Here is a 144,179-nt window from a genome sequence, read left to right as displayed (position 1 = left end):
GTTGTACTTTTTACAATGTAATTTTTACGTACGTCAATATTTATTTTTATAATACATACTCCATTTAAATAATTCGATCAGAAAGTAAAATGCCTACATGAATTGTAATAACGAAGCATAATTTCAGGATTATATATCTATATGTAAGTACTTTTAGAAGGAAAGTTTTGTATTGAAGCACAGTAATTGAATCATAACGTAAAGAGAATTTCTATTTGAGAAAGCAGGAAAAGTTCTATGTTATTTTAATCAGTGATTCAATGATTAAAACATCCAACGACTAATACTAATAATTATGTTACGGTAGTTTAAGGTCAATAATTGTTACCGCCATGACGTCATATTAAAAAATGAAAGCACATCTAAACCTTATAGATGTGTATTTTATAATAATAATAATAACAATGATGATGATAATAATAATATATACCGCTATTTAGTTCGGTTTTATTGCTTACATTTTTGATTTACACACAATGGATCGACTTGAACCGTGAAATTTTATGTAAGGTGTCTTTAAGTTATATGAAATATAGCCTGTAGTAAAATCTAAACAGTATTTTTATTATTATTTTTATTTATTGCATTACCAGTTTTCTTGTTTTTGTTTTTACCTTATCCAAATATTCTTTAATATGTTATGTTCTTTCGACCGTGGTTATCTGATTGTTTTGATAACATTTAGGATATGCTCGTATTACACAAAATATAAGAATAGAATTTATCCAGTTAATAGTATGGAAATAATAATAGTACATATATTTTTAACGCAATAATAACTTCCTACATAGACTGAAGTACTTAAGATTTCTTTTTTTTTAATATGATTAAATCGTAAAACTTTTTAACTTTGTTTTACATCATTTTGCGTTTAGTTAAATACTTATGAAATTTTTATTTTATTATATATTATAATATTTTTTTATCATTAATTATTATTAAATAAAAACTTTGTTATTACTGCATTAAACATTTTATTAAAAAGAATTGAAGAATATTGCTTAACTTTCTATGTTTTATTACATTTATTACTCTCTTAAAATTTAATATTTCCTCTAATGATAAAGATTATTATTATTATATTTAAAAATCTTACTTATTTTCTTACAAAAGAAAAAATCAACTTAAAAAAAATCCATATAAATTTGTTTACCGATCGTAAAATTAGAACAAAATCATTTCTGTGGTATCTTTCTCTTTCTTGAGGAATCAAAAACTTTATTGGAAGTCTAGTTGAACAGCTCGTAGTTTAGTTAGATATTTTCTCGCGTAACTTATTTCAGAAATAAGGATATCCTTTTAGTAACCCTACACGCTCTTGCGGGTTTCTCTTAATTCCTGGAGGAAAGACATTTTTATACTATATTCAAGTTGGTCAATTCCCAACTTCCCAACTTGATCTTTTATAATTAATATTCTGCTTCATTCTGTGTAAAACTGATGCGATTTTGATCAAAATTGTGTGCAGTATAAATGCACCTCCCTGGAAGGAATCTTAAGAATTCTTTTTAACGAGTAGCTTTTCTCAGCGTCTAGTATTGGGGTTTCTCTATGGGTAGATTATGTTCTTATTCAACACTCATCCATTTCTTTCCTTAATTCTTTCTTTCTCAAAATCTGTTGTACGTGTAAGTAGATCTGACATACTATATTCTACGTGCCGGAAGAGTCTAATTATCTTTAAAGAGATCATTAATGCTATCTGATATGGGGGAATTGTGTGTGTATCTAATCATATCGGACTCCGTTTCGAATAAAGTGGTTGCATAATAAGCCTATTTCTTTTTAAGTATTTAGCCGATAAAATCGGGTCGTTGAATCCTTAACTAAAATAAAAATTCTATTAAGAATAACGGCCCCTAGCTGTTCCATAGCGTTATTATTCCAAAGTAATGTTATATATTTTAAAAAGTCAGCTAAAACATATTCGATTTAAAAACCGTCTCACCACCAACCCCCTTGTTTTTCTCTTTCCTTTCCTACTACTAGTAAAATGTATGATCAAAACCTATTTACGGTCTATCCAGACCTTTGACTTGAGGATTGGGCTGATTTTTTTTTATTCCGCTTGGAATGACCAATAAAAGTGATTTTTCTATGCGTAATAGCCTCGCAAATTTTCACAGTTAATAAAAAAATGAAGATTTTTTGAGGAATACTCAGAGGATACTCAAGTTTGGTGTCCGATGACGCTTGACGTATCTGAGTCATTCCGAGCAGAAGAGAAAATTCAGCCTGATCCGCTCATTAGAACGGCCAGACGGACTGGAAATAGGGTTTCAGGCCAATTTTTTAAATATATAAGATACCATGAAACTTTATTAGAAAATACATAAAATAACAGTGTTTTTGGAATACATAATAAAGAACTTATTATTTTAAAATATAAATTATAGACGATAGAAAAGATTTTTTTTCTCTACTACCTATAACAAACGTTGAAATTTATTTTCTCCCTACTAACGCCTCATTTATAAAAATTTGAAATTTATAGTCGGAACTAGTCAAAAGTTACAAAAAAAGATAAGATTATTAGTTTTGAAGAAATTTTAGAAAAGATTGTTAGAAATTATTAGTACCTTTCCAATGATATTTATGTTATTATTTTTACCCACAATGGAACGGAGACGGTATATGCGTTTGGAGTAAGAGGTTGTGTGCGTGTGTTACTATTGTCCTCAAAAAATACTGGACCGATTCCGATATGGTTTTTTGCATTAATATAGGTATCACTTCAGAGCAGGTTCTTAGATTAGTTTTACGGTTATAAGCCGCCAGGGAGCGCTGCAGTAGATGTGTTTCTAACTCAGCAAAGTCTATGTCTTTCTAACTCCCGCAAGGCTACATTATTGTGGGGATTATTAAATAATTTGCGCCGGTCAAGTATATTAAACTTTCATCATCAGCCTATAAACGTCCCATTGTTGGGCACACACCTAATAATCTTTAAAAAGTAATAAATTAAACATTTTTAAAAACTCACGACGATCTTGAAATAATTAATTAACAGTATTTTTACCTTATAATCCTCTGTGAGACTGTGATATTGTTTTTAAGACAATAAAATTTTAGATTTTGATTAACCTTTGTGTGTGACTATGATGATAGCTAAAGCTTATTTATATAGTCTACGAGTCACACTCGACGGTTAATAAAAAAAAAAAAACAAATGGTTGCGTTGAACAATTATAACAATATAAATATTTGGATAGAAATCCCACGCTAAAACGTTTTTCCCATACTAATCAATATGCAAAGTTTCAATTTTTTTTATTTACGTAGTAAGAATACAAAGCATGACTGAAACAAAGAATGGTATCAAAAGAAAAATGATACGTATCATATAGTATATTCGTATCATTTATGTAGATACGGAATGTACTTTTTTATGGTAGCGAAATATTGACAAAAGGAAAAACAGAATAGAACTGATAGAATTTTGAAAATTACGTGCGTTGATAATGTGCAAAAGGAAAGGATCTAAAATAAATAAGAAAAAAAAAATTGTGATAGAATTTAGTAAAAAAAAAAAAAAAAAGAAGAAGAAAGCTAACAACAAAATTTTTATACATTCATGGCATTGGTTATTTGTTTTTAAATAGTGAAAAATAATTATACATCAAAATAGTTTTAAAAAATCCGGTGTGGACATCGCATGACTTCCTTGTACGCCTATTAAATTACATATACACATTTTTTGTTGCACACCATTTAAACTTATTTCATTTGAAAGTGAGATACAATCCTCCAATTCTGTAATAAGAGGGGACAGTACACAATTGCTAAAATATTAGTTATTATTAACATCAAATATTTATACAACTATTAATTCAACAATCTTACATGAAATACTAGGTTAGAATAAAAGTCCTTTTATTACACTTTAAATAAATGTAATTTTTATATCTATCTAATACTATGTTTTTTTAAATTATTATGATGTAACCGTAAACAAAATGAAAACAAAAACGAAACAGGAGGTTACTAAATTTTATAGCGATATTTATAAAGTAGATTGAAACAAATGCACAAATAAAAATAATACGATTATAAATTATAATTTTCAATTAATATTAAATAATCAGATGTTTCATCATATCTGATGTGGACACCACATGACATTATTGTACGCTTATTAAATTGTATATACACATTTTTAAAAGTACATAAACTTTTATTCCTTCTATTAGTCATAACTAATAACTTCTGATTTTGTTTTATATATATATATATTTTTTTTTTTGTTGTTACTATTATTGGATTATTATTTACTGTAAAGATTTTTTTACAATCGGAAGTTGATAATTATTAATAAATCAATATAAGTTAAAAAAAAAATCGGAAATGAAGTCGGATTCGAACCGATGTGCCTTCTCCTTGAAAGATCCAAATATTTCAAAAATTAAAATTTTATTTGTTTATAACTCTGAAACCATTGAAAATAAGTACTACTTATGATACATCGTCGAAAATCTCTCAATGAGGGCCTTATTACTGCAGTTAAGAAGAAGTCCAAAATCCAAACTTTTGTTTTTTGGGCTTTTTTGGACACTTTTGGTCCAGTCAATTGTCACAATACTTCCTTTACTTCGTACAAGGAAGTAAAAATTTATATTTTTAAACTTTAACCGGCTCCGCCATCCACAATATTGCCCCTAAAGTGTTTTTTTTTTTTTTGCGGGGGGCCACTTGTGCTACTACTTACGGAAGCAAATAAATTCGGTAAAAAGTATATAATAAATAAAGAGATGACTTTTTCGATTTTTTTGCGAAGGAGAGAATTTGGGGAAAAAGGATTTTTAAATGGTAAGAAAACCATTTATTCATGCATTGAATTTAACATAAATTGGAGTTTTGTTTGCATAATTTTGAAAGAATTAATTCCATAGAAACTACCTACCCACCTTTTGGAGATAATGATCTCCAAACTTTTATCAAAACATTGTCTCATATACATGAATCTCTGCGCCAAACTTAAAATAACTTTTGATTTAAAAAGTTACACTTCAAACAGCCCAAAATAAGTACATATGTACGTACGGAAATTACCCACACTTGTTCTTTGTCAAACTTTGGGAAATGAAACTTTGAGAAATGCAAAACTATACCCTATGTTTTGATTGGTTACGATACTTTCCTTCTTGCACATAGCTTTAGAGCTATGATGCCAGGAAAGTAAAAGGAATATAATTCTGGTAAGACAAACTGAATTGCTTAAAATATGAACTACATAGGTGCGCCATAGATTAAAGCATTCAGGTTTATTTAATTTGGTAAAAGATTTAGAGAGTAAAAGCTGTTGAGGAAGTCAAAGATTTGAATATATTTAACCAGATATATAGGATGTCGTAATTACTGTATGTTACGCTTAGAAATTAGCATATAACATACTAAATTGGAGAATTACATCAAAAGTTAAAAAATATTGTAATTTTATTATTTTTTTTTTTTTAGTGCTCTAATATTATGAAATATTAGAAAATATTTCGTTATATATATATATATAGGTTAATGAAAAAAGTAATAAGTGATAAAAAAGGTGAGGTTTCTTAGGAATATAATAATTTTCACTTTTACTACTAAGGTAAAGGTTAAATTTTAATCTCTGTTTATATGGATAGATTAGTTCAGTCACATCGTTGCCAGCTTTCCCTCAAATCTTTTTTTTTCATAAATTTATGTTATAATTATTTAACATGTGAATTACTAAGTTTTTTTATCGATTATGTTTTAAGAGTAATATATGTAAATTTAAATCAGAAATAAAACCTGAACTATAAGATTTAAATTATTTTATGTTTGCAATACTTCTTATCCACTATTACAAAGATAAAAAAGATCAGGGTTTACTTAGTATTACAATAATAATTTTGGGTCAATATTTTAAAATTGTTTTATCGATCAAGATGCCAAAACAGGATAAATTACTGCATAAAATAAACTTATATTTTATAAATATTAATTATAATCAAAACTCCAACGATAATTTATAAGTAATAATAATTATATAATTCACTTCATTTGTGGTCTGTAATTTAATTTTTTTTCTTTTTAGATGATTCATGATTTTTTTATTCACCAGCATAAAACCTAACGGAATTAAATCGATTTTAATAATAAAAACAAAAACTAAACTTATTCAGAATTTTATGTATACGTGTTTCGCATCTGAATTGCTTTCACCATTTTTTTTTTGAAATGATCTCATTTTCCTATTACGGAGATCAGAGCAAGAATTTAATTTCAGTAGCTTTCGGACTGGACTAAAGCACAGACCTGCCGCCTAAAAGATTTGCCTTGAGGTGAGACAAGATTAGAACTATCCTGTTATAAGTCGCAACGATTCTTTTCTTTTACGCAACTTGACAGGTCGACCTACGTTGTCATTTTATATATGTATATATAATGTTCAGTATTAATTTTGGAACACCGACTCGCCTTTCTTACCCTCCTATTTTTTCTATCATGTAATTCATTAAGATATTTGAAAGCACCCTCGACACCTGCATAAAATCAAATACGTTTAAAAGTATACGCATTATATAGATTTATTACTTTTGGGCGTGGGGTTAGAAGAATGCAAACTACAAATTAGCCAAATGATCTGACAACTTTTATTTCTCTTTTAAATTATACTCTTCATAAACTAGCTTTGAATGTCGACATGGCATTACGTATTAAATCAAATCATATATATATATATATATATATCATATGAATCAATTATTTAATAGTAATTTTATTTTTTTAAATAAATACAGTAACGTATTTTTAATGATTCGGCAACTTGTTTTAAATGCACCTCAATTCCTATGTTATGATCTTATTTTAATGTAATTTTAATATTTGTGTGAGTTGTGTGAGATAATAATACATAATTATGAACTACATTTTTCTTTTTTTAATTTTAATATTGGTCATTTAAATTTAATTTAATAGTTTTCTAGAAATGATAGAAGATTATCATAAAAATTTAGTTTCCTACACAACAAGAAAGCTGGAGCCAATAAATCTGAATTCGCTCTCAAGATAATTACTAGCATAGTTTACTGATGAGTAAAACGGTGTGGTAATAAAATGGATTAGGTGAAAAAGAGTTCGGTTTCTTCAATGGGTAAAATAGATCCAATTCTGATCTCTCATATTAATTTTTTGAAGATAGATTTAAAAATAATAAATTAACCCATACAACCTTTGTAGGTCGAGAAAACATTTGATAATTTAGAATTATTTTTAATTTAATGTTACAAATTTTAAGAAAAATTTAAGGAAATTATATTGGGAAAAGGAAAATTATTTTTTAATTATACAAACATTTAATATACAGAGTTAATCTAATACTGCTGATTTTGACAAGAAACAAGAAAATTCATGATTATCTAGGATTACCTTCTGTTTGAGAAGAAATCCAAAGGAGAGACAAAAAAATTATTCAAGCACCATCTGATGAAAGTAATAAGTAGAAAATATGAAGAAAAAGGAAAAGCTACAATTTGTGGAAGAAATTAGATTAGAAGATTAATTTGCCCCGATTCCTTTCCAACTTATAAATGGAAGAAGTTATAAATGAATTATAACGAAAATTTAAAATTGGAGTAATTATTCTAAGAGATGAAATAAAGAAGTTCATTTTTTCATTTAAAAGAAACTAAATATTTTTTCCTAATGTGTACGTTGCAATTTATTAAAATAGTAAATAATATGCAACCCCCCACAGCCCAGTGAGATGAGGATGATATGTATGTCATGTAAGTAAGGTAGGTGTTGTCTTGTGCAGTCAGGCCGACCATTCTTGAGACGTGTGGTGTACTTTGAAAAAAAAAATTATCTTTTCTCCTTAAATTGTCACTCTTTATTATTCACCAAAGTGCACCAATATCCACTGTCTAAAAGCAACCAACCTTTACTGGGATCTGAACCTCAGAACCTTTGACTTCGAAAATCAGCTGTTTAACAACTGATTGCGACGACAAAAGAAACTAAATATGTGCCATAAGAAATATTTTAATTCATATTAAAATTCCCTAATGGATGTTGTCTTGGAAAAACTAAAACTGTTAGAAGAAATTGAAAATTTAATGCTAAATAAAAAGTTCACTTCGTACATAAATAAATATCAAGTAAATTTATTACGTTTGTACAACAAATGTAAATAAATAAATATTAAGAAGGGAAAACCTAATACATCAGAAGATCTATAATTTTGTTTAATTCAAATTGAAAAATTACGTAGGATGGACTTCAAAAATACATTATTACAAGCAAGGATTGCTTTCATGAAAAAAAAGAAACTAGCTAGTGTTATATATTTTGATTAAAAATAATAAATATAGTCTTAAAAATTTTCATTTTGTAGGGTGTAGAACTTTATGTTAACGAAAGTAGGTAATTTAAAAAAAAAGTTATTTATAGTATAAAACAGAAAGAAAGGAAATTCAAGAATTTGAATAATGCTAATCCAAAAATAGTATTGAAAATAAATTGTACTAACAAAATCCAAAAATGGATTGACAATGTGTCTTAAGAGGAATAGTAAAGGAGAGAAGTTATTGATAGAATCTTATGAAGGGGCAAACTAGGTAGGTGAGAAATATTAAGACGCACTTTTTTTTTGTATGAATCTAATAACGATTGTCATAAAAACCACATGTGTTTCTTTTAGAAAATAATGGAGATGCTTTCCTGCTGCTTTCTTCATCTAAATTCCTGAGTACTGTTGTTATCTTGACTAGTCTTTCGCCCCTACGCCTGAGGGATCTGTCAGTTTATTTGCTGATGGCCGATATTGACCATGTTAGATTGTCCTTTTTCGGCTTGTGAGATTTTATAGCTGTATTATCCATATATTCGTTTAACAACCCACCACGGCATCAAATACTACCGCTGCCTGACCGGGAGTAATTATTTAGCATATCTCTATTTACAGCTAAATCACAATAACCGGTGGCTGTTTTACTACCGCAACACGGGGACACGTCCTTAAGCCCGGAGCTAGGTTCCCAGTAACTAGGGCAGGGATTAAGACAAACAGGTTAGATTAATTTGATAATAAAAAGGGAAAAAACTAAAGTGAAAGACCAAGACGTTCTTAATAACTGGAATTTTGTACGTAAACGAATAAAGGATTCGAAAACAAAGCAATAATTTTAGGAGAAAAAATAATTGTTTTATCACCCCTGATTACGTTATTCTTTTAGTAGGAAGAAAAAAATTGTTTAAAAGGTACATGAAAAGAGAAGGTTTATCTGAAAAACAAGTAAAACAAAAGTAATGACATTGACAAAAAACGAAGATCGTAAAGTATTATAAAAATCCAGTTGTTTTTTTTTTTTAACAATAAAATTACGTCAAGATGTGTGTTTTAGTTAAAGGATTATTTCCGTCCATATTCAGGTAGAAGAATTCACTTATTCTATTTCTGACGATTTTATTGATTTCTTATTAATATAAGAAATATTGTAAATCCTTTAAATTACAGTAGTGTATACATAATCTTAATAATACTGTGTGCTCTTCATATATGATGTAAATGAAGTTTATAATCTTAAGTTTAAACCAATTTAGCTATTTTAACTGACCATTTATACGGTTATCTTATTATAATGAACACAAGTTATTTAAAATTCTAAAAAAGGGGAATACTAAGTATACAATTGAATCATACTTACTATTAATCCTTTTAAAAATACTTCCCATTTAAATGAGTCCACTCAATTTTTATACGATGGAATGAATTATTTTAATATTTACTAGTACTTAATATAGACATTAATTATAGATTAATATGACATTTAATTAAACATATCTATATTAAAATTATATTAGTAATTTTGCCTGGCTATATATTTTTAATAAATTTTGCATGATTTTAAATAAGGTTATTATAAGAGTCATTCAAACCGTTTTTACGTGAAAATAAGCGTAATTTTATCTTTATTCTCAGTCAACGTACTAAAAACACATAAGATGATATAATAAAAAATTAAACATAAACATTCAATATGGTTATTTTAGGAATAACATTTTTTACGTAACACCCAAAAAACGACATTATGTTGAAAAGGAATTATTATATCCCGTAGGATCTTTATTTAAAATTGAAAAATAAAATCCAAAATGTTAATTAAAGAAGATCCTTGTTATTTTTTCTTTATAATCTTCTAATAAAATTTTATGGGTTTGTCTCAAGCATAATTATCAACGAACGAACAGTTCGTTACTGGGTTCAATATGCATGTATGTATGGGTATGATTACATTTGGCTCGGATTTTAATTTTGATTTCGGATTCCGATTAAGCATCTTTACAGGATTACAGAAATACACGAATGGCCCACGATCGGTCGTCGGGTTCACCTCAAACTAGCCGCCAAAATTAAATTTTTATAATAATCATTACGTAATAACGGTGTAAGCTATCAATTTGGTTCAAACGCAATAATGTAAAGTTTACTAATGCGTAAAATATTTAAATATCAATTTTGTAAATCAAGTGTGAACCCAAATGGCGGAAAAACTAACTTTTAATAATTAAAAAAAAAGCCATATAACCGCCAAATCACGAGATAAATAAATTATATTAACTTAGCGTAACTTAGCGTTACTTTGTTAAAAATGAAATAATAATTAAGAGAACAATAATAATAGTAATAAGAATGTTCGTCTGGGCAAATCTCACTAGAATTTTCATTGATAACTGGTTTTAATCTGATGATTAGACAATTTGGAGTAAAAATCCTGTTTAGAGCGTCTTTTGTAAAAAAATTAAATTTCGATCAAAACGAATTAAGCTTATTTTAAAACAAGTTTTATTTCAATTTAAATAAATAATTTTTTAAAATAATTTATAACTACTGGGGAAGATGATATCCTAGTTAGAATACTTAAAACAAGTAGGTAAAGTTACTTCTGGTAACCCGGAAAATTGCTGTAACATTAGTGAGTTTAGTGAACCTATGGAAACGTTTAAGGATTCTTGTTTTCTATCCTAACAAAACGTTTGGACAAAAAGACAAGGTAATGGCTGAGGAGCCTGTAGATAGAGCCAAATATTCTGTTCCTAAATTATTAAAGTAATTTATTGGTACTTACAAATATAATTTATATGTTAATATTAGAAAATTCATATGTAAAGTAGTCAATAGCTCATACTGTTATTTTTTTTTATGACTCCATTATTGCATTTTCAGGAGTTGTTCCGGTCAAATTCTTTTACCTTAATATTAACATGTATAGTTTGACTTTTCAACGATTGGAAATAGACCATTCAGTATAATAATACATTTTTAAACGATATTTTAATTATCATTTCTTCAAAATATGTCTATTTATTTATTTAAAATATAATCTTATCGTTTCATTTAAAGCTTATTTCAAAGGGTTCTATTTATATTTATTTTATTTTACCTTCTTCAAATATACTACAAATTATTCATTTATTAAGTTATATTTTAATAAGACAGCATCTCAGACAATTTTTTTTTTCAAAAAAAAACGGTGAATTAGAATGTATTTTTTAAGCTGAAACTTAATATGAAATCAGTTTTTCTTCATCAGTCTCAGATTTTTGGTTATGACCCTTTAAAATATTCAGTAACTTCGTAAATAACAATACAAAAATAAAGATAATAATAATTTCAATTAAAATTTCTACCTATATTTTGCAGACATTTATGTTTATCTTAATTTCTTTTTTCTTATTTTCCTTTCGTGTTCAGTGAAGTCTTCTCTTTTTATCATTCAGCAACAGTCACTCGTCACAGATTCATCCCATCTGCCTTGATAACGTTGTTCTATATGCAATATATCTTGATGGAACCTTTCTACTGGTTCGTCGCTGATGTTACCCAAGTTTAAAGGGAAAAAATCCAAATGAGAATGTAAAAAATTAATTTTCAATGACATTTTGCAGCTTAAATTTTTGTCGTTCAGTAAGAGTTCGTTTATAAACCGATCGCGGTTTTCAGATTTTTTTTGTAAGAAAACCAGTAATGACATCTTCGAATGACTTCCATGCTGCTATTTCTTTAGGATTCAGTTTGCTGTCAAATATATTTTTACGAAATAATTTTCTTATTTGTGACCCGAAGAATATTCCCTCTTTTAATTTGGATTCAATTATTTGTGAAAAAACTTCAGCTAAATATTTAAAGTCTTTATCTAATGCTTTTCAATATTCTTCATCAGTCTAAATTTTATGTTTTATTTTGACTTTTTAGATTTATATACAGGCATATATAGGTATATTTGTATAAACTACATGCTTATGTTATTGTTTGGAAAAAAAAACCCACTACCTTCCGAAGAAGACTATAAAATTAAAAGAGAATACTTATTAATATTTTTGATTAAATTATTATTTCCTGGTGGAATACAGGTATTTTTAGAAATGATCAAATCCAGTGAAAGTAGTATTTTTCAACTGTTTAGTGAATAATTTATTCAAAATAGCACTTTCTCAAGGAACATTGGCATGAATAACTAGGAACGAATGTTTCACATATTCATTGGTTCAACTTCACCCACGTAATCTTCCTATATTTGTTCATAAGTATATGGTATATAGATAGTAATCATTTAAATGATAAAAAAAAAATTTACCTAATCTTTAAGTCTACTTTTTTTCATAATATACATTAATTATATATTTTTCTTTAAGTTGTTTAAGAATACTTTTGCTTTCCGTACTAAGTTATATTGTATAGCTGTACAGTATACGGGAAAGTATGCTAGTAAAATTTTGAATGTCGAGAGTTTTGCAATTCTTGACTTTTCATAACCTCCTCTAACAAAAAAAAAAAAAATGTTAGCGTTGAAAAGTTCCGAGAGGATGTATCTACGCAACGTGTACGTACAAACGTGCGTATGTTTGTCTGTTTTTTGTCTGATACCACCATACCGGTTGGACCGATTTGGATGAAATTTGACACCAAACGTTTTATATATAGGGCATGGATGCTGTTTAAATCTTTTTATAGTCGGTGAAAGAGGAGTGACATACTTACCTTATGGGTCCCGTACCTCAAAGTTTTCTCAAAGGAAAAGTATATTTTTTCACGTACTTTAATGCTGCTTAGGTAGCTATGACACTTTCCGATAGCGCTTAGTCTTATTCAAATCTCCATGATAGGGTCGGGGCAAAAACACTTTTTCTTTGTCTTTTCTGAATTCAAGTTATATTCCGTAATAATTATATGATTTCATTACATCAAAATGTCACTTTGGTTATGAGTTCGGAAAATTTCATTCAGGAGTGGGAGACATAATAAACATAATTTTGTTTTTTGTCCGTTGTCGTTTTTCTTAATATCTTTAGATTGGATAAAATGATTTTTATGATATTTTGAACGATAACTTTTAACTAGGAAACATTGATCTCATTTTATATTCATAAGAATTGGACAATTGTATGAGGTGAAATCATAAAATCTCAATAGAATAAATACACCACATACAGGAACTCGCGTGTCAGGTCAAACTAATTATTGTTCTAAAATTTCCATTATATAGCATATATATATATATATATATATATAGTTATCTGTAATATATGTATATAACAGATTTATTACATTTACTCAGGAAGTATTTTAAAAATTAAAAACTGAAAATAATTAATTGTTTATTTAAAAGTTAAAGGATTAATTAAATTCTTTAATAGATATAAAAAAATATTTATAAAAATGAAAGCTAACGTTCAATTAATAAACTGGTCAAAACCAGTTTTTAATGGCTTGATGATCAGAACTTTAATATTTTATTGGCAATCGCAAAAAGCCCGGATCTCTCTACCGCTTTTAGTAAAGCTACACATATTAATTTTCATTATCTGTAAGAAACTCAGTGAGCAAAGTAATTCCGTAAGTAAGAATACGTAATGAATATGGTCGAATATGCGTGAACTAATCCAAAACGTTATTAAAGAAGGCTTCGCTCTCGGCAAATCATTGCCAGCTTTTATTATATTATTATACCATTATATTTCATGTAGAATTAAAGCGATTAATTATTAATTAGTCACTCTATGAATTAATGATTAATTATTATTTATTAAACCCATTTGATAGTTATCTTCCTAAATATAATACTCTAAGCAAAGAAGACAGCTGTACAACATTTATAAGATGCCATCAACACAAACCATCAACAAAAGTGGTATTGCTGGATAGAGAATTACCCCCAGGATGTGCATCAAACAAATTTAGGACAAAAAAAGAATATGAAAAAGTACTGAAATGTAAAAGATTAGTTAAAATTCAAATTAATTAGTCCAATCGCCACCATCCGGTCATTATGATACAACCAGAATCAACTGTTTTGTAGCAGAAGTATTTTTAATGTTTTCCAATGTTCTGTACAATTTTTGCTGTAACATTTCAAATATTTTACTTGCTTTTCCTCTGTTTATAAATAAATTATTACTATAGTTATCGTAATTTGTTTTTATTTTTATTTTTTAAATGTTTAACCCGTTTGTTAACTCTAGTTACATAAACTAAACAGAGGTAATTTGCGGAATTTTCGCACGGACCCGTTTGTTTGCCATTATTTCTGTATGCTTGTCTATTTTTTCTGCATTATTACTGTACGTACCCCTTACTTCCATTATCCTTCCGTCGCAAATGATACGAATACAAACTTAAAAATTTAATCCATGTTATTATGGCTAAAATTTAAGAAAATGATAAAGGTTAAATGATACGTATCCATGCTATTTATCATGATTTATAATGGCAAGATGATATGAAGGTGTGAACGTAACTTAATCGAAATCTTTTTAAAAGATGAGATGACGTTTTTAATTTTATATTTTAACTTTGTTACAAGAGAAGTCAACTTCCCTTATGTTGAAAAACGGTTTTCTTATTACATTTGCTCGGAAGTATTTTAAGAATTTAAAGGATTAATTAAATTCTTTACTTTAAAAAAAAGAAAAGTATTTGTGGTTATTTTTGTTTTAACGGCCTTCAACTGAAATCGAGAATTATCTTCTTGTTTTTGTATGGATATACATTCTTATATCTTAAAAGACATTTATGGAAAATAATTCGTTGAAATTTTCAACGGATTTTTCGGTCCCTTTTAGGAGACACAGTTCTTATTTTTAAATCTTGCTGATGTTGCATTTTGATAAAGAAACAAAAATTAAAATAAAATGAATTTAAAATATTTGTTGGTTACTTAAGTTTTGCGCTTTCTCATTCTGAAATTGAAAAAAAAAATTAATTATTTTGTCAAGAGTTGTAAGTCAATAAAATATAATTTAGCTTTCCTTAAAATATTTATTAAAGTTTTAAATATTAGCCGTTTCATTCAGAAAAACTTTTTTTAATTTTTAATTTAGTAGCTGAAAATTCATTTTAGTAAAGGTTTTCGAGCTTAAATGAATATTTTTTTGCATGTTTACCAATATAGCATAACTATACAAATAACATCTTTTTAAATATTTAACAATTTTTATACATCTTCTCTTTCCGAATAATGCATAAAAAAAGACAACTTGAATCTAGTAAAGTTCTAATTATAACAGTTCCAACAATTTGTAAATAAATTGTACTTATTTTTGTTTTTTCTGTTATGATTAATTCACCTCAGCCGTACACTACTAGAGTATTAGGTAAAGTTTATGTTAAGTTATATGATACATTAAATTTGTAGCTAAGCTTAACCGGAATGTAAACCTAGAACCTTCCAAATTAATGGCATAAATGCTATTTGTTTCATTTTTCACTTACATTAGAATGAATAAAACGTTAAACATTAGAACTATGGCTTGCTGTTAACTTCCTAGATAACAGTGAGGTCATTAGGCGCCTAAAGTGACTGCATATCTGTAAATTCACCAAGATTTGAGGTGAGTCAGCTATCCTAGGGTGTTGTGTATCGTCAAAATTCTTGATTTTGTTTCACCACTTACTTTTTTTGGTTCTTGGTTTTTTTTCACTGTTTCTTTGTTAGATTAGTTGTTTGTGCGATTGATAAGATTATTTTTTGGTGTTTTCTTTGCTTTTTATATTCTGAACTTTGGATTTTGATCAATTTTCTTTGGACTCATCTTTGTATGTTCTTATTTATGTATATTATATATTTATCTATACTGTGTACATATCTTTGAGAGATTTCAGTGGAAACCTCTCTACGTGCCAATTTTTTTTCTGTATTAAAATTTACTTACGGTTCCGGTAAATTGGCACTGATTGTAAATTAAACTGCGGCAAAAAAAAAAAAAAACAATGGGACTAGGCCTAAGATGACAAATAAATATATATATATATTTCTGAATTACTGATGTCTTATTGTAGAACATCGTGAATTTATTGTTTATCTTAATCTTGTTCCACTATAAAACAGGAATAGTTTGTATTTAATGTAGAATTATTATTTTTTTTTATATATTGTTATAGTTAACATTAACTTGGAGTTAAATATTTATTGAAGACTATCTCGTTCGCCCTATGGTTTGATTTTTTTTATTTTACATTTTGGTTATTTGAGAAATAAAATCTCAAACATATATTTCAATTATTCCATTCTGTGATAGTTGCAAAATTTTTTAATCTCCTTTTATAATAAAATAATTCCACGTGCGATTCTAAAAAATCATTCTAATACTCGTATACACTGGTATATATATATCTTTATCAGTGTATTACTACAGAATTTTTTAGTTATTTAATAAAATAGATATAAATAAAAATAAGAAGATAAAGATAAATAGAAGAATGAGACAGAGCGGAATAGGAAATGCTGTATAAGAATTCAGCATGAAGAATAAAGCAAACAGCTAAGCCAAGTTGGCTTGCGGCATTTTTTTTTTACATGTTTACCAATAAGCAGGTGGACGTAGATGCGCAGTTTGATAACAACTGTATATATGTTTATTTATTAATATGTTTTGAATAACGCCTTTTTTCTGTAATTTATAAATACAAAGTTTACTTTTAAAATTTTGTTATATTTTTAATAGACTTGTTTAATTCCAGTAGACTTATAAAACTAATGAATTTTGTTGGTTATGTAATTAAATCTTGCCATTTTTTTCATAATGAAAGATAAATTGACAGATAGTTAAAATTGTATCCATGCTTTCCACGGTGTAATGAAGTAATATAATTTGCTGAAAAGTCGCTAAAGCACTGTTTACGTAATGTTTAGAATAAATAATATGTTTCTTTGTTAAAATTTAATGTAAATACGAAAGTTTACTCCAACGGAGAATACATAAATCAATTGAATCGTTTAAAAGGACGTTTTCGTGACAGCGAAAATAAATTAACCGTCTCTTATACAAATTTTAGTAAAGGTAAAACAATTGCAGTAGAATATTACAAAAATATGTAGGCCCCCTTAAGGCGTTATGCAGATTATTTTTGTTCGTTTTATTATTTTTTATATTGCCTTTTATTTCTTATTATTTTGTAATAAAGTTTATAAGATTATTTGTTGAGATGAACGAATTGTGGGAACTGTTCGTTATAAGTAGGTGCCTTAACTCTGTTTTATTCTTTATGCTGACTAATATACAGAGTGATTCAGTAGGAAAGGGGAATAATTTTCTAACTGATTTTAGAGCTTCAAATAAGGAAAAAATTCCTTACCAAACATATGTCCGAAAAAGCTTTGTTATTGAGTTACAACTAGTGAAAAATTATGCCCCGGTTTCAGTTCCCCTGATGAAATGAGGTCATACTTAAATTTTTAAGGTGTTATACAGAGTGTCCCGTAAAGAAACGGATAAACATTCAGGATATGTTCTCTGCTGGTGAAAATAATAAAAAACGTTCATATAAACATAGATCTGGAAAAGTTTTTTTTTTTTTTAGTTGCGGCTAGCGAAAGATTTCACTCGGATTTCAGCTCTTCTAATAAAAAGAAGCCGTACTGTAATTCTTGGCACCCAAATTAAGGAGTAAAGGTTGTGATTTCTTATGTAATTTGAGCTGGGAAATAGGATAAAACAGGTCCCAGAACTGTAACTCAAGTAGTTATTACGATTTTTTTTTTTTAAATTATATTAATTTCTGTCATCATACATCTCAGGAATGGTCGGCCTGCAACTGTATAAAACTGCACCTCATTTATACGTCAAACATGTCAACCTCATATCGTTGTGCATGGGAGGGGTTGCTTATTGGTCTCTAGTTCAAAAGATTACAACGTATCCGTTAGGAAATAAATAAAAATAATATAAGCTGTAAACTTGATGGTGCTTATATTATTTGGCCTGAAAAAATGAAAGAAAACAGGTTCCAAAACTGTATCTCCCGTATTTTTCATGATATCAGGTGAAAAACACAAAAAAATTCGGTAACGAAAAACACATTTTTTTTTAAGTTTGAAATACAATAATTTCTTTAAATTACTAATAGCTGCGAAAATTTTATTATTATAACTTCAAGAAATTTTAAGTCTGAGAGAACTTACGTAATAATGCCTATGAAAAAAAAATTAACTTCAATTACTAAATACAAAACAGGACAAAACTTAACAGAAAAATGTTACGTATTTATAAAAATTAAAAACAGTTGATTTTAGTACAATAAATTAAACTTTACGTATTCAAAATTATTTATTTAGACCTTTTAAAAATTATGTTGGAAACACCAACAATATGCTTCGAAATTAATTTGAATACTACTGATTTTTGTCATAAAATTTTGGTTACGTATTAATTATCTTTGACGTGTTATTTCAAGCTCTAGAATAAGTTCCCAATTATTTCTCTTTCCTTCTGAATCAGTCTGTATATTCTACATACAAAGCGGAAAGTTTGTTTGTCTGTCTGTCTGATTGTATGTTTTACAGGTAAGAACTAACCAACCGATTGCTTTCAAATTTTCAGGATACATTTGTGTTATCCCAGGGAAGATTTTAATCCATATTTCGAGACCCTAGCTCCCTTTCGGATCAATTTGTCAAGATATTCACTAAAGAAGAAAAGAATTAGTAATTAATTCATAATTAAAAATTAGATTAATTTTTCTAACCATTCTGCAGCCCTGGAATCAAATCCGTCGCCACGGGGCTCGCCTGCGCCGACGTGAGTCATGGAGGTCCAGGTGGTGGACCTGGCTAGATGGTTGGCATGCGAAGGGACCTCCAATCGGCTTATATATCTAGCCGGAAACAAAAAAAAATTAACAACGAAAAAATTTAGAATAACAACCAAAACGACCTTTGATAGTTTCTTGATTTTTTTTAATATCAAGAAGTAAGCAAGTATTTAATAAGAAGGGAAGTCTGATATGTAAAAAGTTTTAAACATGGCCTTAAAGAATAGATTTGTCTATTGTTTTATTTGGAGGGTGATGCTCTATGGAGCTGAATATAAGATATATTCAGCTTATGCGATTGATTATAGGATAAGTTATACGTTTTAGGACGAAATGAAAGGAAGAATAGGGACTAGAAGGAGAATGAGGCAGGAATGCTGTGTCACCAACGCTATTTAACATACCATTTTTTATACTTTAATCTATTTATGAGTAAAATAATATTCTCATAGATATTATTCAATCTAAAATTTAGATTTTAATTAAATAATTACATTAAATCTTTTTTAGTATTTAATAGTTGCTACGGGGGTCTGACGTTAACTAATATCAGAAAATAACATTTCAGAACGAAAAATTGCCCTTTAATTAATTTAAATTGATGAAACATATAAAGAACTTAATATTCAATAATAACCTGGAAGTGATATTGTTAATCGATACTTTTTATTAAATTAAATTTTTTTTACCAATTACGATAAAACGTTTTTGATTGTTATTCAGCATTTAAATGAATTATATGGCATTAATGAGTATTACTTTAGCAAATATAACGTACTGTTTTATCATAAATAATAATTTACTTTATTTAATATTGTTTTAACTTAAAGTAATTGAAGATTGTATTTTCAATTAAGAAATTTTAGTAAAACATTTGTATTCATACACAGACACACACGTGCGCGCACACACACACACACACACATATATATATATATATATATATATATATATATATATATATATATATATATATATATATATATATATATATATAGGACACGAAATGACTAGAAGAATAGGAACTGGAAGGAGAGTGAGACAGTGATGCTGTATGTCACCAACGATGTTTATTATATATCTGGAAGAAATAATTAAATACTGTCTGAATAGGAAAAGAGGAGCAAAGATCGGGGGAAGAAGATTAGAATATATACATTTTGCTGTTGAATGGATGCACTGGCGGAGAAAGCCCAGGTAAACTAAATGAAATGCTTGATGACTTAAATGAAGCATGCGAAAATCAGGGAATGAGGATCAACAAAAAGAAGACAAAATGTATGGTTTTAGGTAGAAAAGAGGAAAGGATTGATGTGAGATTAGGAAGTGAAGTTCTAGAGCAAGTTAAAATATTTCAGTACTTACCTGGAAGCTTTTAATTGATGACCTGACTTGTACAGTAGAAATTAAATCAAGAATATCAAGAAGTAAACAGAAATTTAATAAGGAAAGATTGCTGTGTGGAAAATTAAACTTAGCGTTAAGAAAGAGATTAATGAAATGTTTTATTTGTTTTATTTGGATGAGAAAGGCAGACAGAAAATGAATTGAGGTCTTTTAGATGTGGGTGTGGCGCAGAATGGCAAATATCAGATAACAAGATCATGTAACGAGTGAAGAAGTATTAAGGAGAATCGGAGAGAACAGAAAAATGCTAAATGTGATTGAATATAGGAAAAGGAACTGGTTTGTATGAGAAGAAGCTGTTTATTAGTGGATGCGATAGAAGTGTTGGTGAATGGAAGGAAAGGAAGAAGAAAGAAGAGATCTCAAATGATGGATGGGGTTATTGAAAAGGGAAAATATGTTGAAACAAAGAGGTTATCAAAAAATAAAACAAGGTGGAGAGCAGCTGCCGTGATAGGAACGCCCTAATGGCAGAACACTGTGAATGAATATATATGGAAATTTAACAAAACATGGAAATCCCTTAAATAAATTTTGGATGGTTAAACGTAGAAAAATTAAATTAATAAATGCTCTTTTCTCAAAATGGTCTATTTTTTCGGAATAAGACTACCATATCCCAAGTACCCAAGAAAGAGATCCATATGAGGACAACTTATTGGAAAGGATAGGATTTGGCAGATCATTTTAAAGGACATTGAATAATACAACTATTGACATAAAACACATCGGGTTAAAACTCTGATCTGTGTTACAACAGAAATTGTGACCATTTAATGAGTTTGACAGCTAGTTTCAAAAGTGATGATGTACGGTATCTCTTAAATAACTTAAAACAGTGAAACCCTAAACAAATAAAATTTATCAAATGCTCCTACTACAAAATAGTCTATTATTCTGGTATCAGACCACTACCTTGGATGTATTGTAGGCTACTTTTAAAACTATGAAAAAAATTAAATTGCTGCTAATTTGTTCAGGCTTGTCGTACGTAGCCTGAAGTTCTTTGTGTTAATTTTTTTTTTAATTTTCAATGACCTTTAAAATTATATGTCTCAACCCTACCCTTTCCGTTAAAATTTTTGAGTTGTTTGCTCTTCCGTCTGCGGGCTTAGTTTTCTGGTGATCTTTCAAGTGAGTAATTTATTTATTACATTTTTTGCTCATTTATTTTCATATGTACAAAATTTAACCTCAAGAAAAAGTCATAAATTATCTATAAAACTTTTCCAATTTTTTTCTATTTAAACACATAAATTTCAAATTTGTTTTTCTCTAAATGAAGCGTTATCATGGTTGAAAGATTTTCTGAAAATTAACCCTCTCTGACGCTTAAAAATTAATAAACCCTCTCACGGTTTAAAAACATGGGTTTTATTTTATTTTTATTATTTCAGTGTATATTGACTTCAGATTTATTTTAATTACTTTTTTCTTTAATTAGGTCATCGAAATTGGAATAATTAAAAATCCTATTAGACTAATCAAGATAACAAACCTCCATCCTACAAAATAAGAGTTCTATAAAGTTTTGTAATTTTTGACACAGTCTATTGAGATAAAACCTTTATTTATGTTGTTTTTTTTTTTGTTTTTTTTTTATTAATGAGGTGGAATCGAAATGAAATAATTTATATTTTTTACCTGCCGGATTGATCTAGTGGTAAAATTTGTCGTTGTAAATCAGCTGAATTTTCGATTCCTAATAAATGTAGATGATAACTTTATTCCTATTAAAGCTTTTATTTAGTTGTGAATACTAGATCGTGGATACCAGTGTTCTTTGGTGGTTGGGTTTCAATTTAACCATACGTCTCAGGTATGTAGGCCTGAGTCTGTATAAGACTTCACCTCACTCATGCGTCATGAACAATGAACACTATTAGCTAAGAGCCCCGAGTCCAGAAAGCTATATGGGATTCCGGATTATTCGTAAGAAAATAATAAATAATAACAGAACTGAGTTGAAACAATTTACATAATGCATTTTTTCATAACAAAAAGTGCAATGATGCAAAACATTAAGTTTCACACTTTCTCTTCTAATTATTTAGTCAAAATTGCTTTATCTGTGATTAATTATGTTCACTATACGACTTAACCCTGTGATAAATAATGTGAAAATATCAGTTAATACCTGGATATTATCTTCGTTTCGGTGGGCTTGAAAAGCTAAGAAATATGCGAATTGTGGTTATGTAATATTCGCAAGGGACTTTTTATTCAAATGAAATCGCATTCACCAGGCTCTTAGGTTGAAGGAACATTTAAAAATATTATTTTTTGATTATTTGGTAAAATATCACAAAATACAAATTACGAGTATATTTTAAATGTTTTTCACATTGTTTTACCTTAGTGCATTATTGAGCAATTTTTATCCAATTTGGTATTAGTTCAACGTGAGGGAAAAGGTAAAGCTTAATTTCTATGAGAATGCCGGAATAGTTCAATAATATCTTTTATATTTTATAAGTACAGAGTTCAACTTAAAAGATGCCCCACTTAGTTCAGTTAAAATAATAATTTATTGAAAAACATTTAATAATTTATAGAAATTGTTTAAAATGATGTCTATCCACTTAGATGTACTTGTCAGGGTAACGTTTGACTATGTTTCTGGCTACTCTTGATCTATTTCGATGGCATTGGTAATGTTTATCTTTAATCCCTGCTGGTTGTGTGGATTCTTCCTTTAAACAATTTCTTTTAAGTAACCTCATAGAAAGAAGTCTGGACTAGTAAGATCAGGGGATATTAGTGGACACAATCCTTAAAAAATTATTCTTTCACCGAAAATATCCTTAGTAGAACGAGCTTTAAGACAAGTGGCGGTGTTCTGCTGCAACCAGCAGTCATTCTCATCCTCATACGTAAGGGTGTTGGATAGTTTATTGATAGACGGCAGCATCTACAGTTTTTTTTTTTAAACAGAAGGGTCCTGTTATTTGTCGCCTTGAAACCGCACAACATACGCTTACTTTTTGTGGGTGTAGGGAAGATTCAAAGAAAACGTGCAGATTGTCAGTGTTCCAGATCCGGTAGTTCTGACTATCAACATCGATCTACCAACTTGATTATTTGATCTATCAACTTAATCTAAAATTCCTGAACCAGTTCCTTTTCCAATTTCCTTTTAGTGTAATCAGGATCAGTTAGCTCACAGAAAACCGGCATTCGAAACGGATAACATTTCAGAATTCTCCTAACTGTAGTGTGGGTTGAACCTAGTAAAATGTTCTATCCGGGCATATCTCCGCAATGATTTATGAAGAGATCTTTAACTGCCGCTTTAATGTTCTGTACGACCTGCGTCGTTTAAACTGACTGTGTCGGGCACTTTTCTGATCTACCACCTAACCCGTTTCACGAACTTTTTTAACTAACTTCTGAATAACATTTTTCACTGGTTCTTTCTTTTCAGATTTCTCCCTAAACTTTAGCCGACTCACAAAATAATATTTTATCTTTAAATAAGTTCCCATTACGAATACACGTTCTTCAACGGTTTACCGCACGTTAACAAACCACAACACACAATTACGCAAACTCGTTCAAAAGCCAGTGCTCGACACAGACTGGTAAAACTCAAATGTGCAGGCAACAATACTTCTTCTCACTCCAGCTTCAGTTATACCAACATCTTACACATTATTTTACTCATCTCACATCAGTATAAGCATTTTAACAAAAATATGCATTCAGTATAAACTACTTTGTGATGGGACCTCTATTAAGTTGAACGCTCTGTAGTTATAAACCACTAAGTATATAACAAAGGAAAGTAGTACATATTTTTAACGGAAAGATAAAGACGAATTTTAAAATAAATTACAGGTATTTTTTAATAGTAACTTTATATGTTAGAGTTATCAATATTATACAACGTAAATTATTTGTTTTTATTGCTGTTCTTTTTTTTCATTTTATTTATTTAAAAATTTAATTATATTACTAATAAAACGTTATTATTAGTTATTTTATTTGATTAATCACATTTTCGTGACGGAATTTATTAATATATTTCTGTGTATACTGTACATATTGTGATTACGTAATAACCGGAATTCGTTTTCATCACTTAATCTATTTAAACACATTTTTGTTACATATGTAGACTATATTTTTGTTACGTTAAAAAGTCAGAATTCAAAAATTAATTTATATAATTTCAATACCTATACATAAAATATAATCCTGAAATATAGGTCATATTTATTTTTTTATATATCATTTGTTAATCAAAGCAGGTAGTCTTACATATTTGACGTTTAGAATATATGTAATTCTAAATATTATATTTATTAAACTTATTCGAGCATACCAAATTAGATTTATTCCTGAGAAGTTAGAAATTAATATGCATCTTAATCTTAAGATATGAAAAAAATTATTTTATATTTTCACGTAGACTACTTGATTATGGTATTAGTTATACTGAATGGAGTCTAACAAAATAAACATTAATGGATAATCTTACCAATAATATTATATATATAATTCATGTGAATTCATGTGTATGTGTGTGTGTGTGTGTGTGTGTGTGATTTTATCAGTATCTTAAAAAGAGATAAACCTATTTAAACTAAACCTTGTGATTTCCGTTTTCATTTATGTCATTCAAATAAGAGCTTTTATAATTTATTTGAAAGGTCAATTTACATCATGTATAAAATAACAAACTGCTTATGACAAGTAGATTTTATCTATGATCTTACAACACAGTGTAATTTGCCTACTTGTCTTTTAAATGTTCATTATTTCCACTTAATAGGTTTGAAGCACGTGCAGGAGACAAAGAATGAAAATTTTTAGCATACAAAAAATTCGAATCCGGTCTTGTGTTTTTGATGAATAACTGTCGCGCTACTACTTTAAAATGGAAATATAAATTTGGCAGAATTTAAAGAAACATATTTCAAATTTGAAACATTTCGATTACCAAAATTGCGTCATTAATTTTGTCCAAGATTTTTAACTGAATACCGTATATGCAAGAACCACAAAACGTTTTTTTTTTTTTTTAACTACAAATGAGTGGATCTGAGCTCAAAATGTCAAAACATGTAAGCTTTTATTGAATGAGTTTTACTTCTAAAAAGGGGTGCAGCCTCATCGTAAGATTTCAAAGTTTATTTTACATAATTGTTGCAAATTCTTTGTGCTTTAATTTTTATTTGTAAAATTGTTAAATGATAGAATTCTAAACTATCGAATACCGATTTTTAATTAGAGAAAGATGTTCCTGGAAATATTTTTTAGGTGGATTACAGTGCATTACATATTTTAATGGTAAAGATTTGATTGAAATTATTTCAGTGGTCACATAGATCTAGATTGACTGAAATAGGAAAAAATTTATAAAAGTAATTAAAGTTCACTTCTAAATTATAACAAACTGTTCCATGCATAAATTACCCTCTTAATCTTATTATTACAATACATTTATTTATTTTATCAGAAACCGTAGGTAAATTTCATCAAACTAATCAAGTTTGAAGAAGTTTCCCTTGAAACGCCTTAATTAATACATTCTTGATACTAATAGTAAATCAAAGGTAGCATAAGCATTGATAAAGTCCAGCCAGTAATGAACTAGGAATCATGATAATGTTCAGTACAACGAATAAAACCACAACATAAAAAGAAAATTTAGCGATATTAGAAATATTACAAACGACATTAGAAATTAAATGATCATTAACGTAAACATAAATATAAATATTTTGATGATGCGCAACTTAAGAAGAGCGGCCTCGTCCCGAGTATCAATATTAGGTTTCTAGGTCCAATACATGTACTCGCTTTAATCGCATTACATCTTCCCCATTGTGTCTAAGAAGTTAACAGCTAGATAATTTACGTAGTCTGTAACTTTTATTTTGTACTTAGTTACAAATCAATCGACTTCCTCTCAAACACACGGTAATCCTGAACTCATAAATTTCATTGTTCCGTACGAACCATGGCGCCTGTGTATTGCATCTCGTAAATTTATTCTAAAAACGCTGAATAATTTATATTACTGATACTCACCGTGTTCCAGATTTGGATTCCATATGTTCAAACCGGTTTTAAAATCGCTTTGTACAAATAAATTCTTAGATAGGGATAGTTGCGATTTCCTGCTTAATAACTAGTATAGTTCCTTAAATTTTACATCTAGATGTCCTTTTTTCGTTAATGTGAACCTTCCATGCTAGATAACGATATAAGTGAATTCCTAAATACCGTATGCTTTCAGCTCGCGGGATGTAACCTCCATCTAAATGAATTCCTGAATGATCCGATTTCAGAAGTATATATTCCAGAACAAAAATGTGTTACAATTACAAGACACAATATATTATTCATCAATGTTTAAAATTTCACTTACCAAGTTATTATTCTTCTGTATGCCTTCTATCAGCTACATGGAAAACATCAAGACAATAACTGAATTCTAGGTACTTAATAGCGTGAGGTTTGACAGCGTTTCAGGATTGATCCACCGTCGACTAACAACAATCGTTGCTGGTATAAACAATTTGAAAAATCGTGGTGTTTATATACAGAGAGGAATCCATACGACACTCAAGAGGAAAATGTACAACGAAATCAAGACCTTTTTAAACGAAGCCCGGATAAGTCTACTCGTCATGCTAGCCGAGAACTTTCGTGACCACATATGATTATTTGGCAGGTGTTACCCCTTGCACTTCAGGCCATACTGATTACAACCGGTACAAGCTCTTCGTGTAAGTAACAAAAGAAAACATAAGACGTATAGGTGTTCAAGACTTGTCACTACATATTGGTCCCCGCGATCCCTAAACATTTACCTTATGACTTCTTCTTGTAGGGATATGTAAACAATGTATTACCTGCTGATTTGGATGAACTGAAAACCAGGATCACAGCTGTAGTAATTCTGTAATAGAAAGAAGACTTTGGAAGAATTAGTTATCATCTTTATTGTTATCCGTTCAGCAAATGGAGGGCATATAGAACATTTATAAGTCGGTAAATGACATTTTAAACATTTCTAAAATGTTTAAAATGATTGTTATTTGAAAGATACGCTGGATTCGATTCCCTCCTTATAAATTTCTGTCGTTTTTTTTATACTAATATATTAGAAAGAAAACAAAATAAAATAAAAATTTAGTTACAAAAATAATTTATTTTTATTCAGTTAGCTTATGAATTATTAAATAGCATTATTGTTATTTCACATAATCATCTGCATACAAACAATATGTATATGTATTTATTATTATTATTATTACATAACATTATTATAGTACGTTGAAAATTCATTGATCTTGTTAATCATCTTGTTGCATTTGCTTGTTAATTTCAACATAAATTGTTGTTGCCTTCTTGAGGTTAAAGTTTATTCTCCAGTCATGACCGCCATAAATTCTGCAACATATTAATTGTAATTAAAATTAATTATTTCTTTTAGGTAATTTAAAAAATAATTTATATTTAATAAATTGTGTACAAATGGTTTACATAATTTATTTAATCACTGAATAATCATTAATTACAAAAAACCTATTTTAGTCAAAAATATTATAAATTACTGGATGAATCAACTTGTTCATTACTCTTATCTTATTTACAGCTTAAAGATAAATTATTTAATTTAAATAAATAAATTCTTATTATAAAGTTGTATAGGGATTAACAAACAAACGATAAGATTATTCTATGACCGACTAACGGTTGTATTCATCCTAATGAGTTCTCATCCTTAAAATGTGAACTGTGAAAGCTAGTCTCTTCCTACATTATTTATTTTATTTATTTAAATTTATAATATAGCATTTTTTAAGGGTGATGTTAATGTAGGCCCTATATGATATTTTAAGTTTGTATTCAATTCTTTATTCGTATTATTTTTTTTTATTTGTAATTTTTACATTTACTTCTGTTAATATTTTCCAATTAATTTTGTTAAATGTTTATTGCGATTTTTTTTTATGTATGACATTATTAAGAAGATATAATTTAACTATTTTTAACCCACCTGTTAATCTAATAGTAAAATTGTCAAAAATCAACTGTTACTCTGCTAATTTTTCTAAGTCGAAAATTCTGATGTTCAACTTTAGTGAAAGCAAATTACTTTTATACAGATTTGAATACTAGACAATAGATACCGTTGTACTTTGATGGCTAGGGTTCAATTAATCACGCAACAAAATGATGATCAACTCCCGACTTAGGAAGAATATTGTCAGACATTTATCAGAGGAGTAATGAACGAAAAGATAAGAATCTTTTGCAATTTATTAAAGCATGTATGCCTCATTGTATATGTTCTTGGGAGGGTCTATTTTTCAGTCACTCTGTAGTTAACTTTAATGTAGATAAAATTAAACAGAGATTCCAGAATAATTTAATAAAATTAAACAAAAATTAAACTAGATAATCGAAAAATAATAAGATTCGAAATTATAATTTTCAATTAATATTAAATAATCAGGTGAATCTATTAGATATACACATATGTAATTATGCCTATTAAATTACATATACACATTTTTAAAAGTACAAAAATTTTATTTCACTAATTTCTGATTTTTTTTTAATTGTTATTATTGAATTTTTACACACTCTATTTATTGTAATTTTTTTTTACAATCGCAGGTTAATTAATTAAATTAATTAAATAAAATTTTAATTAATTAAAATTTAATCATTTAATTAATTAATTAAATTAGGTTAATTATAAATCAATGTATTTAAATTAAAAAACGTTAAAAAAAAATTTGTATATGAAGTCGGATTCGAACCGATGTGCCTTCCCTTGTAAGAACAAAATATTTCAATAAGTAAACTTTTATTTGGATATAACTCTGGAACCAGTGAAAATAAGTACCACTTATGATATATCGTTGAAAAGGTCTCAACGAGGGCTTATTACTGTAGTTAAGAAAAAGTTCGAAATCCAAATATTTTGGATTTGGGCGTTTTTGGACAGTTTTGGTTAAATCGATTGCAATCAAAAGAGAAAGTGCACAATTAGATGTTACAACAGTCCTAAATCCAAAATTTCAACATCCTACAGCTAATCGTTTTTTAGTTATGCAAGATACGTATGTACGTACAGACGTCACGCCGAAACTAGTTAAAATGGATTAAAGAATGGTCAAAATGGATATTTCTGTTGAAATCTGAAAACCGAGATCGATTTCATTACTTCCTTTACTTCGTACAAGGAAGTAAAAACGTTTTTCTTGAATATGTTTCAAAATATTTTGGAAAAAATTCAACTATAATTTGTTACTCAATTAGTGAAATATATTTCGGTACTTCTCGATTAATAGTAAGTCATCCAATTCTTCCCATGTTTTCATGTTGATTTATCTGTATGTTTTATGTAATTAATATAAAAATCATCGAATTTTTACAGGAATTTTATTTTTAATCGGTCTCACTCACCTTATTCCCTCCGGTAATTAAATCTAATGTACATCCATATGGTATCCAACAAGAACATATTTTCCATACTTCTTATAGAAAAATAGGTGGGAGGGATACTGTATTATAAGACCGGAGATCTATGAAAAAAAATGCTGTCACAATCTAAATTTCCAAATTTTACACATGAAGGCATTGTTTTTTCACCTATCATTATCACTTTATCAGTATACTTAAGTAAATCCAATCTTATTATTATTAGAAGTTTAGAAACATTTTAGAAAAAAACTGTAATACTAAATTAATTTATTCATATTTTGTCAAATTCATGTGACGAAATCTGTCAAAGAAACAGTGATTTTACCTTTTCATTCTTAATGCTGTAAATAACTATTTGGTCGCTCCTTTAGACAACATTACAGCAAACTAATAATATGTTTATATTTTTCACATAAATTTTATTTTAAAATATGCAGAAGTAAAATCGGATGCCGTACCGTTATCCTATAAATACCAACTTATTTTTTTTTTTATAGATTTATTTTATATATTGTGGTATGTCGAACTCAGATATTTCTCTTTACGTGTGTATGTGTTTTCTAATTTAAATAACATGAATGACTACTTTTACTGAATAAGTTATTTTATCTCTTCATCCAATAGTTGCAGTTGGTATTTTTTATAATAATTATAAAACCGCATGTTGCAGCTACGTAATAATTTACCCTGAATCCTTAATATTTTATGCTAATTTAGTTTTTCTTAATATCTGACCAAACCAGTTGTATTAACTTAGCACCCACAAGGTAAAGCATGCCTTAAAATTAATCTAGAATTTTGAATATTTCTTTTGATATTTAAATAAATTTTATGAATTAATTTTTTTCTAAAGTATAAGAAATTATCAATTAAAAAATTTAGTTATTTATACACTAATATAATTTTTACTTGTTACATTGATACACTGAATAAATTATTTATAATTTAATTATTGTTGTAAATCTGTCTATAACAGGTTTTTATAAACCATTTAAATACTTCTGTCAGCACGTGCTCTTTCACGGAATTACAGAATATTTTGTACTTTTTCTATCTTAAATATAATTGATATTCATCTTCCTACAGCTTGTTCTTTTTTTGTTATCTTAGACATTCTTTGAAGCATGTCATTAAACACGTACTTTTTTACTTCACCATTATTCTTCTAAGCTGTTCTCCTTTTCATACCGGTTAAGATGATATTTGATGGCAAAAAACAAATTAATAATAAATGTATAGAGTAACTAATCCAACTTATCGTCAAACGTATATGATTATTAGTAAAAAAATTTGGAAACCTAAGAATTATATTGGCAGTTTATATCAAAAAAGAAACTGGATTTCAGTTTTCTAATGAAGAAAATACTAAATTCAGTAAAATTGTATAAAAAAATACTTGTTTACCGACTTAAATTAATGTAGGAACCCAATTATTTAAATTTTTTAGTATGAAGAAATAATAAACATTAAAAATACCGGTTGTATAAAACTGAATATCAAAATTTTAATTTGTTATAATATATCTTGGATGAGATATAGAGTACTGATGTAAGGCTAGAATCAAAGAGCAAAAAGGATAGTTTTAGTTGCGCGCATGACAATAGATCGATTTTCTATCTTTCCGCTTGATAGCGCCACTAAAAATACGGCAAATCTCGAACAAAAAATCTTCTTCTTATTTTACAGTTTGCTAAATGTGAATGTGTAGTCACAGTTTGATGTGCGTTGCATAGAAAGTTTAATTGAAATCCTTCAAATGACAATAACAATCTTCGACTGCGTAATCAGTTTTAAATGACCGGATGTCTATCTAAAGGAAAGAGAACGGGATGACTGAGGGTTTATGAAGAAAATGTTGAACATATATCAGTGTGTCTTTCTTATGTAGTCCTAGAATGTTTGTAAGGAATTAGTGATGCCTGTGATGATGACAGTGTAAAATGTTTTAAGGAAACGCTTACAAATCTGTGGTCTATACCGATTAAAGCTATTACAGGCACTTTGAAGCCTACAAATTATGATGTGCGTGCCGAATTCGCATTGGAATGTTAACATAAAGATTTTTTTGATGTTATGTTTAGTGATGAGTCCACATTTTATCTTAGCGGAAAAGTTAACATACATAATGTTTCTGGAAATCAAAAAATCCCCACGAACTCTTATAATGCGAAAGGGACTACCCAAAATTAAATATTTTGTGTGCAATATGCCAAGGCAAGTTGACGGGTCGTTCTTTTTCGCTGATGCAAGAGTGACATGACTATTTGAATATGCTGCATACAAGATTCTTTCCAAACCTGCAACATTGGACCAGAGAATTTCATTGGCAACATTATGGTAACAAGATGGTACGCCTCCTTACTGGCATAAATCTATACGGGATCGGTAGAATGACGTTTTCCCCGACTGCTGGATCGGTATATTCAGTTCAGTAAAGAAGCCAATGGGAAACTACTTCACCCCTTTCCTCATTTCCATAGGAACTCCATCATGGAATTTTTAATTAAGGCTGTATCGTTTTCTAATTAATTTCAGGTTGTCTTCAACCATCCTGGTTGTGGTACTTAATGTACAAACTTTATGGTTATTTATTTATTTTATTTATTCGGTATTTGATGAATTCCTTTTACAATCCATTGGTCATAATATTTTTTAAAATATTTCCTGTTTATTTTAAGTACCACATCCACGACATCCTACATTTAAGTTTAATATTTATAAATTTTCAACCACCTACGTGTTTCATTAAGTAAGCAACTTTTTAAGTTTATAAGTAAAAACTATTTTCAATTATATTTTACTCATATTCATGTAAGGTATCTACATATTTTCTAAATGACGTGTTTGTGTCATATTTATTGGGAAATTTTTCAAATAATATTATTACTCATCTATTGTCGAACATTAATAAGGATTTAAATACCGTTCAATACAATAAGATATAACTTTATATACAAGACCTTCTACCCATATGGTTTTATTGGAACGGCCTTTTTATCTAATCGTACCGGTTTACCTAAGTTAATCAATCGATAAAAAGTTAAGCAATGAAAAGATCTAAATGTAGTGTTTAGGGTAGGATTATCAATATAATGGTAGTCCTTGTCAGTTACGTGCAGCTGTTAAGTGTTTCTTTAAGCATTTGATCTTTGCCGAAGGTAGAACCACATAATTAATTATAAATCCATTAACTCTTGTTTTATTTATTCTATTTTAACACGAATTCTTGTAGGCATAAGAAAAGATTGTAAATATTAGAATAACTTTTAATTCTATATAAGTTTTTTATTTTTTATTTAAGATGAGATAAATTTATGTAATAAAATAATTTAAATATTATTATATTTAGAAGAATATAATAACATAAAATATAGTACATACAAACTGATTCACGAAGAATGTAAAAGATTTTTAGGACATGTTCTACTGGGGTAAATAAAGAAGAAAGTTTGTGTAAACATAGGTTCGGAAATGCTTTGTTGACAAGTGTCGACTGGAGAAAAATTTTGCTCTGATTTCTGCGCCTTCACTAAAATTAAGCCAGAGTATTTGGGATAAATTTACGTATAATTAAGGAATAATTAATGCTTAAATTAAGGGATATTAAAGTGGATAAATTAAGGAATAAGGGATCCCTTAGGATGTTTTAAGGGACAAATTAGAGTTTAAATTTAATGGTTTTATAAGAAATTCCACCACAGAAGTTGAATGAAATAGCTCCCAGAACTTTATTTTTAGTAGTTTTCGAGAAATCTATAAAATCAAAAGACTGTGGTCGAAAAAACACACTATTTTATGTTTGGCATAAAATAACTTTGTCAGATGAGTAATAAACACGTAAAGGTTTTCAGCAAAACTTGTAGAGAATTTGTTTCTTAATAAAATGGTATGAATAAAGTCTACAGAAACTAAATGCAAACGTAAGAATTTCAAAGTATATTAAAAACAACATATCAAAACATGACAAATTTGTATAACTTTATATAAATTTGTATAATATAAGGAAATATATATAAACCACAAAGGGCGCGTCACAGCTGCTCTGGTCGCTTCGGGCCATCGTTGTCCGAATTAATTTAAGCGTTGGTTCATAAACACTCCCAGACAAAAATCTAAGGCAGCTAATCAAACCACTACACCAAACAGCTACATGCTCGTTACTCCTTCATACAACTTTCATCTAAATAAAATCAAAATTAATAACTTCTTTCTTGTCGTTAGACTATATCCTCATGACCGAAAACAACTTTACTCTAAATAATACCCTGATATCTACTATAAAAAAGTCAACCCAAGAACTCATAGATCTCTGATGACAAATTCAGGATTACTGTAATGGAGATAAATATATAATTATGATTCAGTCTGAATAAAATATTTATTTATTCAAATTTTTCATCATAAAATTGTGTTATAATATATTCTTAATAATAATTTTCTGTTTTTATTTATTTAAGTTTTGGTTATTAAAAGCAATAACATATTTTTTTAAATTAACTTTTTTTTATTCATTAACAATAAAAGTACCTATGGTACGTCTTGATATTTATTTGCCTAACATGTAAATTTAAACTTATATTTATTAAAAAAAAAAAAAAGAAACAATTATGTAGTAAAATTGTATAAGTACTTTTTTCATTTTCATGTCCGTAGCATATTTGTTAAAAGTGAACATAAAATGACGTTTTAATTCTGTTAGAAGTATTTAGTTAACTATGAGGAAATCATAAGAAAAATTTCTAATAACAAACTTTCATTATAATATTTTTTTTTCTTTGTACTCAAGAAAATAAGATTATGTTATTAGAAATGAATATGTTGTTTTTTTTTTTGTTTTTTTTGTTATATTAATAACTGTAATACGTTATAAGTTGCGTGTGAATGTGTAATAATTTGAGTATATTTAATTCGTTATATATTTTTTTTTGTGTGTGTTTGTGTGTATTAGTACGTGCTTTTGGTCTCCTTGAAAGGAATGAAAGTATATCATGCGTAAAGTTGGCCTTGCTCTTGGTGCTGCAACACGTTTTGTATAGCCAGTCAGTTCTCTCGGTGAAGGGGCCACCGACTCTTTATCCTAATTGGCTCACGTTCTCTCTTGTGGTTTCCAAGATTGAATAGCAAGTCTTTTTTTCTTTTTCTTTTACTTCATTTTGTTTCTGATCGTTAAAATAATCTGTTAAAATATTTTTCTGTCAGGAAATAACATATAGAATTAAAAAAAAAAAAATATTATATTCTCATTCAGGACGTGATAGGGAATAAATTCTATTATTCATCAGCTTACTATTCAATTTTTATCAACATTTTAATAACATTTCCCATCTACTAAGCTTAGAATTATTACAATATTTAAAATAAAAAAAATTTTAACAGTATGGAAAAGGGGAAATAACAATGTACATTGTATTTCTTTCTCCACTAATCACTTTTACAGTTTGGAACACATTTTTACTCCATTAAAACCATCATTATCATTTAATTATTTCAAATTAATTATCATTTAATGAACTTCCACCATTTACTTCCTATTTTTCATCGTTTAGATTTTTTTAACTCTTTATTAAACTTCATATAACGACGAAGATGAGACCTTATTTTAAAATCAGATAGTTTACTGTGATGTATTCATAAAAATTTGTTATTAATTTTTATTTTAAAGCTTGTTGTTTTCTAAAATTATTCATGTACGATACATTATTTAAAATTTAATTAGAAAGTATTAAATTTAATTAAAAATACTGAAATGCCCCATTTTTTACCCCATACGTCTAACAGATCGTAAATGAAATCATGTGAACACGTCTAAAATTTCTCTTACAAATATATACATTCTTTTGTATTTTTCGAGAATGTTAATAAAGTTTCAGCTTTCTGTTATAAGAAAATTTGAAACTACAACGGTTTTTTAAAGCTTCATGTCTCTCTCCATGATTGTGTTATTATATTATAAAGAAGTTATAAAGACTCTTAATTACACTATTCCCAATATACATTCACCAATGAGTTTAAAGTTTGGTAATTTGCTTCAATAAATTGTATAATAGGTATATACCATTAAATTATATACAGTACTTTAAAAAAAATATGTTGTAAACGTGTTATAAATTTTTATTGATATAAGTATCACGGAAATTTGTTTAACTTATCCATAAATCGTTTTAATGGTGCACAAAATTTAGAAATTTTAGTTATTCTACCGAAGTTCTTATTTTAAATTTCTATTCTTTATTTACTACTTTTACTTTTTGTTCCATATTTCTCAATTTTAAATCTTATTATAGCAAACCAACCCAAAAACTTGTTTAAAAAATCAACATAATCTATTATAACCCACACATTAAACTGTATACGAAATCAAAACATTTTGGTTTATTTTATAACAAATTATCTTGTTTTATTTTTCCTTGTTTTATGTAATTAATTATATAACAACTGTACTATTTTTATTTACATGTTTAAATTTTAAACAAATAAATTTTAAACCGAATAAATTTTAAACTTAAAAATTCTCTATAAATTGTGGATGGCCTCATTTAATTTTTACTTTCTTGGCATCATAGTTCTCGAGTTTATAGAGCTATGCTGCAAGAAAGAAAGTATAGTAAACAGTCAAATAATAGGATATGGGTTTTTTTGCAGTTCTCGACGTTTCATGACGCAGAGACATCAAAAATATACAAAAGATGAGGATAATGTTTGTATGTATGTATGTTTGCTGGCATCTTTGAATCTTAATAACTTTTGACTGGATGAACCAATTTTGATAAAATTTGAAACAAGGGCCCTTGTATGTAGGGAAATTTGTTGGTAAAAATTTGGAGTCAATATCTGCGAGGGGTGACGTAGATGCTAGTTTATTTGTGATCAATGTTCTCAAAATTTTGCAAACATAGCTGGTCTACTTTTTATTAAACTCAGTATATGCATTCATGCTCTCTTACTATTTAAAAAAAAATTATCCCTAAATTCTTCCCTTCCTCAAAAATCTAAAAAGAAGCTATCTTTTTATTTATTCAATACTTTTAAACCGAATTTTTTTTGTCTTGCTAATAGTACTGCAAGTGGCCCAAAACAGAATACATTGCGTATAATGTTTAAACTTTGACTTTTAATAATAATATTAAAATAAAATTCATCATAATTCATTCCCACCACCAAAAAAAAAAAATCTTCGGCAAAGTTTTATTAATTGTAGATTTTTCAGTGGAATCTCTTTTAGTTTCATCCATTTAATATAGTAAACGTAGAAGAATCAAGAAAGTTTCTTGGGAGGTGATTTAAGGAGTGGGAGAGCAGGAAAAAGTAAAAAATATCAATATTTTGAACTTTTTAAACTTTTATCATGTATCATTATTTTTTACTATATAAGAATAAATACCCTTTGCCAAGAAATTACAACAGCTTTGTGGTCAGATTTTTTTAATTCTTAATATAATTTACATTCGTAACTGAAATTAAAATATTAGAAAACGTTTTACACTAATTCTTTAACCTTATTTGACTTTACAACCGTGTGAAATATGCTGAAAAAGTCTATTAAAACACGGTAAAATATTAAAAACACGTAATTTTATAAAAATAGTGGAAAATTATAAATCCTTCAAATGTCTAAAAATAAAAAATGTCTAAAACACACCTTTAAATAAATTCCAAAAAAAATCTTTAGTTCTCCAATAAATTAACCTTTTCTAATTGTTCTAGTTCGAAAATTGATAACTCAACCAAGTTAACATGTTGATACCCTAGTCGACAAACTCTTTACATGAAGCTGCATCAACCAGGTTCAACACGAGGAACGTTTTAAGTCGTCAACACCCTCACCCTTGTCTAGCAAATTTACAGCAAGATGGTTCACAGGAGTATATAACCTAGATATATATTTCGAACTCAGTCGTTAAATCTCCTCACGAACTTACGGGATCGCCGGATACGCGTGGATCTCATTATTTCTCATGAACTACGGCGGTTCCGTTATGTTTCTGAGTAGTTTGTTCTGGAACCGCTGGATAACCTCGACGTTGTGTTACGAGTTGACCCCCATGACTTAATGCCGTAGAACCATATCGGTTTTAAGAATACCTTTTACAACAATACCTTGTTATAGAGGCAACTCAGATCCCTGTATAGTAACCAGTACGATTAAAATTAACCAGCAAGTAGGTCGAGAATTCTATTTTTATAAATGGCATTTCTGTTGTGTATGGCTTGATATAAGTGGATATTGATTTTTCCTTTTTTTAAGAATAAGTAACTATTCTATTTATATAAGATATCTACGCGCGCACAGGCATACACACACACACACACACACATATATATATATCACGACTTATAAAAAATAAATAAATCTTATTAATTTTTTAAAGGAAAATACTAAAAGAATCTGTTTCTTACCTTCAAAATCTACAGTTCCTGATCCATCTGAATCAATTTCTTCAATAATCATATCTAAATCTCCTGATGTTATATTTGGATCTAGTTCAGCCAAGATTTCCCTAAGTACTGCTGTTGTAATGTAACCATTACCTGTTGATGTAAAAGATTGTAGAAATATTTTATTATGTAATATACATAGTAACTCAACAAAAGAATTTATTTAAATTATTAATTTAAAACTATTTAAGTCAAGTCAAAAAGTAACAGAAACGTATAGTTCTTGACAAAAATTCGTAAGCTCAGTTGACAAGCTGAGTTCCTATTTCTCTCACCATAATATTAACAATGTAAACTAGTAGATGAACTAGTAGTTTATCCATGAGTTAAGCTTTCTAAACTTCGACGAGTAATACATACAAACATGGACATAGGAACAGATTATAATTACAGTAACGAGAAAATATTAGAATTCACTCGAAATTATTTTTTTCTTTACTTTTCCCTTTCTTATAATGTATCAAAGGTAAAAAAAAATTGTTGAAAGTTAAAAAATTTCCCCCCCGGGTTTTTTTGTACTTTTTGCCACTTTGTGATCACCTGAATTCAAAACGTCTTTCTACAAACTTCGGTTTACGTGCATTTTATGTATGTACATATTTTTATTGTTGTTTATTTACCTTTTTATCTCTGAAACAATTTAACCTGAAATTAAGAAATTTAATATAGTTTTATGAAGATTAAATTTGTTATTAAATTTTTTTTTTAAATAATAATAATAATTAGTTGATGGGAAATATTAGGATGTGCTAAATCTCGAAATATTAGTGAGAGAGTGAACGAAAATTACGTCTTCCTGAATTCATAATCCACAGAAGTGGGAAATTTGCTTTAGGGTGGGTTAGTAATGTTTGACCATGTAGCAATAACGCATACACAACAATCAAGTAATCTCTCTATATTTTGTCAGTGCTAGGTGTCTAACAAGACTATCATGCGTTTTACACCCTCTCAACTTGCACCAATTCTTGAAAGTTATTTTAAATTTAAACCACTATAGATTTTAAAGTGACAGGAATACTTTACTGTAGCGTTTCCTCGTTCAAACGTAGTCAATAAGTCAACAATTTCACGCCTAGTTTCTCGTTTTAACTTTTATAATAAGAAAATTACTGTAACTTCTGAAATTGTTTAATATTTATTTATTTCTTGTAATTTAATAAAGTTTTTTCAAATATATATATATATATTTGATCAATTTCATTCAGTTAAAGGGATCCCAGTATTTGTGGACTTATTCTTCTGATTAATAATAATATTAAAATCTCATTCTATTAACTATACACAATTAATTTACACTAATACTTCCATCCTTATTATAGTTATAGCTTATATAAGTCATCTGAGGTACAAGAACCATTAACTAGACTAACTTTCTCTGATAGTAATGATTTTCGTAATATAACCAATCCCTTTAGTAAAAGGAATTATTGTATCATTTGTAAAATTGATTATTACATGACATTTTAAAGGGGCTTGATACGCCGGAGTACTAATTGTGAAGAGGTTAAGAAAAGAAAACCACTTTTCTTCCTTTCCTCAGTCAACTTACCATGGGATGAGTTTTTATTTTGAAAATAGCTATGGCAGTTTCAGTAATGATTTTTGTTTCATTTCAAGTGACGTAAAATGTTTATTTTTATGGTATTTAACATAAATATATTGTATCAAAAAATAATATAAAATTTCCCATAAGCTAATTAAATTAAATAAAATGTGAGAAGGTAGTATATTATGCAATTAAAAGACATAGTTGTTTGCTTTTAATAATTATAATTTGCTTACAGATACCACTGTGGTATAATTATGGTGCAGTTTAGAATACGTAATAAGTTTAGTTTGTGTATAAATTAACTTAACTGCAACTTTTTAATTCCAGAAAGTACACAATTATATTTTGTTCGTTTGTTACGATTAACCAGACGTAACATTATAACGTAACTATGTTATTTTTGAGAGTACAGTTTATTTTATTATGTAAATGTGTAATACGTGCAATTAAATTATTATATTTTATTTCATTTAAATTTTTATTCAAAATTATAATAATTTAAGTTTGCATGTGTATGTATTTTATATTTATTCTACAGTTAGAAGATATATTTACTACTTATGACTACATATTGTTTTTACAACGATAATACGTTTTATTTCTTCTTTTACAAACAGAAATGTTAACATGTATGACAAGTTACTATATATCTTCTGTAATGAATCTATGAAGCTCTAATAACCAACTGCAACGGGACATGAATATCTAAGTTTTTCAATAATTATATTTATTTTACGTGATATGAATTTATATTTTTCATGTGATATGAAATAACGGAAGATAATAACCTCATATAAGATATAATAATGACTTATAACTATAATGAGTATAATGTAAGATAAGACTATAATATAAATTCTTTAGTACCTTCTTTATCATAAAGACGAAAGGCTTCTCTTAATTCTTGTTGCATGCTTTCTTCATCTTCTTCTTCTACTAAGAATTTAGACGCTAAAAGGCAAAATTCTTCGAATTCTAATTGCCCCGATCCTAATAAAAAATATTAATATTAATTGTAAGTTTATTGGATAATATTTTGTTAATCGGATTATCCAAAATAATTAGGAATTTGTTGTTTTATAATATGAATAAATATGAGAAATATTTATTCAAACAGAACCTTTTAAATTACAAATTGTAATAGTCAAAGTTCTTACTTTCCTTGAAAGTTATGTTATTATTACTATGCAGTCAGTTCATCTGGTGTATAGAATATATACACCAGATGGACTGACTTCATAGTTCACCTGGAACTATTTGATCATTATTTGTAATAATGATTCTATAACTGATAACTTTTCAACATTAAAATATTGACCGTCATTAATATATATATACACACGAGGTCTGAAAATAAAGTAATGAGACTAGTTTTTTGGCAGCCAGTGACAACACTGTAAAGTTACTACTAGACATATAGTTAAATGAACAGCTGATTTGTATTTGTATTAGGTATTAATATTTTTAGTTTATTCTTGCCACGTGAGACGTAAACAAAATTTTCATGAAACGAGTTTTTGTTGTGCGTTACAAAAATGAGTGACTAATTATGAGCAACGATTATGCGATCAAGTTTGGTGTTAAACGCGGTGAGAATGCTACTGAAACTTTTCTAAAATTGAAAAGGGCGTATGGAGATAACGCTCTGTCATGAGTACAAGTATTTAGGTGGTTTAACGCACTTTCAAATGGCCGGGAATCAGATACAGATGATCCACGCTTTGGAAGACCGTTAACGTCAAAACGTGACGACAGTGTTGAGCAAATCAGATACTTGATACGGTACGATCGGCGATTAACTGTCAGAATGATTGCAGAACAATTGAATTTGAACGATACCACCATCAAATTTGGCAAACGATTTGGAGATGAAAAACATTTCTACAAATTTGGTCCCAAAAAACCTTACTGTTGAACAGAAAAACAACAGGATGGAAGTGTGGTGCGCGATCTTCTAGGGTGAATTGAAACTGATCCTAATTTTCTAAAAAAAAAAGTTATTACTGTTGATGAATCTTAGATATTTGAGTGCGACCCAGAAAAAACGCCAGAGCAAGGAGTGGCACACCTCAAACTCACCACTTCCCAAAAAAGCAAAAATGAGCAAATCAAAACCATTTTAATTTGTTTCTTCGTGAGTAACGCATTGTCCATAAGGAGTTTTTGCCTACAGGACTGACTGTAAATCAATATGTTTACCACCGGGCGATGATAACGCGTAAGTGTTTTTCGCCTTCCAAAAATAAGAAAAAGAAACATTTACCAAGAAATTCTTAAAAGACTGCGGAAAATAGTTGCCCGCGTGAGTCCAGCCATCAAAGACAATTGAATGCTGCATCATGACAATGCACCTTGTCACACTGCACTCTCAATTAATGAGTTTTTGGTAAAAAAATGCATTCCTGTATTTCCTCAACCACCTTTTTCACCTGACTTGAGTCCGTGCGACTCTTTCCTGTTCCCAACTTTAAAAAACCACCTCAAAGGGCACCATTTTTGAACAGTAGAAAACATTTTTAAAAATGTAACCGATCATCTGAAGGATACTTCGGTTTCTGAGTTCCAACACTACGATAAAGAGTGGGAAAACCACTCTTTATCGTACATGTGGGAAAGTTTATATATACATTTGTATATATATATATATATATATATATATATATATATATATAATTCCCTTTCTTTTGGATACCATAACTGCCGTAATTTTTCGCTAATCACTTTCAAATTGCTCCTTAAAAATAACTTGTCCGAAAATCTCGGTCGAGTTCGTTAACGGCCAAAATCGGACCATGGGAATGGAAGTGGGTGGGGGGACTTTTTCGAAAAAACAAAATATATCTATAACTTTCTTATTAAGTAAAATATCGAATTTGTTTAAAGTTCCTACTATTCTTTATTCCTACTGCTTTTAGGACCTAAAACTTATTTCAGTGAAGTTTTTTGATATCACCAACCACTGGCCCAGGGGGTGGAAAATATGGGATTTCGGAACATAAAACATCATAAAACCTCCCTCAGTAGGTACAGTATCTGATCGGTTTAAAGTAGTCATTAGTCCTCTAAACATTACCTAAAACCTTTATCTGAAACAATTTTTGTTATGACCAACGCTTACGGCAAAGGATGACAAAAATGTTGCTGGAATTTGAACACGATGGACTTATCGTATGCTAAACATGTGAAAATTTTTTTGCATGCAACCATTGTAGTATTGAGTAAATTTAAAGTTTTTCTCAGTTTTAAGGTGGAAATCGATCCCCCACTTAGCACCGGTGAAACTCGCCCTCCGGCGTGCCGAAAGGGATTTTTTTTTTTATTTATTTAGGTATATAAATGAACTGAAGGGATTGTAGCAAAAGGTCGCAAAAATTTTATACTGTTCCTAATAAACAAAGATTTGCTTCACAAAAACATTTTTGTTTTAATCTCATTGATACCTAAATGTATAACTAGTATATTCACATTACACGAAAGTATAATAACTCTAATTGCACATATAAACTTTTTAACTATTTGGTTTCCAGTTGATAGATGTGGACGAGCCATTTTGTTAAAATATAACAAGAGGCTAACAGTGCTAAGTTTCTAGAATTAGATTGGTAACTAAAAAATATTGACACTCGTGCATTCCATCCATCTCTTTCATTCCCATTCTTCTTCCTTTAGGTCTTCTGCAATATTTTACGTTAATAAGAATTTTAAATGTCCATCACTTTGATAAAGGAATCCAACACTGGATTTAGTTAAACATATTGGATTTACTTAAGTGTGAAGATGCAATTAGATCAGTTTTCATTTTGCTTGAGTATTTATTTCTTTTTTTTAAGTTTTACATAAATAATTAAAAGTATAATTACCATCGCCATTAATTTCATGTACTATTGCTTCCACCTGGCTTTCTGTCTGTGCATGACCCAACATTTCCAGTATTGTACCGATCATTTCTGTGCCAATAAATCCTTTTTTTTCTTGATCGAAGGCGTTGAATGCCTTTTTTAACACTGAAAATAAAGACAATCATATATTAACCATACATCAGGCATCTATAAATTTGTCATTGTTTAATATTTACTAACTTTTTTCGCCATTAAAACTGATGAGAAAGATATTTTATATATATATGGCGGGGGGGGGGGGATTGTAACTCAAATATTTTAAATGTTAACAACACCCTTTGTGTGATACATCATTAAATGTATGATTATGGAGGTGCTGATTTCTTTAAAACAAGAAAAATGGTATAAATAAAAAGTTGGCATCGTATCTGTACCCAAAATGGCGGCAGGATAGATTTTGGATTTAAAAAAATATTACATTGATAATTTAAGGAACTGTTATCGCAAATAAATAGGTTTATAAACAATAAACGATTTAATAGATATTATCGAATAAATTTATTTAAAAAAAGTTATTTATTAAGCATAACGTTTGCTTATTTGCTTGTATTTAATTTTAATAAGTGTTCGAAATGCCCTCCTTCTGGTGTTTGACAGTGTGCCAGTCGGTTGTAAAAAAATGATACTGCATTATTCAATGATTCCCTAGTAATATTTTATACTTATTCTCGAATTCTATTTTGTAAATCATCGATATCTTGGGGCTTAATGTGATAAACAATACTTTTTAAGAGGCCCCTTAGAAAGTAATCCACAAGTCGGGTGATCTCGCTGGTGATTCTATTTGATCCTTTCGGACAATCCATCTTCCAGGAAAAATGCATTTAAAATTTCACCTACCTGAAGACCGAAATAAGGCGGGGCACCATCTTGTTGAAACAAAATATTCTGGAAGTTGGGGCCAACAACGTTTTGAATGTCTGGAATGACGTGGTCGAGAAGAAAAGCCTCATATTTCACTACGTTTAAATTTTCACCAAAAAAAAGATAAGTTTTATTTATGATTATTCTTCTATACAGACTGCTTGGTAAAAGTTAGTACTAACTTTTTCTATACTTTATCCGTGAACTTCTGACGTAAGTAATAAAACATTTTAAAAGTTTGTTTTTTGTAGTTTAATTAATGGCATTACTAAATTGTTATAAGAATTATAAACCATTTATGTATTCAGCGATTTTAATTTGTTTTCTTTCTGTATAATTTTTGTAGTAAAATGCCCATATACTAAATTTTGTTCGTGTAGTTTAAATGAAACTCATAGATTGTACTACAATGTACGTTCAGAACCACTGTAAACCATCTTAAGTACTATAATCCTTTATTTACTACACGTAATCCTTAAATTTCTGTAGTAATATTTATACGTTTCAAAGTTTTACCGTTATTACACTCGGATATAAGAGGAATCATAGATATAGAAATCTCAGGAAAGTATTTCTTAATTTATAAAGAAATGTTATACGTTAGAAATTCATTCGTCAAACTGTATTGGATTATCTACTTTAACTTGCCTACGTCCCAAATTAGAAAATGCAAAACAAGTTAAATATTTAGGCTTATAATTAATCCACGCTTAAGATCTGATCTTCATTTTAATAAAATGTATTGGAGGCTTAAAACATTAATACTTTAATTCTACAAACTCAACAAATTAAAATATATAGAACGGGATAAGAGCAAAGAGTGTATTTGTACATTTTAATAAAACTTTTGTAATTAAAAAGCATTTATTAAGCGCTGTTTTAGACAAACCAAGCCGATATTCCAGTAAACATCTGTTTTACGAATTTAATTATTTTAACGGTGAGGCAATTACATTTTAAAAACTTACTATTATATATTAACAAAAATCTTTTTTCGATCTTCATGAATCGGTTCGTAATTTACGTCCGTCTAGTATTATTTCAAAACATTTTAAACGACTTTACACTTCTATAGAACATATTTAATGTACATCTAAAAAATTAAAAAAATTCATTCCGAATCAAATTATCTACAATTTTATCAATAAATAACTCCCTAAACTTAGACAAATGGAACATGTTTTATGTTTTCGAGACACTTTTCTAAATACTAATATAATACTAAATACTCTAAAAATTACATATTTGTATAAATATATATATTTGATACATAATTATTTTACTCTTTAAGGGCAGAACTAATTCAATAATTTATATCTAACTTCATAATGTCATTATCTAATAAATACATAAACCTAGGTGTATGTGTGAGAATCTGTTACCGTTCCACGCAAAAACTATTCAACCGATTGAGCTGAAATTTTGCATGAACATACGTTTTATACTTGGAAAGAACAGAGGACTATTATCAATTACGAAACGTTTCACCGTTTCAAGATGGTGGCTGTTTTAATGGCTAGCGGTAACAAACGAATTATGCTCCTTGCTGATATTAAACTTTACTATGGCCAAATCTTTGATCGAGTTCGAAGACCACTTATGTGAAATTAAATTTTTTACAAATAAACCTGTTTGCCTTTTTCGATATCTGTTTCGGTTATCGAGAAAAGTACCTTTAAGGGTGCGATGGTGGCGTGGCGCAGCGGTTCAACCAACACAGCCAGCCATTGTCACTGTTACTTATGTGCGTCACGACTGGCTGAATTTGCCCCCTGTTACTGACTAAAAAAAATAAAATAAAAATATAGAAACGAAGTGCAGATACCTCCTCGTTGTTCTTTTCTCAGGTAACGCTAAGAACCATGCAAAATACTTTTTATCCGTCCTTCGTACGGCTATCCAGCTATAACTACTATTTTGAAGACTGGGGGTTGCCTATTTTGAAACCCGCAAACTTTAGATCACTCAAAGTCTCGAGTCCTATGCTGATCAAACTGTTGTTTTGAATAAATTACAATACACTGATAGTTATTATAAATTTGACAGGGTTTAAAACTGTTTTTATCATTATTATTCTCACAAGCGTAAGGATAATGAACATAAAGGGGGTTCAGGCTAGACTTTAAACGATCCCTGATTGTCTAGTACAAAATATATAATCAGAAGTAAAAATTATATTTTAAATAAATGCTAACCGTTTTTAAGATTAATATCTTGTTCGTCTATCAGTTTACGATACATCCAAGTTCATATATATCATAACTAGGTAAATGCAAATTTTTTATTTTTAAACTTTACATTTTTTTTTCTAAACATGGCAATAATTTTAAAATTCAAATTCGAAATTTTTAAATTCTTGTCTTAAAAAAATGTATATATATATATAAACACACACAGGTATTAAACATTTTCTTATTTTTGAAAGTCATTCATCCTGAATGTTATTTCCTGTTTTATTTATGAATTTAGTATTGATTATCTGTATTTGGTTTGACATATTATTGTTAATTTATACAATTTACGAAAATTATCAAATTACAAATTACGAAAATTATAATATTATTATTAATTTACGAAAATTATTATTGGAAATTATCTTTTTATTCTATCCATAAGTTCTTTATGATAAGTTTACCTATTTCTTATAATAACAAATTATATATTTAATTTTTTTTTAATTTTTATAAGAACTTTTATTTCATTAGAATTATATATAAGAGATTTTATTTCCCTTGTGTTTTTTTTCTTTTTTTAAATATAAGTAGCTTATACCTTCGCATAGGAAAGCTCTTTACAGAAATTTTTGTTTCAATGTATTTTATGTTTTTTTTTTGTATATATTTAAAAAAGAAGAAATAAATTTACTTTTTAATTTAATTTAATTTAAATACCAAGTGATAGATGACAAAACGTTTTAATTGACAGTAAAGTGTACCATTAGCAAGCTGATTTGTACAGTAAATCTATACGCCAAATGTATCTATCTTACGGTTCATGTGCCTTAACCCAAATACAAGAGAGGTAGTCACCACAAATTCTCCGTGCACTCTCATTGTTAAGAGAATGCATTTCCCGTTCCATCAAACTAGAACCCCACCTGGCTTATTCCTACTAGACTGAAAGTATATCGAATGGCCTCCAGAGAACGGACTAAAGGGGAATTATCCCAGGAGAAAATCGTAATTTATTTGCAAGCAATTCTCCCAACGATAACCTCAATATAATTGCAAAGACCCGTAATCTAAGAGAATCGGAACTCAATTAAAAATCCGTCACTATAACACAAATAAATCAAAAGAAAAGTTCGAATTTTATTTAGAAACAGTACACTAGACCAAAGTGTATTTATACGTACCAATTAGAATTTTTTTGTTCATTTTAGCTCTTCAATGCTGTCCTTAAGTTGCTCAGCCGCATTCATACGGACAATTAATTTTTCACGAGAATTTTTTTTTTGTTTTATATACAATATTCTTCATCCATCTCCAGATATAAAAATCTAAAGGTGCTAGATCAAGTGATAGTGATGGACAGGAATTTAGACATCATTGGACACCACAGGAATTTGGACGCTCCATCTTCCTGGAAGTATACTTTTGCGTCTCAGTGCTAGATGAACATCTTCAAGTAGTTGCGGCAATTCTTGAAGAAAGTGCGAGTAGACCTCAGCATTTAAGCGACCAGGTAAAATTAACCGTCCAATTAGCTGATTGTAAAGAAGACCGCACCATACATTGACTTAAATTGGTGTTGGAAGTTTTCTTTTTTGGGATTTTTGGGTGAAAAACAGTTTCGCTTTATCATCGCCCGGGTGTTGAAAATTGTTTTCCACCATTTTATGAAGATGAAATTTATCTCAAGTGAAATTTGCCTCGTCGGTAGTGTCCTAAAACTATCAAATGCGAAACTCCAATCCGCTTAGAAAGACGTCGTGTACTGACGCCATATATAAACTTCATGATGCATGTTATGGATACATGACACCTTTAAAAATCCTACCGTAAATGTTAGGACCTGTACATACTTTAACCCCTATCATCATTTGGACACAAAAATTATACAGGTACTAGTGTGAACACATCTTTCAGAAGTAAAATATACGTAAGATTAATTATAAATATTATTTACTTACATTCCACCTGTTCTTGTGATAAGTCATCCTGAAAATTAAAAAGAATAAAACATTAAATCAGAAAATCCAATAAAATTAAACTTTTTAAACTCTTTAGACTTAAAATAGTTTTAATTACTAATTAATTGTTTTGGTAAACTACATCATCTCTCATATTTATTTCTATCTTTCCGATTAATACAGGTAAAAAAATAAAAATAAATATAATAAAAACAGACAATAAAATAAAAACAAATATATTGATTAATATAGCTAGTATACCTATATTAAAGCATAATTATAGTAATCGATTAATTTTTGCTTTTAGAGTGATTTGTTTTGCTTCTATTACAAACGATGAAAAAATCACTCTTTAAAAAAAAAATTGTGCCTCAAAGAGACATTTTAGAAAAAAAGTATTTTTATCAAAAATAACATCCTTTTATATATGCATTGGAAAAAAATTTTAACCTATCCCTAAGCCCAAAATAGCAGTTTTTATAAGTGATTTTTTATGTACTTATTTATGTAGGCCTTTTTGAAGCTTAATAGCTCTGGACTCCGTAAACAAATTTTCTTCAAACTTGGTAGGAATAGGTTGTTCTCAGGGAGATTTATTATATAAATTTTTTTGTAAAAACTGGAAAAGGGGAAGGGGATGTGTTGACCAAAATAAAATCTTGGCCAAAATTTACAGAAGTATTTCATAAAGATTTTTCTTATAAAAGTATAAGTACTTTTTATCAGGATAGAAAATTGCCCAAATATTTGTTTTTAATATTTACCCCTACCTCCAAAAAATGACAAATTATTTTTTTTCCGTTTTAAGCTATTTCTTGCTTCAGAAAAAGAGTTAACGGAAGATTTTTACATGAATATTCTTTACTTCAATGTCTTTTAAAGAATTATAAAAGGTTTTCTCCCATTCCATTCCTGTAGTCTGTCAGTGAAAAATTATTTTTTAATTTTTTTTGAAGTTTTAAAGCTCAAGCTCAAAATAATATCCATTGCGATCAAAATGTGGAAGTGTTGATATTTCATGTCTATCATATTTACAAAAAAAAAAATTGGCTAAAGATTTCCAGCCCTTTCTAAAAAATCACAAATTTATTTAAAATTATTACTGTAATTTTTTATGATTTCATTATTTCTGAACAATTTTTTTTAAATTTAATACTCCCACTTTGGCGTCTACTTTTTTAACATTATTTTTACCCAGTTACTTCTCCTGGAGTAAGGGAGGCCCCCAAAATATTTTTTTTTTGTAACTCCAAATTATCAGTGCCTAAAATTTACGTTTGTAAAAATAATAAAAGACATTAATTAAAATATTAAAAGACAGAATTATACTAAAAATAATTAAACAAAGAAATTTTTTTGATTTCAATTTTAATTTATTTAATACTAGTTTTAATTCATATTAGAATTATTAAAATATTGCCCTTGATTTGGGGTCCGGGAAAGTAGGAAAGTATTACAATACTTTGCCAACTTTTTTAATTTAAGATCACGCTATTTAAATCAGATTTAAGATAATTCCGGTATATTAGAAAAGAATATTTCTTAAAAATTTTCTTGATTCGTTCATGTTTTGGCTACCAGAAAATACAAAGAACTTGAGATAGTGTTTTATTTTTTATTTTCACTTTCCCGTCTGTAGTTTATTGCTGTTGCTTTAGCGTAGTTATAAATGGAGACACTACAGCAATCAGCCAATGTTTTAAATATCAGGATTTTTACAAATATTGACTTTTCAAAGCCCCCTTACTCTAAAAAAAATTAAACGGTTGAAAATTTCCTTAAGATGTGTGTACGTATGTGTGTGTTTGTCTGTATTTTGATTAATTCTCTTGAGTACTGGCTTAACAAAAATTCTTCGAAAATGGCTCAAAAAGTACCTATGTATGAAGAAATGATAGCAATAAATTTTTAACAAAATTAAAAAAGGATAACTTGGGATAGTTAGGAGTATATTTACATACTCTTTTTAAAATTCTTTTTAAAAATCTGAATCCGTTTATAAGATATAAATTTTTACTTAAAAAGGGAAAATGAAATGATATTTGTCGATTTGAACATGTTTGTTTATTTTTATCTCCTAAATCAGTCCCTTAAGAGTGACCAAAAACTCCCAAGACACCTGTATAAGGAAACTTTAATTGATAGGATAGGTCTTAACGAAGCGTTTCATTGCTTGCTTATTAAAGATGAAAGCAGTTTTTTATTAAAAGCAGTTTAGTTGTAAAAGAAGGTTTGATAAAGCCAAAAATTTAGATTTGGTATCAAAACTGGACCTGAAGACATGTAATGAGCCATGTTTATATAATTTTTTTTTTTTTGAGATCAAGATAATATGATACAATATGTAATGACATCAAAACTTGATATTATGCAGAAAAATCGAATTATTCTAAAAAATATTTATTCAACTTTATTAAGTATATTTAATGATTAAATAAATTAGATACTCAAGTAATGAAAAATGTCTGTTACGTAGAATTAACGGTTGCTATTAAACGTGCTTACATTATTATTACTATTCAATTTTTTTTTATATTAATTGTAAAAAAACATTACAATTTAATTAAATTAATTACTGAATTAACTATTATCTAATAAGCTTTGACAATATATTCTGTTGACTTTCTAAAAGGTAATGTCGATATACGAGTAATATCCATTTTTAATAGACATAATTTATTAACAGATCATTTCATTAAACTAGTTTCACTAAACATTTCAATTTCATTAAAAATGTATAAAAATCTAATTTTTTTTATATGCCTACTACTAATACAATTTACCTTCAATTTTTTCATCTACTTATTAATCGATGCATAAAATAAAACAACCATTTCAGTAAAACATTATTGTTCATAAAATAAAATAGCATAAAATCGTTTTACGTTAATAAATTTAATATTTAGTTTATTTTTACTTTTCTGACATCACAGTTCTTGAGTTATGCTGCAAGAAGGAAAAAATGGTAATCAATAGAAAATGGGGTACGGTTTTTTTTACATTTCTCGACATTTCATGACCAGGGATCCCAAAAAACAAAAAAAAAAGAATTGGAGGGGAGTAATGTTGATACAAACATGTATGGAGGTACGCATGTTGGTATGTTTGAAGCAATAATTTTTGACTGGTTAAACCGATTTTAATGAATGTTTGTACAGAGACTCGTGTATACAGGACAATTTTTTGGTAAAATTTTGATGTCAATATCTCCAGGTGGTTGAATAAATAGCTTTTTGGGGTCAGTTTTCTCAAAATTTTACTAACAAAACCTCACTTATCACAGTATCATAAGTTATATTTCTTTAATGTTTAGCTCTTCATTACTTTTAATATTTAATCTTTTAAACAGAGAAGGTATTATTTAAATCCAATCAAAGATTTGTATTGTATGTACATATTCAGATATAGAAGAACTTTAAACGTTATAAAACAACTCTGTATGATAAGATTGTAAAAGTTTTTTTTTTAATTCTAAAAAAATTTACTTTCTAATAAACACTTGAATTTTATTATCGAACATATATTTTTTTAATGTAATGGTGTTTTATTTTTTTTATTATTTTTTTATTTATAGTCGCATTAACGATTAAAGTCATTAGCGTCTGGATAACTGTAAATGTACTGGTAAACGTGTAGTCTTCAATAGATTCAATAGACCATTCCTGAGAAGTGTGCTTAATTGAACCCCATTCGCTAAAGTACACCGGTAACCAAGATCTAGTAATCAAATCCGAATAAAAGCAACTCCCTTTACTAGGTTTTGAACGACTTTACTTAAAATTCACGATTTCGAGATCAGCTGATTTATGATGACGAGTTTTACCACTAGACTAACCCGGTGGGTTAATAGTATTTTTATATTATAAATATTTTAATTATTAAAATCATTGTAAATTTAACAATAAAATTTATTTATTCGTATATTTAACTACAGGGTGGCATAAAAAAAATATTAAATCTTCTTAAAAAATCTCGCCATTCACTGATAAAATCGGGAGTAAAAAACAAAAAGAGAATGTACATATATATATATATATATATATATATATATATATATATATATATATATATTATATTTATGTAATAAGAAAAAACGTAATTTTTTATGTAATTAGAAGTACCTAAATTTTATTACTACTTTATTGTATTTTTATTATTATTATTTTTTATTAAGAAAGGTAAAATTAGTTAAATGTCAGTAATTATTTAATATTTTTGTAGAGTAATAATTATAATAATAAAATATTAATAATAATTTTTCATTACCATATTTTGTAAAGAAATAAAGATGGTTTCTTTTAATGTTAACGGAAGCTTAACGCCAGGTGTATGTATGATAATGTTAATTACAAACCCCACCCAGGGGGAGTTAGTTTTATGTGGTGTTATAAATCGGTGCCTATTTTAGACCATTGTAATTTAGGAAACAGTAGTAATAAGTGACAGCTGCCAAACTCGAAGCATCTTGAGTTAAATTCACCTTGACTTAGCCAAACGTATTTGTATCTTCTATTTAATCAGTACACATTATCAATAAACTTAGTAAACTAAAATACAATATTACAGTACTTGTCTCCGTTTATCTCTCTATCTAATCTATTGATATAATTTATCGTCTATATCTAATCTCCGTTTTTGCTTCCAGTGAAGAGAAAAAGAGTTTATCAATTAGCCATTTTACATTAGCGAATGTGTGTATTATATCCACGGTTAATTTCAAATTTCAACAGTAAATTATTTTGTTTATGACTGAAATAATTTTATAGAAAGCTGACAAGAATGTTACTAAACTTTTCCAGTATTTTCATAAAACTGAAAAATTTAATTAGCTGAACAGCATTTACGAGTAAAATTTTCACAGTATCTGTATTTTTTGAATGATAGTAAATTAAAATCATCACCTCCTTCACTGATTAAATTAAAATAATTTATAACGCTGATATAAAATTTTTTTAATGTTTCTCTTAGTGTGATACCTTTCTTTGCATAGCAGATTAAAAAGTTTTTTGCGTAGATTAAAGATTTGTAAATAGAATCTTATTATCGCCCCCCAGTTTAACAGAAATGGCAAATCATACGAGTGGATCTGTAAAAGTTAATATAACTATTGTTATAGGATGTCAGGTACATCTCAAATTCAAGTCAAACAGTAATCAGCTAGCATTTTAACACTCCATTTGCCTTTGTAACGATTTTCCAACACTGAGATGTCTTAGTGGAATTGTTCACCATGTTCATCATTTTCTGCCCCAAGGTTGGCGGGAAGAGATGCAGATGTGAATGCCGGAAATGGACTTTTAGTGACATGTTATATCCCATAGCTCTGTATTAATTTATTAATTTATCTACAATATTCTGGTAATTAATCTCTTTCTTAACGCTAAGTTTAACTTTTCACACGGCAGTCTTCCATATAACTTCATTTCCTATCTTAATCTCAATCCTCTTCTCTTTTCCACCTAATACCATACATTTTGCCTTCTTTTTGCTTATCCTCATACCCTGACTTTCGCAAACTTCATTTAAGATATCAGGAATTTGATTTAGTTTACTTGGACTCCTCCCCAGTAACGCCAAGCCATCAGCAAAATGTGTATGTTCTATTGTTCTTCCCTTGATATTTATTCCTCTTTTACCATTCAGAACGGATTTAATTATTTCTTCCAGATATATACTAACAGTGTTGATGACATGCAGCATCCCTGCCTCGCTACTCTTCAAATCCCTGTTCTACCTGTCATTTCATCTCCTATCCTCAATTTAATTTAAATATATAGTGTATATATATATATATATATATATATATATATGTATATAAACTATTTAAACTATTTTTAGGTATACGTAGAGTATATATAGTACAACTCTTTTATCAGGCGCCTCTCTTTCCAGTCAACTCTCTTCTTTTCCAAATTGACAGTAATTTAATCCACCTAATTTTGTCAAACCCCTTTTCTAGGTCGACAAATGCAACATACCTTCGCCTCCTTTCCGTGTATCTCTCACCTATTACTCTTAGCAGCCCTGTACCGTGCGTCCCTTGTTCCAACACCTCTTCTAAACCCGTGCTGTTCTTTCTCAATACTGCCATACAATTACTAGATATCCTCTTATATAGAACCCTTAAGAATTTCTTGGCTACATGTGATATTAGATTAATCGTTCTATGTTCTTCACAATTTTTTGTATTTCTTTTTTTTTCTATTGGTACCATTATTGTATCCCGGAAGTATGGATATGCAGAAAATTTCCGTAAGTTTTTGTTGACCACATTGGTCAACACAGAGTTAAACATTTCATCTCTGACCGGTTCCCCTATCTGTGACCAATAAAAATCCCTTTTTTAATTTTTACTTCACTTATGTTTGGGAATTTCTGCCTCATGTACAAGAATTCTTGACTGTCGTTCTTCATAGCTTTTACACATTTTTATTAGTCCCAGGTTGAAATGAAGGACGGTAAAAATAGTTTTTCTGATTTAACTAAAGGCTCATGGATATGTTTTTAACTGAAGCGAATCTTCTTAACGCAGGCTTCGGAATTGGGAGTCAACTGAGAACAAACAAGCGTCATGAAAAAGCGTCACGCGCTAGCTGATAACGCAGTCATTCAAGAATCGTGTTCAAAGAATGATACTGTATTCTTTTGTGAACGGTTTCTGATCACGCTCATATTTGTTATTTTTATTTTAATAACCGATTCTTTGAATTATACAATGTTTTTGTGGTATACAGTGTATTTCATTGTTAGTTCATATTTCTTATTAATAAAAACAGAAAGATTTTATCATTTGCTAGTAACATTGCGTATACGTTAATTTTCACCCTTAATAATTCATATAATATTGCGTAAGAAGCTTCGCTTCCGTTGAGTGTCCACGCATCGACGCACTCTTTTTTTTCGGCAAAAGTTAAGTTTTCACATCTCTTCTACTGTTTTGCTACATAATATTGATCCTTGGCTCAGTTGATTAAAGGTGTAATGTATTTCTATTGCATTACTAGTGAAAGAGTATGTAAATAAAAATAAATAAAACAGATTTGTCTCGTTATGCAGCTGTATATCCTTGTTCGGAATAAAGATATTGTAATAGTTTTAAGTTATAAGAAAGATAATGTCCGTTGTAGATTGTCGGTTATATTATTACATAATTATAATATTTAAAAATTCTGACAAACAGCACATCCCAATTCAGATTTGGGTAGAGTTAAAAGTGAATATAAGTTTAAAGTTTAAAAATAACAAATAAAATACAAAGATTGGATTATTGTGTCTGGATTACTCAAGGTTATATATATATATAAAAGGCAAGTTACCTAGGTGAGGAAATTTTAAAACATAATCAGTCTGCTTAATACAGACTCCAATATTGGGGGTGGCTCGATTACTAGGTACTTGCGTTAGATTTCGATATTTTCGACACTAACCGCGACCGAATTCGATAGAGAACAAGAGCTTCTTGAAGAATAAATAAAGTACATCAGTTAAATAAAAACTTTTTATTGCAACTTATCTCAATAAATGGGAGGATATGTATTTTAATTCTCTTAGAGTTAAATAATATTTCTACTATCTATAAATCTAGTAATAGATGAAGTTAAAGCAATTTATCTTGGAATTCATTAATTTAAAAAAAGAGCTTATGTATTAATTGGTCACTACCAGTAAAATATAAACAAAGAAACCCCCAGTTCTTATTACTATTATTATTATGAATTTTTATAGTATTTAAATTAGTTTTTATTTTCGGTTTTTTTCTTTTTTTACTATTAAAAATTAATGCAATAGTCTCGGTTCATAGGTTCCTTTAAACACCATAAACTACTTTCTTTAAAACAAAGAACTCAATTCGTAATTGCAGTACTAAAAATTAATTATTATTATTACTCTTTGATAGTTGCTGTGGTTTACTTGGATTACAGTCTTAAATATATATATATATATATATATATATATATATGTATATACAATGAATATTCATTGTCTTACAAACATCATTAACAACAGATGTTATTGCCAAACAGTTAAATACGATCTTGATTACGTCAGTTTAAAAGGAATTTAGCAGCGGATCTGTCAATCACCCACTTGATGCCTTTTTATTCTTTTCAACAAACAGCGTTAAGCCAAATTCTAATTCGGTTCAGTTTGAATTTTTTCTTTCCCCCTTCTGATTAAAATCTAGTTTTAATTTGGGAGTCATTAGGTCAAGGGTTTTGTAATCGATTACAAGATCATATTGTTTTAGTTCTTTATTACACAGTACCTTTTGTTTACTATATATATATATATATGTGTGTGTGTGTGTGTTTGTTTAATTGAAATATCCTTATCTTATAAATAGACATTAAGGTATTTTTATCTGTCAATTCACTGAAGTGTTTACGCGTTACATTTCCGCGTAAATTAAAGATAGATATATAGATCATGACCTTTTAAAATTTTAATACTATACCACAACCACTGTTTATTGTAATATTTTATTCAATAATACATCCAGATCTGATAGTTCTAGGTTGTTATAATATATGTATATTGACATTTTATTAATAAGAGATACCATTATCCATACATCTTTATTAAAGAAAGCTGTACTGTAGTCCTCCATATATAATAGTATTTGGTGTTAGTAAATAATTTTTCTGTGTGCTCTTTCTTAGTTCAAGAAATAAATTTATATATATATATTTCATATATATATATATATATATATATATATATATATATATATATATATATATATATATATATATATATATATGTATATGTATATATACAATCATATGTACTTATACCGGGTAATTCAAAAAAGACTTCACAATATTAAAGGATGTAAAATATCTTTTTGATAACTTACAGATTCAGTTTATGTCTCATTTGATAGTAAAACATCCAGTTTTGACACACATAGTTTATTAGTACCGAATTTGGGCACCAGGAGTGTCAACAATGTTTTTAAAAGTGAATACATCAATTGGTACGGTACGTGGTCGCTCTGTGTTTTGGTTTCACGATTTGCAGTCAGCAACTGCAGTTCAACGTAATTTCCGTTGAAAGTAGGGAAGGGAGCCTCCTATAGTAGGCATACAATTAACCTTCATTGAGGCAGGTTGTTCTGTTAAACATACGAAACTACCAGGACGCCCAAGCGTCCCTGAAGCTGCTATGGAACAACTCGGAGAAAGTTTTTCACTTAGTCTGAAGAAATCTACTTGCCGTGTGTCACGTGGGACTGGCATTCCACATACGACCGTTGGGCCCATATTACGTAAACGGTTGCACTTGAAGCCATACAAACTAACTGTGGTTCAACACATTACAGCCCCGACGGGGAGTCTTATTCTTTAAGACTTTGGGGGTTGGCGTCCCCACGGGCCTAGCCTCTGCAGCTATTCTTCCCACTGTACAGTGAGCTGCAGAACACTTTACATTATACACATATACTACACCAAGAACACTACATAAATTACAACATACACACTCACACAATTACACAACAACATCCTACACTGATATTTCTTACATTAACACTGGGGTGTTGCGACATCTTACGAAATGCAACCGTAACCCAAGGTGGGAACAAATCGTGCCGATGGGTGAATGGCTCTACGTAGTGAGTCTTGAACGATGTCCTCTGGGCACCAGGGCGAACCCAGTTGTACTTAGCTCTAGCTCCAGTACGCGTGCGCTCTGCTGGAGTGGTCCATTTTTCGTCGGTACTCGTGGGACCAAAATTTCTGATCCTATATTAAATCCCAAGATGGTTGGTGGTCCATCTGAAAAAACCACCAAATTAAGTCTTGCGAAGAGACCTCGATCAGCTTTGTCTGACGAGGATAAAAGTCCTATGGAAGAGAACTACAAATCTTTAGACTTGAACACTAAAAATATTCGATTCGTTGTTCTCCGAAATAGTCAGGAAGGTGGCTCCCTCCAAAAGGTTTCACCTTTCCTAATAAATAAAACTGTAACAGGTGCAAGTGGCTCCCCGAAGAACATCAGGAAATTACGCGACGGATCGATTCTGGTTGAAACATTCAACGACGAACAGAGTCGATCAATCTTACGTCTCCGTAATATGGGTGGTATAAATATAAGTGCTGAAAGCCACAAAACTTTAAATACGAGCAGGGGTGTAATTTTTTGTCGAGACCTTTTAGATATACATATCAATGAAATAGTTGACGAGCTTTGCCACCAAGATGTTGTTGAAGTGAAACGTATTATGAAACGGCAGAACGGAACAGAAGAACCGACACCGTCTCTTATATTAACATTTAATCTCCCTGTTCCACCAGAAAAGATTAAAGTGGGTTACCTCTCGGTTCGGGTACGACCATTCATACCCAACCCACGGCGATGTTTCAGATGCCAAGATTTTGGTCACACTACAACATCTTGTACAAAAACTGAGATCTGTGCTCGATGTACTAAAGAAGGTCACAATGACACTAACTGCGAAGAAAGCGAAAAATGCGCAAACTGCAGTGGTCCACATACAGCCCGCTCCCGAGATTTCCCAATCTTTAAAGAAGAAAAGGCAATTCTCAAAATCTGTACGGAGCAAAAGCTATCTTTCCCGGCCGCACGAAGAGAATACAAAAAGTTAAATAATTCACGGAACCTGATTAAACCAGATGTATCTTTTGCCACCGCTACATCTAAACAAATTCCTACAAATGTTAATAATCAGCAGTGCGGATCCTGCAATGAGCTTAAAAAACTTGTTCAGATGCTTTCTGATCAAGTAGCTTCACTTACAGCCACTATCTCAGAGCTGACAAAGATGAAGAAAACGTCTTTCGTCGCAGTTAGTGAATCCAACAGTGTGATAAACACGAAAGTTCCTGCTCCCAAAGTCGTACCGGCACGAGTAGCGACTATCACAGCTGGCAGTAAGCCACCTAATAAGCTCCCCGTAAAAGGAACCCACATAACCACCACTTCTGGGATGTTAACTGCAGCATCCCATTCAAATAAATCTCCTCTACCATCACCTCATTTACTGGAGGATATGGTTGAAGAACCACCCGACCCTAGGGCATCGGAGTTCTTTAAAATAAAAAATACAAAAAATAAAAACCGAATCACCTACAACTAATTTTTATATAATTTCCGAAACTTAATTTTTTTATTTATTTTTTACACTTATGAACATTATTCAGTGGAATGTTAGAGGTATTCGGTCCCGCATTGAAAATATTAGAGTACTAGCGCACGCACATGATCCGCTAATCATGTGTTTCCAAGAAACTCACCTTCTACAACATGACCCAATTACACTGAGAGGATACTTCTGTGAGAGATATGACTGCCTAGTAGACAGTAGGGAGAGTGGTGGAGTAGCGATTTTCATGAAGAATGGGGTGTCTGCTACAAAAATTCAACTAACCTGTCATTCCTGCTATTGCAGTAAAGGTCTCTATTCCCTTCAAATTGCATATCTGCAATCTGTATCTCTCACCGAACACTGAGTTCAGTGCTTTAGATGTCTCAAATCTCCTCACGCAAATAACATCTCCATCGTTAATAGTAGGAGACTTCAATGCCCATCATATTTCCTGGGGCTCAACCTTCTCCTCCACTCGAGGAAATATGATAAACAGATTGAGACAAGACTTTGACCTTTGCCTACTGAATAATGGATCACCCACATTCATGTCCTTATCAACTGGTACTGTATCTAACCTTGATCTCTCCATATGCTCACCGAATTTGTTCCCTCATTTTAATTGGTTTGTTTGTGATGACTTTCACGGCAGTGATCATAGACCAATTATTATTGGTTTTGGTGTAGACTGCGAGATTAAAAGAAGGCCACGGAGATGGATTGTTGAAAAGACAGATTGGAACGGATACCATAAAGCATTCCAATCTCAGTATGACGATGAAGCGAACATCCTCAACCAATATTCTTCTTTTACGTCCATGATACTTGAGAATGCCAACAGATATATCCCACAAACATCGGGTAATCCTAGACGTCCTTTCGTTCCATGGTGGAACGATGATTGCAAATATGCTATTAGGAATCGACGACAGGCACTACGAAAATTTAATCGTAGGCCTACAACAGAACATCTAAATTTATACCGCAGGGCTAGAGCGGTGTGCCGTCAAGTATTCTTGGACGCTAAGAGGAATTCATGGACGAAATACGTGAGCACTATCTCACGCACTACTCCCACGTCTACTGTATGGAAGAAAATTCGTGCAATTTTCGGATCACCGAAACAATCTATTCTTGGTCTTATTGATGAAGGAGAACTCCTTTCATCATCCTCGGAAGTGGCAAATAGTCTAGTAAAATCTTTCCGCTCGGTGTCTCTCACCTCATCATATAATAACGATTTTCAACGTTACAAGATACAAATAGAAGTATTATCGTTAAACATTGGTGATTCGGTTGGTGAATTAAACACTCCATTCGTATTTAAAGAATTGTTACATGCACTTAAAAACTCACGGGACACTTCCCTAGGACCGGACAACATTCGCCTTTCCATGCTTACACACCTTCCTAATTCGGCACTACAACAACTTTTGAATATTTTCAACGGTTTATTCCCCGAACAAGTCTTCCCACCCGGCTGGTCTGAAGCATTTATTATACCAGTACTAAAACCTGGTAAAGACCAGACGAACCCCTCAAGCTACCGCCCTATTTCATTAACAAGCGTTTTGTGTAAAATAATGGAGAGAATGGTAAACCGCAGACTTACATGGTACTTGGAGAAACATGGCTTTCTATCTCCAGAACAGTGTGGTTTTCGACAAGGACGATCTTCTATTGACCATTTAGTGTCACTGGAAACAGCCATACAAAACGCTTTCCTAAATCGGCAGCACCTCGTCGCTATGTTCTTCGATATAAAAAAGGCGTATGACACAGCCTGGCGACGTGGTATTCTTAACACTCTCAAAGAATGGGGAATCAAGGGCAATATGCTTGCTTTTATCCGGGGATTCTTAAATCACTGAACGAGTCGTGTTCGTGTAGATGATTCGCTCTCAGATAGTGTCATCTTGGAGAATGGAGTGCCCCAAGGTAGTATATTAAGTGCCACCTTATTTTCTGTAGCCATAAACGATATTACCAAATGTGTGCAGGCTCCTGTCTCATGTTCTCTATTTGCTGACGACTTTGCTGTCTATATTGCAAGCCGTTCAACACCTACAGCAGAGAGACTACTGCAGAACACTATATCTCACCTTGAAGCTTGGTCCAGGATTACTGGATTCACATTTTCATCCGAAAAAACAAAATGTGTGGTTTTTTCTCGGCTACGAAACCCTTCTATTCCGCAAATATTTCTGAACGGTGAGACTATTACTAACTCTACTACGTCAAGTTTTTAGGTTTATTTTTTGATAGCCGTCTTACTTGGGTCAAACATTTAAAAGAATTGAAAACAAAATGTTCCAAACTTCTAGATATGATGCGAGTCCTTACTAACACCAACTGGGGAGCCGATAGGTCATGTATGATACGTTTTTACTATTCCTTTGTTCGCTCCCGTTTAGATTATAGTTGTGTCGCCTACTCTTCAGCTCGTCAATTCGTGCTTAAAATGCTGGATAGTGTACATCATGCTTTCCTTCGGCTTGCCACAGGCGCGTTTAGATCAAGTCCTGTCGCAAGCTTACTTGTAGACTGTGGTGAACCATCACTTTGGGATAGACGAGACCAGCTTTTATTATCTTATTTTGCTCGTCTCAGAGGACAGCCAAATCACCCGGCTCTTGACTCGGTCTTTAGAAATCCTAATCTAGGAAAGTATGAGGATCATCCACGTCGTACTGCACCTGTAGGTGTCCGTACCTGGCGTCTGCTGCAGCATATAAATGTTGACACACCGTCATTCTTTCCTATGTATCCTTGCTCATATCCTCCATGGAGAATAAACCTTATAAATTTTAATTATGACCTGACTGCATACAATAAACAATCAACACCATCTATTGTCTTTCATCAAATGTTTCAGTGTGTTCTCTCCAAGATGAAACCAGACGCGGTTGTATACACTGATGGATCGAAACAAAACGATACAGTTGGGTGTGCATTTGTTGTCAATGAAAGAACTTATATTTTTGGTCTACCCGGTATTACGAGTGTGTTTACCGCTGAACTATACGCTATAAATAAGGCTCTAAACATCATTAACCCTAAATATAGAAAAATTCTTATTTGCAGTGACTCGTGTAGTGCTTTCCAAGCCATAAAAAACTTTTATTCCAAACATCCTATCGTCATTGAAATTTACAACGCAATCGCTGAGTTGAATAATCGCAACACAGAATTAAGTTTTTGCTGGGTCCCTAGCCACGTAGGGATTCCAGGTAATGAACATGCAGATTCCGCTGCCAAAGAAGCATGTAACCAGCCTCCTTTCACCACCCGAGTTGCTACTTCTGATTTCATTAACTATGTAAAACAATTATTAAGAACAAGGTGGCAAGGTGATTGGACAGCTACCGTTGATAATAAACTCCGTCAGATTAAAGATTCTGTGTTACCATGGGACTCCTCATACAGAAAACCCCGGCGTGAGGAAGTAGTTCTCTGTCGATTGCGGATAGGACACACGAGGGTCACACACGAGTACCTGTTTACAAGAGGACAACCACCTCTATGCGCAAGATGCAACTGCCGCGTGACTGTGCGCCACATACTCGTGGACTGCATATGTTATGCGGCATTGCGTCGTAAATTTAAACTACCCAGAAACATCCGTGGTATCTTGTGTAATGATAAAGAGGTTTTAAACCGGATGTTTCTGTTTTTACGTAGTATAGGGTTAATACAAAAAATTTAATTACTCTAGTCCTATGTATTGTTTTTGTTATCCGAGTAGCGAGCCTTTTACACTCCCTATCGGAATTTTGTTTTACATATATATATATTCATATTTTGTTTTTGTTTTTTTATGTTTTTTAAATTCGTCTGTGATATTAGTTGTAAGTTTTATCTCTTTTTTTTAGTTTTAAGTTTTATTTAGTTTTAATATGATAGTTTTTAACGTAGTTTTAAGTTACATGTTAGTGTTTTTGTTATCCGAGAATGGGCTTTTTACACCCATTCCGGATTTTGCTTACTGTGATAGTAGTTTTAAGTTTTAATTACTTTTATTTTTATTTATTTATTTATTTTCCGGGCGATGATAACGATCGCTCGTTTTTCGCCATAAAAAAAAAAAAAAAAAAACACATTAAAGTTGCTCGGCTGCAGTTTTGGTGGAAGTGATAGACAGAATTGCAGATAACGAAACATTTTTAGACAATGTAATTTTAAGTGATGAATCAGTGTTTTGCTAAGCGGCAAGGTAAACACCCGTAACTACCGAGTATGGGGTAGCGAAATCCCTCATGAAACTTTGCAGCTCATTCGTGATAGCCCAACGGTCAATGTTTTTTGTACCTTAATCAAAGACTGCACAGCCCGTTTTTCTTCCAGAAGGCAACCGTAAATGGTATTTTTATATGGATATGCTTCAAAATTTTCTAATTCCTCAGTTAGACGATGATAACTAAGATGGACGCCATTACTATCAGAAATTCGGGGTACCATCTCATTGCCTCGTAGAAGTCAGAGATCTACCTTGATACTCGATTTACAGGTCAATGGATCGGTCGGGAAGTTCCAACTGCATGGCCCCCTTGCTCCCCAGATTTGGACCCGCTAGATTTTTTCTAGTAGGGTTTCATTAAATCGGGTTTATGTACCATCTTTGCCTGCGGATCTTGTTAAGCTAAGATTTCGAATTAACGCCGCAGCTGCAGAGGTAACGTCCGTCACATCTCTGCGGGGCCTGGACTGAAAGCTGTGGTGCGCAATCAGTTTGAGGGCAAGAAGATGTCCTCCGTTAAAGCCACTACTGGCTAGGAATGGAGGGGGTGCTGTAGCGACCGGACACGCTACGAGGTGGGATCTTCTCCCCTCGGGGGGAATCGAGATGTGGATGCGCGCTGCAAGGAGCTCGAGAAAGATGATCTGGCTTTTCTGTTATAAAGTGGCAGAAACAGCGGAAAAAGTGTATTAGAACCGATGGGGGTTACTTGGCAAAAGAGCAAGCGTATTTGGAAGACTGAATAAATACTTTTTTCTGTAGAGCGTTTTTATCGTTACTTTTTTAACAGCCTGATATTAAATTTTGGGTGGTGGATATTAAAGAATTAACCTTTAAGAAATATTCTATATTTCAAAGATTGGACTGTAAGAAACTTTTACTGATTTGTTACTTTATGAGAAATAATATAATCATAAATGTCAATGAAAGTAACAGTATTTATAAAAATCATGTTTTTAAAATTAGATTTTACTGTTAAAATTGCTAAATTACTGTTATAAAACTTAACGTGCTAATTTTTGACCTTTCTCTCCAGCAATTGTTATCAGGATAGGAGAATTGTTCGAGTTAGAGAGAAATACATCGCCTCCTATCACTTTTATAACATTTATTTCAGTTGCCTACAAACTAAAATATTAGGATAAAACATAATTAGAAAAGATTTTAATTTAATTTTTTAATTCCTCACTAACATAATTACATTACAGTAAACAGAAGTCTGGAAAATGAAATTATGGATGCTTTGTGACTGATTGCTACAAGCTACAAAATTTAAACCTTTAACTACACAATCCATAAATATTATGAACTATTTCATTTAACCTTTTTATTACATTTTTTTAGCTTGCTTTTGTAATTATTTATTTTAACTATTACTGTACGAGTCCTAATTTATTATTAAGAGTAATTTAAAAATGGGTCCAAAAGGAAAGGTATAATTATGGATGAATTCAACAATTTTCTTAACAGGATTTTACTACGGGTTAATTTTATATACAAGGCATCCCATAGCATTTGTGGGGTATCAAAACCATTGCGTGAAGAGTATACAGCAAACGGATCCTAGGATTCCAATTTTCTTTGCTAAGCCTTAAGGTAAATAAGTTTATTAATATTTGCATGTATAAAAATTATTATCAATACTGTATAATTAAATAATTCTGATTTATATACAAGAAATTCTTTAAACATATTACAAAATTATTTAAAGGAAATAGGTTATAAATTTTAATGTTATTCCAAACTCCATGGCGGAGTAGTATCGTTTCTGCCTTTCATCAGGAAGGTTCTGGATTCGAATCCCGGTTAAGCTTGGCATTTTTCATTCGTTAAAAATTCATTATTCAATAAGTAATTGCAAATGGGCAGTTAGCCTGCAGTTGTTTAAATAAATTAAATAATTATTTTTTTCATTTACTGGCTTTGTAGACCGAAATCATCTTTATTCGCCTCTACTTTTGTCATCTAACCAAGATTTCCTTTCAGCGACTGGAAATTGTCTTCAAAATATCCTTACATTAAAACTTAGATCTTTTCGTGGCCTTATTCCTTCAATAGGCTTTCCTATTGTGTTTATTATTATTGTAACATCTATCTCGCTTAATAAACAAAAAGTCTATAATTTTTTTCATTCTGAACCTGCTATCTTATCTAGAACTAGGCTAAGTTTCTTACACAGAATCTTCTTTTCGTGTATTATGATCCCTTATTTTTCTGTTCAGTGTTCAACTTTCAGCTCCGGAAAATTAGTACCAAAGTGTACATAAACACGCACGCGCACAAACACACACTTACACGCACTTTATATATACATATATCTAAATTGAAATTTATCAATAAGCAAAGATAACCAAAAATATCTCGAAATAACCGGTCTAAATTAATGTAATTTTTCACTTCAGAATTTTTTATAGACACAATTCAGGGTTTCTTTCTCTGAGAGTAATGATTTTCACTATACTTCTAGTTCTTGTAAGAAATAATGAAGGTGTTACTTTTAAGTCGGATACCACCTATATTTTGGTGGGATTGTCATTCTAATATACAACAGTATTTTTAGCTCAAAAAATAAAGCTACGGGAAACCACTTCACTCCTTCCATTTCTTGTTGAGTCTCTGGTACAGAATGTTTGTTATTCTTATGGATGCAAAAAATCATACGATAAAAATATAAGGCTTGAATAAAGAAAATGCAAGGATTTTTTAATCGATTAATAAAATATAACTTCAACTTTTATTCAAATCATAAATTTTATTGTTTATTTTTACATTAGTATACATTTTAATACGAATAGATGTCTAATTTTAAATAGTTTATAAATTTTTAAATAGTTTTAGTTTATAAATGCTCTCTCTCTCTCTCTCCCTCTCTCTCTCTCTCTCTATATATATATATATATATATATATATATATATATATATATATATAAAATTGAGAAATAAACAAATAAATGAAGACAAAACAAAAAGAGATCGCGAGAGGAGTAATGAAATAGATACAGAATGTTAGACAGGGTAGAAGAAGAGCAAGACGCATATGATTTGGACACTTTAAAAGAACTAAAAAGAGATAAAATATTATTGAGAATGATGAATTACTAGTAGCAATCTAGTGGAAGATCAAAAAGAAAAGAAGATTAAATTATACAGAATATTATGAGTAGGTTATAGAGTTGTTAAGGATTATTTTAGAACGGAAGAACAAGATGGTCTTCGCCCTAAAACGAGATACTGTATAAGGTGAAGAAGAAAATTGGGAAACTATTTTATTAATTTTTCATTATATTTTACTAATCCTAATTTCACAAACGACCTTCGTAATTTTTAAATGGATACATTGTAAAATATAGAATGTATTCTTCTCGTATCCTATAGAAAATAAGTCCCAAAATTTAGAATTTCGTTTTAACTTTCATAAAAACTATAAATTTAAATTGTTTTTTATCAAAATATAGTATAGCGTAAATCACCCCAAGGTAACTGCAATTCTTAGAATCGTTGTAATATTCATTTACAGAGGCCAGTTTGTTTATTTTTTTTAAGCAGTTTGTAGAATGACTTATAGAAAAGAATTCGCATAAGCAAATATCAGTTTAATTATAATTACTAAACCACCTAAGGCTAAATAATAATTTAATATTAAAAACACTCTCAATGCAGCGATGAAGAAATAGCCGGCGTGTAATCACCACAAGTTGGAAAGTGTATCGGTGTTTGAGGTATATCATTCAGATCACCAACTTGTAATACGACTGCCATTCCTGTTATGACATGATATAAAAAATGACAGTGTAGCAACCAGAAACCTGTATTAAAACAACAACGCAAAAATGAAATAATTAATTTAAGAAAAATATAATTATTATAAAAATATTTTCACTATAAAATAAATAAATAATTTCTTTAAACCTGTTTTAGCTTAATGTTCCTACTTAAACGAGGTTAATAAATTAGGTTAAAGATAACGTACCGCCATTCTAATATTGTGTGACCAAAACAAGAAGTTTGAAATTTTATTTTACCCTAATGAATTACAAGTGAAACAATACGTATCGTTTATACATTCTTTTACAGAAGTGAACCCGAGAACAATCTATTTTTTTTAATTTTCCAAACGTAGCTTTTACCTAAACTTTTACTAGCTTTGACTCATTGCCTATACTTTTTTTATTATTTGGAAAATATAGTACATATATGTTACCGAGAAAGACCGAAATTAGAGTGTTTCAATATTATCCGGTGAAGGTCAACACATACTAAATACGTCGGTGAAAGACCGAAAGTTTGCTTATATTATTATACATTCAGACCTTCACCGGTACACGTCAACAAACACAGATAAGCACTGGTGTGATCTAGAAATTAAAAAAAAATTACCCAATACCAATCTGTAAAGTAAATAGATTTCGAGAAACCCTCGTGAAAAAAGGAATTTTAAATTTAAGCTAAACATAACCTACGCTGCTTTGCACACTAACCTCGTCTAATTGACGTTAAATTTACAAATTTTATATTTTATTCTCAAACATCGGAGGCGATTAATCAAATTCACCGCATTCAGTATACACTGATGGTGAAAGTTGAGTAAAAATATTTTTGTAAAAAAAATTTAACAAAGGGGGAAACCATCTGACCATTTATTTGTATCGTTATCGTTCATCTAAGCAGTTAACATATTCCGTATATCTTGATTGGACCTTTCAATTTATAAAATTCTAAAAATTTGATTAATTTTTTTTATAAATGCAGTGTATTTGATTAATCGCCTCTAACGCTAGAATAACATATATAATTTATATGTTTGACGTTAATTAGACGATGTTAGCCAGCAAAGTGAGCGTAAGTTACGGATGGCTTAAATTTAAATTTCATTCTTTTTTACGAGGGTTTTGTCGTAATCTATTTAGCTTACAGATTGGTATCGAGTGATTTTTTTTAAATTTCTAGTTATCGTTTTGAACCTGAACAGAGCTTATCTGTGTTTGTTATCATATACCGGCGAAGGTCGGTATATTTGTTAAATATTTGATATCAAATATTTTGATCTTTCACCGTTGTATTTGGTATGTGTTGACATTCACCGGAGAATATCGACATTTGCCAGCTATCGATCTTTCACGGAAACATTATATATATATATATATATATATATATATATATATATATACGTACGCGCGTACATAAACACACAACGTGTTAACAGAGTATCCCTTAAATAACTTTTCAGTAATTAAAGATAGAAAAATTAAATTTTGCGGATGATCCTCCTCAAAACCATTAATTTTTTTTACATGAGACGACTTCTCACCATAGAGGCCCCCGAAAGGAGCAAATTTTCAATTTCAATGGAAAATTAGAGTTGTGACACATACCTTCAAAGAATATTTATATCAAAAATGTTCATTTAAAATATTAGGCTACGACAAAAATAATCAAAATGGCGGTCATTTTATGTGTTTTTCACAGCTAGTGTCAAAAGTAGTCTACAGTTTTTCTTAGGTATTTACTCAACAGTGATTCAATAAAAAAATAAAACTTATCAAATGGTTCTTCATCATAACGATCTATTTTTCGTCATGAGCCGATACTTGAGGTGTAATGTAGCCACTTTCTATGAAAAATATTAAACGGCTGCTATTTTGGTTTGGTTTTTCATACCCCGAAACTTTCTATGATAATTAAATTTTCAATTCACTTTAAAATAATGTTCCGCTTCCAAAAAAGACCTCCGTTGTTTAAATTGTTTTATTTTTTATTTATTTATTTATTGCTTGATCTTCACCATATCTACGTACATCACTTTTATTCCATTTAGTAAATGTAAAAAAAAAAACAGGGATGTATGTAAAAATTATATATATGCCATATAGTTATACATATTATATTAGTACTGATTGTTTAATAATGATAAAGCTTAGAAATATTTACCAATATTTAAGTATTTAGAATAGTTTTTTCTATATGTTTCCAACCATAATTATATGTATTTTTATAAGTTGGTTACTGATAATTTTATATTAAATTTTACTACCTGGATTATCTGCGATTATCCTTGTAATTGCATATCCTGATGCTGGTATATCGATTATATCCTTTGCAGGTAAATATTCTCTCAAATAGTTATCGGAGTCCATCTTTTCAATTAAATTAGTTAAATCTTCTTGAAATAATTTTCTATGTAATATACCTAAATCTACTACATAAAAGTGATGACCGTGTATATGAAATGGATGTGATATTGGTGCTAAATTACCGTGATCTGAAAATATTAAATTAAAAAGTAAATATTGTCCAACCTCCTAAATTTTAATGAATATTAACTTTCTTTAAAGATGCATTTTAACTTTACTCATGAAAAATTAATTATACTAAATTGGACTAAAATAAAATATCTAAGATAGAGCTCAGAAACCTTTTTTTAAAGCTCTTTAATTTCAACTTTTTACTTTATTTAAACAAGTTTAAATAGTTTGTAACACATACATACATATATACACATACACAAAAAATTATATAATAATAATAATCTTTATTCCACAAAATAAACAGATTAAAAATGAAAAGAAAATAATTTACAGTTATAAATTCTTAATACATAAGCTTAGTAGACATACAACCAAACAATATAAAATAATAATAAAAGTAAACAATTATTACATAATTTTGTGGAACTAGGTATCCCCGATAGTAATAACTCTACTGAAGATTACCATCCATCATTTTTCAATTAGCAAAATAATAAACTAACCATTTATTGAATAATGGTCAAGTGTGGATTTCCAAGTGGATATAAAAAATAATTACAGGATACAAGTTTTGCAGTAGTAAAACTTTAGCTAGTGACAAGATTATATATACATACAGACAGATTAAATAAATAGAACCATAAACACAATACAAGAATACAGTGATAAAATTGAAAATGAAATTAGTCCTTGATAAAAAGTTGAAAGAAAAAAATAATGATAAAAATAAAAATTAATAAAAATATTAAAATTTTAGATTCATCGATTCCACCCAGAATCACAAACCAATCAATTAAAAATACTCTCTACATCTTCAATTGACAACAACCAATCATAAATTAATAGAGAAAACCTTTTAGAGTCTTCTATGGATTTAAATTTCCTTAGTAAGTGATTAAATATTTTTGGACCTAAGTATGAATAAAAACGTTTAAATAATTCAATTCTTGGCCTAGGAGGAACTATTCTATCCGCTTGCCGCAAAGACCTCGTACTAAAGTACCAAAGATCCTATCCTGTTTACAACCTTCATAATACCTCATTAGTATTCCGTAGAAATACATATGATGCAGTGGCAAGATCTTAAGGCCTCTAAATAATGGGAAGGATTATTGTTGTATACTTTTACCCAATATTATACGTACTACATGTTTCTCAACAATATAAACAGATCTAAAAACACTTTAGTAAGCTCCACCCCACCATATCACCCCATACTTTAGCCTTGACTCTACAAAAGCATAATACAGCTATTTCAGAACAGAGCAATATTTTTTTTAAATAAAGGAATTTATTTATACAAACTCGTAATTGCTTTTTGAGATTTGCTTTTTGAACGTTCCAGGATAGTCTACTGTCCAAAGTAATGCCCAAGTATTTCACAGATGTAGCATATGAAATATCCTCACTTGAACCAATAATCACCTTACATCCCAACGAGTGATATTTAAACATCCAACATTTTCTGCCGTACTTTGCAAATTGATGTACATGTAATTTTTCTTATCTACATTTAATGAAATTTCATTCATCACAAGCCATCATCTTATTATCCTCAGGTCAGCCTCCATGTCATTTTTAATTCCAGACTGAGAGGGTGACACGTAACAAAGTGCTGTGTCATCTGTAAAGGTGATCATGTGCCCTCAAAAAGAGCCTCGATATAAATCATTAATATATATAAGAAACAGCACCGGTCCAAGTTAAGATCCTTGGGGAACCCCAAAAATTAGTTCGCCCCCTTTAATAAGTACATTATTAACTCTACCTTGTTGGTATCTACCACTCAAATAAGACTTTTTTTTTTTTTTTTTTTATCTTATTAAACACCCCAAGGCAACCAGCCTCCGCCCGTTAGGACATAGCATGGTCACCTTGCAGTGTCGTGGCAGCAGTCTCTGCCCCCTATCTGCCTCCTACCGGAGGATCTCCCGCCGGGGTCCCCACAGCCTCTTCAGAGCGAGCCAACCTCCTCTGCCGGACAGCCAACCCACTCCTCCGCTATCTGGCTACCCTCCCCGTCCCTATCCTACTTGCAGCCGGCACGCCTTCCGCGCACCGCTGCCCCCTCGCGTTCCCCTCATACCTGAGGGTCCTTAATGCCATCCTCGGGGAGCCCCGACCCCAGCATCTGGAGCCAGAACACCCTAGGCAATAAGGCTACCTCCCTGGGCCCTAATCGTCGCCACGATTCAACCCCAGCCTCCAGATTTTTTGAGGCTTTTTTACTCAAATAAGACTTAAACCAGTTATTCCACACGCCTCTAATTCCAGCTGCCCAAAGCTTTTCTAATAACTTCTCCCATTCAATTAAATCAAATGCCTTATTAAAATCCAGGAATAAACCTGCTGTCCTGCTGCCATCGTTTTTATTATGAATCAATTTAGATATAAAGATCAATTATGCATTTTCAGTATTTTTCCCCTTTCTAAACCCAAACTTATTCCCACTAAAAAAATTTATATTTTCTAAATAGTTTACTAATTGTTTTTTAATAAGTTTCTCCAATAATTTTGAAAAGACTGGTAACAACGCAACAAGTCTATTGTTACCTAAAGTTTTCCTATCATTACTTTTAAAATAAAAAATATAAATAGTAATTACTAAAAAAATATAAAATATTAATTACTTTTAAAATATAAATAAAAAAAGCTGAAAACAAAGTTGTTATACTTTCCTGGCCTTGTTTATATATTCTTATACAGTGGAAAAATAATAATACCTGAAAAAAGTTTAAAAATTAAAAAAAAAATCGTTACTTTTAAACATTGATTTGCTTCCCCACCCCCTTTTATTGCCTGAAAGTATTCGTTTGGGCCACTTACACTACTATTATGCTTTAGAAGACGTAAAAATAAATTCGGTTAAAAAATGTGCAATAAATAAGAAGATAGGCTTTTTTAATTTTTGGGTAAGGGGAGAATTTGTGGAGAAATTGTTTTTCTTAAAATGATAAGGTAAGCACGTACGCTATACTGTACTTAATATAAAGTGAGATTATGTTTATAAAATTTTGAAAAAATTGACCCCAAACCTTTACCAAAAATTTTCCCATATATATATATATATATATATATATATATATATATATATCAGTCTCTGTGCCAAATTTGACTAAAATCGGTACATCTAACCAAACGTTAATAAGCTTCGGACACGTCAACACACGTACATAGATACGTACGAACAGTATCCTCCACCCCTTTGTTTTTTGGGGTCCCTGGGTAATAAAACGTCGAGAAATGTAAGAGAAACCATACCCCGTTTTTTGACTGTTTTCCATATTCTTTCTTGCAGCATATTTCCTAGAGTTTTGATGTCATTAAAATTAAACATAATTAATATATAAATATTCAAATTAACCAACTATTTGATCAACCTATTAAAATTTAAAAAAAAAAGCGTTAAGATTAATATAAATTTATTTTGATAAATATAAATCAAAACGGAAATATCCATTTTGACTAATTTTGGCGTGACGTCTGTACGAACGAATGTATCTCGAATAACTGAAACACGATTAGCCGTAGGATGTTGAAATTTTGGATTTACGACTGTTGTAACATAGATGTTATAACATTATGTTAACATAATGTTATGCATCTCCCCTTTTTATTATAATCGACTGGACCAAAAGTGTCCAAAAAAGCCCAAAATTTAAAACATTTAGATTTTGGAGTTTTTTTAAGATTGAGAGCTTTACAACGATATATCATAAGTGGTATTTATTTTCATTGGTTCCAGAGTTATAGCCTAAAACAATTTTAATAATTAAAATATTTGGATCTTACATGGGAAAAACACGTCAATTCGAATCCGATTTCATCTCCTGTTTTTGTTTTTTTTAATTTAAATATATTGATTTACTAATATATATTAACCACTGATTGTAAAAAAAAATTACAATAAGTAGTAATTCAATAATAAAAATAAAAAACTAATATGAAAAAATATCAGAAGTTATTAATGAAAAAAAATTTTATGTTCTTTTCAATCTAAAAGAATGTCTGTATGTAATTTAATAGGCGTACAAGATAGTGATATGATGTCCACATCAGATGTTTTATTATTTTAAGTTGGATATCGTGAAAACTACGAAAAATACAGTTCTGGAATCTGTTTTATTTGATTTTTCAGGTCAAGAAACATAAGAAACCATCAAGTTTACCCCTTATACATGCCTTAAAAATTTCAGTATGACAATTTTAACAGTGGGAACTGAAATCCGGGCGAAATTTTTCACTAGCCGTAATCCTATATCAAAGCGTTTTCGAAGATATGTTTGTATGAACATTTTTCCTTATTTTAAGCTCTAGAATCAGTTATGAAATTATTTCCCTTTCCTTCTGAACCACTGCACATAAATGGAATGAAATAATAAAAACCAATATGAAATTAATAAATATCTTTTAAAGTTTATAAAGTAACCCAAAATTTATAAAAAAACAATACATTAAATATTTTGCTTGTACCGACTCTCAACTGAATTTTAGTTTAGCTGAATTTGTTCAGGTAAACAAAACAACAAGCCACCGGGTTGGTCTAGTGGTAAACGCGTCTTCCCAAATCAGCTGATTTGGAGGTCGAGAGTTCTAGCGTTCAAGTCCTAGTAAAGTCAGTTAGTTATTTTTACACAGATTTGAATACTAGATCGCGGATACCGGTATTCTTCGGTGGTTGGGTTTCAATTAACCACGCATCTCAGGAACGGTCGAACTAAGACTGTACAAGACTACACTTCATTTATACTCATACATATCATCTTCATTCATTCTCTGAAGTATTATCTGAAAGGTAATTACCGGAAGCTAAACAGGAAAAAGAAAGAAACTAAATAAACTAAAAATTAGTGAAAACTGAATAACTGATAAATTAAAAAAAAATAAATTGAAAGCAAAAGGTTACTTTTAAATATAGTCTGATCCAATTTAACTTTCCAACTGAACTGGACGCCTTTATACTGGTATTATCAGTATAAAAGTTATCTCAAAAAGATAAGCATTTTTTAAGATATAAATATCTCTTGTTTTAAACAAAAAGGATATCAATTTCATTTAATCAACTTTTAAAATAAAAAAAAATATTAATACAAATTTTAACATATAGATTTTTTTAATCTTAAAAGATTGATAAATTAATTAGTTAGTTAAAAAAAAGAAGCAATAAATTTATTTCCATCACTATCTAATTCGTGTTTAAGGTGTTTTTTGTCTGTCTACGAGATATTGAACGAAGAACTTCTGTCGTCTTCTACACTTGAAATTAAACATAAAAACTACTTTTTACTTCACCTTCTTCATTAAATTATTCCAACATATTCCACGCTAAAATTATATTGTCTGTACAGATTAATTTATAAAAGCTTCACTTTCTAAAAACATGCTTTCATATCATTTTTTAGCTTTTCCGACGTCTTGTACAGTTTTTTGTTTTATTTATAAGATCTGGCAGAAGTTTTGTCTAATTTTTAATAATAGTTATAGTTCTTTGTTTTATTATTCTGGGTGATATTTAAGTACAGCCCACCAGGCTGGTCTAGTGGTTAACTCGTCATCACAAATCAGCAGATTTCGAAGTCGAGAGTTCTAGTGTTCAAATGTTAGTAAAGGCAGTTACTTTTATCCGAATTTGGATACTAGATCGTGGATACCGGTGTTCTTCTGTGGTTGGGTTTTAATTAACCATACATCTCAGAAACGGTCGACCAGAGACTGTACAAGACTTCACTTACACTCACACATATCATCTTCATTCATCCTCTGAAGTAATACCTTACGGTGGTTGCGGAGGCTAAACAGATAAAAAGAGACATATTTAAGTATGGAAACAGCTTTATAGTGCATATCTGAGAGGAATTTGGGGGCAGAAAGAAATGGAGTTCTACATAGCTAAAAAAAATCTTATTTTGGTGGGTTTTTAACTTTTGTCTGCGATCCGCCATATTGAATCAAATTTAATTTTTTTTAAATAGGAAGGTTAAGTAGGATTTTTTTTAAATACGACACATGATTTCGATTTAAAATTTTACAAGAAAAACAATGGTGAAAAGTGTTTTCTGTTAATGCCTTCATTATCGAGTTATAAGCATTCAAAGTTGCAATGATAGAATAATCGTGTTAACAATAAAACGAGGTAATACGCGCTACATGAACAATTTTGTTTAATTTTACATTCATAATACATACAACAATGAACTTTAAACAGTACTATAATATCGTTAGTAATAATAAACAATAACTAATAATTAAGAACTCAACAACAAATTAAACGGCTGCATCAACTGATAATATTTACTTTAATTAAATATTTTCGATCGTAAATTAGTATGAAATAAATTTTAAAAGCATACCATTTTACAATAAATGTTCAAAATGTTTTCCCTCTACAGTTTAACCGTGTGCTAACCTCAAGTAATACACGTTTATAATTTGTTTTATCATATCTGGTTGTACACGAGCAGATTCGTTAATTCTTCTTTTCAATCGTCACTGTCTGCAGCTTTTATTTTGTAAATATTATGTTTCAGGTACCCCCAAAAAAAGTAATCCATAGCAGATAGCTCTGGGAACCGACAGGCCAGTATAGTATGACTATAGAGTCATACTACGACCTATCGAGCGATTTTTCATCCATGAAATTGTTCATTTAAAATTTCCCGTGTCCTTAGATAATAATGATGGGGTGCCCCATCTCGATGAAACCATATGTTATTATTTAATTCTTGTCCAACAATTTATCGTATATTTGGTAAACTCCTATCGGCTAACAAGTTGCAGTAAGCATCTCCTCTATGATTGTCATCTAAAATAAAAGGTCCTACAATACTCTTAGAATGACCGATGGCTCCCGCCCAAACGTTCACTTTCTGAGGGTGCTGTGTATGAGTTTCCAACATCCATCTGCGATTATTAACATTTCAGTGTCGACAGTTTTTCTTATTCACATGGCCATTTAACATAAAAGTCGCTTCATCAGTAAACACTATTGAATTAGACAGATTTGCGACTACGTCTAATTTTTACACTATAACACAGTACTAAACTCGTAAGTCAAAATCATCTTCCAAAAGTTCTTCCACCAGATTTACCTTATGAGGATGAAATCTATTTGTTTTAAGCATTTTTTCAACTAAAAAATAACTGATGTCAGGTTGAACAACAACTTTCTGAATCGATGAATGAGGATCTTCAACAATGGTCTGCAATACATCTAACGACTTTGCATCATTTGTGACAGTTCTTGGTCTATCGGTGCGATTCTTTACAGTACCGGTTTCTTCAAATCACAGTACTTTCTTGATCACAGTCGATTTACTTATTAGTTCTCTGTTTGGTAATCTATTACTAAATAAATCACACACCTCTTGCAAAGGCCGAACTCTTGTCACCGTACCCGAGCATCATCAACAGAGCTATTCTTTCGGTTTCATTTAAAGAAGGTGTTATTATTTGAAGATTTAATATTTAATAAAACTAAATAAACAAACAAGGAAACCAATAATAAAACTTTCACCAAAAAAAAAAATTGAACCGCTAGACCTACAACTTAATTTTTACTTGCACTATCAAATGTTACCATTACAAGTATGTTGAATGAGGAGTTAATAAATTGTCATGTTTCAACGTAATAGAAACTGCATTGTTTTAAATTAACAGCTGATAAATAACAAATATCAGCTGATATTAACAGTGGAAGTTAATTTTTATTTAGAAAATAATATCAGTTAATATTGCCGTTTACTTTGTTGTGTTGTTAATTATTAGTTATTGGTTAGTATTATCATCAATATTATAGCACTGTTTAGAGTCCGTTATGCCATGCATTATGAATGTAAAATACAATAAATTTGTTATTGCAGTGCGTTTTAACTCGTTTTATTGTTGTTAACACGATTATTCTGTAATTGCAAATTTGAATGGTTAAAACTCGATAATTTAGGCATTAACAGAAAAACGGGTTTCACCATTGTTTTTCTTGTAAAATTTTAAATCGAATTCGTGTGTCTTATGTTCAACTTCCTATTTTAAAAAAATTAAATTTGATTCAATATGTCGGATCCAAGATGGCGGGAAAAAGTTAAAAATCCACCATAATGCAGATTTTTTTGTTAACTATGTAGAACCTACTTTCTTTCCGCCCTCAAATACCTCTCAGATATGCAGTATAAAGCTGTTTCCATAATTAAATATCACCCGGTATAAATGTGTATCTATAATGATGATTATTTATCAATCAAAATGCGCATCTAGTAATACCTTTTTTTTTTTTTATTTGTGCGTTACTGTTTTTTTTTTTATTTTTAAACTAATAAATTTAAAAGAAGACACTATCAATTTTGTGAGTACATCACTTAATTCCCAACAATTTAGTGGCGTTCTTATAACAAAATGACATTTTAAAATAACGTAAATTTAACCGGTATAAAAAAAATTGAAAAAAAAACAAATAACTCTAGTAAGTAAGTTACGAACGTAACAGTACACTTGAAAATAACAAAATAAAAAATATATGATAAACATAAGCACAGAAATGATAAACATAAGCACACCTCCTCTATGAATCATGAGACCTTGCCGTTGGTGAGGGGGCTTGAGTGCTCAGGGATACAGAGTAGCTGGACCGAAGGTGCAACCATATCGGAGAGGTATCTGTTTGAGAGCCAGACTAAGGAATGATTCCTGAAAGAGGGCAGCAGCTCTTTCAGTAGTTGTTAAGGGCGTGAGTCACAATGACTTAACGGCCGTATCAACATCACTCAGTCCTCTGAGTACTGCGCAGCTGAAAGCAATGGAAAACTACAGCTGCTTTTTTTCCAAGAAAATGTGGCTCTCTGCATTTTCACATAGCAATAATGGAGGCGCCTTCCTTGGTAAAATATTCCGGAGGTAAAATATTCCCCCGTTCGGATCTCCGGGTGGGGACTACTAAGGAAGGGGTCACCAGAAAATTAAAAAATAACATTCTACGAGTCGGAGCGTGGAATGTTAGAAGCTTAAAAAAGGTTGGTAGGCTAGAAAATTTAAAAAGGGAAATGGGTAGGACAAATGTGGATATAGTAGGAATTAGTGAGGTTCGGTGGGAAGAGGAAGGCGACTTTTGGTCAGGTGAATTTAGAGTAATTAACTCAGCGTCAAATAATGGGCAGGCAGGAGTAGGTTTCGTGATGAACAAGAAGATAGGGAGGAGAGTGGAGTATTTCAAAACGCATAGCGATAGAATCATTGTAATAAGGATAAAATCAAAACCTAAACCGACAACGATTGTTAACGTCTATATGCCTACAAGCGCCCATGATGATGATGAGGTAGTGTGTATACGAAGAGATTGATGAAGCAATTAAACATGTAAAAGGAGATGAAAATTTAATAATAGTTGGAGATTGGAATGCAAGCATTGGAAAAGGCAAGGAAGGAAATATAGTGGGTGAATACGGGCTGGGCAAAAGGAATGAAAGAGGGGACCGACATATAGAGTTTTGCACGAAGTATAATTTAGTAATTGCCAACACCCAATTTAAAAATCATAATAGAAGAATATACACTTGGAAAAAGCCAGGCGATACTGCAAGGTATCAGATAGATTATATCATGGTTAAGCAAAGATTTAGAAATCAACTCGTTGACTGCAAAACTTACCCTGGAGCAGACATTGGTAGCGACCATAATTTGGTGATAATGAAATGTAGATTGGGGTTTAAAAACCTGAAGAAAAGTTGTCAGATGCAAGGTCTGAGTAAAAAAGATAAGGTAGAAAATGTAGAAGAAGAATGGGAGAATGTTAAAAAGGAAATTCTTAAATCAGCAGAAGCAAACTTAGGCGGAATAAAGAGAACTGGTAGAAAACCTTGGATTTCAGACGATATATTGCAGCTGATGGATGAACGTAGAAAATATAAGAATGCTAATGATGAAGAAAGTAAAAGGAACTATCGGCAGTTAAAAAATGCTATAAACAGGAAGTGCAAACTGGCGAAAGAAGAGTGGATTAAAGAAAAGTGTTCAGAAGTGGAAAGAGAAATGAACATCGGTAAAATAGACGGAGCATACAGGAAAGTTAAGGAAAGTTTTGGGGTACATAAATTAAAATCTAATAATGTGTTAAACAAAGATGGTACACCAATATATAATACGAAAGGTAAAGTCGATAGATGGGTGGAATATATTGAAGAGTTATACGGAGGAAATGAATTAGAAAATGGTGTTATAGAGGAAGAAGAGGAAGTTGAGGAGGATGAAATGGGAGAAACAATACTGAGATCTGAATTTAAGAGAGCATTAAAAGATTTAAATGGCAGAAAGGCTCCTGTAAAATTACTAAAGATGGACGAAGCAGGAGCGATATAAAATGCCGAATAGCACAAGCTAAACGAGCCTTCAGTAAGAAATATAATTTGTTTACATCAAAAATTAATTTAAATGTCAGGAAAAGATTTTTGAAAGTGTATGTTTGGAGTGTCGCTTTATATGGAAGTGAAACTTGGACAATCGGAGTATCTGAGAAGAAAAGATTAGAAGCTTTTGAAATGTGGTGCTATAGGAGAATGTTAAAAATCAGATGGATGGATAAAGTGACAAATGAAGAGGTATTGCGGCAAATAGATGAAGAAAGAAGCATTTGGAAAAATATAGTTAAAAGAAGACAGACTTATAGGCCACATACTAAGGCATCCTGGAATAGTCGCTTTAATATTGGAAGGACAGGTAGAAGGGAAAAATTGTGCAGGCAGGCCACGTTTGGAGTATGTAAAACAAATTGTTGGGGATGTAGGATGTAGAGGGTATACTGAAATGAAACGACTAGCACTAGATAGGGAATCTTGGAGAGCTGCATCAAACCAGTCAAATGACTGAAGACAAAAAATAAAAAATAAAGCACAGAGAGAATATTGGCCTACAAATCACCTTTGCTAATATGAATCATAAATTAATTTTTTTATTAAAAAAAAAAAAAATAATCATTCAGTATAAATTGAAATTTAAAATGAATAGATACAAGATTCATGTCATACGTAAAGTGATCCAAACTAAGAGGGCGATTGAAGAATATTTGTTTATTAATTAATGGTGATAAATACTAATTAATTTTTTTTAAATGCATAGAATTGTATTATAAGCTAAAATTCTTTGTGTGCAAGAAAAAAAACATGAATATGGTATATTTTTATTTGTATGTGTGATATTAGGTTTTTATTAAAGACAAAAATAGATTGGAAAATTTTTTTTTAAATATAGTTAAACAAAAAAAATTAAGGAAATAACCTTACTCGTGAAATCATGTTAGTCCTTATTTGAGGTCATATAAATACTTTCGTAAACGTGATCGTCTCATTTATTTTTATTTAATTTACATATAAAATATTCTAAACATTATATGTTAGTTATAAGTAGAACAGTATTACTTAAAATATTTTTATTTATATTCTAGAAAACCTTTCAAATATAATGTAAAAATATTTTATATTGAAATATTTGTAATTTGCGAATGTGTTTGTTTTAATTAAAATTTTAATTAAAATTTCTCTGACATCGTGAGAATAAAACCGTAGCTGTTTATTATAAAATAATTATGGGAATTTTATGTATGTTTTTTCAATAACAAAAGTTATGATTCTAAAATTTCATGAAGTCTAAGAAAGTTTCCTGTTTTGCTTTTCTTTAACATATTAAAACTGATTTTATTCGAATTTGAATACTAGATAGTGGATATCGGTGTTCTTTAGAGGTTGGGTTTCAATTAACCACTGGTTTCAGGAATGGTGGGTGTGAGTTTGTTCAGGATTACACATTTACCGGTTTAATTACATTACACTGATAAGTCGCAAATGAAATTAATTGTTGTTGTGACTGTAAATAAAAGTTTAAAAAAAAATTACATGATGTAAATATTTATTCTTATACTTTATTTAATTACATCTTTACATTAATTATATAAATTAAATTAAGGGCCAGTTTCAACAAAAAATAATAAATAAATAATATTTTATATATCATAAAAAAGTACTTACCGTTGGCGGGAGGAAACCCTTTTTTAGGTAGTTATTATTTAATTTAAGTTTAGAAATTTCTTGTATTGAGTTCCTTTATAAATAGATTCATGTTCATAAAATATGAGAACCCATAAATAATCTTTCAGTTGTAAAACATAAAAAAAAGACGATATATTTTTGTTATGAGACCATCACACCCCGTCAGGGGTAACTCAAAAATTTTAAATGGTAAAAGTAAGACTGTGACACATCATTTAAAAGGACATTAAAAAAATAATCATTTTGACATAAAAATCTTTGGATTTTGACGTTAGCCAAAATTCCAGCTTTTTAATGTTTTTCATAGCTAATTTTAAAAGTGGCCACAGTATCTTTTAAATTTAATTTAGCAAATTTTCCTACCTCATAATGAATTATTTTTTGGTATGAGATGATTATATGGGATGTATTATAAGCCACTTTTGAAACTAGATGGGAAAAATATTAAATGGCAACCATTTTAATTATATTGTCATCTGATTATTTGTTACGTTAAACTTTTGTTTTTTAATGATGAATCACACCCAACTATTTCCATTTATAACCTGTCGTTAACCCCTCTCCACCATGAAGGTTGTTGTTAGTCGTACTGAAAAAGGTAGATAGTTCTGAGATTTGCTAAATTCCATTTCTATATGTGTAAATGTTAAAAAGTTATTTTAGGTGTTCCCTTACTTTGTTAACAGTCTTTATGCAGATAGAATAAGCCTATTCGTCAAGTTCCTTTAAACAATCTATGATGTTCATTCATAATTCTATACGAATAGTAAAAAACATAGTTAGAGATAATGGGTAAAAATTGAAAAAAAAAACGAAACTATTATAAACGAAAGCGCTTTTACTTACGTGAAAAAGAAAAGAAATGATAACGCGAGAGTAAAACGCTTCGTAGCAACATACTGACAGTATTTTCTTCATTTTCATTTGAATTAAAATATTACTTATGTTCATTCTTTTTTTTTCTATAAACTTATAGAAAGTTTATGAGAAGATTAATTAATTCTTTTTTATCTTCTCATGATAATTGTTAAATAATCTAAATGTGTATGCAGTTATAAATTTTCATTTTTTATAACCGGTTTTTGAGAATTTTTCTTTATTTAAATTTCAGTAATTATCGAACGTAGCTTTATCTTAATTTTTCTTATCTTTATTTTGATCATTGATAAAAATTCACTAAAAATCGTTTACAACAATTAGTGTATGGTTTTCATTACTTGTATCCATTATTTTTGTTATAGATAAAAATAATCCTGAATTTTTTTTTGTAATAATTCTTTTTTGGATGTATTATGGTTAGATTATTACCAATCTTTTAAAAAAATATTTAATATTCAATCATACATAATTGAAATTTTATTATACGAAATATTTTAAATTAGAAATTTTAATTCACCATTAAGTAGGATTTAAATGTAAATATGTTTAAAGTTCACAGAGTATTAAGCAATACTTTTTAATACATGAAAGTAATTTCCATCATGAAACAGATGTCAAAGTGATGAAATGTAATCTGAGGGAATCTTGAGCTACCGTAAATAATTTGCTTATGATTAGTTCGTTTCAAACGTATTTGTATATGCTGTATAAGACATACGGTACCAATATGAGGGAATATTTCTCTTGAAGTCAATGTGAAGTCAACATTCGGTGCCCTTTAAGTGAATATTCTGTCTGCTACTTATCAAATTTCAAGGAAATAACCTTAAATATAATTGACATATTTCATTTATAAGGCTTTTCGTGATTCTATAATGTTTACAGTAAAATTCCTTAAAACTTTATTAACTTCATATAAATATACACAATTTAGTTTGCGCTGGTGTATGAGATAACTAAACAAATACAGTCTTAAACGGATGCAGCTAGAGTACAAATTTCAACTAGAAACAATTTTTGTTTTTCATATTTTTTATCAAAATCTTTAGTTTTTAATTTGTCAATTTTTTTTTGTGAGATTTACGGGCATATCAACTTCTAGGGTCATTAGCTCGATGGAAATTTGTGCTTATTTAAAATGCCATGCCTGACCGGGATTCGAATCCGGGACCTCCGGATGAAAGCCTGATGAGCTACCTCTCCGCCAAGGAGATAAAAATTATCAAATTTTTTTATATCAAGTCTTACATTTTATTTTATTAAATTTTAAGTGTTTTATGATTGTCATTGAAAATAACTTTAGTTACTTTGATTTAATGCTTAACTAATAAATACTACGTACCGAACAAAAAAATAAAAGTGTAAATATATTATTAAATTGTTTATTTAATTACATCCTATTAGCAGATATAATTGTATTCATTTTTTTAAAGTAATTAAGAAATTGTTTTACTTCCAATTTTTGCATAGATCTCTGGTTCTTCAGAACAATTTTTTTAACTGTAGAATAATTAAAAAATTTATTTAAATATCCATTTTGAAGAACTGTAGATCTCTACGTAATACTCAATGATAATCACAAGAAATAGCGAAATAATTTTTACTTTCCTGACATCATAGCTCTAGAGCTGTGCTATATGAAGGAAATATGGTAAAAAAAACGGGATATGTGTTTTCTTATATTTCTCGATATTATTTTATGATCAAGGGACTCCCAAAAAACAAAAAAAAAGTGGGAGGTATGTTCGTAGGTATGTATGTACGTGTGTTGTCTTGTTTGAAGCTTAATAACTTTTGACTGGATTAGTCGATTTTCATGAAATTTTTCATAAAGATTCGACTATATGAGGCAATTTGTTGGTAAAATTTTGGGGCAATATCTCTTGGGGAGTAGACAGTATTTTGCGGTTAATTTTCTCAAAATCTTCCAAACAAAATCCCACTAAATATTAAGCTTATATTAAATACACTCATGCATGCTTATCTTAGCATTTTTTTTTAAATGCCACAAAATTCCTCCCTTCCCAAAAATCGAAAAAACTATCTTTTTGTATATTGCGTATTTTTTAACCGAATTTTTTTTATGTCATCTACGTATACTAGTAGTGCAAGCGATGAAAAAAAAATTCTTTGGGAGCAATATTGGATGTGGGGAAGCCGATCAAAGTTTAAAAATATCGATTTAAAAAAATTTTTTTTGTCTATTTTCATGTATCATTATTTTTCCGTTATAGTGTAAATAACCGATGCCAGGAAATTATTAAAACTTTTTTTTGTCAGCTGTTTTAATTAGTTTTAACAAAAATACATTATTCTATAAACCCATTTTAGCATTTTATTTTACGGAATTTCTGTTGTAAATAGATGATGGAACGGTAATACTTTAATTAAAATTGATTCATGTAATTGTAATTAAAAAATAATTAACTACAAAAACATCAAAAGATTTATTTTACTTGATCACATATAAAAAGCCAATGATCACATAAAAGTCAATTTATGTTCAGAAATTCTCATACTAATCTCGACTTTATCTTCTTCTCTAAGGACATTCCCTTTGAAAATTATTCCGGTAAAATTATGAAGTCATTCGTAAATTCTTTAGTTTTCTGTGTTTGTCTTCAATTTTATACACGTGCTTGCATTTTCTTCTTCGGTTTTTTTTAGTAACTGAGGAAAAGTTTTCTTTGCATAGTCTTTTCATATCATCGATGTTATAATTGTTATTATTTATTGCAACCCAGATATTTACTTTTCACCAAATATCAGTTCTACGAGAAAGAACTCAAAGTAATATGGAAGAAGTATTCAAAACAGATTTATTTAATTTTTTTTCATAATTTTAGGTAGTATTCTCCTCTGGTTTGACGAAGCGTATTGTATTTTTCTTTTACTAAACATATTGAGAAACATACAAGCGCTAAACAACTGACATTTAATTTTAACAATCCGAAAATATACATCAGACCAATTGACCTTTTTTCAAATCTATGAAAGATTCAAGAGGACGTCAAATAACGTTCTTGGCTCGGAAAGTGTTAAATAAATGGAATAAATCGATTTTTAACAGTGATTTGCTAAACAGAATATTTTTCTTCTAAAGTCTGCTTTCTGATCGGGATATTTAAAATTTAAAGATATTAAAATTTGCAATTATGATAAACTATGTTTTTATGACAAGCAGAATGGAGTAAGATTCGGGAAAGTTTTTTCACACTTTGAGTAATTATTAACAGATATTTCGTATGATAATCCCTTATATCATAACTAGATTGCTACACTGTCAACATATTTTGAATAAATTATTTCCCCCATTTGCATAGAATAAAGAATATATATTTAAGCCAAAATACAAACTGTATCTTCGTCAGTTGGATGCATACATCATTTACCAAAGTGTTTCAACCACGAATGCTAATCTTATTCGTATAAATTATTAGCCTACCATGAGATCGATATTTCTGAATTTGTTTTTTAAATAAACCACTTTTATCTTATAGATTGTTTAATTCAGGTTTATATATTACTTCTCCCATTCTTTCTCCAAAATCCTAGTACATGTATATCTATTTCTTGACGTGAGGCCCCATTACACTTTATTTTTTTAACATAATCTCACTAAATACGGAACACACATTTCTTTTATATAAGAATTATTAAAAGACCGACAAACAAATGAACTATTAAAGATATCTATCTACACGTACATTGGTTTTATTAGTAACAGATTTCCTTTTTTTCTTTGGTTCGAATTTGAATATTCACCAGTATTTACCTCTTTCAAGTTTTTCTTGATTCATTGTACATAGGACAGAGATTCTACAGATGCAGATGTTGTTCTCTTAACAGCTTTATTCATATGTATTAAAAAAAGTATTTCTATTCCTTCAGTCGTATAATTAAATATATTGGAAATATAGCTTAATATTACTCATTATATTCTAAAAATTTATATTATCTGCTAAATAATTTTGATATTTAAAACTATATGTTATAAATATTAACTCCAGATACACTCGAAAACATTTAAAAAAAAATTAAAATATCAAATTAATACTCATTTAAAGTGTTAAAAAATTATCTTCAGCAGTTATAACCAATTAAAAATAAATAGAAATAGATAAACTAAAAACCAACATTTTCAAAGAACAACATAAAATATTATATCTGAGCTATTCGTAAAATAAATGAATACAAAATATTAATTTATAATAAAATCTTATTGCCAATAATCCAGGATGAAATAAAAATTTTAGCTTGTAATATAATTATACCATTTAAACAATCTAACTAAATTGAACAAATCAGTTCTATTGAATGTAATTCGGGTGACCTATACTTACAGTATGTATATTACCTAATTATATTTAAATATAATTATTTTGTAAATTAATTTCGTCTTTAAACTTGGACCATCCATAGCGAGCTTATTTTACTTTTTACCTCTTAATCATTTCTTATTTAGAAAAACTACTTCAAAATTAGTTGAATAATAAGATTATTTATACATATATATATGTATTTATAATGATAATAGTTATTTATTATTTTTGTTCTTTTTTTTTTAACTTAAATATTTAGCTTTTGTTTGGTGGCATAGTAGGTGCGAACTATTTTCGTCAGGTTATCCATCTATTTCATTGTAGGAATTTTCTAACTATGCTGCAGGGGTACTGATGATTACACTTCTACACCTCTAAATAGATGCACGAGTTGCAATTTTCAGATGTTCGATAATAGTTTTTTCGGTATCACCCCCATAGTCAAAAGGATGATCGGAACTATATGTACACGTTGTTGTTGCCAAATTTTACTAATTTCTTCAGACAACAGTACGTATTTTTCTACTTTCTCGCTGTGCTTTTTTGTCCAAGATGTTGCTGTTCGATATTGGGATTTCAATCAGGAATATTTCTTTCGTTGCTTTTTCGATTAGTGTGATGTCCGCTTTATTGTTTGCGATATTTCTACCGTCGTTATTTCTGTGTTGCAGTACAGTTTTACTCTTTATTATTATTATTATTACTATTCACCATTTTCATTCTATTGGTATAATCTTGCTGCTATATCGGAGTATGATTTGTTCACATTTAAAGTACTGCTCTTTAATATGTAATTATAGAAGAAATGACACGTCCTGACGGATTGAGGCTGTGCGAAAAGATTATTCTATAATTTAAGGCATCGATGTGGTCTTGATGAGCGTTTTTCCTCATACGAACATGAATGTAAGCACTGAGGTATTTTGCCATTGGAGAAGAGACGTAAGCTGCAAAACTTGTTGTTTTCCCATAAAGCTTTCAACGGCTCTATTATAAACGTAGATATTTCCAGTTCTGGTTTTCGAGTACCGTACATGAGAATTAGACGTCATACATTATTTAAATATTTGAAGCCTAGCAACCTGGCTTGTTTGGCTCGACATATCAAATGAATTATGTGCTATCAATGGCATTGATTTATTTCAAAATAAACGTCAACATATATAAAAGGAAAATTATTTCATTAATGAGCGTCTGAAATTTTTTTGATTTTAACATAGCAAGACAACCAATTTTATTTTAATAGAATTAACGCTGCACATAAGATTTTACACTTCATCTTAGGTTTTTTTGCATTCCTTAAGTTACTTTCCTTTCTTTGACATCCTCCCCTAATAAATACAGGATAATTAAATGCTAATTTTTTAAGGCTGTAATACTGTATATACACTTCTTCAAATTTAGAATAGGACATACCTCTTCACTGTTTAGAGTAGATAATTGTTCATGAAGGTTGGGCTGGATATTAACGCAGCGCCATCACAAAAAAATCATGTTTCTTTGTTAATTTATCGTTTACTATTTTATTTTTATTTCAGGTTTTCTTTTGTATATTTATAATTAACTCCAGTATATCTACTGATGAATAATTGTTAAACATTCTAAACGCTCACTGAGTTTCAGGTAATTATTTTTTTACATGGTTTTTAATTTTTGTCTTATTACTTTAGAAACAATCAAGAGAAATTTGAATTGTTTATTTTGTTTGGTAGATTTTTATTTTTTTTATTGAAGAGAGTCGTTTACATTTTGACCTTAATAGCATTATTTTCGTTTATTATATACACAAGATCTATCCTAAATAATAATATAATATTTTATAAACTATATATATACATATAGACATTTCTGTGATATATTAAGACAACCTATAGAAATCATATAATTTATTATATATAATTGAACTTGAAAAATATTATTTAAATACCTGTATCTACAATGATAATTTCAACAACAGATCCCAATGGTATTTTTACTACATGTAAACACTGACAATATTTGGATGAAGTCATCTCAACGCATTCTTCAGAACAAAATGCCTCTGATGGTATATCATGGAACTGTGTTAATAAAGGTGACATGGGAAGTATATTTGATACGTTATTCATAGTTGCGGCTACAGTATCATAACTCGTAGGTTCTGAAACATAAAACCAACAGTGATAATTGAAATTATAATTATATATCTCACTTATTTTTTCTTTTTTTTTTCTTAGTAATACATACGATAGCCTATAATGATTAATATTTGTATTTTGAACAAATATCGTCAACATTGAATAAGGTCTTGCATAAACAAAGAGCTTCAAATTTTTTTAAATGTCGGATAATAGATTGATAATTTTATTTTTATATACTTTGTCATTTATAATCATACTTAACCATAACATGTTCTAAATGTTATAACTTAATTTCCCCAACGCACCTTTAAAAAGAATTACATACGGTACTCTTCATTAGTACTGTATATATCAAAGAATATCTTGTATGCATTCATATTGTGGTTTAAAATGTGTTCCTATTTCTAGAAGAAGGTCTGGAACATTTTATTCTAAATATTCTTCAGTTCTTTTATCATAGTATTCCGAATATTAGTGATGTCAAAAGATTTTCTTTTTTTCAACATGGTCTTAAGTTTAGAAACAATCTAAACCACTCAAAGACGCTTGACTTTTTCAGGTTATTGTGTGATTTTCATTACCGCTATTATTTCAGTAGCAGGTTTTCATAAGTTTTATACATTTAGATTTGATGTAAGGCTACTCTGCACAACTTTTTACACCAAACCTTTTACGCCCCTTTTTATTTGTTCTAGTACTTATTAAATTAGCATGCACTGCAAAACCTCTACAAACAACAAATTATTTTATCTTTAATCTTTATTCTTTATCTTTAAAAAAAAATAAAAAATAAAAAATAGTCGGTATTTTATTTATTAATTTTTTATTTAAATTTTGTTTTGATGAAGCATTTTACTTTGGTTAAAATTTATTAAAATTTTAATAAACAATTATTTGTTCGTATCTTTTCTGCAGTGCATGGTAATTTGTCAAATGACTGTATAAAAAATATGTATTTTTGTGTGTTCCAAAATTAATATAGGATTTAAATTACTCGCCATTTTTTTCCCGGCAGAATTGGCAGGTTACACCGTTTTAGTAAATACTTTGCGGTTATTGAGTACAGAGCGCTACATAACGGAGGAACGAATGACGATCGTTGAAATTATTTATAATTACAGAGAATGTTTTGCTGAGACTGTGCGCAAATCACGTGGAATTTTCGATAGGAGAAATGTCCCAAATAAAATAACTGTGAAAAAACTAGTTGGAAAATGTTAATAAACAGATTCGGTTGGAGAATAACAAAAAAATAGGCCGAACCTCCTATCAGACGGTTAGCTGAAAATGATGCTACTGTCAGTTGTGTGCTGATAAAGTATCTTAAAACCTCACGGCAATGGCGATCCTACAACTGCATATTTCAAAAAACCTAAGCAGCGTATTTTAATGAAATATTTGATCTGCGCTCTCAAAATTTACCTAAGTCAGGGGGGACTGGAACCAACGAGATTCCAGTCCCTGACTGGAACTGATCTGGACGGCATGGTTTTGAATGAAATTTGGTTCTAGTAGAATTTTATCACCTGCCGTATAGTGTGTAAAACGATCCATTTGTTGCGACAGAAATTTAAGAGGCGACTCATATCGCGCAACGAATTAGTCGTGTGACTTCTCACCATGCAGTTTATTCTCTTACGGCTTTATTAAATCCAAAGTTGAGAAAATAAGAACGTTTCTCGAATTGAAAAGATAAATTTGATGAGTTTTCGACGGTATTAAGTCTTTTTTACGAAATAAAGCGAGCCAGAATTTTATCAAAAGAATTCGAACTGTCAAATGCATCGTAGAATACATTAATAAGATAATTTATTCTACATTTAATGGCCATATTTAACTTTTAAAATAATTTAATAATTTTGCCAACTAATAAGTAAATTAAATGTTTTTTTAATTAAAATAAATTCTGTGTTTAATTTAGACCATTTTATATATCTATACATATAATAAAATGATACTAGGGTCGTCCTTATACGTGCATTACGCAAAAACTACTGGACAGACTTTAATAAAACTTAGTAGATTTATACCTTAGAGGCTTGATCATTATCACAAATAATAATTATCACAATATTCTAAATGGGTGTTAATATATTAAAGACATTCTTTAAAGAAAAAATACATCCTTCATTATATTGTATATACAGAATGTATTCCCGGGATTTTCATAACCTATTCTACTCGTAAAAATAATGGAAAAAGTTCACATAAACATATGTCCAAAAATGCTTCGTTTTGCGAGTTACTATTAGTAAAATATTTCGCTCAGATTTCAGCTATCCCGGTAAAATGAGATCGTAATGAAATTTTTAGAAAGTTAATTAAGGAACATAATTAATTATTTATGGTTTTTGACCTGAAAAATCGAATAAAATAGGTCCCAGAATTGTATCTGCAATAGTTTTTGACAAATCTGGATTAAAGACCGATAAAAAAAAACCTGTTTTTATGTTTGACGTACAATGGCTTTGTTAAATGAGTAATAAACACGTAAAACGTTTAAAGAAAAATTGTAGAGAATTTAGTTTTGAACAAAATGGTGTAAGATAAGTTGAATAACACAAAAAAGAGTTAGAAATATTCGAATATTATTTAGAAAAATACGTTACTATATTTGTCATAAAAGTACTTATTTAATGTAAAAAAAACAAATTTTTTTTGGCAACTTAAAAAACTTGTATAAACAAAATTTGTTAAAAATTCCTGTTAAAATTTTTTTTTAGGAACTGGAAATTATACAACGATTGCAAAATAAAAATTACTCGTATAATAATTTTTTTATTAATGACAGTAATACAATAAATTATTTGAAAAGTTATTATTTCAAAGTTGGCAATAAAATAATAACAACTGATCAACAATACGCAATATGTGATCCACATTATTGGCCAACACCTTCAGATTTTTGCGTCTGGAGATGGATGAAAAGTATTGTATACAAAACAAACATATTATTGTTACAAAACAAAAATACACTCTCATGAATTACTAATTGTCCCCATTATGGTCGCGGAGAACAACTTTAAGCACAGCCCTGAAGATTTAAAAAGAAGAACAAAAGCAGTACAGAAGCGTGCCCAGTTTTTTTAAAAAATAGCAGGCTTATCTTTCTTTTACCATTTTTGAACTGCTACATTTTGTTTAGGGTACTGTTTCTAAATAAAGTTCGAATTTTTGTAACTTTTCTTTGTTTTATTCAACTTATATTACATAATTTTGTTTAAAATTAAATTCTCTTCAAGTTTTATTTAAAAGTTTTACTCTTTATTGCCCATTTAACAAAGTTGTTGTACGTCAAACATAAAAACAGGGTTTTTTACCCCAATTTATTGGTTTTCACTCCAGATTTCTCAAAACCTACTGCAGATACGATTCTGAGACCTATCTTATTCAATTTTTCAGTTCAAAAACCATAAGAAGTCACTAATTCTACTCCCTTAATTAACGTCCTAAATATTTCAGTGCAGTCTCATTTCAACAGGTAGCAGAAATCCGAGCGAAATCTTTCACTAGCCGTAACTCGCAAACGAAGCATTTTAGGAAATATGTTTATATAGACTTTTTCTATTATTTTCACGAGTAGAATCGGTTATGAAATTTTCGGGAGAAGTTCTTGATAAGTAAAATTATTAATTCTTTCTTCAATTAATATCTGTAAAATATTTTATTAGTTTATTGTTAGTAGTATTATTGCTTAAATTAGCACATGTAGCGAACTTTTATTGGTTTCGATTGTTTTTTTTTTGGCTGTCGGTATTGTATTATCAAAACTTAAAAACGTATGCCTTAAAAACAAAGTAGTATTTTATTATTCAAATTCTGCTAAAAGAAAGAGAGTATATCGGACCTCTGAAACAGCTGAAGTGCGTGATTTTCGGCTTGCTGCTGACAAAGCACTATGATCAGACTCGAGCTGTAGCTTTGTCCACAACTTCCTCGTTTGAGGAAAGAGAGCTTTTCAGGTTTTAATTGTTATTTATCAGTATTATTTTTCACATGAAGGTAACGAATACATCGGGAGTCCAAGGGACGGAGCCCCCTCCCTGCCTAGACAGGAAGGACTCACTTCATGCTCGCCCTGACTGCCCTAGTGTGTGTGTGTGTGTGTGTGTGTGTATATATATATATATATATATATATACATTTGAGGAAGACCAATAGAGAAGGTTTATCCGAATAACGATTTCGCTGAATTATAATGGAATGCTGTAGCTCTATCGCACTATACTTTACAAAGCAATCTACATCTATTATTATCGAACAATTTCTTTACTTTACAATAGAGTAAAGTATGCTTTAAATTAATGATCATTATAGTATAAACAATAAAGTTCTTGAGTTTATGACTGACCCACCTTATAAATATTGTATTACACTAGGTGTATCATATATTATTAAAAAAAGGAGTGATATAATTATATATTGTGATGCAGAAAACGTATTATTTCCTTTATTGATTATAAAAGAATCATTTTAAAAAAAATCTGGCATCGGTGTTTATGGACTTTCCCCAAGATTGGCATGAGATAAGTTTGTATAAAAGGATTAATATCCTTTTGCCAACAATAAAGTTGAAAATTGTTATTATTCTGATAATCTTTTGCTTTGTTTAATTAATTATTTTATTAGAAAGTTAATAAAAAGAAATCCTACAAATATTATATAAACCAATTGTAAAGTTAATATTAAATAATTTTTTTTATTACTAAGGAACTCTACTTTAAGACATCGTTAAAACGAAGATAAAATACTAACCTAAGGGTATTTTATAATATTGAGCATAAAATCATTTTTTTTTTAATGCCTTTTTATCTTAGTAATTAATATTCAAAATTATATTTAATGATAATGTCTTATTTAAGAAAAAATATATATAATAAAAAAAATTTCATGAATAAATAGAAGTAATAAAAATTCGATTGATTTATAGAAATCCTGTAATTTAAGGGTGGATGATTAATTATGTCCCCCTTAATCCTTGATGGGATTTTAAAACTTTTTCCATCCTAGTAACCCGGATTATTTTTTTTTAAATCTGTAACTTTTAAACCAGTAAATTTGAACAGTAAACAATTATAACACGTTCATGTGGATTTTCTAATATACCCTATTTTATTTTTTTATTTTATAAATATAGAGAAATATTTCAACCCACATAAATCATCAATTAGAGAAATATAATTTTTTTTACTTTACCAGTTATAATTCTATTGCTGTGTTGGTTTTTCAAATTTCAACTTTCAGCGCCCCATTATTCTATAACACACAAAAAGTTACAGAATTTTCCGGAAGATGTATGTACATACGTGCATTGCCCGGTATTTTAATTTACTATCTCCGAACTGGCTCAACATAAATTCTTAAAACATGACTCAATAAATGTCTATATATGGAACATTGACGACATTAAATTTTGAACAAAATTAAAAAGGATGAGGGTAGTTTTCATTATTCTAAATTTTGATTTTTTGTATAGTGGTCGTAGAAAATTGAGCTTTTGTATCATGAAAATGTCTATAAAGTTTTTTAACATTCCAAAGTTTAAAGTCAATCGGATTTAGGGAATATTCAACAAGAATGTAATGATATTCATGGTTATTTACAAATGAACCTCAAGTCTTTATTTCTTGCCTCATACCTCAAAACCATGTGGATCAAAAAATTAAAAATTTGGCACAAATATTTGGCTATATATACATACACTTTTTTGTTTTAGTTTTGCAGGGATCTGAATGGGTCCGTACTTACCACATTTATTTTTTTAAATTTAATTTTAAAAATTGAAAACCCAACTGTATCATAAATTAATTTGGATGACTGGGAACGTTTTAAAAAATTAAAAATAGTTAATAATTTCAGATAATTTTTTTTTGCTTAGAACAAAAATTTGTAATCGGTTTTTTCTAACAAAACCATAAGTAAATATGTCAAAATATCACATGCAAGAGGGCCATCCAATGGTGACCTCCCCCCCCCACACGAAAACAAACAGTATAAGATTATAACAACAGAAATGTCCACGTTAATAAACATACTTATAATTTTAATAGCGGAATTTTATTTAATCTTGGACAGAATTTTAATTTTTATTATATCTAATAATATTTTTTATGGTACTGATTTTTTATAAAATAAAGAATACTAATTGGTGAAATTTCATAAACTGAAAGCTTTTTCAAGGCATAGCAAATACTTTGTATCTATCCCTTTGTATATCTCCACGCTTTATCAAATTTTTTATACATTTTACGGATCACCGTTAATATGAGGACAATTTGGAAATTTCTCGAACAAACAAAAAAACACTAGGTTTTGCACATTTTTTCATCCATTTCAACGTAGTCTCCTTACACTTCAATACATACCTACGACGTTTTACATCTTTAATTTAACGTTAATAATACGTATTTAATTTAATACGACTTACGACGTTTCACTTTTTAATTCCCTCACTATAATGCGATTAGTTCAATTCTGCAAAATAAGTGGTTGTGTCAACTTGGATTAGATTATTTGAAATGAATCGTTATTCAGTAGGCAATTTCTTTAGGTTGAGAAGAGGATTCAAAAGTATTTCTGGGAGCCAAATTCGACGAATACGGCATATGTGGAAGCACTTCGCGTAGATTATGAAATTTTGCAGCAATAACACGAGACATAAGCGCCGGCAAATTGCCGTGATAAAAAGTACTTTATTTTTGACCAGATGTGGATATTTAGCTGAATAGCACCCTTTAATCGGTCATAGATTGGTCCTGTCTTTTTCCAGGTTGTGTATGAGCACCGCACCACGAAAACCGAAAAAAACTGTACCCATGACTTTTCTTGCAGATGGAATCGTTTTCACTTTCTCTGGTGTTATTTCCCCTGTTCCCATCTACTATTTACATTACTGTTTGGTCTTGCCGTGTAATTATGAATCCATGTTTTATTTACTGTTATAAAACGTTGAAAAACTCAGCGGAATCGCGTTTAATATGTCTAAACACCTTTAAGAAGTATAAATTTTGGCCGACTCTCAACAAACGTAACACTCAAAGGTTTTTCATCCCCCAAACATCGTGTTAAATTTTGTGAATTTATCTAAATGTTTGAGAAGTCAACATGCTCGTGTGCCTTCAGTCTTGTAATTTAATATGGCGTAGTGGAGTTTTGTGGCGATTTTGTCGGTAGTACTGTTTTTGGGCGTCCCAAGCGTTCATCATTTAAATGGATGTACGACTACTTTTAAATTCAGCTGCACATTTTTTTTTTTTTTTACCGTCGAAGGGTAAGTCCTTTAAAGCAGAAACTAACTCTTTTTGTGTATACTTTGGAGTTAACCATTTTAAAACGAAGTATTTTATAACACCTCGAACTTTAATTTATTTTTCATTTTTCAGAAAATTTGTTTCCTTTACGTGATCAACACAAACAGGCAACTAAACGCACGCGTCTGAAGCTTTGCATCACACCATCTAAAGGATCATACTTGACAGATATGTGAGTCATCTGGTCATACGTGAGCCATCTCTTGGTTAGGGCGAGTACTTACCATACGACCCTTACCCAAGTTGCCACACCAAATTTCATGATTGTATGTTAAATAGTAGTTGATTGAGATATAACATCAAATAGAGCTAACCTAGAGGAAAAGTACATAATTTTGTAACCTAGATTTTAAATGTTTTTTAAACGGTGAAAAACAAAAATATTTACCGATAGGAAAAATTTCCTTTTTTAAATTTTAAAAATAGCTAGAAAAGTATAAAAAGACTTAGTCATTTTTTGGTTTAATATTATAGTATAACTGATTATCTTAATTAGTAGTACACGAAAAATACATTACACTTACGGAAATATCTATAGTATTGATTAGAATGATATAACTCTTCATCACTGAACTTATGAAATCCAAATGTAAATAACAATCTAACGTCTGGAACAGGAACTCTTATTTTTTCTGGAGTTGTTAACATACTTTTTAAATCGTTTATACATATTCCTTTTGAAAATAATTCATTACAGTCTGAATTATGAGGATTTAATACCTGAAAATAATAATTGTTTTTTATTTTATACATAAAACTACACGTGCATAGACAACACATAGAACTTACAACAGATATATTTTAAAATAAAATTAACTTTAAAAAACTAAATTGAACCATCTTATAAAAAAAGCAGTAAAATTAAAAAAATAAATTATTTAAAGATACTACTACAAAGTGCAGCTTGCGAAAAATCTCGTACCTGGCCGGGATTCGAACCCGAGACCTCAAAATGAAAGGTCGAGGCGCTACCGCTCCGCCAGGGAGGAAGATCGTCTTCATAAACAGAGTTCGTTTCTTTTGCAGATATCAAAGTCAGTTAGACAATTAATAATTAAAAATATGAAAAATTTCAATATGAAATGCCGCACTAGTTCGATATAATTTTTAAATTTCATTGATTTTGAAATAAATATTTATTCCTGATACTACTGCCATTTTCTACGAGGTTGCCCAACTTTTCTTTTTCTTGACAAGTTTAATATATGGTTTAAGTGCAACCTTTCGTTTGACATCCTTTCCAAATATTCCTCTCACTACATCTGCAGTTCTCTCGTTCAGTCTGTAGATATTTTATATCACCACAAATATCTCCATTGCCTAAGTAGTCCAACCGTGATTAACCAAACCTGTGATTAGATCTTCACAAAAATCTAATTTCTTCGTTTGAATTCTACTGTCCGTCTACTTACAACAATCCTTCCACGGTAATCCACGACTGTTTCATGCAAAACAATAGGAGAAGCTATTACTGTAGTACAGTTTCATTTTTTTATTTATTCTCGCTTTATTTCTAAATTTTGTTATAAAACTAAAGAATCAACATTTAAAATAACATCACACCCTAAACAATGAAATAACCAATAGCTGAAACAAAATTATTTAATAAAAGAAATTAATCTAAAAAACAAGTCTCGGTGTCATAAAAAACATTAGTTTAACAGACAACTTCATTTAAAATTGTTTTACTTATATTTGTAAAGAGATGTTGCATACAATCTCATAAAGAAATGGTAAGAATTTAAGGGCATATTCTACAACTGAAAATTAATAAAAAGTTTATATAAACATAGGTCCGGAAATTATTCCTTTCGAGTTATAGCTTGCGAAAAATTTCGCTCTAATTTCTGTTCCAAAGTTAAAATGAAGCCATACTAAATTTCTTGGAGCTTAAATTAAGAGATAAATTTTATGATTTCATATGGATTTTACCCTGAAAAATTGAGTAAATCATCTCCCAGAACTGTATATTGAGTAAGTTTTAAAACTAAAAGAATTGCTATCGCGAAACATTAGTGGGTTTTTTTTTGATTTGACATACAATAAATTCGTTAATTCCCCGAAAATAAAATTTTGCAACGAAATTTGTAAAGAATTTAATACAGAGAAAATGTATATAAATAACGTCAACTGAACACGAAGAACAATTTAATAAATTTGACTTTTATTAAAAAAATACTGTATACATTTGTTATGAGAGATGTTTCCTTTACTTTCTACTCATATTTATAAAAGCAACAACTTATGGGATATTTCAACCAACCGTTTAAATACTAAACTATGACACAAAGTGGTTAAGTTATTCATTATATAATATATATATATATATATATATATTTTAATCCCCTTTTTATTATCATAGTCCATGGTAAGAGGAAGTTAATAATGAGACAAACCGTAAATTTATAATGAGCCTCCGTACCATTTTATTTATTTTTTATAAATTTGGTATCAATTTTTTATAATTGCTTGCTTTTTATCAATTTTGTTTTGTTTTGTTTCAATTGCCAAAATTTCGAACTAAAATAATCTTAAAGATATTCTCGTAATAAAGATTATTATAATCCGATGAGTAAACTTAATTAATTATATCAATTACACTTTTTAATTAAGTTTAATTTCTGAATTTGTTTCTATACAATGTAATCTTTAAAAATTAAATTAAATCCATTCAAAACATAATACTACGCTACTTAGCATAGTTGTACTACGACGCTCTGAGGAGCCGCGAGTTCCTCATAAGGACCCCAAAAAATATTGGATTATTTTCAAAATGTTATTTCCATTTTCAATTCAATGTCATACATAGGACGTTTGTTCAATTAAACTTTTTTGTGTTTTAAAATTTGTTTTATTTATTTTTACCTAAACCTTGCGAGAAGTTATTGGCTATATCGCAGAGTGTAATTGTTAGAATTTGACATAACGCCCCTTAGGTAAACCTTTTTTTTTTCTTGTATTTGTTCTCCTGCTCCCTTGGGCCGGCTTAACGATCAAGTATTACTCAGCCCAGGGGAGTGTCCTTACTACTCTAATGAGCCTCCCCACCTACCAGCTGTACGTCCGGCATGGCAAGTCGGCTCACTGATTCCGGATCTTTTCCTTATTTTCATCTTGCCTCTGCCTCTAACCGCTAAGGCCAGGGACACCGGGCCCAGCTATGCCGTTCCCGGGATCTGCCCCAGCAGCCAGGGCTCCGTCGTTTCTTTTTTCTTTTTTCAGTTAAACCTGGATTCAGCAAGGGCGACGAGAATCGAAAAAGTTTAGAAACAACTGAACTGACTAATTTAAAATCTTTTACAATTTTTATCAGTGATTGTAAAACTGCTCTTAGCCTATCCAAAATATTTTTTTTTTTAATTTATTTATTATTAAGCGTTGACACCTAACCCTTGATAATTTTTAATTCGGTGACTTTCATTAATTTTCTATTAAAATTACAAAATCTCTCTCTAGAGGCGTTTAGATTTCATTTATTTGTTGGAAAATCTTGTAAATTTACCCAGAGTTCGATTCTAAAACCATTATAAAGCCAAAGCAGCAATCTTATAGTTATACAGTTAATAGAATTTTCCTTTACCTCACCATTCTTATTTTTATGTATTTTTAAATGTATGTAATTTTTTTTTTTAATTAGCAGCAATGTTTTCAGTAATTCAATTTAAAACATGAAACCTGTTTTGTAAATATTTATTTACTCTCTACACTTTTGTTCAGTGTTACACAAAAAACTTGAATAAGATCTTTTTTATAAAATAGCCTATTTGTCTGCTTCGACATTTTGTTACTTCATGAAAACGCATGAAGTTTTCTGTAGACTCTTTTGACTATTTTTTCTTTGACATATAATCTACACTGTCAAAGTTAAAATTGTGATTTGATATACGGCCGTATATTTAGAAATTTTTTTTTATAATAAATATTTTTAAGAAATTGTAATTCATTATTTTCTTTTTTATTACAAAAATAAAACATAAGATAGTTGGATTAAAAATAGGGACCTCGGACTTGGCAGAATACTCCAAATCACATTAAGGGTAGGTTTATCATTTTCTTCTAAATATTTAAAATGAGTTACAATCTATAAAACACTTTCACTCTGGTTCAGTAATTAATTATAGTTATTCTGTTTTGAAATTGCTAATTTTTTTAAAGTCAAATCACTCTATTTTGTTAAAAAAAAGTTTTAGTTTGGTAAAACAAACTTCTCACAAATAAATCAGTATAAAAATATTTAACTATATTTTTTATGATTTTTAAATAATTTTTACATTAAATTAGATTACTTACAAATAAAATAAATCTAATGAAAAGTTTACATCTTAAAGTTTTTTAATTTAATTTTAAAATCTTAAACTTTTACATTAGAGTTTTATAAAATAGATTTTTTTTTGTTATGAAAGAGCGGGCTTCAACAGCTACGGTCATTAGCCCTGTGGAAATCGGTAGCGTATGAAAAGATGCCATGCCTGACCGGGATTCGAACCCGGGACCCCCGCACGAAATGCCCAGACGCTACCTACTCAGCCACGGAGGTCGTCAATAGAATTTTAATTATTTAATTAATTTAACATAATACTAACCACACCATGAGGAACACTAATAAATCCAGGATATGGGCTCAAAGCTTTTATTGGACAATTATTTGCTGTTTCGTACATTAAAACTGCTACTTGTTTTACTCCAGAACATTGATCTAAACCCTGCACAGTTATCCAGTAATGACCAGTAGGTCTGTTTGCTTCTAAAACCACATCAAATCTAGCAGCTGAAACAAAAATAATATATATATAACGTATTTTTGATACAGATGGTAACATGATATGAGAAATGAGCTTTATAACAATTGCACTATGACGATAAATTTACTAAATAACTAACATTTCTATGCAATTAATCTCTTTCCATTTAATTGTAATGCTGGGTTAATTCTACCTACTTCTAACAGTAATGGCCGTTTAAACGTACTTTTATAATGTTGAATAAAAGTAGCTGTTTTTTCAACTAACAATTAAACAGATTTTTAATTTTGTATTCTTTCCATTGTAGACACCAAACAATTAAAGCCAAAAAAAGAGAATATATATATATATATATATATATATATATATTTATATATGTTTTAGAAGTAGGCAATATATTTTAAGAAAAACTGTTTTAAAAATATTCATACATAGGTTAAGCTTAACAAATTTTCTTAAGTAAAGTTTTCTCTAAATGTAATTTTTCAAAATAAATTTTTTGCATTTTAGGTCCTGGGTCTATTTCTCTACATAGATTTCAAAAGATTTAAAAAAAATATTTAAACCGAAGAGACAAAGAGCGAAATAACAAAAAACATACATTTCAATTTTAAGTTGCGTGGTTGATTTTATAAAAAAAACTTTTTTGGAATTATTTATGTATGCATTGCAGGTAAAAAATTTGCTTTAATAAATTTCTAAAATGTCTGAAGAAAATTGAAATTGGTTTTTTCGTGAACATCCATCCTCTTAATTCCCTTAAGGGGATTGGAATCCATCCCCTTAACGAATTATGAGAAACAATTTATAAGATCAATGCCCCATATATAGAAATTTTGAGCCAAATTTGAAGAAAATCGGTTCGTTTTATCTTGAGATATAAAGCCAAAACCAGTGCGACACACATACGTACATACTAGTCCTCATATATATATGATCATTTTCCCCGGCGAATATATATATATATATATTCGCCGGGGAAAAATGTCTACTTTCATAGCGTGACATAAAATGTGTATTATTTGAAACAAACATACATATAATAATATCTTTTCTTTTTTTTTAATTAAATTTTGGTGACCTTCCTCATAATTTTGCAATTTTCACACACAAAAAAAACCGGTGTGATTTTCTATAGCAACAACACACCGAAAGAGCTAATTATTATTAAATGATAGGATCCTATAAGCTATTGAAAACTTGGTAACAATAGAATGGTAAGATAAATATCTATTTAACTGTATATTGCATAAATTTAGACGTACGAAAATTCGATAGTTAAATGAATACTGTTAGTATAGTGATTATAACAGAAGTTCGCTCCTGTAATCCAACCTTCTTGTTCTTCGTCTTAAGCTACCTGTAATTTAATGACAGATAATGATTTATCTACAGATAAATATGATTTTGAAGTAGAATTTGTTGAACATGACTCATCCAATGCTAGCTAAGAGGTTCGTTGTTTTTGTTTTTCTGCTAAATATTGCTTCGGTCATATGGTTATCGAAAGCTAATCAAATAGGTGCGAGATAAATTGAAGGTAAGGAGTTAAAAGAGCAATCACCATACATAACTTAAAATTCAGAGAGAAAATCCCACCTCATTTCTTCTCATGTTATCAGATCTCCTTTTCGGCTTTTAGTTTTCTCCTACTGCTGTTTATCGTTCTTTTCTTTCCATATACAAGTTCATCTTTGAAAAACAACACTCGCATTTGAAATGTTAGATATAGAGAAGAAATTTGCCGTACCTATTGACTTCCTTTCTCTGTTTTCTTGTTAAGATGAACAAAATAAATTTAGTTAAAGTTACCTGATTAACATCATTTATTTTATAGTAAACACTACATCAGGTGCATGAGTTACTTGAACAAGACTGGATTATTTCTAAAATTTCTTTTTTATTCGTTTTATTTTGTGGGATATCATGAGTTGCGGTAAGAAATTGTGGATTTGTTTTTGGTTTTTCTACTTACCTGAATGTTTTGTGTTTTGATCAACCATAATGGGTTAGCCAAAAACTCTTCGTTTCTTATGTTTAATCAGTGAAGCTGAAACTGATGTATATTCTGAATTTGATTCTTCTGTTCCTTTACCAATAGCTTGGCAATTCAATAACTCACTTTTCTCTTTCAAGAGTAATTTTTTCACCTTGATAGATACGAAATTATCAGTTACAAGCTTTGATAATTTGTATTCCCATTGGTTATGCTGCTTCCAAAATGAATTATCAACCCGATCTCCGTTAGAAAGCTTTGTACTTCTGCATGCGGGTCAAAGAGAAAAATAATCCGAACGTGGCGGTAGATCCTCATTATAGGTTCATTATGTTTTTGTTTTTTTTTTGTGGCTACTGAACCTTATTTTTTATTATTTGAGATTTGAATACACCTCATATTTTAAAAGATTTTGTTTGTTTTCATCCATTAATAAATAACACTGCCCAAAAAGGAGTGTAATGTATTTAGTGTGTTTGTATATATATATATATATATATATATATATATATATTTGTTCTAGTGTAGCAGCTCAACGGCTTAACCGATTTAGATGAATGACTTTGCGTTGGAATCCTTACGTTACTAGGAATGTCATAGGCTGTGTAATTAATATATATATATATATATACATATACGTAGTTGTAGAGATTTACCGGTTGAAGCGTAAACCTTAACGAACTGTGAACTGTGGCCCGCTATCACCGTGTGAGCTAGGTATAAACTGAATGATTTGAATCAATCGAATGAATAATATTACAAAAATAATAAAATTTAATGTACGTTAAATAAAATAATATTTAAAAATTCAGTTTATCAATAATGGGCTTTCTATGGGGACTCCGCGTGAAGCGAGAGTGGTGAGATGATGCGACCACCTCGTGCGAGGCGGGACCAATCATCACCTTCAACTGATAACAAACGGGGCGCCTCTGGGACGCTGTTTTGGGACATACAAGGGGGTATTCTAATAATATATCTGCAAACAATTGTCCGATTTTCAAAATTCAAACGGGGTATTTATTAGTAGGAAGGCTAGCTTTTGTATGTATCAGGTACACTAGGTCTAAAAGATCACGGTTATTCGAAAATGTTTTATTTCTTCGCAATCGATCTTCCAATTTTCAATTGTTAATTTGATCTGTATATTTTCATTTATGTTAATGACATAAATAAAACTGTATGTTTTTTTGAAATATTTATTTCCCAAAAAGGAGTGTAATTTAATTAGGGTGTTTGTATGTATGTTTTTTCCACCGCAGCAGCTCAATTATTATATACAAAATTGTCACCCGCACGTTCTTTAATTATCGGATATTAGTAATTATTCTATACCAAAGAGCAATATTTGTCAGCAATGTTTGTTATTTGGCAGTCGTGTTTTTAATATTTATTTCTATCTTTCCCATAAAATTTTCTTTAGTATTTCATCTATTTTTATAATGCCTTCTGTTAAAACAGTACTTAGTTTTTACGCGAAATGTTTAAAAACATATACTAAGGGCACCGTCTATTTAATTAAAATTTAGGTGAATAAAATCACCTAAATTTGGATGAGAGGATTAAATTAATTTGGTTGAGAGGATTTAAATTAAAACCTCTCAACCAACTACGTACAGAATTGTTATAAATAATAGTTAATTGTTGTTGAATGGTACCTGCAATTTTAATAAATTTTAAAAATAAAAAATCCTTGTAATAAAATAAAGTAAAATACGTCAAGTGTCAGTATCTAATTTTTCTAATTACGTTATATTTTGTTTAATAAACCTGTATATAAATGTAATGGAACGATATCTATTTTAAAAAGATTGGCATGTTATACGATTCATGTCAAATTATCACTTCTGATGATTTACGCTTGCCATTACTTTTTCTGTTAACTTTGGCATTCGTTTTACAATCACTATTAAGTGAAGTTAACTGAAATTTATTTCAAGATAAAGTGTATTAAATAGATTAAATGTGTTTTGTATGGTTTTTCTTTTTTTAGCGGGAAAAGACTTTTTCTTTCGACGTCAGGTTTTTCCAATTTCTGTTAAATTTAGTCGGGAATTTTTTTTCTGTAATTCTTTATTTACAATTGGTTTGCCTTATAAAAACCATCAGTAGATCTTATGTCAAATATTACGCGAAAGAGCAGCATCCAGTGATATTCCTAAAAAACTAAACATATAAACATGTAGTAAACAGTACATATATATACCCCTAATATTTTGATTTAAAAAAAAAAATAATCGTAGAGTCCAGAAAGTAAACAACACATGATAAGAATAATAGTAAGCCGCAATATATTATCATCATAATTAATCTAGTATAATCCGTTCCAGACACATACCACCCTCCTAAATTCTTCGGTAACCTCACAGTCATTCAACGTAGAAGGCTTATCATCTCCACCATTAGAATCCGACCCTTAAGTATAACACGTGAAGCCTTTTGAGTAATCTGGGATCCTCGCAGTTGTCTAAAAAAGTAAATCGAGATGGTTAACATGAGAGTTAAGTAGAGATATATACTTCGTGCTCAGACGTCCAATCTCTTCGCTAACAAACGGGATCCCCAGGCTCTCGTGAATTTCAGCATTCTTCGCGAACCAAGTTGTTTGCTCTATGCTCTTTAGAATTTTTTTCTGCAACCTTTGGATGACCTTCATGTTGCTGTTACTAGTAGTAGCCCATAGTTGAATTCCATATGTACAGATTGCCTTCAAAAACACCTTGTATATCAGCACCTTGTTTGACAAAGATTGTTGAGACGCTCTGCCCACTAACCGGTACACTTTCTTAAATTTGGCGTCAAGCTGCTTTCGTTTCTCCCGTACGTGATCTCTCCACGTTATGCGACGATTCAGATGTTATCTTAGATACCGAACGTTGTTGGAATGCGGAGTATCTACGTTGTCAAGGTGAACCCGTGGACACATTTTCCTCTTCATCGTAAACGTTACGCGCTTGGACTTTGGCGGGTTAACTCGTAAATTCCATTTACGCAGCCATAAGTTGATAACATCAATGCCGTTTAAAGTTTTTCCGAAGCCAGAGCTGGGTTCCCATCAACCGAGGGAAGTATTTAAAGTAAAATATTTGCAGCTGATTGTTCTACAGAATGAACTATTTTAGAATAAGAGCATCCATTAATATTAATCGTTCTCGCGCTAATTAACTTTTTATTGAACTGATGAATTAATATGCTTAACGGTTAAAGGTACTTTTATAAAGTTTTGTAATTATGTTATTAAAATTTATATCAACTATCTGATACGATCTACAAATTATTGCTTTCTCCTTAGATATTGAAATACTACTTTTTAAATTTTAATTAAATCTTTTTTAAAAAAACCTACTTTTTAGTAGGCTTTTTTTAGTAGGCTTTTGTGTTGGTTTACAAAAACACAAAGATATCTCGGTTATTTGAATATGATTTTATCATTACAAAACAGTAAATAATATTTTGATATTTATTTTTGATATCATTCAGTCCATGACATGAAAAGGTTTAGCGTCTGATGTTTACCAATATACGATTAACATTCCTTTGACAATTCCGTTAATTTAATTCTAGCGACTTAAGTTTATCTGCTATTATAATATTACACTTGAAATGCAATCATTATCAATATTTTTTGTTCGATTTTAACCATGGTTAGTTTTATTCAGTTTTTCCAAATTAGCTGAATTGAATATTATCGAAAAAATAGCAACCACCTTTCAGGTTTTTCTTTGTATTAAGATAATTTATTTTATTCCACTAATTAATATTCCGTTTTAGTCTAATTAATTATTAATATTACAAATACATTTTAATAACTAATAATCTACTTTTTTTGTTTCAGTATTTGTAGATTATTTCATAATAAATGTTAATATATTTAAATTTGATAAATGAAATCTCGTTTTAACTGTGCCAATATTATGAAATTAATATTATTTAAATAAAAACATGAAATTAAAATTAGCAGCGCTGTACTATATTTAGTACACGTAATTATTTACATTTTAATATACACTTCGCCATCTGTTAGAGATAATAATAACTAATACAATTATTACTTTTAAATGTGTACTATCAACGAAAAAAGTACGCTATCATTCAAAGTAATAGAACCTTGGAAACACTTGTTAATAACTTTTATTTTGCTATTTCCTGATAGGTTTTGTTAAATAATCTGGTAGTGAACAGGCTTTTTTTACTTTTGTATCTATAAAAACTACTTATCTTTATTTATTTTTAATTATTAAACAATAATTATACCAATGAAAATAATATTAAGATTTTTAGCAGGAAAATTCTTTAGCATTTAATAAGTTTCTCCTGATCTAGTACAATATCATTTTTTTATAATAAACAGGAAAATATGGTGACTGAAATTTTCACCGTTAGACTAAACATTTTAATTAATTTTTTTCATTAACAATATTCCTTATCCGGAATTGAAGCAGCGAATTGATTCACTACGAAAGGGTACATAATCTGCTGCCACACATTATCTGTCCCCGTTTTTTTTTTATTTATTTTTTTAAGATGTAAGGCATCTGATTTACAAGAGGCACCAATTGGAGCTTTTTTTCTCTAAAAGTAATGATGATTACTGTATTACAGCCAGTATCAGTGGTAAACAGAATGAAGATGTCATTTGTAGGGCCAAGTACCACCGTCAATTTGGAAGTCTTAGAATGCTAATAATCAAACATATATTTCGTTAAATGAAGGCAACAGGAAACCACGTCACTCTTCACTTTTCCTAACAAGTCTTACAAGCGATACTTATTCTTAGAAATGGTTACGGCATTTTTGGGAGTAACTGCTGACTCACGATAGGTCTCCTACAAGCATTACGGTTATGACACTTATATAGAATAAACCAGCTACTAATGATCGATTTAAAATTAAAATTATAAAATTAATAATAAAACACAAATTTTTGTTAAAAAAGAAATATAATAATACCTTTGTTTATGTGTTTCTTTTACACCTGCAGTCATTAAATTTCACTTCTTTTGTTACTCTATTGTAGTTACTTTGAAAATAACACGATGATATTTGATTGGTTTGATAACAAACAATCGTGTTCGATATTCTGTTTGCTGTTTTATTTAAAGAAACCCTTATGGTTGTTTCATATAAAATGTTTATTTGTTTTACGTAGTATTACGTATATAATATTAAAATAAATAATAATATTCTTAAATGAAACAATTATGCATTACAAAATTTGACAACTGCTAATCATTCCGGTATTTGAATGGAGCTTGAGATTTGTAAAATTAAAAATTATTATTTTCCTTCTAATTTTATTTAGTTCTTAACAGATAAAAAATACTTACAGAATTATTTATTAATCAAGTTAAAAATTATAAATAAAAAACTATATTCTGTGCAGTTATGTAATAATTCATAAATACGCATACTTATGTCCATAATCCTATTAATACGCCAGTCATGATATCACAAGGTGCGGGCGGAAAGAAAGTTGGGCGTTACCCGGATCATTGATCTTGCTTGGGTTCCGCCAGTTAGCCGTCTCCCACAAATGTAACCCGGGCGGGGAGTCAGGTAATGCCTGACCCACGATACCGATATCCCAGGGCTTGCACGTAGCAGTAAGGGGTCCGATACTCATACCCATGGGATAATCCCTGACAAGGGCCGAAGTGACTGACTTACGCTGGACGGCACAAGACTTCGGCAGAGCAAGATCACAGCAGCTTACCCTCAACCCGGCTCCACAACCGAGAAGAGGGATGGGCATTCCCTGTCCGCACTCCACCCAGCGTCGGCAAACAGATTACGGTCATACTTCTCACCCCCGTTGCAAGCTGCGATACCGAGAATCAGAACCGCAACCAGCTTGGACAGCTCGAGACCGCCAATCCCGTACTCCATTGGGAGCTCCTGAGCAAGATCATTTCTCCGTTGGTGCAGGAACGAAGTACCATGTCGTTACCCGCCTCAGACGTGTGCGAAGATGTTGTTGCACGGACGTGGGGTTGTATTTATCCGGGGCATTATTATTATTATTATTATTATTATTACCACCGAGTGGTCTAGTGGTGAACGCGTCTTCCTAAATCAGCTGATTTGAAAGTCGAGAGTTCCAGCGTTCAAGTCCTAGTAAAGGCAGTTACATTTATACGGATTTGAATACTAGATCGTGAATACCGGTGTTCTTTGGTGGTTGGGTTTCAATTAACCACTCATCTTAGGAATGGTCGAACTGAGACTGTACAAGACGACACTTCATTTACATTCATACATATCATCCTCATTCATCCTCTGAAGTAATATCTAATTCCTGGAGGGTAAACAGGAAAAAGAAAGAAATGGGCATTAGTTTATTTTACTTTTTTTTGTTATTATTATTAAGGTTTCAGCCATTAATTTCAATGTTAACTATTTCAATTTCGTTATTCGTTTTAATCCTGAAAAATACGAAATGAAAAATATAATTCGGGGCGTTTTACCATGTTTTATACTACCGCGATTTCTTGCAACTTTGATTGTTTATACCTCAAAAATAAAGGGATTCATCGAATTACCATTTTCGGTAGTTTTTTCGTAACATTTTACATTAAAATCATGTATCGTATGTCTACCATTCTATGAAAAAAAAAATAGATTCATTGTGAAAATTTCAAACACCATAAAGTAATATTTTTTTAACTATGTAGATTCTCACTTGTTTTTACTGTCTAGTATCCCTCAGTCTTGAAATATGAAAACTTTTCCATACTTTAATATCACTCAGTATATTAACATAAAAATCTCTTTTTAAATTTATATTAAAATTTTTATTTCACCTTTTACTGGATGTAAGTATATTTTTAAAAATATATTTTTGGAGGTTACCTGCGCTCATAACAACTGTATCTACAGTTACTGGTTTAATATTATCAGAATCAGCTGATATAACTTTTAATCGGTGACCTTCAAAAAATATTTGAAGTGGACATGAATGCGAAGTTCCACTTATAATACGAAATCTATATCGCAAACCATGAGTGACCACAAATTTGGAAATTGGTATTCTGGTTGTCTTCATAAATCCGAAGTATGGCTGCAAAAAAAAAATAATAGTTGTAAAAATATTAAAATATAAAATTATTATATTGCAGTAATTAATTACTATTTTTAATTATACCGTACTTACTGTTGCGTCTATAATACATACGTACTTTCCAAATAGGTGAGCTAGTACATATAATGCATTATCTCTCAATAGAAAAGGCGGTACATTTAAACATCTAAAAAACAAGAGTTGCTTTTTATGAGAGAAATAACGTACAAATTTCAGCCGTTCACTGAGAACGGCTGAATCTTTTAAATTATTTTACTCGAAGGACTACCACCTGGATATTGGTGGGCTCAGAAAATTGATAACTCAAAACACATTCTGTTAAATGAAAGAATGGGAAAACCACTTCATTTTTAATTTTCTCGGAAACCTCTTCTTCTTCTTCTACCTTTCACAGTTTAGGCCTTAGGTTTGTTCCGGCATTGCTAACTCTCTTTCCACCTTTTGATTGGTTGACCCACAGTTCGTCTGCCACTATTTTTTTGATTATAGCGTCTAACATATATATATATATATATATTTGGACTAACAATTTCTGCAGGATCAGCAGCTAGTCATCTGCGAACAGGACTGTACTAACAATAAAATTTTAATTTATTGCCATACCGGTTGTTATCATTATTTTCAATTCTTTTAGAATATCACCAACATATAAATTGAAAACGATTAGCGACATACTGCAACCTTGCCTAACTCCTTCGTTTATTTCAGTATCTTTCAGCAAGTATCAGTGTCTATGACATCTTTTGTTGTTTTATACGTGCCCACGACCGTTATGTAGTATATATGTATATATATATATATATATATATATATATATATATATATATATATATATATATATATAATACTCACTGGTATTTTTCATTTTTGCGGTATTTCATTTCTATATTATCCTTATCTTTAAATTTCAATCCAATTTTTCATAGAACTGTCTTTCTTTTTTTTTCCTGTTTAGCCTCCGGTAACTACCATTTAGATAATACTTCAGAGGATGAATGAGGATGATATGTATGAGTGTGAATGAAGTGTAGTCTTGTACATTCTCAGTTCGACCATACCTGAGATGTGTGTTTAATTGAAACCCAACCACCAAAGAACACCGGTATCCTATGTATACTCATAGAACTGTCTATGAGTAAACTTCTTCACTACATCACTAAAGTTTATAGAAAGTGACTTTCCTTAAGTCCTGACATTCGTACAGGGGAAGAACCTATAAAATCGTTTTCTTGTTTCTTTCACGTTTAGGTCTTAGACTTGTTCCGGCATTGCTAATTCTCCTCCCATCTTTTCATTAGTCGTTCTACACTTCGTTTGCAGAATGATTTATAATGCATGACCTGTTTTGGAATTCAAACACTTCCCATCTTTTGAACATGATTTTTTTATCTCTCTCGGTATCTTGATATTTTGTCATGGATAGTAATTATTCCCAATTCATTTCAAATATCCACTTTTCTATGGTGATCAAATCAGGAACATGCCTTACATAACTGCTGTCATAAATCTCATTTCTACAGCCTCTATGATTTTCATATTTTCGTTATTATCTATGTCTCGCTACCATACAGCAATGTTAGGATGACCATAACATTATACAATTTCAGCTGAGTATCCCTTCTGCTCTTATTTCATAGGAGTCTTCATGTTGTTTCACATATATTCTGACATCTACCTAGCTTCCTTGTAATATCTGCCTCTGCCACACCGATTTCATGACCTAAATAATTAAATTTATTAACTTGTTCTATAACACTTCCATTCATTACTATCTTCGACCTCACAGCATCCTTTCCCGAAAATGCTAGCTCTTTGGTTTTCTCTGTTGATATATTAAGATTGCATATCTTAGATAGGAGTTATAGATGGTAAAATGATCTTTGCAGATCATTCTCAGATTCTGCAGGATCAGGAGCTGGTCATCTGCGAACAGGACTGTACTAATAATAAAATTTTAATTTATTGGCATACCAGTTGTTATCATTATTTTCCATTCTTTTAGAATATCACCAACATATAAATTGAAAACGATTAGCGACATACTGCAACCTTTCCTAACTCCTTCGTTTATTTCAGTATCTTTCAGCAAGTATCAGTGTCTATGACATCTTTTGTTGTTTTATACGTGCCCACGGCCGTTACAGTCAATTGGTTTGGAAAGCCTCTTTTGTTCAAAATTTTTCATATAAGGGCCCCCTAATAACGCTTTTTCAAAATCGAAAAACGCTGTGTTGGTTTCCCAATTAAATTAATATAATTTTTCGACTAACAATTTCAGTGAAAAAACAATAACTAATGGGTAACCTTCAAGGACTAAATCCACTTTGTTCTTCGCCCAGAACAGCGTCAACAATATTTGTTAATATTTTCCTAAAGATTTTAAAATAAATGCGATATCCACTCTTCAATATAGTATTTCTCTGTAATTTTTCAAATTTCTCTGTCACCTGTTTCCATAAGATTTCAAGTACTTTTTAACTAATTTTACCACGTCATTTACAAACAATACAGAGATAATCGTACATTTTCACTTGTACATTCAAGGAGCGATATCTCTAATTTACGTATGTTAAATTACATAAAGAAAATGGTATATATGAAGTTTTTATCTTGTGTGGGTAAGTAATTATTCTATTAACCTATTGAACAGGTATTACATTTTATTAGAAAATTATCGAAGGTGTTTTATAACAGTTAAACTAAAAGCATCTTTATCTTTATATAAATTTGAGACGTTTTTGCTTTCTAGAATTATTTATGTTTTCATACTGATGACAGAAAGTTGCCGAAGTATTTTTTTAATAATCTTATCTTATTTAAAAGTGACTGCCATCTCTTTAGGAACAATTAGAAACCTAAATACGTTGTCAAAATTGTAGCCTTTCACCTTCAGCTTTTTGTTAGGAAAAGTCAAAAATCACAGGGAGCTAGGTCGGAAAAGTATGAAGAGTGATGACAGATATGTAGTTTTCTTTATAAAATTGCTTTGACTTGACGAAGTTCGAAATTGTGTTGTCATGTAGACGTGTAACAACCATTTTCGATTTTTCTACAGTTCTGTTTTTGCGTCACACATCTTCTTCCAAGCGATTAAGAAAACATTTTATTTTTTTTAAATATTGCATTAAAAGTCAGAATTCACTGTAACACAAAGAGAAATCAATTCTTCATGAAAGATGTGATTTATGTCGAGAAAACATGAGTTATGTACATCGGGACACTATAACTACTTCGGTCTTAATGAATGCAGGCTTCTCCACTACGGTGAATTTTGCATTGCCTTCGAATCCTACCCTCAAATCCAAAATTTTTCGCCTTCATTCATCCTATAGATGAGATTTGGATTGTCGTACACAGTTATTTGAATCTCACAGTATATATCAACGCTCCCCTACTTTTCATTGGAGGTGAAGAGCCAAGAGGCACGAGGCAGTGCGATGCATGTTGAAGTCTTTAGTTAACACTTTTTGAAAAACCTCAATGTGATTCAATATCTGATAACCATGTCACATAATTCTAAGGTTTTTCGGTGATTGTCTTCATGGATTTGTTCCCTAATTAAGTTTCCATTTTCTTGCGTTTTTCTGATGGTAAACTGCTTTAAGCGATTGTCCTCTTTAACTCTCTAGATATATTTATTTATCTCTTTTTCTAACATGTACGTTTCAATCTGTTCAGCTAGTGAACAATAAGCAACTCTTCCCCTCGACCCAAAGAGATGAGGATGATATGTATGACATTTAAATGAGGTGTAGTCAGATTCAGATTCAGGCTAATCATTCCTGAGACGTGTGGTTAATTGAACCCCAACCACGCAAGTACATCGGTATCCACTATCTAGTATTCCAGTCCGCATAAAAGCAACTAAACCTTTACCAGGATTTATGCTTCAGAACCTTCGATCTCAAAAATCAGCTGTTAAACAGCTTATTTGTGACAATGAATTAACCAGTAGACCAACCCGGTGAGCGAGTCATATATACCATTCAGAAACGTGTTTTCATGTAAGGAATGTGTATTTAAAACCAAATTAAACATCAGGTCTTAGCAGCCGATTTTTGGAAGTTCGTGTAAAATTTGATGACAACATTTTTCTTTTTTTAATCTATAGATCATCATTGCAAAATGGTATAAAAGAAGATTATCATGTGTTTTGGTGAATAAAAAAAAAATATATATATAAAACGTCGCTGTTAAATTGCTTAACTGAACGAGCTTTCCAGTAACAATCGTCAATCTTCCTCCTGGATTCGTCTTAAAATACAGTCGCTGCAATTACAGTTCCGGAACTTTGTGAAATCGCCTCGTATGCCAGTGACTTAAAACTTTTTAAAGTATTAGGAAATTTCAAATTATCCTCAGCAGAGATAACAATATAAAATACATATCATTCCTTAAAATAAAATAAAAGTCTTTTCTGACATAAATTCGTATTTTTAAGTATACTTTATAGAGAAAAACACATTAGAAAAAATAAATACTTAAAAAATTAAGATTCAGAGAGTTCCGGAAGAAAGTTTTGAAAAATTTATTCAATATTCAAAATCTTTTAAATTATTTTATAACGATAAAATAAGTTTTATTTAGAAACCAAAAGATGGATAGTGGTTATCTTTTTGAAGGCGGAAATAATCCTGTCATAAAATTATATAAATCTCTACTACCAATGTGCCTAATTCAGAATTAGGTCAATCCATTCTTAAGATTAGATTGAAGGAATTCTCTTCTTCTCGTTAGATAATATCCTAAGCTAAATATTTTTTTATGCTATACTTCCGTTTGCAATAAAAAATGTGAAAACAAAAAAGTTCTTAATATATAAAATGTTTGAGATACTTCGATGCGGTGAAAAGAATTTTTGTTCATGCAGATAAAATTTTACCTTAGAAACAACTGAGTTGTTCGCTAACACAAGTTTGCGTGTGCTAATCTTAGACCTAAACTGCTTCGTCTAAATAGAATTTAATTATTAATTACATGAATTACACGTTTTAATAATATAATAGCATCCTTAAAATTAGATAAATATTTTACACTTTATATTCACTTTATTTTAAATTAATACTACTAAATTTTAAACAATATTGTTTATAAATACCGTATCTACGCCTCTTCCATTGATGAGGTACGCATCAGGAATTAACAGAACATTTTTCTTCGGTAAATTAGGATACGTTTTATCTGCCATGTTATGCATCCAATCTTGAACCGTTAGAACATGTGATGGTAAATCTTTGTCGTACTGATTTGAATTTGGTTCCAGCATACGGGGTTGTCTAATGATAAATGAACCAGATAGACCATCTAATTTCTGTAATCCTTAAAAATTATTAGCATAATAAAAAAATAGTAATTTATTACTAGTCGAATACTAATTTTTAAATTATTTATTTTTTTTTTTAACTGACAGATTGAAAAGATAAATTTATAGAATATCTTAACGATATAAGCTTATCACTTTTGTGTATTAGTCATTACATTTCTTATACAAGAAATTTTAAGTGAATAGATTTCAACTGATTTTTGTAAGATTGACTCTTGAAATTCATTAGGAACAAAATATAAACAGTTTTAAATTTATTAGAGTCACAAAACTGCCCTGAGAGTTGTATGAATTTTTAAAATAACAGCCTAAGTTCTTTATCCGGGCTGCCATTCATTATTTTACTATAATTATTTTCTCAATTTACAATAAACTTAACATAATTATTATTAATCCTAAAAATATTATTCCTAAACGAAGTAGGTTTTACTTATGCTATTTCTTGTGAATATATTTGTGGAAAACAAAAAGGGCCCGGTGGCCAAGCAAAAGCTTTTCAAAATCATTTCTTAAATTAAATTTAAAAAAAACTAAAATTAAAAATATACAACACTGAAATCCATTTTCTCTCTCTCACTCACTCTCTCTCTCTCTCTCTCTCTCTCTCTCTCTCTCTCTCTCTCTCTCTCTCTCTCTCTCTCTCTATCTATCTATCTATCTATCTATCTATCTCTCTCTCTCTCTCTCTCTCACTCTCACTCTCTCTCGCTCTCTCTCTCTCTCTCTCACTCTCTTTCTCTGTTATCTTTAAAATATTTATTTTATTTTTGTTAACCAATTTTAAATAAGGTATTTTTGTAATTAATAAACTAAAAATAAAAATTTTTTATTTTCTGATTTCACCCATTATGTTTAGTTAGTTTAATTCAAAAACTGTTGTATTTATACAAAGCAAAAATCAGAAGTTTTTTGGGTAAAATTTTCTTCTCTTTTGCGTTTTGATCTCGGTTTTTAAATACTTTTTTTTTTTATAGATAATAGTGAACAATCAAAAAATATATCTTTGACGACATTTTTTTTAACAAAGCACCTAAAGTAATACAAACTTTTCTTTTATCCGCAAATGAAATGTCACCTTTATACAAAACTTAACCTGATTTGGAATTTTTTTAGTGATTTAATTCAAAATTTCAGTTTGGGAACCTGAACTGTAAATGAAATATTTATTTTGAAAATATATTTTTTTAGATTTCTTCCCATAAAGATTTCTTAGGGCCATTTTCAAACTAGTGTAGATCTCAATCTAGCCTTTAGTCTGAGCTGTTATTAAAGAAAAAGGCAATTTTCGATATATTGGAAGGTTGAAATTTTATTAAGATTTCAAATCATATTACTGTTATTGTATAAAATAACAGATTATAAATTTTAACGTATTTAAAAAAATGATTGGTTTGGAATTTACCACAAGTCTTTTTTTTAAATAGTTAATATTGTGAAGTAAATGTATATTTCAATATGACAAATCTTCATCAGTGCTTATAACAAAATTAATTAAAAATACTAACCATTAAACAAAAACAACAAAAAAATTACGAAAAATACACAATTATTTTTTCTATCTACAGAATATATATATTTTTTAAATACAATTCTGCTATGATTAGTCCAAGCAGGAAGAAATTCTGGTAGTATTGTCTTCATTAAAGACAAATTTTTTTTCTGGTTGATTAGGTTATAATTATTATTCGTATATATTTAATTATATCTCTTTTTTTATTTTTTTATACTTGATAAAAATATAGAAAAATTTTATTGAGAATAAATAAGAGTAAAATAAAGTTAATGAAACTTAACAAAATAAAAAGAATAATGAAAAATTACATATTAAGATTGAGGAACATAACGTAGCAGAAATTATAAAATGTAATATAAAGGAAAAATTTCAAAGGATTGATGAAATAAGTTATAGATTAAAAGCAGATTGGTAGAAACAGTCATTTATGAAAAAAATAAGTCTGATAGTATCAGATAGATCTAGGAATTAAAAAGATAAGTTTAAAAATATTTGTATGGAATATAGTGCTTTATGGTAGCGAAACATGGACAGTAAGTAAATCAGACAGGGATAAAATAAAAATTGAAATATGGTTGTATTTCGTGGTTGAAAATTGAAAATGTGCTTGTTACTGGAATATTTTGAAAATTTGGTAGGTTGATAAAATACATAATTAAGAAGTCTTAAAACCAATAAGAGATCTTCTACACATTTCAGTAGAATGTGTAAAAGATAAAAGCTGTAGAGAAAGATTTATTGGAATAATTATATAAAACAAATATCTGAAGGCGTAGCAATTAAAAACATTTTGAGGTTAAAAGATTAGTACAGAATAGAAAGGAATGGATAATTGCATCAAACCTGTCAAATGACTAATGACTCTAAATGGAAAGAAAGAACATAACATACATAATATACGATTTATATACAAATATATATTGTATATATATATATATATATATATATATATATATATATATATATGTATGTATATACGTATGTATATACACACAATTATAAAAAATAACAATTACAATTGTGTAATTTTTACACAATGTAAAAAAACAAAAACTGAGAAGTGTTGCAGAAAGGAAAGTGAAATGAATAAAGGATGTTTACTTGGAAAAGTAAAGAGAAAAGTGATTTCTTCTTGCAATATTTATCAAGCAAATATACTGTAGTAAGTTTGTTTTCAGTTTTTTCTTTTATTGAATATTTAATTTTTATAAAAATCCATTGAACTACTGATGATGATTGTTTAATAATCGAAATCCGCATTAAGTTTTTTTTTTTATTTTTACTTAGTATAAACGTTTCTTAAACACATACTAAAGTAATTTAATCCAGTAATTATTGAACTTATATTCTGTCACCGGCCTTATTGTGTGTCAGATTGTCGAAGTTTATTAATCTTTCCTTATGTAATGAATAAAGTTCAAGGTTACACTGGATCTGTTATATTCTTAATCTAACGATTCCTTGATATTGTCTCCATGCTACTAATTTGTTATACAATTATAATTAATAATACATCTTGGCTCGGCTATATACCAAGATAAACTTACTACATGAACTAGGGATGGTCTCCGAACAGAAAAAAATAAATTAGATATCTAAAGATTTGCAGAATATCCGATCAACTAATCAAGAAATTGATCGATAAAAAAAGTGTTACCTTAAAAAAAACATATTTTTTTCTTTTAGTGAGGTATTTATAATCTATTTTCGATTTACATAAATTGTACAAAAAATAATTATATAAACACATCAGAACTGATATTTGATAATATCTAGAATAAATTACCATATAAGCTGCATCTAATGTAATATTTATTAGTGTTTAATTATATTAATTTTACCAGTATGTTTATAAACAAAAATAAATAAAATAAAAAGCTATATATATCTTATTTATTTATAAAGTATGTAAATACATACCGACATGGGAGTGCCAGAAATATGTTCCAGCTTTATCAGCCTTGAACTTATAGCGAAATGTTTGTCCCGGTAATATTGGACATTGAGTTACCATCGGTACTCCATCCATGAATGGAGTTCCCAATTGACGTATTCCATGCCAGTGTATTGTTGTACTTTTATCTATCATAGAGTTCTTTAAATCAACCACAATAATATCACCTTGACAAACCTGTTAAAAATAAATAAAATATATTAATACTGGAAAAAAATAAGCATATTATAACTGTATTTTTTCTGTAGATTATGGAAACATATATTTAAATTAAATTATAATCTTTTTTTTTAACGTCTTTTCGAAGAAAAGTATAGTATTACTTTACATATCTATAAACATTATAAAACAACAATTATAAAACATATCTATGTATGTATGTGCAAACGTATGCGGGTATATACTTATGTGTGTTGCACTGCTTTAAGCCTTATATCTCAGATTTGATCAAACCGATTTTCTTTAAATTTGGCTAAAATATTTCTATGTATGAGGTAATGATTTTATATTTGTAAAAAAAAATTCTTTAGGGGGTGGGGGATATATGACAAAACTAATTTCATTTTTTTTCAGAGGCACTTTAGAAAAAACTTTACTTTTCCAAATTGTTTATCTACACTGCAGTTATAAATAACCCAAAATATTTTTTTCAGAAAACCAACCCCCACTTATTAAAACTTTTTTGCTCTCTACCATTGGTTTTGATTTTTCTTTCTAAAATCAGTTGGTATTTTATACATCATATACAGAGCTATCAAAAAATATTTACAATTTTTCAAAATTATGAACCCTGAACCTTAAACACAAAAGTTATTTTGAAAACATTTACTTTTTTTAGTCTATCAGAGAGAGTGATAGGTTTAGAGAAAACTTTTCTTGAACAGATATGTTAAGCCGTTACTTGATAAAAATCAATCATAAAAAAAAAATAAAATAAACAGTTATATTTAAATCCATATTTGTTTAATTTCTTTTGTTAAATTCTTTAAATTTATTCCCCATCACTAAAAAATATAATAAATGTTTGTGTATGTTTTTGGCTGTATTTCTTTTTTAATTTTTATTATTAGGAAAAGAAATTGTATCTTTCTTTATAATTTTAAGGGCAATTAAAATTTACGTAGTTTTGGCCCCTATAATATGCTCTGGATTCAAAATGAAAAACATATTTTCCATTACTACAGGAAAGGTTTCTCAGTGAAAAAACTGTACAGAGTTTTGTATGACTTCCGGCGTAGCCGGGAAAGTTATGTAATGCTTTACCAGCTTTTCTATTATTCCGAGACCTAACCGAACATTTTTTCTATTATACCATCTCATTATTCACTTCAGTATTTCAGACTACTTTATTATAGATATTAAATATATTACAATTACAAACCTGTATAGAGGGTCCTGGAAGTTTTCTGTTAACTGTAATAATAGGCCGTTCATGCCCGTCAGCGGAAATACAACGTGCATTTGAACAAGCAGTAATATTTTGAGGACACGCTCCACATGCTCTGAAAAGAAAAAATATAAAAATTAAGAAAACAAGTATAATTGTTTACAAATATATATATATATATATTTTTTTTTTTTAATGAAAGAGGAAATAAATGTTAAAATCATAAGGAAACTCATGTAACACTGCTAAGACTTAATTGCAAAGACATTTTCTTTTTTCCTTTGGTATACAAGGATCTGTAGTAAAATACCTTTTTAATGGGCGAATAACTAAAAGTTTATAACCGCTTGAACAACAAAACATAAGAACTGTTTAAAGCAGATTAAAAATAGCTAAATGTTTTAATAGTCAAAATGCACTAGTACACTACAGATTCTTCATTCACTTATTTTATGCGTTACATATATACTTCTATACCAATGACTTTGATACTTAATAATTCATTTCATAAAAACAAAAATTAAAAAATATTATTTTTTAGGGGGGAAAGTTTCTCATGGAAGATCTTAATTTTTTTTTTATATTGTACTGTTTTATTAATACCGGTAAGTATTAAAGTTTTTTTAAATATTTAAATACTGCATATTTACAGAGTTTTTTTTATAAATATATTCATATATATAATTATAATTTCTTTTCTTATAATTTTAATTATTATATGAAGAAAAATAATGTAATATTGCGTAAAAAGAGTACTGCTATGAGTGAGCTAAAGCTATTTAGAATACAGAAGTGTTATTTAATATATTTAACTAAGTTATCCAAACAATTTTATTGAATTTTCCGTTAAAATAGTTTAAATATCAGAACAGCATTATTTTTATGTATCATAATAAAGCAATCCACTACTGAGCAATAATGGCAACAACTAAAAATATTTTTAGAAATATAGAAATGATAAATATCCTCAAATCATTCGTGTAGATAAACTTATTTTCGTTTTAAAAAAGTTATTTTAAAAAACATTCAACCGAACCGTTATTGTAATTTCATATGAAAATTGGAAATCGGTTGATTTAACGTACTATAAAGCTTAAAGATCATTAAAATAAATAAATATAGGCCAAATTGAGAATCTTATCCGTATTTAGAATCAGATTATAAAAAAATTAACATTTTTGGATGCTTTTCAGCTTAGTCTGATTTTACGCCCTTTTGAGAAATGGAAGAATAATTTTAAAACATGAACATATTAAATACCTAACAACTAATCTTATTGAACCCAGAAAGGTTATTTCAGAGTAATACTTATTTCCCTGATAAAAGTTACAGTTATTTAAAAACAATACCATCTTGATAAAACTGTACGAGTACATTCAATAAAAAAATATATTTTAAGAACGGTATGAGATATTTTAATGAAATTTGGTGTATTTGTACCCAATAATATCTTGTACGACAAAATATTGCCTTTGAAAATTTAAAAATGACGGTCATTTTTTAATTTTTTTCGTAAATATTAGTTTTATCGAATTATATTTTGTTAGATAAAATATTAGACATTTTATGATCTAATTTCTTCAAATCAGTTGATAAACAACTGAATATGGCTGAAATATTAAAATGTATCTCAAATATTATGTAGTTTTTGCACTTAATTCTTGCTATCTTTCTTTTTCTGTTTAGCCTCCAGAACCACCGTAAGGTATTACTTCAAAAGATGAATGAGGATGATATGTATGGAATGTAAATGAAGTATAGTCTCTTACTGTCTCAGGTCGACCATTCCTGTCAACCCATTCATTGAAATCCAACCATCGAACACCTATATCCACGATCTAGTATTCAAATCCTATAAAAGTAACTCCCTTTACTAGGATTTGGACCTAAGAACTCTCGATTTCGAAATCGGCTGATTTGCGAACATGAGCTCACCACTAGACCAACCCGGTGGGTTAATTCTTGCTATCTACTTTAACAATTTCAGATGTTTATCATTAATTTGAACAAATAAGTCATATAATTCGTAATAAAAGGCTTATAATTTTTTCTAACAAAACATCTGATCTATTCTCTTATATATATATATATATATATATTTAAATGTAATGCTGTCTGTGAGTCTATTAATCTTTTACGAAAAAACTACTCTAGCGATTATACTGAAATTTTTCATGAACATAGTTTTTATACCTGGAAAGAACACAGGATTATTGCCGTAACTATACATTCCACCGTTTCAAGATGGTGGCAATTGTAATGGCTGTCGATAGTAAACAGAATTATGTTCTTTGTCGATATTCTACTTTACTATGATCAAACCGATTTTGGAAAACACTCGCAGTATTTAAAATTAAATTTACTATAAAAAATCTTTCTTTGTCTTTTCGATATATCTTTTGGTTATAAATCGCTATAAATGTGCAACGGTGTACGGCACGGCGGCTCAACCAACACAGCTACTCCCGTTGTTACTATGTGTGTGATGTGGCGCGACTGACTGCACCTGTCTTACTGTTTTTAAGATCAGGGCCTTTTTTGAAACCTGCATGCTTCAGCTTATTCAAACTTTCAAGTCCTGTTCTGACAAAACTGTTGCTCTGAAGAAATTACAATAAACTGATAGTATTTTTATAAATTGAACAGGTATTAATTGTTATTTATCAGTATTATCTCGCAAGCATAAGAATAATGAACTTAATAGGGGTCCTGGCTAAACAGGAAGAGTGAGCAAAGAAAACCCGACCGGCCAGTAATTCAATAAAATTATTATTTACTGAGTTATTGATTAAAAAAAATTAATGACCAACATTTTGGAATTTTCATACGTGATGTTCAAACTTATTTATTTTATAAAATATATTATATTATATGTGTACTGGTTTATTTTTAAGATAAAAATTTACATTGAAAAAGCAGAAATTGGCAGACAGAGGAAAAAGTTAAATGAGATACGATATTTATCCATAAGAATTTTTTTTACTTTGATGTCCTGAATCTGTACCTTAAGTTTGGCCAACATCTGAAGGGGCACTCTGTGTGCCAATTTAAAACATCAGTTATTATATTTTGAATAAATGTATTTTTTTTATAAATAAATAAAAATTACTAAATATTTCGCACTGATTTTGACGAGTTGCAGTAACTGTTACGGGAAAATTAGTACTGATACATTGCTTATGAAAAACGGTTCACAAAGTAGTCTATCTTAGGTAGTTTACATATCGTTACAATAATTTTTCTTCTCTGTTGTTTCAAAAGATTCCTTTTTTTAATTTCGAGTTTTCATAGTAAATACAGGTACTTTTAATTACTTTATACAATTTCCTTATTAGGCTTATAAAAACATATAAAGTTTATAAGGTACTTATAAACTTAAAGTTTAAACTTTAAAGTTTCATTATTTATTTTTTAAATAACAATTAATTAGAATAATCTTTACTTGAAAACGAATCCACGATTAGAAAACCTGCGGTTTAAAAAATACCCACATTTTTAAAGGACAGTAATAAAAGATTGATTATTAGGTAGTCAATATATTTTTTTCTTTTTACGTGTTGCACTAGGTGGAAATTTGAGTAAAGTAAGAAAAATTATAATCAGATAATACATTATCCAACTTGCCTATAGTGATAGCCATTAATGAGAAGTAAGTTACGACACAAGCTTTAGCGAGAGTCGTAAACTTCGCAAGAATGAATTAATTGCCGTTATAGAGAGCTGCATACCGTATTTTTTTGACGGCTGGAAAAATATTGGGATTACTGATTTAAATCGGTGATAAAACACATTGTTTAAGGAATATATATTTTTTTTTAAGTTTTCAAAAATACATTAAACAATATTTTGTGGCAATAGGTTATTAGTTATAAGTTCTGCCTTCTCTTTAATATCGATTGATGTTAGACATTTATTCCTCAGAGTCGACATAATTAACAAAAGGAAAGGATAAACGGTGTAATATAGAAACTATAGATGTACTTTCAAATTAACCTCTGCTTGCTAACTACTAAATCGATTAAAATCAAAATAATAAAAACAGCTGATATATTAAAAATACTCGCTTCTGATTGGTCGGTGGTTGAAAATAGTAGGCTTTTGATTAGTTAAACACCTGCTTCATAATGACCCTCATTATGATACAGGTTCCAGACGCGTAATGCAAACATATAATACAGCCCTAGAAAACTAAAAATTTTTCTTTTTATATATATATATATATATATATATATTATTTATACTCTCTTATACACATTTAAAAAAATGTTTATTGAAACAAAACCGTTAACATAAAGTAATTAGGGTTAAATAAAATCACCGTCAAGTTTTCCCATAATTATTAAGTTTTAAACTCATCTGCAAAGATATAACTAACTAGTATTGTTAAGGTTGTAATACGTCTGTAAGCCTTTTGTAAGTGTTCATGGCTGCAACTAGTGTTATTGATAAACTATTAAAGAAATTATAGTAATATAAAGTAGCTTTTTTTAATGAAAACATTTCTTGTCAAATCTACTACGCCCTGTAGTAATGTAAGTGTAATTATAGTTATAACATACACTTACCAAAAGGTTAAAAAGCCCCGTTACAATACTCTTATAATATTTATTAACATTCATCAAATTAACTGTTAATTTATTACGTTTATAACACTTAACAGTAATATACAGGTATTATGTTATATACTTTAAACACGAAATAAAAACAACACTCCAATAGACTAAAATGTCAAACGATCAAGTACAGCGATATAATATTTGATTAATTGTAACACAGTTTGATATAATTTATTGATTTATACCTAATCATATAAAATCTCCTTCAATATATGATAATATGGTATAATATTTTAGCCGTAAGTATCTTGTATAAAATTAAGGAATGCGTACTTGTATTTATATTAGAATAGCAATAATTAAATATGACATTTAAAACTGTATCTATTAATTTATCGTGCTTTGTGATACAATCAATTTTATTTTGATTATACAAAATTATTATAAATATTTTAATTTGCGATTATAAAATTATAAATTTTTACAAATATTTTTAAACAAACACACTTATAAGAAAAAAGTTGTATCTAGTTAATATATGCTGTATAAGCAACATCAGATACGTTCTGGTTATGTGTGAAACCAAATATAGTATTATGTTTTTTTTTTTTTTAATATTAGTACTCATTTCCCACTTGCTATTTATTTGCTGAAGAAAGCTTGCTATCTAATAAAAATTCATAAGTTGAATCTTGATAGCCTGAAGCCGTATTTTACCAGATTTAAATATATGAGTAAAAAATATTATTTTTATTCATTAATTTTAAATAAATAATTTCGATCACGCCTATACAAATTGATTTGAAACACAAGATAATAGATTTTATTGATAAACAATAAAACTTTTTACATTCTCTAAGCAAAATATCTCTCAAAAAAATAAAATCAATTCATCGATAAAACAATTTAGATTTTATTAAATTTAAAAACCATTTGTCTCTTTCTTTCTGTCTTTATCAGTCATTGGTTATCATATTATCATACTGACTTGCCAGTGATTACTTGATTATATCCATTAGTTTTAATGCATTAGTTTCCCGATGCCTGGATTCTAATTCTAGATGATTTACTATGTGGTTCTTCCGCCGTTAGGATTGATTTCTCACCCCAAGGATAATAGAATGACGTAATCCCTATTCATTTAACTGCCCTCATACGAGATTGTTTTACATTTAGCCTACTTTTAAAACCATTATTTTTGTTAATTTTTACATTATTTTTGTTAAATTACTTTATAAAATAAGGTAGATATTTTTACTTAAGAGGGAAGCCTTTTAAAATTATTTAAGAAGTCGTTGAGATTTTTTTTAAAGGAGTTTTACTGTCGATTGGTGTCAGATAAATAATTAAATATTGCCTTTATTTTCTAAACAAAAAATAAATAATAATAATACAAATTTATACTTAACGATAAATTATTTTTTTTAAATATCATCTAACGTAATAACAGGACTTTTTTCTCGTATTTTATAATTTTTAAAATCTACTTTATAAGCCCATATTATTTTAAAGAGGAAATTTAATAAAATTTAAACAGTAAACAATTTGAATAGTTTTTACGAACGACTTAGTACTAATAACTAACTTTAAATAAATATTTTCAGGATAATATTTAAAGAATTTTTATAAAAATTAATAAAATTAATTTACTTTCCCATCGCAGTATATATTTCCACAACAAATCTATAATAGCATATTCTTGGGGCAGTTCCTTCTTGGCAAATTCTTGTACAGAGCACTCCATTCCAGTCTTTATCTTCATATAAAGTGTTATCAACATCATCTGGTTGAAGGAAAGTTAAAATTTTACCATCTGCAGTAAAATCTAAATCATTAAAACAAAATAATATTAAACAAGTAATCTATAGACTACAAATCATATGATTTATGTTTTACACATAAACAAATAACTACTCTAAAGCCATCAATGGAGGGACAAATGCACAGGAGGACTCTGGGCATATAATCCATGTAAATGTGATAATTTTTTTCGTAAGGAAATAACAGAAAAATAATCAAATTTTTACGTCTCCTAGTTTAAAAGATTACTCTGTTTTACGTTCTCAAAACCATAAATTTTTTCTTTAGCTACACTTTTGAGGAAATTCATTTATTGGCCTCTTCTTCGCAGAGCTGCAATGTTCGTAAAGCTATACTATCAGCGTTACCAGATATATTGCCGTATATTTGTTTACTTCTACCCACACATGAGTGTAATGAATATGTTGGAGGGGATTATTTGTTACTCTTTCTTTCTGCTAGCGTACAGGCATTCACATACACATTGAACTGTATCCAATTGCAACTGCTGACTTATTTTATAAATACTCCTTCTCTACCGGTTTAACCACCAAAGCAATCAGGAAATATAAAGATAAATATTGTATGAGTGTTGAAGAGAGTAAATTAACTTTGACAGTGACTGCCATAAGATATGTAGTGTCGTAAATATATTGTTTATTCAGCTTTGTAACCACTATACGAAGTAAAAGTATCACTTTTGACGTTATGTTTATTTTGCCTTGTAGAAACTGTAACGTTTTATTAATGTTTACTTTCACGGGTAAAGCGTGTGCTGCTATAGCAGTTATAGTTACAACGGGAAAGTATCCCATACTTATTTTTATGCTTCAAGGAGACTTTTTAACAAAAAAGAAAAAAACACATTTTAAAAAGTGTTAAATAATATGCAGAAAAAGTTTTATTCCTGTGTTCCCAAGTCTAAAAAATTTATTTTTATTTTGTCAGACAAACGCTTGTGCGTGTGTAAGTACGTATGTATGTTGTTCTATATCTTATAACAGTGGATCCCGTTGACCAATTTTCTTCAAATTTGGTAGTCAGATACTACCTTCGGGGAATAAGGCTGTATTAAATTTTTGAAAAAAATTGAAAAAGTAAGGGAAGTGAAATAAAATGTTAAGTCCTTACTGGGGAACTTTACCAAAAACGTTTTCTTATAAAAGTTAATTTTTTTTTCTCAAAATCATAAATTACCAAAACTTTTTATTTAATATTCACTCCCTTCCCGCAAAAAATGACTATATTTTTCTTTTTTTAAGTACATCTTACTTAGAAAAGGAGTTAATCGAAGTTTTTTCATCTGTATTTTCTACATCAATAAACCTTCAAACCACTATAAAAATTATTTGCCCATCCCATTCTAGTGGTCTGTGGTAACAAAAAATATTTTTTATTTTTTTTATTTATTTTAAATTTACAACCATCTCGTAAGATGCTTATTGCATTTAAAATATAAAAATCTTAATTATATTATAGCCCTTACTCTTTGGTATATCTTGAAAAAGAAATTGTCAAACATTTTCACCTTTTCTTAAAAAACTATAAATCTGTTTTTTTGGAAATACGTGGCTTTATCTTTGTATTATTAAAAAGTTATTTTTTTAAATTTATTATCATCGCTTAGAGAATATTCACAAAAAAATAACTTTACCGGATTGATTCCCCTTGAATATAGGAACTCCCAAACTGGAAAAAAATTTGTTTCGAATTTCAAATTTCTAACTCTCAAAACGTATTTTGTTAAATAATAAACTTTAAAGTTTACTATAATAACGTAATACCCCTCCACGGATTACGGAGTCCCAATTTTATTTAAGAAATCTTAAATTACTTTTTAATTAATTTAAAATTAATTTTACTGAATGTTTTAATCGTTAAAAAAGAAATTATTTTAAAAAAAGCATTAAAACAGCCAGAAATATTTTTCAAAAATTAATTGCATAACCTTATTGCTTTTTTATTTATTTTTATAACGATGAAAAAAAAGGTTCCATCTTTATCATAAGAATAAAAAAAGGGAGGAATAGTTTTCATCACGTAATATTTTTAACTTTTTATAATGGTCGTGGAAATCTGAGCTGTAGTGCAATAAAATTATTTTTTAGATTATTTCAAATTTCATATTTTTAAGCCGATTGGACTTAAGGGTGGGGGATATTCAACAATATTTCTAAAAACTTTTTATCTCATATCTCGAAAACCCGTTAAATAAAAAAGTTGAAATTTGGTACAAATATTTGAATACATATGTATGTACATATATTTACCTTTCAACCACATCGGATAAGGCGCATCATGATAACCGTAATTTTTTCAGTAAATTTAATTTTCTTTTAGCCTTGTTCAGTAACATCGCATAATATTGCACCAACTTATTGAAATAAAAACTACTCCAATAAATACATTTTTTAAATACCAAAAACAAGGTCGCTGAATGTGACCCGTATTTAAAATACGTTTTTAATTAGTTTCTAATTTTAAGATTAACTCTTTAATCTTTTATTAATAATATTTATTTTATAAAATTATTAACTTTATCGCACTAGACATAATTTGATTTTTAAATTCGCAAAAGCCCAGTAATATTTACAATTGTTATTTTTATTAAATAAATTTTACTTAACTTTATTGTATTATTTTCACTGGTTGAAAACATAAGGGTCAGATCGGGAAATTTTTCTAATCCTTTGCCGGGTTTTTTAGAACAATCACAAATTAGTTTTGAGGAGATAGTTTGTTACAACATGTTTTTAGTTACGCGCTCACACACACACACACTCACATATAATATATATATATAAATTAAAAATTGTATGAAGAATATTTAAAAGTAATTCGATATACAATGAAATTTTCAGTAAAAAGATTGTTATATTTCTTCTTCACAAACAAAAGTTTAAATTTCCTTAACATATATAAATCACATAATTAATAATATTGCACATAATGAGATGCAAATAAATAAATAAGTTTTACGATATTCTTACAACCAAAAGAAAAAACTATGAAACTTACTTTGTTGAAGAGATGCTTCACGAGATAGAAAAACCAAAAATACTAAGATTAAACTATTATATTCCATACTGATATATACTAAATACACCATTTCATAAGAAACTATTGTAGTAGTTTATGAACAATGGCAAAGGAATTAACATTAATTTGGAATTACAGTTATTATTACAATACCGTTATTTGTGAATGAATTTTGTTATATTATTAATGTAATGAAAGTATTAAACTATTTTTGGTTACAATAACTCTACTTACGTCTTTTCAAAATAGTAGAATCATTGTTCATAAATTGTTACGTCAATCATTATAATTCTATTTATTAACAGTAGTAACAATAAAAATATTACAACGGCCTTAACTTTACAAAAAAAAAAAAAAAAAAACTGTTTCTACATAATATTAATTAACGTCGAGTATAATTATTTAATTAATGGACGATAGTTTCTCATTTTTTATAAATGATATTCTATAATATTTTGGGCGAAAACGTTTTTAAAAAACTTCTCGCTTGAAACTATGAAAAAACTGTTAAAAATTAAGATAAAATAAATACAAGATAGGAAAAAAGTTGTTGACATTTTTTCATTGTTATCTAAAGCTTAGAATTTCATTTGCTTCATGTACCACAAAAATTAAAAAATTATTTAAATTTTAAAATAAAAAAAATATCAAAAAAATAAAATGGCGAAGTACTACATGATTACCAAAATAAAATTTAAGCTCAAAATTCCCAAATTTTGAATAAAAGTTTTCTTTTGATTTTTGGAGTTTCCTTACTTTGTGAGGAAAAATCTAGAAAAAATTTATTTATAAAGAAGTAATCCCTTACCAAAAAAAGTAATTTAATAAAGAATTATTTAAAACTATTGACAAAAAGTATACATTTATGAAAATAATTAAATATATTGCTTCTCATTTTGGGTTCGGAATATAATATAGCTGCCAAAACCTTTTTATTTTAATTAAAAAACCTTTTTTAGTTACCTTTATTAAAACCTTACTTAAACCTTTTATTTTACTTTAAGTGATGAAGAAAAATACAACAAAAGTTTTTTTAAAAAAACTTTTGTTGTAAAGTTTTTTTTAATAATAAAGATTGAAAGAGTTAGAGCAAAAAAAAACTGAATATATATATTTAGGGTGAAGTATAGATTTTTTTTAAAAATTGTCTAAAAATATTCATATGAAGTTTAAGCTTAATAAATTTAAGTAATGTTTTCTCAAATCTAACACCCTTTCAATAAATACAAAAATAAGAAAAATAAAATCTTCAAAAAATTTATCTGCATTTTAGATCGGGGATCAGTCATTTTGTTTAAAATTGTATACATTTGTTAGTCGCTCTATATATGAAGTATAAACATTCAAAGAATTCATGAAAAATATTTAAACGGAAAGATAGAGCAATAAAACGAAACACATATTTCAATTTTAAGACATGGGGTTAATTTTTTGAAAAAAAAACATTCTTGCGATTTTATTTATATATACATTTTATGTAACAAATTTTCTTTAATAGTTTTCTCTAAAATGCCCCTTAAGAAAATCGAGATTGTTTTTTTTCGCGGTATCTGCTCACCCTTCTTAACGAATTTTCAAACCCGCCGGGTTGGTCTAGTGACAAAAGTGGATATCGTAATTCAGCTGATTTCAAAATCGAGAGTTCTCAGGTCGAATCGTAATAAAACAGCTACTTTCATTGGGATCTGAATACTATATTGTGGATACTGGTGTTCTTCGGTTGTTTTTTTTTTTTTTTTCTCAGCTCTCCTGGGCCGGACTGACTTGTTGGTATTACGCCGCCCAGGGGAGTGTCTTTAAACTCAAAGAGGCCTCCCCACCTACCGGCTATATACCGGCATGGCAGGTCGGCCTACCGGTTAGCTCTTTTTGAGAGTTCTTTATTAATACTGCCCTTTTGGACACCACGCCAGACCCAGTTCGCCGCGACGTTGCGCCGGGTCCCTTCAGTATTCAGTGTGCTGTTACCTGACTGTTACCCGTGGAGTCCTTGGTGGCTCATCAGTGCCAACACACCGCAGCATGCTGGACCTCACCAGCAAGGCTGTCCACCCAGTCCTATTCTAGCCTACACCTTGTCTTCTCTCATCGGAGTACTTCTGTAGAACAACTTGTCTACTTTCCCCTTTAATATAGTTATTCTATCTATATTTGCTGGGATAGTAAAATTCTAAATAAATGAACTTTAAAATACATAAAACTGGCTTAAAAAACACTAAAATCTAATTTTTAATTATATTTTAAATTTAACCTTTTTGAAATCAGCACCAAATTAAAGATTAATAAATTAGTTGATAGGTTTTTGGTGCCAACTTCTGAAAGTTATAACTTAGAAAAAATAGAAAAGTTTTTTTCGGAATGTGGAAATTCAAGACTATCTTGGATTGCCTTATATTCGTGACGAGATCAAATGTTTCAGTTTAATTTACAGACAGTGATTAGACAGTCATGTGAACTTTTTAGCAGTTTATCTCCTAGACAACAGTGAAAATGTTCGTCGACTGAAACGCCGACAAGAGCTAGACTCTGGATATCTGAGTGAAACTTGAACTGGTTTGGCATCAGATATGTGATAAACGTCTTTACTAAGCCTCAGGGAGGAGACTAGCGCCCTTCTATTTCTTTCCGTGAACTTGTTATCCTAATATTTTATTTATCTCTATAAATTGGATTCTTTTTTTGTTTGTTTTTTTTTACTAGATTATTATGATCCCAATTAATGCAAGTGCATTTATTTATAAAGAATTTTTAGGTTGATGTAGTTAATTTATATATATATATATATATTTATAAAGGTTTCCCAAAATATGCTGACCTTTTTTTTTAATAAAAAACACATTTCTTATTTGGGAATTGATAATATTTTTGCTCTGTTAGAAAGTGATGACATGAAGGTTATGTGTGTTACAAAAAATTTAACAAATCAGCGCCCCGGCCTTGGCTTTACACTTTCTCTTTTTTGACAGAAGTTTCCAAAACATGTTGACATAATTGCTGAAAATGACGCAAGTATTTTGTTGAATTTCTTCTTTGAAATTCTCAGTTGTTTGTGGTTTATTGATTTACACTTTATCATTAAGATAACCTCCCAAAAAAAAGTCCAACGGTGTCAAGTTGTCGCCTTGCTGCGAAGTAACACGACCATTAAATGTTGGTAGCAATAACTGCTTAGTTTGATTGGTAATGTGTAATGTTGCATCGTCTTGTTAAAACCACAAGTCTTGTACATCCATATCATTAATTTTAGGCCATAAAATGTTTAAAATCATGTCACGATATCGAACTCCATTGACGGTAACGGCGTTTTCATTTTCATTTTCAAAGAAGTAAGGTCCAATCAATACTTCAGCCCAAAATTCGCACCAAACCCTAACCTTTCGAGGATGCATACGAAGTTCAATCTTTTTTTTTGGATTTTGTGATTCCCAAATTCGTCAACTTTGTTTATTGACAAAGCCGATAAAAAAAAATGTGCCTTATCGCTAAAGATGATTTTTTTAAAAACTCGTTATCAACTTGTTGATTTTTCCAAAACCCAATTTGCAAACGCCCGATGACTTGCATGATATTGTGGTTTCAATGCTTGTATCAACTGAACCTTGTAAGAAAAAAATTCAAATCTTTCGTCAAAATTTGTTGAGGAGAGCTTCTGGTAATGCTTAATTGCTGAATGCGACGACGGATTGATGTAGAATGATTTTCTTCAACACTCTTATTAACACCGGCTATGATTTCATTCGAACGAACTGTACGAGGACGGCCACTGCTTACTTTGTTTATAACTGAACCAGTTGACTCAAATTTATTGATTAAATTTACCACGGTGTTATGAAAAGGTGCGTTACGATGACCAAAAAAGTACGGCGTTTGCGAACAGTTTCCGTAATATTTTCAACATTTTTAAGGTGAATTTTTACAATTTCTAGCATTGTTCAAGTGCCCACAATTTAACCTTAATATTTACTGGTAGCAGGATACAGAATTCTCTACTCTGGTTTTACCGCGAAAAAACGTGACGGCAAATTTAAAATATCAGTTCATTTTGGGGCACCTTTATATGTACGCTTTACTGAGGGTATTCGCAGGAAACACTTTTCACTTGCATTTTGTGATGCAATTTATTTCTAGTTCCATAATTGGAACCGATTGTAAATACACGATTTGTGTGATAAAAAATAAAACTTTTTTTGATTTGGGTCATCTACGGACCGCGCTAAAAACTTTATGTATGGTTTATTCTTCTCACTCCAGTAATTTTTAAGTTTTTGTGAAAGGAACTGTTTTCATATACATATATATTTATACCAATTTTTTTTTAGTTTTATCTTTAAACTCATCAACTGAGTTGAGTTGTATACAAAAAACCTTTTTCTGCTAAAAAAGGATATACTAATTTGTAGCCATACACTTTTTAACCTCTCTTTCTTACGATGATGATATAAAGCAATTGAGATACAAACTATACTACTTATTCAGAGTTATTTTATTTGATGTTTTGTTTTTACTTTACACCAATTATCTGCGATAAAAATATTGAAGGTATCGCTTTTAGAACTAACTGAATATCAACTCTTATTTTTCTAGGTTTGGCATAATGATGCACAACAGTATTGAAGAAAATAGGAAACCACTTCACTTCTCGTTTTTCTTAGAAAACTTGAGATAGGATCCTTTTTCTTGGAAACAGCTATACGAAATATCTAATGTCTCATGTCAGATCGCCACCTACCATTTATTTGCGGTGCTTTGTACATGTATAATCTTTGCTAAAATGAATAGTAATTTATTCTGAAAAAAATTATATATACTTCTTTCAAACGCAGACAATAGAACTGTTTTTGTGGAACTCATTACAATACTACTACTTACTAGAAACAGCCTTATTATGCTTCCGTTCCCATCTTTAATAAATTACAGAACAATTTAAAAAATGTTTTCCTTATGTCAAGCTCTAGAATCAGTTCCCAAATTATTTTCCTTTCCTCCTGAATCACTCTATAAATGAAAACAACCCTATATTAGCTACCATTACACACACTCTTACACACAAACTTATATACATATATATATATCTATCTATCTATATTATATTACATATATATATATATATAAATGTGTGAATTAGAGCAAAGATAATTTATTAAACTAAATTTCATTATAAAAAAAGTTTAAAACTATAAGTTAACATGCCTTTAAGACGTTATGGATAATTTCACCTTTAAATTTGTTAATTCATTTTATATAACTTCATTATTTTTATTATAGCATTCACTTCATTATTTTTCTCTCATTATTTTAATATTTTATAAGTATAAGGAATATTTCATTCTAATGCAGACAGCTTTACTGTAAAGATGGATGGTGATGACATCTTGACCAGATTATTTGATAAGTTATTTGATTACGAAAAACCAACTTCAGTAGTGACACAGTTAAAACCGTACGCATTTTTCTACAGATGGGTAGGAATATTTCCGATCCAATTTTCAAACGGCCTAGCAAGAAACAGTTTCTTTTTCTTCTTTTGGCCTTTCGCTCTTTTCGGAACTATTTATTCAGGAATCGTTGATGACTTGGCTGTTTTTAAAATTGAAACAAAGAGAAGAATCTTGTTCCCGGTAATTACAACTGTCGTTTGCATGATTACCAGTAAAAATTTCGCTCCGTTGATCGCAAACATTCAGAGGTATTTTTATTTTAAGATCATTTAATTTTTTTTAAATATTTATTTATTAGAAATATAATTTTCCAGTAAAAACTTCAAGAATAGTCGTACATAAATTATAAAATAGTAAAAAGAAAATTTATAATAATTTAAAGAAATAAGATTCGCTCTGATATAACCCTGATTTTATTGCATAATTTCTTTTAACGTATAATCTTTTCATGTAACCGTAATCAATATATGTAACCGTTATAAAATATATATATATATTTACAAGTTATTCCAAATTTAATTGTTTGTATAAAATTAGGATATCCGCAGTAGTAAGTTACTATATATTAACATTCGTTTTAATATCAGAAACCGTCCGGCAAAATCTAAATGCACCTGTTTCTACTGCATTTATTGGATTTTAATAATATTTGAAGATAAATTGATATAGGCAATTTTATAATTGTACAAAAATTACGAATTCTATCAATAATATATTTTATAATGTAATTTTTTCTTACAGTAATATTTTTATTACTGACTAATATATTTTATTTTTACGAAAGAACAATCAGATAATTTATAATTTCATGAAAAAAAACAAAAAAAAAAATTAAATTCATGACAAAGATAAATTGGAAAAAATATTATTAATTTTGAGGAAAAATATTTTGCAAATATTTTGACTAAATCAAAATATGTATGATTTTTGAAATGAGATTTATAAAATAGATGACTCTTTTTTCAGCTTAAAATCAAAATCATTATTTGGGATGTATGAAGAATTAATTATATATTACGTTACTATTTTATATTTTTCTTAAGTTAGCGGAGAAATAATTTTTCTTAACGAATTCCAAAGTAATATAAAAATAAATTAGTTGAAAACACCATTAAAAAACATAATTTTTTAAGAAGGAAACAATAGTAAAATTTTAAGCTAATAAAAGATTTTTAGAGATTAGGAATAAATTTATGAATCAAACGTCATAATTGGTTGAACAATACATCTAGATCATGAGGGTAATGTATTTTATAACGTATAATGTTTTTTTTTTCTTGAAATCTTGAGTTTCTAAGTTTAGTTCTGTTACAGATGCGTTTTCACTAGTGACATTTTTATAATAATCTGAAATTTATTTATTTTCATTTATTACAGTCGGGCAAACCAGTTTTCCGGCATCAAATTATTTTTATAGGATTTTATTGTAACACTTCTTTTGAGATACGTGAGTGAAATAAATTTTTTAGATCCTTCTAATATATTTAGATCGAATTTTTTGAGGGGAATTTTAAGAATGTATTTAAAGATTTCTTTTTAAAATATTAAGGAAATCAGCCTATTTTTTGGAGTTATCTCAGTATATTTCTTTGGTTAACTAATAAATTTATTAAAATTGATTTTATTTAATTCTGTATAAATTTTCACATATTTTATAAAAACACTTTTAATGGATAAAGGTTTTAACAATTAGAATAGCAAAAAACTTTGATAGAGACATTTTTCAAATTTTTTAAAGGACTTTATTGTAATTCTCTCACTAGAAAAGGAATTAAAATAAACGATCATAAATTTGTTTTTTTTTCTTTTAAAAATTTGACTGATGGTTTTCTACCATATAGTAACCGTAAGTTATCAATGGTTAATATAAATAAACATGATAAATAAAGTATAATTATAAATTTACATTTTATTTTTATTTACTACAATTAACTGCAGTGATGTTAAACAACATTTAATTAAAATATTAAACAAAAGAAAAACTTCTATCTTTGAATTAATATATTTGCAGCCTAATGGTATCTCAAAAATGTTCTTGTTTTGTGTCATCGTTAGATAGAAGTAAAGTCTCTTTTGAAAGAGTATTTCATTAGAACGGACTTTTTTATGAAAAGATATAATTAAAAAACGTAGTAAATTTTTTTTTTAAATTACAGAAATAAATGAATTCTATCTCAGTTTTTGAAGTAAAACAAAAAAAAAAATTATTCTGCTACCATTGTGATCTGCTGGTAGATAATGAAACCATTATTTGGATATATATAAATATTTCGATATACTGTGATATATTTAAATACTTTTTTTCATATTGAATATCTTGGTGCAAACGGCTGAAAAATCAGATCAAAGGATTTCAATCGATAAAATTAAGTACATGACCAAAATTAGGCGTTCACCAAATTATTTAGTAACAAACTTTAGAAGAATTAAGAAGACGGGGAAATTCAAATAAGTTGGCGAAGTAATACAATCAAATGGGTTAGATAGAAAGATAAAAAAAGGCTATAATAAATAAACTGCAGAAGACCTAAGCCTTATAATAAAAAGAAAAAATCAAGAATTGGAAAGATTCGACATTACGTCACAGTATGCAAATAGTGTGTAACTCTAAACCGAGAAGAGATTAATAAATTGGAGTACGCTAAAGAAAGAATACTTAGAAAGATACTCGGACCATTGAAAACTGATGAGAGTTGGAGGCTACCGAAGAACGAATTCTACCTCCGTATAGACCGACTCACAGATATTATTTGAAAAAGAAGATTGGTCTTCTACGCGAACTTGACTAAAATGGAAAAAAATAAATTGACAAAGAGGATTTTCGAGAAGAGTGATAGAGGCAAAACAAACATCAAGTGGTTCACACAGATGAAATCTGTACATATCGTGATTGCAGTGATAAATCCAATAAATATATGTGACAGAGATACACTTAGGAAGAAGATGCAAATGTTTTAGGAAGGAACTCGAAATTGTAGCAATAAAAAATGGTCGAAATAAAATAAGAAACAGTGTAGTTTGAAACTGAAAGAGAGTTGGAGGAAAATAAAATAAGCCAGGAATTAATTATTAAACGTGGTCCTATAATAGATAAAAGATAAAAGAAAAAAAGATTAAATTTATTATTTTCCTAAGTCAATCATCTTGTTCAAATTTTATCTTTTTGTTAATTATATTTTCACTGCGGTTATTTTTATTATATTTATTTTTTTTCAAATGTAAGAAGGTATTTAAATTTATATTATTATTAATTTCTGAGATTGAAATATTTACTAGGATTGAAATAATGTGTTTTATTTTCCCTAATATCGTGAGCTGTAATAAAAATTTTATTTATAGTATTTATTTAAGTGTAAATGTTTCTGAAAGTTTATTCTTTAATGTTTCTATTTGTAAATCTATACAAAACCGTTTTGCAAATTTTCTGAAGGTTTATTTTATTTATATATATATATATATATATATATATATATATATATATAAAATTTAACGTAATATATATATATATATATATATATATATATATATATATACATATATATTAGTTCAATTTTTTTAATCCGGTGATTATGTATAATTTACCGGTTAGTATGTATAATCACCTCTACTGTTGGAAAATTTAATAATATATAACAATTTATTAATACCGGTAATTTTACATATTCTCCATAACATATTTTATATATTAAAATAACTCGACTATTAGCAGTAATTACTGAATTTATTATTTAAATAATCAAAACAATACTGCTAATTAGTCGAAGTTAGCGAGCGAAGCGAGCGTAGGTTAGATTATATTGATTTCGTGTGATTATATTGATTTTGTTTGTTTAGATTATATTGATTCCGTGTACTGACGAATCGTACGTATGTCAACATAAACTAAACAAACATTGTCTTCACTCGCTTCGCTCGCTCGCTAACCGTGTCTAATTAACGTTAAATGTACAAATTATATATTATGTTTATTGGTATATATTAATTAAATTCACCAGCACTGGAGGCGATTGTACATATTAACCGGAGATTATTCGTAATCACCGGATCAGTCAAATTTACCGTAACATTTATATATCTATTGTACTATAAATATTAAATTTAGATTTAGTATTAATTTATTTATTTAGTAGATTTTAAAAGTAATTTTATAGTTAATAAAATGATTATTTTTTGTTTCATATTGTTTTTTTTTTGTTCTTTTTTTTAATTTATATATGTTGGGATTACAGTTTAATAGAATGTAAAAAAAAATTGTAAAATAGTTATCGTTCAAAAACGTTTACAAGTATATAAATAAATAAAAATCTAATTATGTTAAAAATATTAGGTGAAATAAACACATATTTTCTAATTTAGAAATTGACATATTTTAAAAATCAGTAGTTATAAATTTAAATTCATCAATTCGAAAAAAACACAAAATAAATAACTATGATAAAATAATTAATGAAAAAGTAAACTCTGAACATAATTTATAATCAAATTTAGGGGAACTAATATACGTAAGTTATAAAAATTCATAATTAGTATTAAAACAAATATATTTTTAACAATATATATATATATATATATATATATATTTAATAAATATTTTACCAAAATTTATTATATTATTTTTATACGATAATAGCAGAATAATCTTACTTCAGGGGCTGAAGGTAGAAGACTGTATCTACAATTTTAGAAAATTAATTGAAGTACCAGAAATCTTCGTAAAAGTACTTAACGGGAATAAAAAGATAAAGCAGAAAATGATAAAACTTTTAAATAAATGCTGTTTGCTGCTAGGAAGCAATCTGTAAAACTGTCTATTTATTATATAATATAATGAGGTATTTACACATTAAAAACTATAGAAGTACCTATATTAAAAGAAAAATAATAATAATAAAATAAAATTAGGAACGTGAATATAAATTTATTTTTTTATTAAAGCTCTAATCGTTATTAATATTATAATACTATTAATATAATACTAACATTATATCAATACATTAGGTGTGCGCTTTTAATAACAAAAGTATTGACTGAAACACTTGCTGAATGAATCAATAATCTTACAAGAAAATCCCAAACTAAAAGGCTTACTTAAATAACACAGGTCTATAAAATTTAAGTTTATGAAAGCTTTTTTAAAAATTATACAGAATGTATTGGTTTTTGTGGCTGAAGGGGTATTGGTTTATGGTCTCAGTTTTATTACATCTCACGAAGTTTTTTCGCAACCTGCCAAATCATTTTGACTGTGTACGAAAATTACAGAAAGTCAAAGGGTTTCACAGAGAAAGTCAAAGCTTCATTAATTATGTTTTTTAAATTTATTTATTGGCTAATACTATTATTTAAAATTGTTTACTTTAATTGGAAGCTTTATCAAACTGCTTCATGAGACCGAATTTTACATGAAGTGGTGATAGAAGTATTTTTTGAGACCACAAGATTTGTGTTCAAAATATTCTTGCTTCCAGCCACGAACTTTTCTCGGAAGACAGTTTTTTGTACCCAGTGTTGACATCTTGCTTGGCCAACCCAGTCAATAAGAAGCGCAAGTATTGATTATAACCAAACTGTTGACCTGTGTGCATATTCAAGAAGTGCCACTGTACGCAAAACTGAAATAATGGTAGTTTATGCCAAAATTATTAATTATGGAAAATTATAACAAAACTAGAACATAAAAAGGAAGATTACAATGATAGATACTAATAATTTTATAAATAAGAGTTATTTTTTCATCGCAACTTGTAAAAATAACTAAATTAATAACTACAATTTTTGCAATAACTAAAATATAATGGAAATGTATTTATGTATACACTATGTAACATTAATACGAATACGTTATGAAAAAACTAACTTTGCAAAAACCTTGTGCATGATATTAATTTTTTAGTATTTTATTTTTAAATCAACACCAAAAATATCTAAGAAACAGATAAAATCTAATAAAACATTTTTTTGATTGAACCAGAGTGATTCGGAAAGTTCTCGGCCTAAAAGAAATGGAAAAAAAATATGACCAAATTACTGTAACAATTGTCAAAAATGATACTTTATATAGCGTGCTGCAAATTTTAGATGCGTGTGGTTTAGTTGCTTGTTGGTGACGATTGAGTAAAGCAAAAAAATTTTGTTATTTTCTGAAAAATGGATAAAATTGAAGTTCAAGCGGTTATAAAGTATTTTGGGTTAAAAGGTATACCCTACGGACATACAAAAAAAAATTAGATTCCACTTTAAAAGATTCTTTCCCATCGTTTTCAATTGTAATAAGTTGGATGATGAATTTAAATTTAATCAAACATCCATTCATGATGATGAAATCTCGGAAAGCCCAAAAACCGCTATGACCGACGAAGTCGTCTTAAAGATCTACAACGCCATATTAATGATCACCGGCTGAAAGTGCGCGAACTTGCTGGCATTGAAAAACTCGACAGACCGTGTCCACTATAGTTTACAAGATATTATGGGTAAAAAAAGTTTACTTTCCTGTCATGAGGAAAGTATGGTAATCATTCAAAAAGTGGAATATATTTATTTTACTTTTCTCGACGTTTCATGCCCCAAAGCTCAAAAAAACAAAAAAGGGAGTAACGTACGTACTTCCGTATGTACGTGTGTTGGCATGTTTGAAACTTAATAATTTCGACTGGATAAACCGATTTTTATACAATTTTGTAGAGACACGTGTATGTGGAGCAATCTGTTAGTAAAACTTTTGGGTCAATATCTCCAAAAGGCGAGATTTTTTGGGGGTAAATTTTCTCAAAAAAATGCAAACATAAGCCCACTTTATATTAAGCTCAGTACATGCGTGTATGCTGATCTTATAATTTTTAAAAAATTTTTGCCTCAAAATTTCCCCCTTCCTCAAAAAAAGATAAAGCCATCTTTAAACCTATCATTTATTGCATTTTTAAACCTAATTTTTTAACGTCTTCCTAGACATAGTAGTATGGCAAGCAACCCAAAAAAAAAAAAAAAATACTTTGGAGCCAATATAGAGGATGGAGCCGATCAAAGTTTAAAAATATCAATTTTTTTTTCAAAACTGTCTTTTGTTTATTTAACTTTTAATATTATAAAAAGTTTAAATAATTAACTTTTAATAATATTATTACAATAAAATTCCATCATAATTCATTCCCATCACCAGAAAAGAAATCTATGGTAAACTTTTATTGGTTGTATATTTTTTAATGGACTTTTTTAACTTTCTTCCATTTAACATAGCAAACGTTGAAAATTAAAAAAAAAAGTATCTTGGAAGGTGATTTTGGGCGTAAGGAAGCAGAAAAAAATTAAAAAATGCCGATTTTTTAAATCTTTTAAACTGGTTTTGGTTTTAATTAAACATACAATGATAATTTTACAATAAAACTTCATCATTAATTACCCCCACCCTCCAAAAACAAAGAAATCTTAAGTAACTTTATTCATGTATAATTATTTTTCCACGGTGTAAGTATAAATAACCATTGCCAGGAAAGTATTACAACTTTTTTGTCAGCTTTTTTCTGAAAATATATATTTACTTACAAAAAATACATTAAGGATAATGAAATAGAGTTTTTAATTATTTCATCACATAATCACAAAACGTATGTGAAACTACGAATGTAATATTTTATACTTTTTAAAATTATGCCAAGCCTGAACCGGAATTCAACACCAGAAACTTCTGAATAAAAATGACGATGCTAGTGCTGTAATGACGCCACTAATTAATAGTAGCTATTTTCTCATTGAAACGTTAACCTACATATATATTTTACTGGCTATATTTTATTACCTTTTTTCTTTATTTTATGAATAATTAACAATTTTCAGGTACGATGAAGAATTCAGTACCAATTTGTGGATCACAAAACGACACAGACGACTCAAGGGTGGTCGATTTGTTTGGATGCTTTGGATACCAATAAATGTATGGGTTCAAATAATGATCGATTGCGGCTCAAGAAATCTTAACTGGAAAGAACACCTCCTTGAACCGAAAGTACTAGCAAGATCGATCGGTGAATCGTTACCGTTTACAATACTGACCGTCTATCTGTTGTACTGCAACGAGCTGAAACTAAGATTTTTAGATCTGAATAAATCGTTTGTATCCTTTCTTGAAAGTTCATATAAATATTCACCAGAAGATTTTCTCCAACGTTCGTTTGAAAAATATCGTTTGATGCATTTTAGATTAACAGATGAATGCGTACGTATGGCGAATGCTGCATTCGGAGCCCCGTTGATTTGTTGTTATTTATGGACCGCTGTTAGCAGTATATCGATTATTTACTGGTGCGCATCTGGTCA

General features: G+C 29.2%; 2 protein-coding genes across 2 annotated transcripts; both read right to left on the bottom strand.

Moving 5' to 3' along the window:
* Positions 1 to 27,600: 27,600 nt before the first annotated feature.
* Positions 27,601 to 53,187, bottom strand: LOC142324121 (troponin C, isoallergen Bla g 6.0101-like). Its single transcript, XM_075364788.1, has 6 exons — positions 53,058 to 53,187; positions 48,792 to 48,819; positions 43,757 to 43,900; positions 40,764 to 40,886; positions 38,306 to 38,437; positions 27,601 to 27,862 (listed from the first exon to the last, which is right to left on the bottom strand). Exons 1-6 carry the CDS (start codon positions 53,058 to 53,060, stop codon positions 27,834 to 27,836), a joined length of 459 nt encoding a protein of 152 aa, XP_075220903.1. The 5' UTR covers positions 53,061 to 53,187; the 3' UTR covers positions 27,601 to 27,833.
* A 14,602-nt stretch (positions 53,188 to 67,789) lies between these two features.
* Positions 67,790 to 130,474, bottom strand: LOC142322763 (uncharacterized). The gene is made up of 12 exons (XM_075361837.1): positions 130,408 to 130,474; positions 127,240 to 127,414; positions 121,028 to 121,148; positions 119,613 to 119,823; positions 115,955 to 116,175; positions 110,628 to 110,835; positions 101,624 to 101,808; positions 97,565 to 97,760; positions 89,538 to 89,750; positions 77,472 to 77,659; positions 70,170 to 70,272; positions 67,790 to 67,944 (listed from the first exon to the last, which is right to left on the bottom strand). The coding sequence occupies exons 1-12, from the start codon at positions 130,472 to 130,474 to the stop codon at positions 67,790 to 67,792; spliced, it is 2,043 nt and encodes a 680-aa protein (XP_075217952.1).
* Positions 130,475 to 144,179: the final 13,705 nt, after the last annotated feature.

Source organism: Lycorma delicatula, chromosome 4 (genome assembly GCF_047948215.1).
Source record: "Lycorma delicatula isolate Av1 chromosome 4, ASM4794821v1, whole genome shotgun sequence".
Classification (NCBI taxonomy): domain Eukaryota; kingdom Metazoa; phylum Arthropoda; class Insecta; order Hemiptera; family Fulgoridae; genus Lycorma; species Lycorma delicatula.
This window is presented reverse-complemented; position numbering and strand designations above follow the sequence as displayed.

Coding starts and splice junctions, on each gene's coding strand:
- LOC142324121 (XM_075364788.1), bottom strand. Junction 43,901..48,791: donor ATCACAAGAACAGGTGGAAT/GTAAGTAAATAA, acceptor CTTTATTTTCAG/TGTTAAAAAAGGCATTCAAC. Junction 40,887..43,756: donor ACATGAAATTAATGGCGATG/GTAATTATACTT, acceptor ATTTTTTATTAG/GATCGGGGCAATTAGAATTC.
- LOC142322763 (XM_075361837.1), bottom strand. CDS start 130,474: ATGGAATATAATAGTTTAATCTTAGTATTTTTGGTTTTTCTATCTCGT. Junction 77,660..89,537: donor AATTATCATTGTAGATACAG/GTATTTAAATAA, acceptor TGTGATTTGAAG/AAACCGGTACTGTAAAGAAT. Junction 70,273..77,471: donor ATAGATTTCATCCTCATAAG/GTAAATCTGGTG, acceptor TTAATTGAAAAG/ATGGACTCCGATAACTATTT.